The 144,179-nt window shown below is 39.0% G+C and overlaps 2 protein-coding genes across 2 annotated transcripts in view; one reads left to right on the top strand and one right to left on the bottom strand.

Annotated features, from left to right (window-relative positions):
• LOC142027008 (cryptic protein-like) overlaps positions 1–3,207 on the bottom strand; it is a 4,671-nt gene extending 1,464 nt beyond the window's left edge. Inside the window, exons 1-5 of the mRNA XM_075020568.1 lie at positions 2,947–3,207; positions 2,399–2,448; positions 2,114–2,287; positions 1,113–1,227; positions 899–1,008 (exon numbers count right to left, since the gene is read on the bottom strand). Of these exons, the coding sequence (XP_074876669.1) occupies positions 899–1,008; positions 1,113–1,227; positions 2,114–2,287; positions 2,399–2,448; positions 2,947–2,969 (472 nt within the window). The 5' untranslated portion in view covers positions 2,970–3,207. The remainder of the gene's footprint in view (positions 1–898; positions 1,009–1,112; positions 1,228–2,113; positions 2,288–2,398; positions 2,449–2,946) is intronic.
• A 47,992-nt stretch (positions 3,208–51,199) lies between these two features.
• On the top strand, positions 51,200–118,945 carry LRRC2 (leucine rich repeat containing 2). The gene is made up of 9 exons (XM_075021337.1): positions 51,200–51,386; positions 61,886–62,031; positions 72,106–72,316; positions 80,016–80,172; positions 91,644–91,780; positions 111,440–111,585; positions 113,768–113,923; positions 115,737–115,873; positions 117,299–118,945. The coding sequence occupies exons 2-9, from the start codon at positions 61,907–61,909 to the stop codon at positions 117,346–117,348; spliced, it is 1,119 nt and encodes a 372-aa protein (XP_074877438.1). The 5' UTR covers positions 51,200–51,386; positions 61,886–61,906; the 3' UTR covers positions 117,349–118,945.
• The last annotated feature ends 25,234 nt before the right edge of the window (positions 118,946–144,179 follow it).

The raw sequence follows: 144,179 nt of genomic DNA on the forward strand, positions 1-144,179 counted from the left end.
TTGAGATATCACGCATGGAAAAGGGCAAGAATATTTTGCACTAACTTTGCCACTGGAGAGAAAATATTAAATTCTTAATAGTCATCTCGGAATATTGAAAATAGTTTGGATGTCAGTAGCCAGTTCTCCATGGAAAATAAGTACCTGTAAAGCAATCCTTCAAGTAAGTCTTTATTCTAGCTGATACACTGTTTTCAAAAATACTTAATCTTTGTACAGGGATTTTCACAGACTGATGTATAAAGACTTGACTTAAAGTAATTTAGTCCTTTTGAGGAGATGGGTGCTACTACTTTACACTGACCAGGATTGTGGCTACACATTTTTTTTGTGGATTGTGCTCAATCTTAGAACTCTGTACAAGAATATTTTGAAGATTAAGATACAGATCTTAAAAGAATAGTTTTCTGCCATTTATGTGTTAAGTAGCTTACACAAGAACATGCAAGTTTTCAGTACTTGTTTCTGTAGTGTAATACTGGTTTCTACTTCTACCACACCAGCTTATGCTGCCGTTTTTCCTCTTTCCTCATCTAAGAAGGATTTTTGTATGCTTGGATGTAGTTTATTTGTACAAATTGTCCTGCTTAAGTGGGAAGTCAGACACGTGCAGGTTTTGTAAAACAGAGAAATATCTAATCCCTGTAATTTTCAATTAAAATGGGGGAAGAGTTTCCTACTGCATGGGATTATAAAGGTCTCAAAGTATTTTATGTGATGCACCATGCAGGCAAAAGCAGTATTATTTAGTGTTTCACTAATGCATTCTCTAAAGCAAAGCAGGCCACTGCAGAAGTCTAAATAGAGCACATACAGCATCCTCCAAGTACCCCAACTTTGCAGAAGGCAATTCTGTTACCCAAAAGATAAAAATGGTTGATTTAACGCCATTCCTTACCACAGTTGTCGTGCATTATTTCTGAGAGGCAGTTCAGAGTACCATAGCCGCACCGACATAGCCAACAGCCCTTCAGCACCCAGGCGCCGTGGGCAATGCTGCCGCAGTTGCTGTCAAGGACAAGGGAGACATTTGGTATGTCCCTGATCCCACCACAGAAAATAACCATCCAGAGCAGCTTGCTTACTCTCTCTGGTTTTGGTCTGGTTTTTACCTTTGCCGCTCATCATGTTCACAGTATCTGCCAGTGAAATGCTTTAGGCAGGCACAGAAAGCCCCTAGGATGCAGGTCCCTCCGTTGTGGCAGCAGTGTCTGTTCAGTTTTTTACCTGCAAGGCAGAATTACAGAGGTTACCAAGCATCTCGGGGCTCCGAACCTCCCCTTTTCCTCACTTGTTCTCTCAGGTCTCTCCAGTTGCCAAAGCTTCTTAAGGATATCTAGTTTTATTGTCTCTAAAGACAATAAAATTATCCGCCCGTTAGGAGTGTTTGTTCAGTTAAGCCCAGTTTGTTTAGTTAAGGATTAGAAGCAAACTACTAGGGATTACAGCACGGTCAAGAAGCAAGGCTAGCAAGTCCCCTAGCAGCATATATTCAGGTGAAATATTTCACTTTGACGGAGGCAGGTTTCAGTCACACTAAGAAACAGGGCATTGTTACCGGGAAGTGATACTTGTTTTTGAAGAAAGGAGGCTTTATAACCGGGAAGAGTTACTTAGTTTTGGGAGAGGAGGGGAACACTACCTCAAGCCTTTCTCAGACTCCTGGGACTGAGTACCAATCTAAAACTTTATAGATGTGTGGGGAAACATAAGTCTGTCCCTGTTTTCTTTTTCTGTTAGTACTGTTGCTTTCAGACAGCTCAAACTATTTTTTTTAATGAAATAATACTTGGTTGTGAAATATGATGAATTTTAAAAAACGAACAGAATTTTGCAAAATTTTACAAACACTTTTGCAAATCCAAGGACCAACCCCTTCTTAATTTTTAGTATCCTTCCCTGTTTTCCGTTACCACCTTTTGCAGGTAAGCCATCCCCGGTTCTACCTTAAATTTTTATCACCATTTCCTAGGTGGCCACGGCAATAATTTAAATGAGCGGCCACAGAAACCAACCAGCTGGAATCTTTCAGGACAACAGTCAAAACATTACTGTGATATAATATTTTAAAAAGCAATTTTATGGTATTTTTTAAATAAATAATGTTACCTACTCTCTGTAATCCCAGTGAAAGGTACCAATGCCCTGGAATTCTGTTGCTTTCTGCTTTCGTAACTCTGATTCATGTCACTGACAGCATTTATAATACTCCCTTCGATCTTGGGCTGCTGTTTTTGTGCTGTGGCATTGAGACTTTTCACATCTTCTTCACGTTCTTTTTCACGGCCTTGACGAGTGCAAATATGGAAAAGAAGGGTAGCTTGTAATGAAACAATGCACACTGCAAATGTGCAAGAGAAACACGGGGCTGCGGGGGGAAACAGGAAATTTTCCTTACCTTCTCCTAAATGAACAGCCTGCCACACCAAAGTCACAGTGAAGAGAATTCTACAAAACCCAAAAAAGCTGCAATGAATTTGTGCTGATGAGACACAAACACCAAAACGAAGATGGGGGGGGGGGAGGGAGGGGAAGGAGCTTTTTCAAAGCTTTATAAAAATTGATAATATAAACTATAAATACTTTATGCCAGCAGTAATTCGAATTAACACATAAAAAATCTCAAATTGGGAGGGTGGGGCAGGCGGAGAACTGGGACATACGGATTAAGCTTGCTTCCAGAAAGCTATGTATTCCATGCATTTGCTTGTCGACAACCACTCAAAAAAGTCTCTTTCTGTACATTTCTTTACCACAACTAGGTTGCTGCCAGCAGCTGCAAAAGCAGCAAAGTCAAAAGAAAAACATTAGCCTTCACTTCACCCGTAGTTTCAGGTACATTTGTTCCTTTCAGCTTCCTGGGCTGATTATCAGCTGAAAAAATGCACTGCTAAAAGGAAAAGCATCCTTGGCTAGAGAAGATCCCTGGCAGCCAGGCAGTCTTACCTAACGTGATTTCCCCAGTACATTTTTCTGCAGCCCGAAATACCCGTAAGATCCTCCAGGAAAGCTTGAGCAGAAGGAAGAGGTCCAAAGTCCCCTCACTGAAGGCTGTTGCGTGCAGCAGTTCTCACACCATAGAGGGCAACAAGAGAAGGAGAAAGGAGGACGGACGAAACCCTTCTCTTTCCGTCTAGTTTATAACAACGTTGAAAAGACATAGTTTCCAGTTGTACCGCTTGCTGAGCCCGCAGTGAAGTCCTGGCAGGCAGGCACCATCTCTCCCAGCTGGGTCTCCTTGGCCTGCCCCCGATTTACATGTACTGCTGAAGGGTGGAGCAAAGTGGGGGCACCTACTGCTGGGGGGAGATTTAAGGGTCCATGACCACAAAAACGCCCAAGCCAGGAAGATCTCAACTCCAGTTTATTTCTTAACATAAAAAGCCTTGTATCACCACATGCAGCATGGGGAACAAAACACAATTCTGCAGAAATGCAACAGGTATATAATAAACTGCAGCAGGTTTATAATGAAGGTTAAAAAGCCTCAAATCTACCTACATGCCTTGTCTCTACTAGGGTTTTCCACAGGGGGCTCTACTTTATGAAGTTGTACCACTTTGCAGCACAGTTAATCCTTAGAGCCTGTATTAGAGATTTCTACCAAAAGTACTACAGAAACCCGTATAAGGTTCTTGACAGAGGTTTGTTGTCTCACAAAAGCTGTTAATAGACTCTTGAAATACCTTTTGAAACTTTTTTAACATTAGTAAAGTTAGATCCATTACTGAGTATTCCTAGTCTGAGTCCATGCAATATCAGCAGATACCTAGATTTAACTTACCGTTTGCACTGAAATGGACTAAGACTGTTCACACAACTTTACTATGGCTCAGCAGCATCAGCAAAAAGACCTGCAGCTGGGCAATGGTAAAAAAGCAGCTCTGGACAGTCTGTCCCAAATGGGTCTACCTGCACCCCAGAGTGCACATGGCCTTTACCTAAGCTGTAACAGGAAACTGCAGCAATACAGCTTTGTTGTTTTTTGGAGGGCACGAGGAAAAGGGCTGCTTTCACTATGCCAGTGCAAATCAAGCCAGTACAAATTGCACCCTGGCTAGATAAATGGTCACATCAGACATATGGGTCAGACCTTCACTGAAGAAATGGGTGTAGTGCTTAAAGATACTCTTGTTGTTTGTAACTCCCTGTGGCTGACACTTGTCAGCTTCGCCCTGTCTAAACTAATGGTTTGGAAGCTGTGAACACCACTCATCCAATTTGGTACAAAGGTTGGTTTAATTTACAAAGAAAGCTGTCTGAATCAAGTCAACCTGCTTGGCACTGAAGTAGATGGAGAGTGTTCTGAGGACATGCTCTTCTGTGTCTCCTGTGGGGACAATGATCTCCAGCAGGAGGATAGAAGTGCATGGCTGGAGATGGGAATGTTTGTAGGGAGTGCTCTGCTGGGCTACATCAGTCTTAGTGGATAAGGCATTCCCAGTGCTGGTACAACTGTTGGCTCCAATTGATCTAAGCTCAACTGTTTTCTTGTGGATATAGGCTAACTCCTTTAGCTTCATGGTAACTTGTTTCATGGTGTGTTTTATGTTTGTTACTAATTTAAACAGATTTAGATGAAGCTATTCTAGTTCCAGACTTGTATTGAAGTACGATGCCTTTTAGAATTGAGAGTCTGTGATGTACGTTTGTGTGTAATTCAGCTAAATCAGTGCTAGAAGAACTTATATGCTAACACTTATAGGTAAGATATTTAGTAGAAAGAGTGTTATGGTAAAAATCACAACATGTTAATTCAGGAAGGGATTTTGGTTTTGCTATCTTAAATAGCAATAATTTTGAAGAGATAAGTTACTTCCACCATTATGCTGTCTGCCTCTACCTGCTGTGATTCACAAGAACTTCTAAACTAAACATGTGTTAAGGTTTATGTACTTGCTTAAAACTTATTACATCTGTGCAAGTACTGTTCTGACAACAGATGCTATTCTGAGTTAGGACTGTAAGATGTTTCACACAAAATGAAAGAGATGTCATTTTTGTATGTATTCACAAAACATGTATGTTTGTTTTATCAACAGTTGAAAATGTTTCCCTGTGGAAAATATTTACACTCCAAATGGGGTAAGTATTTTGAGTTTAAAAAGAGCAGCTGTAGTTACATTTGTTCACTGTTTTTTGTTACTATATTAGGAACAAAATATTCATTTTCAATTTGGTCTAATTGGTAGTATCACTTTAAGTTACAACTTTCAGATGCTGAAACGCTGTCATTTAGTATCTACTTTGTTGGTTTTCCCCTTCCCATAGATCGAAGGCAGAAAAAATAAACAGAGATAAGTAAACACAGGAACATCACACTTACTGGTTTTTTTTTACTAAATGCAGTGTCAATATATTTCTCCTGGAGAGCTTTTCTGGGTATCAGATTCTCCGCCCTATACTGGAGGTAACTTTCAAAATAGGGATGCTGGTAAAGAAATATTGATCAATTTTCACACCCTGTGCCATTTGTTTAAGATCAGAAGTCATCCCTCTAACTGCAAGAGCTAACAACCCAGGGAACTGTAAAGCAGTTGGTAAACATTTCTCACTGTGATACCTTGTTTCTTCCTTCCTTCTCCCTACAGCCTCACCAGCAAGGCACGCATAGGAATGGCGACAACATAAATTACTCAGATGCTGTTGTTGCCTGACTGCCCTGTAGAGGTGAGATTGGTTTGACACTGTGGAGAAGCGCTGCTGTTTGTCGTTGACAGAATGTGCCAGAAAGTGATTGCTTCTGCCCAGGGATTTGTGTGGAGCTGCAGTAGGGGTAGACGCACCCCCTTTATCAGCTTCAAGTAAGATAAGAATGGAGCCAACCAAAGAGCTGGTCCTGAGCATTTCAGTCAAGCCCTGTGTACACAGGAGATGATTAACCATTAGTTAGGAGCCTTCGGTGCTGTTAGTTCCAACAGCAGGTCAAATAGCCTATATGGATAAGGGTGGTAGGAAAACATGGTGTTACTTTATTAGTCCACATAACCCTTCTTGTGCTTATCCAGGGAACTGTAGGTCTGTAGCCTACATCTTCCATCACTGTTTCCCAACATGCTAGTGGACCACTACACTGAAAGATGAAGCATGGATAATACATGTTGGTTTTTGGTATATTAATGCTTCATACCAATTGCATTCCTCTGTAGATACTCAGTATTTCTGAGAGCTTCAGGATCAATAGATGCCTAAGGACTGGAGGTAGCAATGGAAAAAAACAGAAACAAGGATGACGAAAATGTGGGTGTCCCTGGCTTCCTGGGAGCTGTGCTGAAAATTCTGCTCAGGGATATGCGAAGTTCAACGATGACCAGTGCAGCCAAAGTGTCTGCTGATTAAAAGGTTTAGGTTCCCAAATGCCAGCTTAGCGCTAGGACCAGATCCCTAACCAGATTCAGCAATGTTAAATCAGTTATGCAGAATGTTATGGGAAGCAATGGAAAGCAATTATCCCTCCTGGACATTTATTGAAGTTTTGGGAATAGAGACTTCCATGAAGCAAAGCTGTCAGCCTGGGTGACTTAGAGTTCTCTGAGGAAAGGGCAGACCCCAGGCAGTCTAGGCTGTGAGCTCTCAGAGTGTATTTAACTCATTAAATGGCAAGGATCCTGGCTGGAAAGATGTAATACTAGCCAGCCTGAGATTTTTATTTTTATTTGTTTATTTTTTGTTGGCTACAGCTGCTACTAGGACTTCTGACAGTTACCCAGGTGTTCTTGCTTTCTAAAGGCTATGTACAACTTAAACATAGTTGGACTGAATGATTTTATGGTGTCACCGAACTTACTTGACAGGGGCTGGTCAGACTAGCTCTTATTACTGTCAGGAATTTCCTCTAGGATTGTGTAGGGATTGCTGTTGTTGCCTCTTCATCTCTGTGTATGTATGAAGTGGAGATTATATACAGGCACAAGAGGTTGCACTCATTCAAATGAGCAGTACAAATGCCCCAAGCAGCTTTTTTCACTCCAAGTTAAGAATGACTTACATTAGTTTAGTTGGAATCTACCACTAATTGACTCAAGGAAGTAAGAAGCAGGAAAATAAGATAATCCATACAGTGACTGGCATCAGTTTAAGTAATGCCACAGGTCCATGATCAACTTAAGCTGGATAAATGGCTGCTGCTGCTAAAAGGGTAAGTACCCCTCTGTCTTTCACCATGGGCTATTTGTTTGTACTGCCTCCCTCACACTGCCATTACTGTTTGTGCAGCCATGAGTGAGCTGGACCAGGGAATTTATCTGAATGAAAACTCAGCTGGCAAAAAAAAGAGGTTAGTTTTCAGCTGGATCAGCTCTCTGATGTGGTTTGCCACATGAGCACTAGTGCTGGCAGAAGCAGGAGGCAGTGATAAGCAGCCATGGCCATGTGACATGCTGTCCCTTTCTGTAGCAGACCTGATTTATACCAGATTAAATTGACTGTGGAATTTGTAAATAGATTTCAGTTCATAAATTTAGACTGGTGTTCCCCTCCCTAGGAAATAAACCACAGCCAATATATCCACATGATAATGATACCACCTTCTATGCTCTCATCCTATTAGCACTGACTAATACAGAGGCGTAAAGCAGTCATCCCGCATCTTTCTGACAGCATATGGATGAAGGTTAGTACAAGCAAGATGGGAGTGATATTACCAAATGAAAGGAAACAGCTACAGCAGTCCCTTGGAGAGGGAACCTTATGCAGATGTTCTACAAAGATGTAATACTCTGTCACAGACTGACATAAATTTATGGAATAAACCCAGACTCATAACAGAGCATCCTGTAGGTTTTCCTTCTATGGAGCCTAACGGTTAGTCATTAAACATGATGAAAAAAAATCAATATGATAATGAAAGGGTATTGTGATGAAAATGAAAGTAGTTTATGTCTTTTGTGTACAGAAAAATAATTAAAAAATTTTCTGCCAGTATACAGGGGAAGGGATAAGAAGAACCATCTTCCTCTGAGGTAAAGGTTCTTTGGCAAATGAATCAATACAAACACCAAGAGACTGCAAGACTGAGACTTTGCTTCTTCTTCAAATAAAAGAAGTTTTAGTATTTTATTGAAGTAAAGGGAAGTACTGAGGAAAAGGAAGTTTTGCACAATTAGTTATTTTGAAGTTTGAAAAGATGGTGCTTTTAACCACCCCAGCTTCTGCAGAGAGCCAGAAAGTATTTCTATAGAGTTGTAGTGCTAAGCTCTACCACATTTTTGGCCGAACGCACTTCTCTTCCGCATGCTTTCAGGTGTGTGTCACTGACTTGCCCGCCATTCAGGAAGCTATGTCAACATTTCTGGTTTAAGAATGGGCTCTTTTTGGCTGCACAAAGCTTACCAAGTCTTGTGCAGTCTTACTAAGGGGCTGTCTGGGGACACTGTATTAGTGCAGTCATGCATTCAAGCTATATCTCTCCTGCAAAATAACCTTAGGCATCTATCTGAAAATCTATCTTTTGCATACACACAATGCAGTTGCTTAAGTTTAATGATAGATTTTGACCTGTCTCAGCAGACTTGTTTGGTGCTGTCAGCTGAAACCAGAGTGAAATTTTCACTCAGGTGATCCACCCTAGCAATAAAGACAGAAGAAATTCCAAGGTTGAATATCTGTGTTTCCCCTGCTGTTTTCATTCAGAAGTATTGCAGGGTGATTTAGCCTGTTGTTTACAGTGCTGCAGTACAATACGACCCCAGAAAGCCTTCTGGGTTTACGTGGCATGATACAAATCAGGAATTTCATAGCAGCCTTGAAGGAGTCCCAGATAAAGTAGTGATCCCACAACCTACTTCAGGGATGGGGATGTATATCCCAGTTGGCTGTGGATGAAAACCCCTGCATAGATCTTCCCTTTGACCTTCCAGATAGCTGGCATTCCTTTAAAATGAAGCTACATGTTAAAGCTGAGCAAATGTTAGAAGACTAATTCCCAAGTCAAGCATATGCTGAGATTTGCACTGGCTTTAGTGGCATTGGACCTCTTATGGAGCTGAATCCATTTGTTAACCTGGAATAAACCTATCTACTTTTTTTTCTGGGCTAGTTTTCTGGCTTATGAATTGAAGCATCTCAGCAAGAGGTCCAGTGACTACTGGAGCTGATGTGTGGGGGGTGAGGGAATGTGTGGCTGGGAGTCAGGCATTGAAGGAAGGAGGTGGTCAGGACATCTTTTCAGGTGTTATGAGCTATTAGATCATTCTAAACTATAGCACCTTGCTTCATCCTTCTTTCCCCCCCCCTCCTTGAATTCACTGTTTCAAATACAAAGTATAAAGCAGCTTGTATATATATTGATATAGATATAGATATAGATATATATGTAAAAATTCACTTTGCAATACTAGGTATTTGTGATGATATATGTGTAAGGAACAGGTCTGACGCTTCTTGGAGAGTTATCCTTGTAGGCACTAGGGATGGCAGGCAAAAAATGAGAGATCCAATGGTTGTTTTAATCTATGATAATAGCAGTTAAATGTCAGTATCAATTAAAATAGAAACAAAATGTTATATCATAATTTATACTGCTGTCAGCAGTCCAGGCCTTCCTTTTGTCTCCAGTCTATCGCTTCACTTGAAGGCTCCTGTCCCCTGTGCCAGCCCTAGGTTCTAGCTCAGCCCTGGCCCAACAATTCAAAATGTGCTACATGTGCCACTGTTTGCAGATAGCTTGTGCGCCAGGTTGCTTTTCTGTGAGGAGTGGGTTGAAGTTGAACTTCTGCCATTACAATGGCTTCATTTCTCCTCCATACAAGCTGGGGAACTGCACGAATTGGAACTGGAGCTGCAGAGGTTGACATCTCTAAAACACATCTGTATACCAGAGCTGGCACATAGGTAATGATGCTTGGGGAAAGCTGCATTTGTCAACGGAGGCCAAATTTTAATATCTTCATCCAGGCACTCAGAATGGATTGCCACATCACAAGGCAGTTTTGGAAGTTTCTAAGTTTTCTGTGGGTGTTAGGGACAGTCTATGAACTGGTTCTGAGAATACAAAAATCCCATGATAAAGAACAAACTAGAAACCCCATGAGTGAAGTCTGGTATACAAGGGTTATTTTAAGCAGTTAGGTCACACATGGGGCTACAGAAGGAAAGGACCCATGTCCCTTTCAGCAATAGCTGACTCCAGCATGCTGGAGGGCTCTGAGCTTACAGTGGGATTAATGTGGGGCAAAGCAAAAGCAACAGTGGGATCTGTACAGTTAGAGTCATGCTTTTGGGGACAGAGTGCATTTCAACATATGCTTGACTTGGGGATTAGCCTTCTGACATCACTTTTCCCTTTTGGTTTGGGAAAAGTGGTTACAGATTTAGGGAAAAGTGACTGGTGTAGTTCCATAGTCTGTTACTTAGTGTCTGCAAATAGTAAAGCTTTCTCTTTTTCTAATCATGGCTATACAGTGAGAAGAAACAGTTATGAGTGATGTAACGAATTATGGCAAACTCTGCTTCATGGCATTTGTTTATTGAGACTGGAGAGATGCATTGTGAAAACCTAATTTTCTGGTTACTCTGCAGGTTAGGAACAATGTAACACTGACATGGTAGAATAGTCACTCTGCCACAGAAGCTAGTGGTTCTGGCATGAATGTTGTTAGTACAATTCCCTGAAGACAAGAGGGTAGAAAGAGTCTGAGTCTCCTAACATGTTGTGAGGAGATATTGTGAACGGTTGTATTAATGGTGTGACTGCTTTAACATCGAATATTCTGGGAAGGAATTTCTGGAAGCCAAGAATGGTAAATTGATAGAAGATTTTTCTGGAACACAAAGTTTTACTTGACAATAAGGACTATGAAGGGCACAAGACAGAATGCCAGCTGCAGTTTCACACTGCGATATACATATATATATTTGTGCAAATGTTACTTTTTTTTTTTGGTAGAAAAGCTGATTTTTATGAGCTTCCTGCCTTGCTTCTCCCACAGACTTCTGTCTCCCTCATTTGTGCTGCCCAAATCATTCAGGTCATCATCCCCAGCAGAGAAAAGATTCAAGTTTCCAATTATTTCATTTAAATTTGGGCCTTTTACAGATCACATGTAGAGGGCAGCTTCGCAAAAAAGTTTAATCGATATAACTGTATTTAAATGAAACCTTCACCCGTGTGCTCAGCTCCTCTGAATATGGCACACCTGCATGACTGAACAATAAATTTAGTCTTCTGTAAATATGGTGATTTTTAAGCAGTGTTTGCTTGTAGCCACCTTTAGGGGTAAAAAAAGATTGGAGCAGTTTAATAGATTACCACTACATCCTGAGTCTCCAAGGGACATAGAAGCCTGAAATGAGAACATGGTGTGTTAACATTTTGTTAACACAGTTTTGTTTGGCTAAAGATGAAAAAGAAATAGTTGGGGAATTCTAGTGAGCAGTAAACTTCATCCCAGGCAATGACAGCAGAGAAAATATCTGCAAATTTGGGATGACTTTACAGCTTGAGATGAGTATGTGTTTAACATTTATTGTGAAACTTAGCCTAGCTTAATTCATTTCAACTGGTGCTTAATGGATGCTCTGGGAACACTTATAAACTTCCTCTTTAAGAGAATATCTACCATTTTCTTTGCTAAATCTTCCTGTTCTTAAAGGGGCACAGATTTCCAGGAGCGTATGGCAGTTTATCATTTGGAAAACTGCCCTTCATTTCCACACATAAAAGTTGACAAGAAAAAAATGTTTTATTCTTTTAGTAAATTGTGTTGATGTTTCTCTAGTGGTATAAAATTTCTTCCACCATCCTTTCCCTGCTTATGTGTGTATTTGTAATAGGTTAAATCTATTGAACAGAACAGATTCTGTTCACAAGAATAAAACCAGAAATGTTTGTGGGAGAGGAACACAATTCCTGATCTAGGTGAAGGAACCATGTAATCATGATGCACCCTCTGAGGTATGGAAGTGTTGTGTTAGCTGGGAATAGTGCTTGTGCAGCTGGGATTAATGTCAGTGAAGCACCTGTGCCCACCAATCCCACAGTGATAAACCTGTACTTGCATGCATGTCTTACATGCTCTTACCGAAATTATGGCTTCCATCTATAAAATAATGCAAAACATCTGGCAAGTTAGTTTGCAAATTAGATGCAGATCTACATTAACTAATATTTAGTCTAATGCTGCTTTCTGGGACATATTTTAACACCCAGATGGTGATTTGATCCAATGACCATCTATGCGTGCCTGACTTTGAGTGACTGCATTGTGATAATTTTTATGTGTCTTGTCTTCACTGTGATTTTACTCTGAGAGAACTGTCTCCAGTTACCTTGTGTTTCTCTAAAAATACCACAAGCAAGTATATAGATACCTGTTGAGGTGAAGCCACACCGCTATGTTAACTCTGCAGGCACTGGCTGGAGTTCTGCAGAGCTGCATTCACCCCCTGAGGATGAGCCATACCACTCCTTTAGCCCTGTGCAGGGTTCGGAGGCTAGCCTTTGTCCTGCACATGCTAAGTATCAAAGTGAGTTTGCTTTCCTCCACTTGTACAAAGGAGGAAAAAAACTATGTTGGGGATCATTTTGCTTTTTCACCCCTTCCTGCACTGAATGAGTTGGCAGATTGGCAGGAATTTATTGCAGTGGCTGAAGGTTCATCATGATGTCCCAAGGCTAACCTCTCACTAATCAATACGGTTTGCGTTTTACGTTTCTGCTGGGCATTACCACTGCTCAATTTGGCAGCTGTCAGCCAGGGCCTTGTCAATATCTAGGACTCTGTTGGGATAGGTGCAACCAAATATTGACAAGTAAGAAAGTCTCTGGTCCGTAGAGCTTATAGATCACTAGGTACTTAGAGTAACTCCTAGCTTCATAGGTTTAAGTTAATGAAGGAGAAAAGGGGAAATGAATAGCTATTTTTCAAAACACTGATCTACTGACCTCTTCTACTACTTGATAAGCCTGATCTTCAGTCTGGTTGTTTTTCTTTCTCTAGCATTGAATCTCTCTATTCCCTCTCTCTCAAACTTGCCCCAGTGCTAACACTTTCATGTAGTGGTGTGTATCCCTCACCCTGGTTAACCTCTCCTGGACGTTCCCTGTTTCTGCTTTTCACGGACTCGTGCATGGGAAGGCAGATGTTGGTGCATGCCTGTGTTTGCCGTCCTGTGGGCTGTGCAGAGGAGCATGGCTAAGTAGGGACAAGTGGCAGTTCTCAGTGTACAGAGTTACTCTGTGATGTGACAGTCTAACTCTTCATTAGTAGCTGACAGTTTTGCAGCATTAGGAGCTTCAGGGAAGCATCTATAACCCTCTGCAGATAAAAGGGCCAGAACAGTATGTCATTTTATATGAAACAGCCCTTTCGATGAGCCATGCTACATCTGTTCCCTTACCTCCACTCTGTCACTTTCCTGCTAACAGGAGAATTTTATATACATTTAAATTAATAAGGCAGAATACCAAGCATACTAAAAAAGTATTTTGGGGGATTTGGTATCAGAGGGTTCTCCTGAAGGGCTTTTCTGCAGACTTTGCATAGCGCCCTTCTCCTCCAACTGTGGAAAGGCACCTTGTGCATAGACTGCCATCTCAGAAAGACTCTGTCTAGAAACTCTTAGCAGTGGGTTGCAATATTAGACAATAAGAGTTGTCTGATGAAGAAATTACACTAAAAAAAAATCAAATCACAGGGACCACTTTAGTGATGCATAGAAAGAAAACAGAAAATAATGTATACCTCACAAAGGGGGCCTTGAGAAACCAAGGTAACAAACTGTGTAGGCTGTATACAGTACCGTTACATACACTAGATATAGTTCATTTGTCTGTTTTAGGTGAGTGGTGCTCAGACCACACAAGACAATGCTAACAAGGGTGGCATTAATGCTGCAGTCTTGTATTTACCAGAGGATTCCACTGCACTTCCATGCAGTTCTGAGAAGCCATATTTACTGTTGTGATGGTACTGTGGGACAAAGGGGGTTGAATGTGAGCTTTACATTGCCTGTAAGGGAGTGGTTAATCTGAGCACGAAACAACTTGATCCTAGAGATCAGTGAAACTGTGAGCTACAACCTCCTGACTTCTACTCCAGCTTAACCTTCTGTCTTGTAGAGACCTGCATGTGAATTTGTACCAAAAAAAGGGAGGTAGATGTGTAAAAGGTTTTGCAGCAGGGCTTATTTTTCAGTCTGATCACTTTCTCCCATCTAGTTTACAGCATAGCCTCCCAACCACTTGAGTAGCATGTCCGAGAGGAAGGTGTATCCTGCTGTGGAGACTGGAGGAAGAGGAGGAAATGGGAATATTCTAAGTTGTTATTGCTCTTGAAAGGGCATCCTCTAGTATGGAGTAAAGGACAGAAAAATCACAACCACATTGAAAAATGATCTGTTGTCAAAAATTCAAATAAAGGGTAGGTTATATTGTTTTAAAAGCAGAGTCCTACTGTCTGTATAGCTTATTCTGTGCTAAGGTTTCACTCTGTCAGAAACTATGTCCATTCCCAAGTGTCCATTTAGCAAAAAGAAGACTCATCTTTGGATGCAAAGAAAAAAAATTTTAAATGCTCTGTCTTTATGCCAAGTTCAATTTCTGGGCTTGCATAGAGGTAGCCTCAGGCAACCATTCTGCGAGTCTGACAATGAGGATGCAGTCCTGTAACCATCACTGGTTGGAAATGTTGACAAATTGGAAGAGGCCTGATGTTGAAATGAGATGCTGTGGAAACGTATTGTTTTGACAGATATGTTCAGGAACTGGGACTCACCTTCAAAAAAGGGAAATAACTTGACAGTTGTAGCTCTCAGCTGAGATTTGTAAGACCTAGGTTGAAATTCCTACTTTTTCTGATTTAGCCTAAGGAAAAGACTCGGATTTTTGCAAAAATCTAGATTTAGTGTCCTAGCCAAAAGTCTGTTAGGTGTTTTGAAGCCCATCTCTGTTCATCTGTTTTTTACCTTCCTCTGTCTTTTTTGTCTTGCAGATTTTCTTTCTGTTTAAAAAAAAAAAAAAGAAAGAAAAGCCTTGGCTTTCTCCTGATGTAAAGCAGGAATATGTTTAACATCTCAACATTTGCAGGACAGGGAATCAATTTCCTGCCAGCTCTGTCTGGAATGTAATTATGGCAATTTTAATATCCTTAGCTTTAATTCTTATTATTGATCTTTTTATTGACCCATGTCTGCTTGTTATTGTGTAAATGCTGGCAAAAAACCTGGTAGAAAATAACAGTTATCAGGTGGCATCAATTAAATTTTTTTTCTTTTCCAAACGGCAAAGGAAAGAAGGTTCTCAATGTTTCTGCAGCAAAAATCCAAACCTCTCCTGTTCTCTTCACAGTCCCCAGTGCAATCTTTGCCTTTCATTTTGTTATAAGCATGTTCTAACTCTCTACTCTCACATTCACACTGCGTGGCTAAAAAATCTACCATAGCCTAAAAAGTTAGAACTGGGGGCAGCATAAAGCCAAAGATAAGTTCTATGCCCATTTTGGAATCAGAATGTAGGAAAAAAGCTAGCAAAGGACACTGCACTGACTGCAGTTATTTCCGTAATGAGTTTGATTTTGTTTTTCAAGTATTGCATTCAATTTAACTGCTTTGCTGAATGACTGCAGAAGTCAGGGGTAGAAAGGAGGCAGGATACAGTTGCTCAGATAGTGGGCTTAACATCTGATGTGAGTCCTTGGCTGCATCTAGGCCATTTCTGAGCTTCTTCATTTCTGATGTCAGAGCATGTCTGGCATCCAGGGCATACATAACACTGTACTTGGATTCAGTCTGCTTTAGTATGCTTTGTGCATAATTAAATGGGTTATGGGTAGATTGTCTTTCTCAAGCACCTTGGCAGATTGTTTCTCCTGCATAGTCAACTTAAGGAAAAATGATCACTTAGATCTATTTTTATTTACTTACTTTATCATTGCAAAAAAGGTAGTGATCATGACTTTGCTGTGCCCATGTATGCAGTCATGGCAGACTTTTGTTTGACAGAAGTGCAGACTTCTTTTGCTGGGTTAGTCAAAGCCAGCTCTTCCCACAGAAGCTAACTTCAACTAAACTAATACTATTTGAGCATATTTTATTTTTTTCTCCCATTTTATTCTGATAGAACTACCTAATGCAGACAAAAGTTATTATCTCATTAATAGCTAGCAATACAATGTCAGCCTGTTCGTTTTCATGGTGGAAGTGAAGGGCTTTGACGCAATCAGTGTGTTGTAATCACAATGAACCAAACAGAATTAGGCCAGGTCACATCCAGGGGCAGATTTCCAGGAAGGGTCTTTTTTTTGTGCTCTTAGTTTGGCATTGCTGCCAGTTCTTTCTTCTGAGACCCATGTGCATATGTGGGGAGATGGAAGGAGGCAAACTGTAGTGCAACACAGCAGTTAAAGGACATGCAGTTCTGTCATGTAATTGCTGTGCATGAAGAAGATGGCCAAGGTGGTGCCCTCTTTGTGGTGGGACTTCATCTGGCCCTGGAGTTGTATTAGGCAGGGTTTTTGGGCAAAGCCAAGAATGAAGCCTCAGCTGTGAGTACTGGGGCAGTTACAGGCCACAGCTCCAATGTGTGGCTGCAGTCAGCACAGCTCATGTTTTTACTCACTGTACCAGGACATGACAAATTGTGAAAACAAAAAAGGCTCTGAACTTTATTCTGAAACCACATGATAAAATAGAGGATGAAATAATAATGAAAAACAACAGAAGCTGTCAGTGGAAACAAGGGATGATGTGTGGTTGGAAGTTTAGAAAAAAGGCTTAAAGAAAAGCCTACAGGTGATGAAATAAAATCTAATCTGTTTCCCTCTCTGCAGGACCTCTGGACTGAAGTATAATCTCTGTTGCTGTCATATTGCTTTCCAAGGATGGAGTTTTAAAACTAACTCTTGTTAATTAGTTTGTTTATTTTGCAACCACCAAGCTTCCTCGCTCCCATCATGAAAGATCTGTCAGTTATGCTGTGTGGAGATCGTGCATGCACATATGCTCACTGAGCTTTACTGTTACTGACAGTAAAACTTCTAAAATTTTGAAATCCAGGTTCAGCTTCTATTTGCATTGGGATATTTGGAAAAGAGTGAGGGAGAAAAAGCTTCCTTGAAGTCAGCACTTTTCATTTCATGTTTTTTTCCTTCTGAAAGTGTTGTTTGGACAAAACAAGACATGACAAATACCCTGAGGACAGGAGGAAAAAGGAATTTAAATATCTTGTTAGAAATTTGAAAAACTTGTCTTTGAGTCCCATCATGCAACTTTACTTCCACATTCTATAGATTACTTGGAGGTGCCCAGGGATTTTTTTTTCCCCCACCAAGGAAGTAAAGAAGTGCACTAGAAACAAACTGCAAAGCCTTGGGACTTCTTTGAAACCAGCCTGTTGTTTTCTAGGCAACTGTGTTTGGGACAAATGAATGCAGGCTCCAGGACAAAGAGGGGTGTAGTTTGTAGTGGGCTTTTCTCCTTGCCCATTCAGCTCTGAGACTACTCATAATTGGCAGTCTGAGTTGAGAGGGAGCCCAGCATGAACACAAAGAGAGGAGGAAAGCAGGAGAGCTGCTGCCCCTTGCACATCTTGTAAATGCCTTGCTTAGCCCTTGAGCCTGGTCTGTCCTGCCAAATCTTATCTGTAGAACTTGTCTTTTATTGCAATAATCTTCATGTTACACTTGGGATCTCAGTTTAAAAACCTGAATTCACCAAGCTGTCAAGTTCCCCACCCATGCAACTCTATACAGGCAATGCCTTGTAAAACATTTTAGTCTAAGCCATGGTTTCCCTGAAAGTGGGGACACCAAAAACTTCAGGGTTGTTTAATAATATCTTCTTTTCCTAAATGAGTTCAAATTAAACAGATACAAAATGCACATTGCCTTGGATAACCTAGTATTTACTGTGAGGTACAGACACTGTCAGATGTAAACTTATGGAATTGAAAATTGCTCTTTTTTCACCACAGGGCAGTGACATTCATATTCACTGCATAATCAGAACAAGTATCTGTTCAATTACTGTGAAGCAGCTACCACATGATTACTTGTTACAGGGCTTTTACAGCTCCTACATCTTGGTGTGGGACATTACTGTCGAAATACAAGCACAGCAAGTGTAAAATGCCTGGGATGCTGTTGTGACTTAATCCCAGTCAGAAACTAGAGCACCATGCAGCCGCTCACTCACTTCCTCTACCACCCAGTGGGATGGGGGACAGAACCGGAAAACAAAATAGAACTCGTGGGTTGAGATAAGAACAGTTTAATAGAACAGAAAATAAGAAACTAATAATGATAGTGATAACAATAATAAAGTGACAATAATAAGAAGAAAAGGATTGGAACATACAAGTGATGCACAATGCAATTGCTCACCACCTGCCGACCAATGTCCAGTTAGTTCCCAAGTGGTGATCCTTCTCAGCCCCACTCCCCCCAGTTCATATACTAGACATGATGTCACATGGTATGGAATATGGCCAAACATGGTTTGGCTACTTTGGGTCAGCTGCCCTGGCTGTGTCCTGTGCCAACTTCTTGTGCCCCTTCCAGCCTTCTTGCTGGCTGGGCATCAGAAGCTGAAAAATCCTTGACTTTAGACTAAACATTACTTAGCGACAACTGAAAACATCGGTGTGTTATCAACATTCTTCTCATCCTGAACTCAAAACCATAGCACTGTACCAGCTACTAGGAAGACAATTAACCCTATCCCGGCTGAAACCAGGATAGACACACTGACCAATCTCTGTGGTGGGTGGAAGGTATATAGCATAAAAGCTCCCTATATCACATACAGGTGATATGAAAATGGATTTGAGTGTGTGCATATCAAGAATTTCCACAACTCATGGAATTCTGTCAATGCTACTGCTCCAGCTGGGGTAGTTGTGAAGTATTCAACAAAATGCCCAAAGCCTGCAACACCAGTTTGTCCCTTCACAGGAAAAAATTCTGCTTTAATGTCTCTTCCGACTGAACGTCCGCCCAGCAGCTCATACAGTGGGGTTACCAAGGTAGCTCCTGCTAGAGGCTGAAGTGCTGCATTGCCTAGTGAAAAGTTTAAGATTTCCTTGATGTAGTAAAAGAATACCTTTCTGTTAAATGCCCACAGAAATAACAAAACCTGTGCTAATAATGGAAAAAGATCACTGGATCTGCGATATGCCAGGGCTACATCAATGAGAAGAAGCCATAGCAAGGTTATTAAAAGCCACAGAAAGGCAAAATGTCTGTTTTCAGCTTTTCTTTCTTGCCAGTCTTAAGACAATGATTGGAGCCTTTTTGTGTCTATAGGAATAGGATGAGACACTATACAACTATGAGGCTAAAGGACAAATAACTTGCTCTTTTAAATACCAGAGGGTACTGAGGGACTTCTAAAACTCTTCTGCTTAATTTGCTCCTGTAAGTGACACGTACAGCTTGGGTGTTTGGAGTACTTTCCTAGCTTAGCTCTGTTTGTGTCTCACGAACTGTCAGATTCAACACACTTCATCTGTGGGACTTTTGTGCACCTCCTTTCTGAATGTTTTATTGGTGAGAGATATTATACCAGAGTTTTAGACAGTAGTTGACAGGAGACATATATTCTCGCCCAAGGCAATTTAAACTGGTGTCTCCTAGATCTGGTGAGAATGACCTTACCACCTAACTACAGGCTAAATTCACAGCAGAAAGTGGGTCTAAACTTGTAAACTGCTTTTTTGAAGCTATCTTCCTATGTAACAGAAAGCCCCATGGGCTATAGAGAACAGGAGGCATAAATCTGTACTTCTTGTGCAGTGACAAATCTATGCATTATTATCTGAACTGTCTCTATGTAAATGAGAAAGAAATCTGTAAATGGACACTGGCAGCTCAGACCTCTGCTTTGAAAACGAATGCACTTAACACCAGCATGAATCAAAAGTATAACTCTCTAGTTTGCCTCTAGTCCGGTGTGCTTGTGTGCTGGCACAGCTTCAGTAACAGCAATGAAGGATGCCCTTACTGACACCTAAGCTTTAACATGGTGCTTACAGCATTCAGCTTGGGAGTGAGAGATGGATGGGAGTTGCTCATACTGGAAAATAGATTTTCTATTTCTAGATGAGCAGCTGTTTGTGTAAAGATGGGTATCAGCTCAGAATCAGAAAATTATTTTAACTCAGTCAGCTAAAGAGGTAGTATGACTTGATACCTTAAAGACTGTTGTGCACTTGTGTTAGCTACACACACAGGTCTGCTAGACAGAGACTAAGAACACAGTTTTGACATTGATCTAGGTAGTGCTTGCCTATGAATAATGGCAAGGAAGTCAGCAGCAGATAACCTACACTATAGATTATAGCTCTTCTTTACACCTCTGTAATTTTTCACATTCACTATTTAATGCCCAGCATGGATTTATCCATAATTTCAATGTAGATTAATCTTCCTAGAGAGGAGCCTGTGTTCAACTAGAGAGACTAGCACCTCTTAACTAACATCTCCCATGGTCTCAGCTCCCTTGGTTGAAGTTCTGCAGAAGTTATTTGGTCTCAAGTAGTTGGAAAGGTGTGGAATGACTGTTCTTTTACCCAAGCACCTGCTGAAATATAGCTGAATGCAGCTGAAGACATGAGCTGCAACAGCTGTTCTGCTCTTTGGTGTGAAAAATCACCAAAGACCCTTTGCAGAGATCTTTCTCCTCTTTGCTTTAGGTCAAAACCAATTGTTTAATTTAACACACCCCCCCCATTTTATTAGTAAATATACTATAGAAATGTTCCACTAGCAGCAGGAAAATTTTACTTTCTGTATTGTTTTACAAATGTATACTTAGGTAGTCAAAATCTTCTTGTAGCTAGATTACATTATTCTTATCCTGTCTTAGAAAACTGGAATTCTGAATTTCTCATTTTTTTTCATTTTGGTGGACTTAAGCTTTTTGAGGATCTTGCTTAATACTTGATTTTTAAAGATAAGTATAAACCTTTTTATGGAAATAAACTCCTGGACTGTTCATGAAATATGAAAAAATACCATGAAAGAACTAGAAATTTATGAAACACTTGTTAATTCTGTGAGTGTAAGAGTTCAATGTTCCGAAAGGTCAAAGACTTAAGACTGTAATCACTGTAAATGTTGGATCTTTAAAGACACAAATTCTGCTTCCTTTTTGTTGATGTCTAGCCTGAGTGCCGAAACTAATGGCATGTCTGGATTTATTATGCTAGTGTAATAGGTCAGATCTCTTAAAAAGTAATTGGAAGGATGAACTAAAAAAACAATTTATTATCTATAACTAGCTTATATTTATAGGTGCTATAGGAAAGGTTGTTAGTTGGAGCGGAATTCAGCATTTGAGTCTGAGAAGAACTGAATGTGTTATGATAAGATATGTGTGATAGTTGCAAAATTTGGGAGACACAAAGGAAGAAAAGACAGTTTAAGCTGAAAAATGTTAGTCTTTAACTACCAATTATTTTAAAATGGTAAGATATGGCACTCTGCACCTACTAGAGTCCTTGAAAGGCATTTCAAGGACAATGCAATTGTCATGCACAGTCAACATGGGTTCACAAAGGGTAAGTCCTGTTTAACTAATTTGATATCCTTCCATGATAAGGTCATTCACCTAGTGGATGAAGGGAGGCTGTGGATGTAGTTTTTCTTGATTTTAGTAAGTCTTTTGATACTGTCCCTCACAGCATCCTTCTGGACATATTGTCCAACAGTGAGATGAGCAGGTACATGGTGTGTTGGGTGAAGGGCAGAGCTCAAAGGGTTGTCATGAATGGGGCTGGTGACCGGTCACCAGTGGTGTTCCTCACGGGTCAATTCTTGGGTCAGTTCTGTTCAACATGTATATCAATGATCGGGATGCAGGAGTTGACTGCACCATTAGCAAGCTTGCTGACGACACCAAACTGGGAGGTGCTGTTGAGTCTCTTGAGGGACAAGAAGCCCTGCAGAAGGATCTAGATAGGTTGGAGCATTGGACAGTCATCAGTGGGATGAAATTTAACAAGTCCAAATGCCAGATTCTGCACCTGGGATTCAGTAATACCAGACCCAAGTATAAACTGGGGGAGGAGTGGCTGGAGAGCAGCCCTGCAGAAAGGGATCTGGGGCTACTGGTGGACAGCAGGCTCGATGTGAGTCAGCAGTGTGCCCTGGCAGCCAGGGGGGCAAACCGCATCCTGGGGTGCATCAAACACAGCATGACCAGCCAGTCAAGAGAGATGATTATCCCGCTGTATTTAGTGATGGTGCAGTCTCACCTTGAGTATTGTGTGTAGTTCTGGGTTCCACAGTTTAAGAAGGATGTTAAGGTACTTGAATGTGTCCAGAGGAGGGCAACAAAGCTGGTGAAAGGGCTGAAAGGCATGTCCTGTGAGGAGTGGCTGAGGACTCTGCGTTTGTCTAGCTTGGAGAGAAGGTGGCTGAGGGGCGAACTCGTTGCTCTCTGCAGCTTCCTGAGGAGGGGAAGTCCAGAGGGAGCTGCTGAGCTCTTCTCCCTGGGATCCAGCAACAGGACGTGTGGGAATGGCTCAAAGCTGCACCAAGGGAGGTTCAGACTTGACAAACTGTCCTGGTTTCGGCCGGGATAGGGTTAATTGTCTTCCTAGTAGCTGGTATAGTGCTATGGTTTTGAGTTCAGGATGAGAAGAATGTTGATAACACACCGATGTTTTCAGTTGTTGCTAAGTAATGTTTAGTCTAAAGTCAAGGATTTTTCAGCTTCTGATGCCCAGCCAGCAAGAAGGCTGGAAGGGGCACAAGAAGTTGGCACAGGACACAGCCAGGGCAGCTGACCCAAAGTAGCCAAACCATGTTTGGCCATATTCCATACCATGTGACATCATGTCTAGTATATGAACTGGGGGGAGTGGGGCTGAGAAGGATCACCACTTGGGAACTAACTGGACATTGGTCGGCAGGTGGTGAGCAATTGCATTGTGCATCACTTGTATGTTCCAATCCTTTTCTTCTTATTATTGTCACTTTATTATTGTTATCACTATCATTATTAGTTTCTTATTTTCTGTTCTATTAAACTGTTCTTATCTCAACCCACGAGTTCTATTTTGTTTTCCGGTTCTGTCCCCCATCCCACTGGGTGGTAGAGGAAGTGAGTGAGTGGCTGTATGGTGCTCTAGTTGCTGGCTGGGGTTAAACCATGACACAAGCATTCTTCATCCATCCTGACATTCCATGGGATGGATGAAGAGCTGCAGGTCCAGATGCTGGGGATCTCCCTCCAAAACTGCACAGTGACATTCATGCAACAGCTAATCTGTGTTGCTGTGCAACAGTTCAACAGTACAGTATCTCTGCAGCTGCTCCCGGGGCAGATGTTTCCAGCCGGGAGCTCTCCAGGACCAGCCCATGCCCCACGGCTCATCACCCCAGGCTCGTCCTCCTCCTCACCGCCCCCTCTGCCCCCACGTCCTGGGGCTCTGCTCTCCCACCAGCCTGCACTGCCGGCTGCAGCCTCGCTACAGCGGCACCCAAATCCCTCCTCCTGCGCAGACTCACGACTCGGTGCTGCTCTCTGCATCAGCCTAGGGTCGTACCCTGCCAAGGCAGGAGGCCCAAGAATTTCAAGGGGAAGGGCAAAGTTCTGCACCTGAGGAAGGACAACGCAAGGCAGTGGAACATGTCGTGGGCTGCCTGGCTGGCAGCCATGCTGCTGCCCTCGAGCACAGGCTTCCTTCCTGCTCTTCCAGATCTAGCCTTGGCACTGGTATTTCTTCGCCTCTGCTTGGAAAGGACCCCTGTTCAGCAGATGGGTGCCATCAGATCCCAGCATCCCTCTGTTGCAAATAATCTGGTAAAGAAATCAAAATTTAATCACATAAAAGAGTTTGGTTTGATTAAGAAGTAGAAAATTGTGAAGCATAGGTATGGGAGTGTTAAGTCTGAAATGCAGTCATAGGAACTTAGGAACTTTAGAAAATGTACTATGTGTAACCATAAGAATTCAAGTATTGTCTAAAATCAGTTAACCACAGAAACTTTGACAAAGATTTGTTGATTTGTAGTGTTTTGTTTTAGGAAACTAAGGAAACCATTATGGACACCAGTTTGCTGCTTGGAAACCCCTTACCCTTCCCACCTCGATCTAATTATCGAAGATTCTAATCAGTAGAGTTAAGTGAGATTAACCAATGATTTTTTTAACATAAGAATATTAATAAAATGGTATGACTGAAGGACCAGTTATTAGAAAGGTTACATTGAAGAATAGACATAGTATGGTGCGCAGAATCACCTAAGAGAGGTCAAGAAGTGGACAAGTGAGGAAGACTATGGAAGACCACCAGAGGGCTTCTGAAGACCACCAGAGACCTTCACTGCACCTGTGTGAAGAGACATTTACATATGCTAATGATTTATTGGGAAGTTAATGATTATGTATAACATTTTCCAGAAATATAGTGAATATGTATAACAGGTGTGTATTTAACCTGCACAGTTAGACTAGACAGGTGCACACGATAGGTGGAATGATCCCCCATGTGCCCAGCGCTGCAATAAAGGAGTGCCTGCTTCTTAACTTCTCATTGCTGTTAAGGAGTTTTATTCCGCATTTTGGCAACACCTCCTCACCACCCCTACCACCCCTCCCCATCACACACTCTCTGCAGGACTTCCCACAGCACAGCTCCTCTCTGCTGTGCATGAACCCCACAGAAAAGGCAGCGCATCTTTTTTGTGTTCCCCAGGGCCCCTCGGCCTCCTCTTACACAAGATCCCTTCTGCAGCCAAGCCGGCCATGCAAGATGAGGGAACAGAAGGTGGCCTCTGGGTTTGGCATGAAGAACTGCTGCTGGACTCCAAAGAAAGACCTGGGTCCCGATGCCAGGGCCACAGGGGATCCTGCATGCCTCAGGCACACAGCAGGAACCTGGTGAGAAGCGGAGCAGGGTGAAGCTCTGCGGGCAGGCAGGCAGAAAGCAGTGACAGCAGGTCAGGGCCCACCGTGCTGGGGCTGCACAGAGAGCCGGAGGTCTGCCCTGGGAGCAGAACCCAGCTGCAAGACAGGGGCTCTCTCTGAAGACCGCACGATGCAGGAGGTTCAGACTTGATATTAGGAAACATTTCTTTATCAAGAGGGTGGTCAAACACTGGAACAGGCTTCCTAGAGAGGTGGTTGACACCCCATGCCTGCCAATGCTGTAAAAAGAGGCATTTGGATAATGCCCCTAATAACTTTTGGCCAGCCCTGAAGTTGTCAGGCAGTTCATAGAATCACAGAATCATAGAATCATTTAGGTTGGAGAAGACCTTCAAGATCATCGAGTCCAACCATCAACCATGCCCACTAAACCATGTCCTGAAGTACCCCGTCCACTCGCTTTTTGAACACCTCCAGGGATGGTGACTCAACCACTTTCCTGGGCAGCCAATTCCAATGTTTGACAACCCTCTCAGTAAAAAAATTTTTCCTAATACCTAACCTAAATCTCCCTTGCCTCAACTTGAGGCCATTTCCTCTTGTCCTATCTCCAGCCACCTGACAGAAGAGACCAACACCCACCTCACTACAACCCCCTTTCAGGTAGTTGTAGAGAGCGATAAGGTCTCCCCTCAGCCTCCTCTCCTCCAGACTAAACACCACCTGGTGTTTAGTCTAAACACAGACTAAAGGCCACCTGGGCACACTGCTGGCTCATATTCAGTTGGCTGTTAAACACACCCAGATCTTTTTCCGCCGGGCAGCTTTCTAGGCACTCTTCCCCAAGCCTGTAGCGCTGCATGGGGTTGCTGTGACAAAAGTGCAGGACCTAGCACTTGGCCTTGTTGAACTTCATACGATTGGCCTCAGCCCATCGATCCAGCCTGTCCAGATCTCTCTGTAGAGCCTCCCTACCCTCAAGCAGATCGCCCTTGCCTCCCAACTTGCTGTCATCTGCAAACTTGCTGAGGGTGCACTCAATCCCCTCATCCAAATCATCGATAAAGATATTAAACAGAACAGGGCCCAGCACCGAGCCCCAGGGAACACCACTTGTGACCTGCTGCCAACTGGATTTCACCCCATTCACCACAACCCTCTGGGCTCGTCCATCCAGCCAGTTTTTCACCCAGTGAAGAGTGCACTTATCCAGGCCACGAGACGCCAGTTTCTCAAGGAGTATGCCATGAGAGACAGTGTCAAAGGCCTTGCTGAAGTCAAGGTAGATAACGTCCACAGCCTTTCCCTCATCCACTAGGCGGGTCACCTGGTCATAGGAGGAGATCAAGTTGGTCAAGCAGGACCTGCTTTTTGTAAACCTATGCTGAGTGGGCCTGATCCCCTTCTTATCCTGGACTTGCCATATGAGTGCTCTCAAGACAAACCGTTCCATAATCTTCCCCGGTACTGAGGTCAGGCTGACAGGCCTGTAGTTCCCCAGATCCTCCCTCTGACCCTTCTTATAAATGGGAGTCACATTGGCAACCCTTCAGTCCTCTGGGACCTCCTCTGTTGACCAGGAACACTGATAGATGATAGAGAGTGGCTTGGCAAGCACCTCTGCCAGTTCCCTCAGTACTCTTGGATGGATCCCATCAGGTCCCACAGATTTCTGAGTGTCCAGATGGTGTAGTAGGTCCCTAACTATTTCCGCCTGGATTAAGGGGGGTATGTTCTGCTTTTCATCCTTACTTTCCAGCTCAAGGGGTGGAGTAGCCTGGGGATAACTGGCCTCACTATTAAAGACTGGGGCCAAGAAGGCATTAAGTACCTGGGCCTTTTCCTCATCACTGGTTGCTACGTTCCCTTCTGTATCCATTAAAGGAAAGATATTCTCCTTGGGATTCTTTTTACTGTTAACATATTTGTAAAAACATTTTTTGTTGTCCCTTACAATAGTGGCCAGATTTAGTTCTAGCTGAGCTTTTGCCTTTCTAATTTTCTCTCTGTATGATCTAACAAGATCCCTGTATTCCTCCCAAGTTGCCTGCTCTTTCTTCCAGAGATGATAAACTCTCCTTTTTTTCTTGACTGCTAGCAAAAGCTCCCCGTTCAGCCAGGCCAGTCATTTTCCTCGGTGGTTTGACTTGCGGCATGTGGGAATAGCCTGGTCCTGAGCCATTAAGATTTCCTTCTTAAAGAATGTCCATCCCTCCTGGACCCCTTTGCCCTTCAGGACCGTCTCTCAAGGACTCTCTGAACCAGTGCCTTGAATAGGCCAGAGTTAGCCCTCCAGAAGTCCATAGTGGTGGTTTTGCTGACCACCTTCCTTGCCTCACCAAGAATTGAAAATTCTCATTTCATGGTCGCTAAGCCCAAGATGGCCTCCGACCATCACATCTCCCACCAGTCCTTCCCTGTTCATAAACAACAGATCTAGCAAGGCTCCTCCCCTGGTTGGCTCACCCACCAGCTGTGTCAGGAAGTTATCTTCCATACACTTCAGGAACCTCCTAGATTGTTTACTCACTGCTGTGTTGTATTTCCAGCAGATGTCTGGAAAGTTAAAGTCCCCCACGAGGACAAGGGCACATGATTCTGAGACTACTGCCAGCCGCTTGTAGAATGATTCATCCGTCTTCAACCTGGTCGGGTGGTCTATAACAGACTCCCAGCACAATATCTGCCTTATCAGCCTTTCCTCACATCCTCACCCATAAGCACTCCACCTTGTCATCAGAATCGTGTAGCTCTGTACAGTCAAAACACTCCCTAACATAGAGAGCCACCCCACCACCTCTTCTACCTTGCCTATCCCTTCTGAAGAGCTTGTAGCCATCCATTGCAGCACTCCAGTCATGGGATTCATCCCACCATGTTTCTGTGATTGCAACTAAGTCATATTTATCCTGCTGCATGATGGCTTCCAGCTCCTTCTGTTTATTGCCCATGCTGCATGCATTAGCATAGATGCATTTGAGCTGGGTTATTGAATCTACCCCTAACATCGGCATGCTGCCCCCAGGCTCATCTCTGGTGCACCTAGCTTTATCCCTTACCCCCTTCGAACCTAGTTTAAAGCCCTCTCTATGAGCCCTGCCATCTCATGAGAGATGATTCTTTTACCCCTTTGAGATAGCTGGACACCATCTGTCGCTAGCAAGCCCTATGTTGTGTAAACCTCCCCATGATCAAAAAACCCCAAATTCCAGTGATGGCACCAGCCTCTCAGCCACATATTAACCAGGTGTGTGTTCCTGTTCCTTTCAGTGTATTTCCCTGCCACTGAAGGGATTGAGGAAAACACTACCTGTGCTCCTGATCCTTCCACTAATCATCCCAGTGCCCTGAAATCCCTTTTGATTGCCTTTGGATCTCTCCCTGCAATCTCATCACTGCCAACCTTCACAACCAGCAGTGGGTAATAATCAGACATCCAAACCAGACCAGGGTGTTTCCTGGTAATGTCTTTTACCCAGGCCCCAGGGAGGCAGCAGACTTCCCTGTGGGATGGGTCAGGTCTGCATATTGGGCCCTCTGTCCCCCTCAGAAGGGAGTCGCCTACAACAATTGCCCTCCGTTTTCTTTTTTCAGAGGATGTGAGAATGCATGGGACTGCCTGACTGGGCCTAGGCACCTCCCTAGATAGGACTTCATCTACACCCTGATCTTCACTGGCCTGGTCCTCAAGTCCCAGAGCCCCAAACCTGTTGTGTAGGGGCAACTGGGAAGGTGAGGGAGACCGGGAGGGGACTCGCCTGCCTCCCCGAGCAGGGACCTCTATCCATTCCCCTCCATCTCTGAGGTGCCCTCCTGCCGCCAGGCAGGAGGGCAGGGGAACCTCCACTTCTTGAGGAGCCTCCATCTGCTGCCTCTGCCTCAGGGATGGTAGGTGGGGGTCCACCAATATATCTCCCTCTCACACTCCCTGATACTCCTCAACCTTTCCACTTCCTCCTTCAGCTCTACCACCAGGCTGAGCAGATCATCCACCTGGTCACACCTCACACAAGAGGTGTCCCCGCTGCCCTCCGGCATCAGTGACAGACTCAGGCACTCCCTGTTGGACTAGGTGATCATTGTATGTTCCTTGTAACTGGAACTATTCTATTCTGTGCTATTCTATTCTACACATGTCCCTCCAAGAAACAGTTTCTGCTCAGATGTCATGTCTCATTCATTCAAAAACTCATACTCCCACAGATCTATTATCAAGCCTTGATATATAAATGGTTTAATTCTGATGATGAAAACTGATGGAAACATAGAATAAACAATTTTTTCAGTCCCTGGAGATACTACCTGGGACATACTGACATAAAAGTACCAGTACAAGTACTGGTTAATCTCTCATTTTTTGGAGTGGGGACTTTGGCCCTCAGCCTCTCCCCATTCAAACTTTTAAACTTTGTTACGACCAGAACAAAATAAAATGTGGATGAACAATAAGATTACTAATATGGTTTCACATAACATTTTGCCCAGTCTAAGAGCAGCTGAGATACTCCTGGCAAGTTGAAGAGTTCTTTCTGTATTGAAATTTGGCACCCAGTCTGGGGCTAGTAAAGTAGCATAAGATATAAGCCAGTTTGACTTGTTCTTTAATTCTGTGTAAGTTTTGCAGCTGAAGCACAGAATAGGTACATCTACCTTCCCCTTTCCCCGAAATCTAAGGTGTGTGAAAGATCTCAGGCAAAAGAGCAATGGACCTTACATGAGCCTCAGTGAGAGGAGTTTCGCATCTCCACACTTAGGATGCTACTGCATGGGAATGCTACATGCCTGGTGAATTCTAATTCCATTACACATAACTTCCCAAGAGAAGCGTGCAGTCCTCAAGGAAACCTTTCTACTGAGAAGAAATACATGAGATATCTCAGCAAGGGAATTTTAACTGGCCTAAACTTTTAAGTGTTTTCTTGTTACAATCACTTTGGTGAGGGGTGTGATTTCCTGATATAAATCCTTATGTGAATGCGCACTTATATTACAGTAAAGATACTTCATACTACAGAATTGCTCAGAAATAATTATAAACCTTTTTTTACTGCTGTAATTTGATCTACTTTAAGTCATTTGTACTGCTTTAGCATACCGACTAGGTGACACATAAATATTAGCTAGGTAGTTAATATGGCACCTCTTTCAATCCTGAAGGATAAATGATAATGACTCTTACGAGAAGGATTGCTTCTTTGGAAAGCCTGAACCAATCCATAATGAAGTATTTAGAGTGATATAACTTACAAAACTTCAGCATATATACCTTTTTTCTCATTCTGGAGCAAAGGGTGAATGGGAGGGAAAGCCTTCTCCCTACTTACAAAATAAATATATTGCTATGATCTTAAAAAAAATAAGACTTTCAGTCTTAAAAAGGTCAAGCAAACAATTTATGTTAAGTCTTTACACCAGCAGCAGCAGTTCAAGATGATCACTCAGTCTCTTCAAAGAGGCAATCAACTCATAAGATGGATGATATTGTCTGCAGGGTGAATTTGGAAAAAGGTGCCATTCATTAACCAAAAAAATTGTAACTGCCTATTAGAAAGAAGGAAAACTAACCCCACTCAGACAACAGATTATTACATCAGCTTGTCATTCAGTTACAATGAAAAACTGAAAATGATGAAGCCAGTTGCCAAGGTTTTGCAGGGAGGGGGTTAAGTTTAAACATATGGGAAAAAAGACCTTGTCACAAACTATCCTGTAAGCTTGCAGCCTGGCACCAGCTCCTGCTGTGCACAGCAGGCATTTCCCCTCCAAACTAGAGCATATACTCACAAGACACTAAAGAGGATCAGAATTTCTCCGGATCCCTCCTTGAGGTACACATATTACTTCTGGCTTTGTCAAGAGGATATAGATCCATCTTGAAATGGGACTGAAAAAAGTGAACAAGAACAACAAAAAGGCAGGCATAGATTCAGTATTAAAGATGCTGTTCCTGACTTTTGCTAGCAAAAAACCTCATCCCCAAAACCCAAGTGAGCACACCAAACCCAGTAAAATCACTGTAAAGTTGTTTTCCTCTCTTTCTTTCTTTCTCTCTTTCTCTCTGTGTAAAAGTTCTGCTGGTACAGAGACTTTTCTTAGAAATGTGAAAAAGAGAAAAATCTACTGGAGGTATAATCACACCAGCAAAATACTCCTTTTTTTCCCCCTTGAGGGTCAGCAAAATACATACTTGTATTTTCAGTAGAGAGATAAAGCAATACAGAATCCATGGTGTGGTCAGCGTTGCAGTGGAAATGTTGATAGATACTGCTGAAGGTAATTTTGTACAGCGAGCAAAACACATAGGTCAGAATGAGAAGTGTCTGAGCTTCTTCCCCTGGACCTGTACTACCAAAATCCCTTTAAGGTCAGCATTGTGCTACTGTTGGATGTCCTTGCAGTCACTTATTCATACTTATAGTGGTGATGGTGGTGTTTTATTCTTGCTGCTTCTAGGTGTTTGGTGGTATTATGTGTCTCTGTGATACTTTTTGGAGAAGCACAAAGAGAAGAGGTGGGCTTTGGCTCAGATTTGGCTTTAAGCCATTTTTGTCCTGTTCAGGTTTGGGACTCACAAAGGTTAGATTTGGTGTAAGGTATTATTTGGGATTCCTTCAAAGTTTCTTCTAGTTTATCACAACCTAATGAAGACGTTTATGAGGTGTATCATATACAGAACCTCCTGCTGCAGCTATGTATCCTGGAAGGAATTGCTGAAAGGAAGACTTACCAACAGCCTGTCCCTGGAAACTGCTTTGTTTCAGTTTAAATTAGGGATGCTGTTAATAACTGGGTCATTTCAGTCAAGGGTCTCACATCCCTAAGTATTCCATGCAAGGCTGCCTGGGTAATAGTGCTGCTGGTTTCCTCTTCCACCTGCTACCATTCAACATCTGGAAGGTGAGTCTGAACCTACACTGGTATTTGAATGCCTTTGTGTCAGTGTGTCCGCTCCTTTTTCATGGGAGTCCACTGCACAAAAGGTTTATCTACTAACCAGAGGGGATGCAAAGCACCTTTTTATTTCATGGTTTTTGGCCTACTGTAATCTTTGACATAATTTGTTGGGTCACCCAAAGACATTCACATGTCCTGCTTTTCCTACTGAACTAAAAGGAGACCAATGCCTAATCACCAAAGAGAATCTGGACCTAGTTATTCATGTGATGTATAGACAGGTTGTTGAACTTTTCAGTTCACCTGCTGAAAAGATTAGGTCTGCTATTAATTAATTAGTGGTGGTCATTTCTGTTTAATATACCTCTGCTTGAATACTTGTTTTTCTGTTAGAAACACTTGAACAGCAAGTGACAAACACCCATTGTTGAGTTCGTGCAGGGTGAGATAACTGAACAGCTTGGAAAAGGGCCACAAAGCATGACCCTATACCCAGTCTGTCCCATGGGATTAAGGTGCTTTGACCTAACATTTTGATTCAGGCCCAATATTTAATTTAAAGCTTCACTTGACTGCTTTAAACAGAAGACTGATTGCCTAGACAGATTTTCACTGCTCCACAGCAGCAGTCTATTAACCTATTTAGATGGTATCTACAGCAGTAATGAGATTAGAAACTAGAAAGGAAACTCAGAGAGAGAGAAAAGTCAAGAAACTCAAAAGCAGGTTAAAATTTTGGTACTTTTTTTGATGAAAGCACCAGAAATAAGGGTCATATTGTCCCACGAGTGAGTCTGGCCAGCTGATATGAGGTAATCCTGTAAAGACAGTAATGTACTAGCTAGATTCTGAATGAGGCTAATGCCTAGATAATACAAAATGATTAGAAGATGTTATGCATTTCTCCCCAGTGACACCTCCTCAAAGACTAACTGTAGCTCTTGGGAGCACTGTGTTTGCGATAAAACTAGTTTTTCTGGATTACAAAGACCTGAAATCTGTACTTTCTAAACTTTCACTGATGGCATTAACTGTAAGCCACTGATTCAGCAATTAAATTTCCATTAGGCTCCTAATTTGGCAGCCACTGCTCTAGGGCAGAGGCACTGTTCTGGGCCTCAGAAAATCTAGTGCTTCTTTCTCCAAAAGTCCCCTTTGTTCCACAGCTACTGTCTCTGGATCTCAGTTTTACAGCTTTAAAACAATGATGAATTTTAATTTGTCTCTAATTTGTTTGTTTTGCCTGATATAAGTTGTGATCTTCCCAATAATATGATCTGTTTCTCCCTCCCTTTATATTGGACCTAGGTCGTGAGATCTTCATGTTGCTTGTAGGCCAGGGAGATGTTATTCTAAAACATATATGTGAAATCTGTAGTTGCTAGTTTGCAGGGAATCCCTTCAAACAGTGGTTTAGGACCTTACTGGAAGCTGGGGATCAGACAACTTCTACAATAGGTCTTTGTAGCTATATTTTGCTATTGCTTTGATTGAAACAAAGACTGGCCATCCCACAGCCCTACAGCAGGAGGGAATTTGTTTTTCATGGAAAACCACAGCCTATTAGCAGTTGTGAACACAAGCTATTGCCCATTACAGCCGTTCTTAGAAGAGACTGCCTGTGTACACTGCCTGGAAAAGTCTGATTCACTGGACTATGCAAATCAGGAAATGGCCACACTGAGATCAAAATCAATCATGTTTAAAAGTCTGCAGCTCAGCAAAAACTCCAGCAAGTGTTATGCTGTAAAAATGCTTTTATAGAGAAGATATTCTTCAAGCACAAAGTAGGTATCAACTGTAAACAAATATGAAGTTTGTAAACTGTAAACCATTCAAGGAGTAAGAGGGGAAACATAAGACTCTAAAGATGCTAACCTTTTTTTTAATTGAAAGTGTAAGTTTCTGGCAAAAGGTAAACTATTTAGGGGAGGTGCTGGGAAACTATTATGGGCTTTGCTTGTTTTGCCATGATTTAAGTACAGAAATGGAGGTAGCTAAAATAACAGGTTATAACACAATTAGATTTGTAATTCTTCCATTGCATTGGCACATGCATGGCAGGAATGTTTCTGACCATGGGATACATGTATACACAGAAAAGTCTAAGGTAAGGCTAAGTGTTATTCAAATTAAACTTCTTGATGAGCTAGAGAAAGAAAATCTTCCAAGGTGTGAGAAATAGTCACCTCAGTTATCTGAAGAACAAGCATAAGAAAAGTCACCTAGTTGCCTAGGAAAAAAGGTTTAGTAAGTAGTTTGAACTACTTAAGTGGGTACTGTGTTATTTAATTCACCATTTTAACTTTCATATCAGTCACTGAAAATAATATATTATATCCCTAGAGTATTTCCTAAAGAAAATATGTTCTCTTTTACCTTGCAGTACTTGGGAGAAAAAAACACTACTTAAAAAATTCCATTCCTTTCAAGGAAGATAATTTGCAGAATTAGAGACAACTAATAGACTTGTCTAGAAGTCCATGAAACACCTACAGATTTTAAGGGAAAAATATCTTCTTTATACATTTGTGGAAAATGACATCCTGTGTCAAAATCTCTATTTGTAAATACTGCCCCCCCCCTCCGGCCTTTTTTTTCCCCGTAGAACAAGAGTGTGAAGATCCTTGAATAGTAACTTGAGGTCTACTGACAGTTGGCTTGATTTCTCTGTTACATTTTCCAGTGGTAGAAGCAGATCCCTGCAGGTACAGAAAGCCACAACTTTAGAGGAAATATCTCTTTCCATTTCTCAGGACTGGTAAAACAGCTGGGAGAAGCTGATAATGCTTATTAGGTTCTACAAAACGTTTCTGTTTGTTAGAACAAAACCCAACTCTGAAATCTCACTTCTAACCCAAAGACAAGTGGAAATGTTCTAGTCTGCTTCCATACTGTAAGGCAGAGTACAAGCAGTGTGAAAAAACACAGATGTTTTCTGCTGGTAACACTCTCGGAAAGTATTGTGAGAATCTCCTCTTCATCCTTACTTTCCTCTGCAAGCGTAAATCAAAAGAAGGAATTTTTTCAGCAGTGAACATGCACATTTTCTCCTTCTATTCAAAAAACCTTTTTGACCCATTGGAATGCATTTCTGGCGGGCACTCAGGAGCACAGGAAATTTGAAAGGAGCTGTGAATAGCTGCTAACAGTTGCATTCAGAATAGAGAAGATAGTGGAAGCTAGAAACGCTAGAGCAGTAGTTTGTTCTTTACCTAGTAGTGAAAAGTCATATTCTTGGAATTCTAGGTAGCTTACTAAAACCATCTTTTTATAAACCTTGATTTTCCCTTTTTCGTTGGTTTATTAACACAGACCTTTGATTTAGCATTTTTTCCCCTCACCTAACTAGAGAGTTTTCTTGTGGTATCAGGTTTCTCTGAGATGCTTTTTGGCATGTTTGATGTCCTAGTTGTAATGTTGATGTCAACTGCCTTCTGCAACCTAACAGTTTAGAATCCTGCTTAGTGAGAAAATGCATACTATATATCTGCTGTCTCAGCCTGTGAAGCTAATTTACTTACCACAGTCATCTTGAGCTATGTGCTATGCTATGCAGAGTCCTACAAACACACTTGTATGGAGCAGAGTTCCTTTTTACCCTGGATAACAGTGTCACAGTCTCTGTTAAGCACAGAAAAATACAGTGCTTTTAAAATGAGCTTGTTGTTAAACCAGTAAAATATAGACTGCTTTTAAAAATCTCCTTTATGTTTTTTGTTCATCAGTCATGGTATCAGCCACAGAAGTGTTTGGGACATTCAGAAAAAATGGCCAAAGATACAAGTTTTTCATTTTTGCAGCGAAGTTTTACAAATTTAACAATTTGCCTGTGAAATTATGTTAGAAGCAGTATTACACTCCTAAATCGTACCATCACATATGCATGTGTTTTTACTTCTGCCATCATCTGAGAGTTATAAATAATGACGTTCCTTCAACTGTATTGAAATACAATGAACTAGGGAAAAAAAAAGATATTTTAAAACAAAGAAATATTGGAAATGTCTGCTGTACAAGGACTATATTGCTTTGGGGTATTCTTCATCCTGTCCTGGACCACAGGGCAAGATGATAAGATGACCTCTTGATGTCTTGCCTCCCCTGTTTTTCATGGCTCTGTAATTGCTTGATATTCTTGCAGCAGAAGCTGAGAAACAGGATTGTCCTTCAGTACTATATTTTCCTTATGTTATTGCCTAACACAGATTGAAGTCAGGGTGAAAGGAGGAAATGGCTCTGTAAAACCATTTTTAGTAAAAAATCATCCCAGTCTGCAGTGGTTGGGGAGCTGTATTAATTTATTGCCAGCATCACTTTGGCAAGGATACAGAGAAAACTTGTGAGTCTTTTCTCAAGTAAGAATGCACCTAAAAAAAATTATTTTGAGACAATAAATTTGGGATATTGCCAAAGTTTTAAAAAATGATAATGAAATAAGTTGGTTCCCTCCCCCATTACTGGCCTTTACCTATCAAGGCCAAGTCTCTTCTAATACAGAAAAGGTTATTTTCAAAGCACAGCATGTATAGTTAATTTCCCACATGACTTCTCCTTTCTAAAAAATATTTGCTTCAAGTGATCGGAAAATAGGTTCTTTGAAACAGCAAGCTCTTCCTGGCTTCCAGCGTGAAAGACTTTTAACACCTTCTGGTAGAGGTTGGTGAACACATAGCAAAGTTACACATTTGAATTGTCAGAACTGGTGGTCCTCCTTTATTGTAAGTTTTCTAAAGTGAGAAAACTTACTAGCAGCAGAAATACTTTCCTACAAGAATGATCCCATAAATCCTGAGCATTTATGTTACAATGATTTTAAATAAGAGCAGCTCATCTAAATTTAGGACTAGAAACATGCAAAGCAAGCATGGTGGTTAAATGAAAGTGTGGAAATTAAATACAGATGGAGAGCTTGTTCAATAACTAGTTGAAGAGGAATGAAATCTGCGCACAGACAATTAGGAGAGAAGAGGGAGAGGCAAAAGTCACTAAGGTAGTTAGTATGAATTATTCAGCCATGTTGCCACAATTCCTATGGCAGAAAGATTGCTCCAGTGCATATTTCTTAATTATAGCACAGCACAGAAACTTACTGTCTGTGAGGCCAAGGACAGATAGCTGAGGATATACCTTTGAAAATATATTTGTTCTGTTAATAGACTCTAGGGGGAATGCAAAATATCTCAGGTGTGGTTGTGTCCTAAAGCAACTGTCTCTGTCCAATTCTGTGGACATCTTCTGTTGTGCTCTTAATTTTAAGAAGTGAAAATATATTATAAGAAAAAAAAGGGAAATTTTTTTAATCTTCCTTAGCATACTGAGAGTGAAAAGGCTCTTACCAGTTACCAGTCCCAGCTTCACTGTCAGAAAACAGAAGCAGAACCCAGATGAATCTAAGATACAAAAGGGGGCTCAGCAGAGGCATGAAGGACAAATCAAAGTTGCAGCATAGGTGGGAAAGGTGGAGGAATCCCTCAAAGCAGGTATATAGATGATATAAAAAAAAAATCAGTTAGCAAAAGTTCATGTTAACTAAATTCAACCCACTGGAAAAACAGAGAAATCTTTTCCCTTTAGTTAGTATAAAAATCAGTCAAGGACACTGACAGACCTGTAAAGAGGATCTTGACATTTCTAGCCTAGTAGGGAGGCTCTTATTCATTATCCTGCTGTAGCCTTTCAAAACCAAGGAAGAAATAACAACGTATTCTGTCCTCAAGTCTCTGTAGCCATTGTTTACCATCATCTGTTTCAAGAACAAATCACTGTGAGAACTTGAAGAGGCTTTCCAAGTTGTGTCCTGTAAGACTTAAAAGCTGCTACTTCTGTTTTCCTGCCTAGCAAGTCAGTCAATAAGCAATTGAAAGGCAATTATCACCTGTCTACCCCCCACTCCCAGTATGGATATCTCCACTACGGCTTACCTGAGTGAACGTATGTCACAGCAGATACAGGCTGCCTATGCCTTTTTCTGGGACATAATGCCCCAGTACTACAGACATTGTGCAGCAGGTGTCAGAGGCAGATGCGATTTCATTGATATACGTGGAATGGATATTTATTTATACCCATGCAGGCATAATTGCCCCAGAAACATTTTGGAAAGCCAGCAGGGAGTGCAGAAAGCTTTCTGTGAATGAAAAAAACCCACCTCTAACACATTCAAGGAAATATCTAATTAAAAACTGAAACACTGCAATGAGTTGAATGATTTCTCATCTTTTAAAAAAATCCTAATTACATTAAGTCTAGGATATCTAAAGAGGATTGATTTATGCAGTAGCAGACAATTTTGAAAGTTGATCCAATCCCTTCCTTTCCAAACAGGGGCTCTGGCCATTACTTGGGCATGGAACTGCAAGCTACTGCAAACAGGCAAGTCTTTAGTCCTGTCAAAGCCTCATAAAATCACAGTATCTCTAGGTAGGGTTAAGAATCTGCCAAGCCAATACAGAACAGAAAGCCTTGTATGGGAACCTTGTCTTGTATGCAGATGTGTGTGTGCCTCAAGGAAATTTGCACCTGTAAAATTTAAATTTGAACAAATCATCAGGTGAATGTCAGGTGTGTGGCCAAGGCTCTTTAAGTCTAACACAAGTCATAGAAGCTTTGTGGGCACTGTAAATTATACACAAATTGCCATGTCAAAGGGCCCAGCCCTTTGGGAGAAATGATATGACAATATGGATTTATGCACTCATTTTGCAACACAAGGGCACAACACAAGGTCAAGGCAACAGAGAATAAAGGGCTAGAAGCCATACCTCCATTAAGAAAATACTAATGTCATTTCATATGGGGGCTAATACTCGGCCAGTTCCACTACCGTTGAAATTAGCGGTAACCCCTTGGGTAACCACTGTTGGTGTTTTGTGTACGCTGTCATCTGCAGCTATTTGGGATGGATCTCACAGAATTCATGCAGTTTCCTGAGCACACAACAGAATGACTGTACTGCAGTCTTTGGAAAAACAAGCATCTCTTTTTTTTCATGTGCAAAGCTATGTGAGCAAAATGCAAAATGACTTGCTAGGTAACTTGGGGAAATGGAACTTTAAAGGCCAAATATAAATAGGTGATTACTAAAATGTTACTCTGGGATGCCAACATTCCTGGGATGCTTATGCATTTCCTTGGTTTTCATATAAAGCAAAAAGAGAAATCTACAGGAAGGGAGCAGCAATGTCTCTTCCAGGATGTACTGAGAAATATCTTCAAGACATAGAGTCCCTTGTAGCACTTGCATAGTTTTTTCCTTACCTTCTTTTACTAGCTTCAGCATCTGGTGTTAAATTGAGCTGGCAGTGTTACAGGCCATTTTAAATTGGTGCTTGCAGAACTGCAAGAAGTGTGAAGCTGCCAATGAAGAGTCAATGAGGAGGCAGTGATAGCAGTTATCAGCTCTTCCACACAAATGTCCTGAGTTTTCCAGCTGTGTGAACCTTTCCAAGTTTGATTAAAAAGGGATTAATGTTCTTTTTTTTTTATTTGGATATGTATATACATAAGAACCAGTTTATGTGGGCTTGCAGGTTATAACCCTTCAGACAGGTTTACATGTGAATGCACCCAATTTTCCCGTGTTGAACCATGATTTCAAACAGCTAAGTCAGTTTTGGAGTGGGCATATTCATACTATCTTGCATGCAGTTCGCACCATTTTACTGTTGTTCCGGAAGTGGAAGAGGCTGTGCTTCAGCAGTGAAGCCAACATGTTAGTTATGACATTGTTCATATTGCAGTGAAAATACAGAAGGTCCCTGGTGTGTGAGTGAAGGCAGAGGTTTTTTTCTTCCCTTTGTATTCCTTGCTATTGATGTGATGCAGTTCTTTCTAGATTAGGCAGGGCAGGTCATGGTGTTTAATAGGGAATATATAAGCTGGTCTTGTCTAGTGAAGTGCTTCTAGTCACTGGCTGATTACTGCCTCCCATCCCTTCAGACAGAAAACACATTCAACAAGAAAAAGTGTCTTTTTCTTTGTTTGGCCTGTGACTTGAATTGGCTCAACTGATATCAGATTGGGTGTTTCTTGGTCAAAAGCAGGGGAGGTAGGAAGGGCATTTGTTAAAGGAAGGAGTGGGAAGCATGGCTTCTGTTGCTGTCAGCAAGCTCTGTCAGCTTACCACTAGCTCAGCAATCCCACTGAAATTCACCTTGGGGACAGAGTTGGCTAAATATGTAAATACAAAATGTTGGATCCTAAAAACTGGGTCAGAAACACCACAGCCTTTCTCATCTGCAATATGATGATAATCCACAATTTATTAAGACCTCCCAGTGACTACACTGGGACAAGGACTGGCCAGCAGGACAACAGCATTTTTTTATATGGTTATAGTACCATTTTACATTATCCTAGTAGATATTAAAAAATGGGTATGTGCTGCAGTCAATGGAACTACATAAATTAAGCTGCCTCCTATGTAAACTGGAATGTAATAAGCTATGTTTTCCTCTACGTTTTCAGTATTCTTCAGGAAACCATTTAGACAGGGTGCCATGAATGTATCAAACATGTAGTAACTTAGAGATCCTGCAAATCTGTGTCTTCTCTTAGCCACAGTTGTATTTGCAATTGCCAGGATATAAATCCAGGCAAAATAACCTGTGTCAGTAAACATACTGTGAGTTTTCCCCTTGTGTAACTGTAAATACATTTAAATCCTAAGGGATGATTTGGACACGGAGTGTTAAATGATGCTGAGTTAGATGGTGAAGTAACAGGAGAAAGTGAATGCAATCTCTTCCAAGAATGTACCAAGCATTTACGACTTAAGACAAAACTAATAGTGCTACGACATTCTTTTTCACCTCCTACCCCTGCCCCCTTTTTATTTAAAACTAGTTTCACATCCTGCTGAACTGAATATAAAAAATTGCTGCCACTGATGGGGGAAATATTTCTCTGCCTCTGTATTTTTTTTGTGCCCACTCCCAGATGAGCAGCCCAGTTGAGCTGGTACATGTTAGATCCAGAAACCCATTCCTAAACTCCTTCGTCTCTCAGAAAGCTACCAATATATTTTGCTGGAACAGTTTTCTTCTGAGTTAATAAGAAGCTCACAGAGAGGAACTGATGATTACCAGAGCTGGCACAAGGTAAATGGTGGGAGTATGCAGCTGGGAGAAGGGAAGGAATTAGAACTTAAAGAGGGACATCAAGACCTCTCCCTTTCAATGAAATTGAGCTTCAGGTCAGTTCCCTCCATCTTATGAAATCATGCCTTAAACCAGCCTGCAGACACCTGTATATGCTGCTCAGACCTCAGGTCTGCATGCAGAAACTGCTATGCCATACATTGTTCTCTTCCAGAACAGATCACTGAAGACATAGGGAAAACTCTGAATTTGGCTCCCAAAATCTTATACCAGCAAATTACTGTCCATATGGACCAGGCACAACCAGGGAAAGAGTGGTTCCTAAGAGATGCTATGGATACATCGGTTAGAAATGTATCCATTAGAGCTTAGAGCAAAGCAAAGTTTTATGATTTCATTGCCTGGCGTTTAGCTCATGGTCATTGTAGAGGTTAAGCACAGCACAGCAGGTTGTTCTTACTGGTCTTTACTGGAACTTCTTCATGATACCATTGTCCACACTTGAGCCAAACATCAATATGTATAGTTAACAGTCAATATTAAAAATATAAAATTTCAAGTACCTGTACACAATCTCTTGACAGAGGCCAGAAAGGTCTTTGAGGTCCCTGGGGCTTTTCTGAAGACCCTTAAGTCTCTTCTAAAATCTGCTCAGTAGCAGTAAGGTCATTAGCTCTCTTGTCAGCAGCCCAAACGAGTTGTGGTTGTTTGTCCTAGACTGTGCTGAGACTTTAATTCCCCAAGACTTGAGCTAAGTTGGCTTTGCCATGGTCCTGCTTACCTAGAACTGTGCTTGTGTGGGACATCTCCCTTTTGCTGCTGCTGGTGCTTACCTGAGACTGAGGTTTGCCAGGTGGGGAGTTAACCAGACAGAAACTAACACTGCAGAAAGAGATGGATTTTTCCCCCACATGCTTTAGCTCCCCAAACTTGCTGTCTCTGGAACAATGCAAGTACCAGTGCTGACAGAAGAGAAGGGCAGAGGTACATGTCCAAGGCAGAGAAAAAAGGTATGATGACTGAAGTGGGTCTGATAGGTTTTCTTCTTTTTCTGACAGGTTTTATCCTAGCTTCTTTTTCTTCTGCCTCCTATAAGGGGACTCATATAACCCTCCACTAGTGAAAAAACAGGCTCTCCAAACTTAAATCAGTCACCAAGTGTCTTTTCACTTTTTAAAAAATCATTTATTTTCCGTGCTCCTTCATTACTTTCTTGTGACGCAGATCTCAAACTTCTGAAACTCAGTCTTCAGTTAGATTTATCAGAGCTAATGAAAAACTATTTAAAACACAAACTACCTGAGAATCAATGATGATCAGAAAACAACCTACTCTCCCCCTTTCTTTTTGGCACCCACTGCTTGTGGATACAGAGTAAAGTGCTGCTTAGATCCTTTTTTCTTCTCATGTACAGCAAACATAGATTTTAATTGCTCTGGTTTTGACACTGTATGTATTTTTCCTAGTTCTTTTAGTCCTGGCATCCTCTGTTGTTTGGTAATTATTGCAGAGTCAAGGAATCTGATAGAGGTATCCTTTATTCAGCTCCTGTGCTGTTGTAGGTCAGTGCAGTGCAAGCCTCTGCACAACCCAGCAATCTGTCCCAGCACAAACTCGCTTTGAGTAATTATGGGTAGGACACAAGAAGAGGGCTCCTCACCTCCAAACAAATGAGCTGTGGGAGTTTCTTTTTCAATAGCATTGGTGAAGTTTGATCAGCTGGTGAACAACACTGGCTGGTTGGTGCCTGCAGTAGTAGGGGACCAAATTCAAAAGACCCTCAAGCTGAAAGGACCTTTTTAAAAGATGTTTTCAGCACAGTGACTATCTATACAACGCTACTTGAATAATGTCTCTTTTTTTTGTTGTATATTGTTATTTCCATTGTAGTACCTAAGCACTTCACATGCTTTTTTGAATATCCATCTTAGAAGCCTGTAATTTTTTTGCTACAGATGATAATGTCTTACAGTTCTAGTATAAATGTACATTTGTATGTTGTTGGGAATAGTGAAAAACATATCAGAATATTTCCATTAAAATTATTACCAATCTCTCTGATTTTAAACTTTCTGAGAAATTATTACCAGCTCTGCTTATGAGATCATTGTATTAGGATCTTTTCCACCTCAGACATTCATCTCTAAATCTGTAATACAGTTATTAAAGCTGTGCTAAAGGTTGGGCTTATTAAAACTTCCTTTCCAAATCAAAATGATGAATTTGGGTCTTAATGGGATAGTTCATCTAAGCAAATTAAACATCATTTGAACTGTTTTTAAAAATCATTACATTCTACTAGGTTAATTATTTTAAAGTTATTGTTTAATCTGTATGAATTGCCCAGACAGAACAAGGGTCCTTCATCCTTTCTTGCAATTCATCATCTGCTGTGATAAACTGCTTTGTCTCCACCTGTAATTACCTTCTGTAATTGCCACTGCCCCCTCTTGTAATGTTTGCTTGACAGACTGAAAGGTAATATATATTTAATGGTGGTAGCACCTTTAATATTTGCTGTTGTCGACAATACAAAGCTCAACTACTTAAAGCTGTACTGGTAATAGATAGTGCTGTTGTTAATGAGCTGCTAGTACAGAATTGGCTGGTGTGGAGCTTTTCATCTGCATGGCTAGCAAGATCTTCAAGTGTGCCTTCCATCTGGAGACTATGGCACACAACTGGTGGTGGGTCTGTGTGGGCACAGAGATAATTAATGTATCTGACTGGACAGGGGGACCCAGAAAGGGCTGCTAGGATCAGTCTCAGTAGTCATTCTCAAACCAAAGCACCTGCAAAACCCAGTCCTGGCTCTTCTACAACTGAGTGGTGGGACTCCTGAAACTGGTGTCACCTCCACCCCGTGTACTATTCCCAGAGCTCCCCAGGCCCTCAGCTCTCCATGGCATGGGTATATATATATATATATATTCTGGCTTTTGGCCATGTGAAGATTTATAGGCTGCGGGGTCAGCAAAGTTGGCCACTCTGTCCTTGCAGAATAAAGTCTCTTTTGCCAGAGACTATACTCCATTCCTGCTAAATATTTGATTCAGTGGCATCTACCTTCTATTAACTAGCCCCATGAGTCATCTGCTGAGGAGATGCCTGACTGTTTCTGGGTGAATTAGCTTATCAATATTAATGTGCGCCAAGAATGTTCATAAAATTAAAACTCCTCCTTATCTACCTCCAAGACCCCATTCTTATTCTTGGTCTTTGTATTTCCCTCCTTTTGAGTTAAAACCCAGTACTCTATATGAATGAAAACCATTAACAACCCATCAGACTGGCACAATTAAGTTATTTCTCTTCTCTTCAGGGCTCTTCTTGAAGTCTTTACAACTGCAGTGTTAAAATGGCATCTTTTGAGGCTGAACTTTCATTCAGTGTAATTTCCTTCAGCTTTGTCTGCAGTATAGAGCACAAAATAAAGCAAGGAGAGAAGCACTACAAAATTAGCTTAACTCTGATGGCACAAGAGCTACAGTGACCACACACTCTTCATTACTACCCTAGTTTGAGCTTTATTGCCCTAGTTTGAGTTAGCTTCTTATGTGTCACTTTGAAACTAGAAATTATCCTTGTCTGGTGGCCCTCTCATCTGGGCTGCAAGAACAGGAAGTTCACCTGAACTGTTGTTGTCATATTTATTAGGTCATGCCAGTGTGATCTATATTTAATCCATAACCTGTAGCATGACACGGAGTTAAGAAGTCTCTCAGCAATTTTTTTGCTATGCTTATCTGAAAGTTGCTTCTGTTGGAGAAGATCTTGTCCAGATTCCCACTTCTTCTGCTCACAGTTTGTAGGTATGGATTAAAACTTCTTTTCCCTATGGCTCTATCTTACCTTATAAAGTTATGATAAGAATTCAGCAAAAGCTCAAAAATATTGTGCAGGTAGGGGCAGAAGAGGTGGTTGACTGCACATGAGCAAGAAAAAAGTTTTGGAAACTGTCAAGGCAAATTTTCTATTTAAGCCATCTGGGTTACACCTTTATTGTAATTAACTCTTTCTTCTGGCTCATATGTAGTCCAAGAGGTAGCTCCTGAGTCAGGAAAATATTAAAACTACCTGATGTTTTTAGGTAAATTGAAACTGGTGCCACCTAACCTCAAAATGTCGTCTGCAGACATGCTTCAGAGAACCTTCATGGTCTGCTCTTGCATCAGCACAGTTAGTGGGAAGCAGGCAATGGGCAGTGTAAGGGTGTTTTCTACCCTGGTGGGCAATCCTTGGTTATAAGTCAGTCAGAATCCCAAAGTTCACTGTGAACCTTCAGTTCAGCTTCCTTTGATTAACCATGGGTTAGAATGGCAGTATGAAGTCAGATTACACTTTTTCCCCTCTATAGACAGGAGTGGGCACCTGGCACTCTGGGGCAAATTTGTTTTCTGATGTCACAATTTTTCCTCACTTGCTGACCTGACCCATGTGACAGCCTCATGAGTTCTCATGAAGAAGCTACAATGATCTTTTGTCTGTTTTTTTTTTTGTTTTTGTTTTTTTTTTTTTAATTCTTTAGTGTCTCTGTTCCTTTATTTAATCAAGTTCATGTTCATTGCCCTTGGATTCAGGGATCTGCAAAGGCCAGTTCTATTTTCTTATTTGCCTTTGTGCCTATTAATTCCAAGCATGAGGTATTTAAGGAATGCTTACAAGGCATGTTGGCTACAAAAAAAGGTTAAATATCAAAGGTTGCTTGCTGAAGAACTTTTTAGCTTACTAGCAGCAGGTCAGGAATTAAAAATAAAAACACGTTTCTGGGTTAGAAGACAGAGACAGCTTCTCTCTCTCTCTTTTCTATCTGTAACTGGTACTCGTACATGCTGTTCCTCCAGGAAAATTGCTGCCTGTCGGCTAGTAATAGAGACATAGACCCCTGTGTACTGCATATTGTATATGGCACTACAGTGGGACTACTGAGACAAAGCAGTCACACCAGAGCATTACATGTTATAGTAACATATTCTTGTAGGTATTTTGCAAAATAGCCTGCCAAAGCAGATTTATCTCTGAGGCTCCATGTGATACACAGAAATAAAGGAGAAAGCAGATATTTGTATTCATCTCTCTGTAGCAGTATTGTTGGAGACAGAAAAACCTTGGGGTTCAATGTTGTAGATGCGAAGACCCAGGTGTCCCTGTCATTTGGGCAGTAGGTGGCACCATTTGTTTCATTCTTAAAAACATACTCTTCTGCTGTGGTTTTGTGCAGCAGCAGGTCTGCAGGAGGCAGGTGACAACAGTGTGCGTGCTGCTTCATAGCTAGGTTAGAGTAGGACTATCCCTTTGATTTTCTTTAGTGTACCACAGCAGAGTGCAACCGGCCATGAGCCATAAATCTGTGGGGATCTATGATGCGATGTGTTTTTCACAGGGCCAGCAAGTCACCTTGTCCTCTCAGACATACTACCTGAATAAGCTGCCGCGGCAGGGTGTTGCACTTGATAACCCAGTGGTCTGTTTGCTCCTGTGCTCTGGGGTGGACAAAGGTGACTGACCATAAAGGGAACTGAGTTTTCCTGTGTTTCCCCTTCTTCTTCCAGGTTTAACTGTCCCTGGGAAACAATGAGTTTGTATCCCTTGATAGTGCCCTATTACACCTTGATGAAGATATGCACCCATGGATAAAGCTTGTGCTGCTTCACTGACTCGGTCAGAGTGGACAGATAGCTATGGCTCTCTCCCTTTAATGACACATCTAATAATGCTGTCTGCTGAGCCTGGCTCCTACCAAAAAGCCTCCTGTTCTCAGCAATTGCTGGTCAATCAAATGTAATGTACATCTTATTTCTGTTCATTCACACCGGTGGGCTACTGTGCCTTTAATTTGTTGCACAATTAAATGTAATAAGAGAGAAATCAATAGATAACATGCCCATTATTTTGCTCAGAAACTGCTTCTTAAATAAGGTGATCCAGTTCAAATCAGGTACAAGTGTAAGTAGCTCTAAAAGGAGCCCGAGGTTGAGTAAAGCTGTGCTTCCACTTACTTCTTTGTGCATCTCTCACATGGAGGGCTGATCATCAAATGCTAATGCTAATATTAGTACTGACATGGTTTCATCTTGGGATCCCTTATAACGTTGTTAACAACCTCCTGGAAAGAACTCAACCAGTCACAACCTTGTTGTCTACACAAAGAGACTGGCAAAATCTGTGGTGTCTTGCACAGCTCTTGATTTTAAGTGCTATATTTCTTCCTCACATTACCTGAAAAATACTTTAGGAACACATAGACATTTTTTCTGTCATGATTTTAAGGTCCTTTCACATTTACTGGAGGGCGTTTTACCTCTGGACAAACAGCTTCAATGAGCTGAAATTATTTTTTTTAGATATTTTTGAAATACTAGGGACAAGTCTATGGGTATCTTGTGGTTCTTTGAGAGATGCTTGTTCCCAGATCACCTGGGAGCTGTGACTCTTGAGGACTTACCTACTATGTCAACAGGGTCCCTAATGAAGTCCCTAAACAGCAGCAGAGGATGGGTTTGTTTTCAGCAGAGCTATGCAACCTCACCAAAACCTGTAAGTTGAGCTATAAGACAAGCCTGCTGAAGCACATGTGTGATAGAAGAGGTAAGTTGGCACAAAAAGCTTCATAGCACAGGTTAGGACAGCAAGATAATGTGACTCACAGCCCAGAATTGAGAACATAGCCTGAGACTTTGCCCATCATACTAGTGCTCCAGGCACATTTCAGAACAGCCATCTCTGGGCTGTAGCTCTGTCAAGAGTTATAAATTGGATCTTTCCCTTGGTGCATACTGAGATGGTATCAGAAAGGGCTGACCCCTCAAGGCTGAAAGGTCACAGATATAAGAATCTGCTCTGTTGAAGTGATTTGTAATGTGACTTATGGATTCTGCAGTATTATTACACAGTATTATTATTACAGTTATTCTGCAGCTCTGACAGGTCTAGGCTGAAGGCCACATGGATAGTGTGAAAACAAAGCAACAAGCAAAAATACATTGTTTTGCTGAACAGTTCTGTTCAGCACATGATGAATTAGTATAGCTCTTAATTGTCATGTGTTTTCTTCTAGTAGGTTTTTTGATGACAGCTGTGCTAGAAGCACTTCTGTTGTCAGTCTTTTTTGTTTGAAGTGTTAGTGTGAAGGTGCCTTGTCTACACTAAATGCTCTTCCCAGTTCTACCCATGTTAGGTCTTGGCATGAACCTGTGTTACCCAGACACTCACCTGAATGTCCAAAGTCTTCTACAGACCTTAACTGAATTGCATATTATTATCCATAGTAAAATGAATAAGTAAGAGAGACCAGAAAAATAAGCATATTGATTTCAATTGATTATCTATAACAATCATTTATACAGTAGATTGTGTTGTTAGTATCTTTGTTGCCTTTACTTTGTGAGTTTTCTATAAAGTGGCACACCAGAAGAGATTGTTCAAGTAGAGGAACTGTGCTTCAGCTAGAGCAGAAGTGGAAAAAAGAAATATCCCTTGGTTGGTTTGTTAATAGTCCACTCTCGGTTACCCCATATGGATTATCTGAGTTGTGGATTCATTAGTGTCATGGGTAGAGGATCTACTATCTTAGGGTAGTAGCAGCATTAGATGAGCCCACTGATTCATGACCAAGGCTGTATTTCTTTCAGGGTGAACTCATCACTGGAAGCAATACAGCTGCTGTCTCATGGAGCAGCTGGTTTCACAGTGCAACAGCTTGGGCATTTTTGCATGTTGTTCCCAGGGCTGGGATACCAGTGATTTCAGTGCAGGCTCCATCTCCATTTAGTGATAGCTCCAGTTTGGTGCGGCTGATGAGCTCCAGCAGCCAAAATGGACCTGTGTGTTGAAATGAAAATGAAATGACTGCTTCAGTACCGCTTCCCAGGCAGTGCTCCTCATCCAGGAAGATGATTCAGTAGACTTCAATGTTGCATGAGTACATGGACCCTGCTCAGTCTACTGGATCAGCTGGATGAGGAGCGCTTCCCAGGGGAGCATTGCTGCAGGCATGCAGTGCTGTTTGATGCCACTACTGCACTGGGATGCAGTATGCAGGGAATACCATTGAGGGAACTAGCCTCTGTGAACCAAGCACGCCTTAAATTGGTTCAGGCCTGCCAATACGTTTGGCTGGATGCAAACAAGCCTTCTGTCTATTCACTGTCTACTACTCCCCTGTTTGTGGTGTTATCCATACTATCCAAGCTTTTCCTGCTATTTGCTGGTATAGCAGCTTCCCTGTTAGCTCCAAGAATGAACTATACTTTGGCTGGATTTGTGCAACCTTAGATGCAAGTTACTCTTTGAATGAAGCTGGTTTTGGAGACTCATTTAGGTATTGAATTAACTTATAATTTTCCTTTTCCTTAATATTTTTTTTGTAAACTACACTGAGATCCACCACTAAATGATACTACATGTTCAGTCTCTCTCTCTCTCTCCCCCCCCCATCTCTTCAGTCACTTTTTATACCTCCTCTAAATCTCCCATGCCCTTTCTTAGTTGTTCTTCCATCATTAGTGTCTTCTCCTTCATAGGACAGCCTTTTTTTTTTTTAATTAGGCCATGTCTATTTCACCAGCTGATCTTTCTTTCTCATTCCCTTCCCAGCACACGTCCCAGGTCTCTCCTTCTCATGGATAGGCTATGACTGTAATTTGGGGAATGGTTAATTTATGACTCCTTGCTAGGGCCAGGGAAGTAACTGCAAAGTCAGCTGTCTGTTGCTGAGACACATGTCAGTATTTCAACATTTAAAGAGCACAAGACCTCTTACCTTCCTTAGCCAAAATCAACACCTGTACAGCAACTGGTGGATCCTGAAAAAGTGAGATGGAGATCACATGTTTCTTAATATAATTGCTAATTAAGAATTAATTTATGTTATTGTGTCCTGAACAAAGATATAGGAACATGTTTTCCCAGGCAATATACAAGAAAACAGAAATATGGAGCATGCTTTTGATCACACTAGGGATGCACTTTCTCTCCAAAGTATTGTCTCCCTCCCTCATTGCTTCATCAGCTCTTGCAGCTGAAGTCTGATATGCATCACTGCTACAGGAAACCCCAATAGCTATTTGACAAAAATGTGCATGTTGGTGGGCAGATGCATCAGAACACAAAAATATCTTGGGCAACTCAGACATGGTAGCTGTGGTCAATATAGTTTTTATCACTGATGTTTGTGAAGAATAAGATGACTGAACAGTAAGGACTTGTGATGCAGATCCTTCAGGCATGTCACCATACCTCGAAACATGTTGCATTGAAAGAGATAAAAGTGAATACTGATGTTATCTCCTTCAGGCTTGAAGACAAAATTGAATGTTTAAATCTTCAGTTCATGGTTTTCCCTGATTTTTCCCTTCCATTGGTACCAATGTGATGTGATTTCAGCAAGGGCATTGAAAACATAGCAGTGTAAAACTAGTATCTGAAGTTTCAGCCAAGCCCAGCTGCTGTAATTAATGCTTATTATTACTGGCAGTGATGAATAATAAAAAGAGATGGTTGAAAAATGCCAGTTCTTTTTTATCAGAAAATTAAATAATATTTTAACTGAAAAGCTGAATTTAAAAGGAAATTAAATAAAAAATAGCTTTTGGAAATGTTTCTGAAGAAAAACTTTATTTTTTGAAAACATCAGACCCAAACCCTTGTGCTAAAAGTGCTTTCTTTCTTTCTCTGGTTAGTTGTAAATCAGTTATTTTTTGACTAAGAAAGATTTTCTGATTAGGAATGAGTGGGCTTATTTCATCAAAGGAATAATCAGAAAATTTCAACCATTCATGCTGGATCATCAGGGCCCTCAGGGCCTCCCTGTCATGCTTGCACCTTCTCCTGTCTTCTGCCCCAACTTTGACCCTGCTTCCCAACCTTCCCCAGCTGTCCACGGCCCATGACCCCACGTCAGCCCCCCAGGGCCATCAGCTCCTGCCCCAGTGTTGCCAATGCAGCAGCAGGGATGGTCTCCAGCTCCTCACAGCCCTGCCCTGCTGGACCATGGGGCAACACTGACAGTAAGCAGGAATACTGACATAAATGATAAGCAGTGGACATAAAAAAAGTGAGCTATCATCAGCAAGTAAAAGCTGAATTTGCTGTAAATCAATCACTCATGGCAGCTGCACAGTGAGTGTCTGTGTGCATATGTGTCTATTTATCTCTCACACTTGCATGGATGTGGGGAGGAAGAGATAGTCCATACCAGAGGAATACAGACTATGTTAATTTTTTTTTATTCTCCTTGCCCTTTTCCAAGGAAAATACATAAGCATGAGTAACATTAGCTCTGTCACACTTTCCTTGGTGTAAATGAGATGCTGCCCTAGTGCTGTTGTTTCTCGTCCTATGTTGAGTCACGCAGTGTAGACACTTTATCCTGCCCGTGTGTCTGCTGTAAGACCACAGATCATGTTATCACTTTATAAATATAGCATATTAGTACATCTGGAAGGCTAGTCACGCTGTGAGGTTCAAACAGGTCTGGCTGGCCATGAGCTATGCTGCTGCTATAAACAACCCCAGTGTCCCAAATTGAATAACCGCAGAGCGCACTCAGGAGCTCTGGACACTAGTGTTCTTTAGTAGTTGGTAAGTGACGGTTTTGCTGACTATTGTGTTTCTTCAGGTGTGTGAGGTCAAGGTGGGAAGTGGCAGGGAAAGTGGGAAGTCATTATCAGGTCTTTGTTGCTGCTACTGTGCTGTGGATTTTTAAGTGCTAATGTATACGGGAAAAACAGCTGAAACGTGGAATGTTAGTCCAAAGTGGTGTGTTTGCTGGATAACCTTAAAGATAGTAAGATTAGCCCTGTACGTAGCTCCTCTAAGTAGATTTACACCTGTGACAAACCCAAACTTTATAATTTAGGAAAGCTTTCAAGGCTCACTCTGTGACTCAGTTGTAATAGATCCATGCTATTACAACTCAAGGACATATGTGAGAATGATTTTCAGTAAAAAAATGGTTGGAGAGGTTGGTCATTTATCTTTGTTGTCTGTCAAAATTTAGACTGGAATTTAAAAAGAGTTATAGAACTTCAGTTTCTGAAGGCCATTTACAGCTATTCTAACTGGTATAGGAAATCTAGCTTGCTAAAGCTTTGGTGAACAAAGCCTATCATTTAAAGTCAAATATTGTCATTATTGTTGTTGTTATTGCTACCATAAGTATTTCTGTGCTATCTCTGACATGTTACTTTCTGTAGGCTAAAAGGTGCTGACCAGCTCTCCTCCTCTCAATAGTAGTTAACTGAGCACCATTTCAAGCATCAGTGATGGATGATAATGCTTATTAGCCAAAGAGGTAGAACCTACCAGAGTTTCATCCACTTTGCTTTTCTCAGACAGAAGGTGAAGGTGGGGAATTATTCCAATGAGGATATCCATCTGTCCATGCCACCACGTGTCTCCTATCCACAGGCATGGGAAGGTTTTGTGGGAAAGACTAAGACAGAGCTGTGGTGAGGGAAGAGAGCTGATAAAATACAGCTGCCACCTCAGGACCCTGTGGTGGGGTTTGGACTATTTGAGCTAAATTAACTTGGCTGCTGAAGTAGCTGAAAGCAGCATCTTCTCTTGCTTATCTAAATTGTCTGCCATGTCTTCTTAAATCACAGAATTTGACTGCTTAGGAACTGGATATGAGCATTTTACTCACTATATGAGTAAAAGGATTTTGTGGCTGACACTGGAAGTAGGACTAAGAGCTTGATGCCGTAGGTCAGACATAGGTTTTTGCTCTCCTTCTGCAGTAGAGGAAGACACAGGTAATAGCATTCAATTCTTAGATCAAAGCATGGAAAATGGACCCTTGGGAGCAAAAGGAAATTAACAAAATTTTGAGGGTCTTTGGCTAGTCTCAATTAGGACAGTGAGTCTAAAATAACATTAATGATGCTGTCACCCACATAGATAACTTTGGAGGCTGGAGCCTGTACACGTAAGGTAACAGTAGTAGCCTCACTTCCTGGGAATGGTCCAGGTCCATTAACCTTATGACAAATGAGAGTAAGTCAATGAAACATTGTGCTAAAAACCCGGATGGCATAAAAAAAGTCTGACTAAGATTTCATGCTTAATTAAGATACTCTAATTGTATATGAAAACCTCCATGTTTTGTTCAGTGGCACTGTGTGCCATTTTATTTGCCTATCAGTCATTAAAAGGGGTCTCTTTAATCAATCTTTAACACATGCTCTAGCTTTCCCAGAACTCTGTTGTCTACTGCCTAAGACAATTGTTTTCACCTGCTGACTACAGTGACATTCATAGATGCAACCACCTTTAAAAATATGTAATACACTTTCGAGCTTACTGTTTTTCCTTTGACAAGAAACAGCCTTAAAATACATGCCCATTTGAAATACATCAGCCGTCTCTCAATCTTATGAGAATTAGACCTCTCTTCAGCAACGCCCAGTGGAAAAAAAAAGGATGGATTTATGTCACAGACATCAGTCCAGTGTTTCATTAGCTTCATTGTCAGTGGAAGAATCACTTTGAATAATTAGTCAGCTCACTGAAGTGCTAGGGGAATACATCTGTAATAAATCCCCTTGCATATGTAACATCTATCATGCTTGATGGCAAACATATTAGTGCTACAAGAGTTGAGAAAGTATAAGGAATATTGTAATTCAGCTGCTAATTAATCCATAATTAAAGACCTAATTAATGAATAACCCTGTGAAAAATTGTCTAAAAATCGAGATGTGAAGACTTCTGTGATAAAGAGGAATCTTGTTTGTGAGACTGGTTAATTTACATCTAGAATAGGAACTGATTAATGAAAACTGTCAGTTAGACATTGTGCTGCCAACTGGACAAAGAGAAATATGCACATAAAAATGTGTGGAAACCAAGCTTAACCTTTGCATATCTATATTAACATATCATTTTAATTTTATGATGTTCATAGTTATTTCCACCTGAAGTATAAGGAGTAGGTTAAGAAAAGACATATTTGCTCTCTCAGCTGTGGTATGTAAACAATGCAGAAGTTATTTATTTGTGTGTGAAAGATGCTAATGTCAGATTCAGTTCTTAAATGCCTTTTTTTATGAAATAGCTAAAGCAGAAAAGTCAGAAAGAACTTGATTCATCAGAGCATTCAGGATTAAGCCCCGTGCTATGTAAAGACACTAATTTCTGAAATTAACTTCGGTGAAAGCTGGACTAATTAATAGCTTGAAAGTGTCACTGTCTGTCTGTGTTTGTTTATCTAGGAGTCGGCTGGCTGAGACTGTGCTCTTGAGAGAGCAGGAGGGAACATTTCAAACTCCCAGAACATCTGGGCTTGTGTCCAGGTGTCAGAACTGCTTTCTCCAGCCCTGGAGCAGCTTGTCCCTTTCCTCTTCTATTTATTTCGTGGTGCAGCTGCATTTGCTGGATCTCTGCGGACCTGGGCCTTCGGGGGGGCGCCTGCTGTGATCCATAGCTTTGCCCTGCCCACGTGCTCCCCAGGACCCAGCCATCACATGCATGCATATATGATCTGAAGCACAATCTAACTTGGATCCCCGACCTGAAACTCCGACTGTCAAATCTGCACATTTGGCAAGTCTAGCGACAGATAAATCAGCCAAACTAGCAGGGAGGATAATTCCCTGCTGGTGTAGAACAACAAGAAATTGTTACTGGCAGCAAGACTAGGTAGGGAAGAGCAGCTTCCTGCTTTTCAGTCCTCTCCCACTCGCGAAGCGGCATAGGGAAGCACTACCCCACTTACCAGCTGTGCACAGTTAGCACAGTATAGTTGTATGCTACGAACATTGTCACCATTTCTATTGCTCTTTCAATCACAGCATGTTTCTGTAATTTAATCTTTCCTTGATAACACAAAAAATGTGTTCAATTGCTATCCAAATGTCAGGTTTCCTTTGAATTATTTAAAGACTTGTGAGATAAATGACTTGATCCTTCTGAAGCACAGTGTGAGAGAGCTTATTTCCTAAGAAATTATTTGCAGGGTTGGTACAAAATAACGTTCACCCACATTTTCCCCTATGTAATCCTGCCAGTAATATTCATAAGATTGTAGCAGATCTCCCACAGTGATTATCTGAAAGAAAAAGGACCCCAGTGAACAAATAGAAGAAATCAAAACATTAATAATGTGGTAACTCATATAAAGCAGCAAAGGAAAGTATACACACTGCTGTTATTGAGGGCAGTCAGGTCCCATACAAACTCAGGAGGGCTGTAACAGAGACTAATATTGGCTGTATCTGTAGTACCAAAACTATGTGGACATCTTCCAGACTCAAAAGAAGACACAGAACTTGTTCTACAGAATACACTGTGCACAGGCAAGTTGGCCAGCATTAACACTGATCCCAGCTATGTTCAGAGGAGGCTAGACTGTAGTATAATAAAGCAAATATAGTTTTGGCTTATGACTGGCTGTATTCAACCCAGCCCAGACAAGACAGAGATAATGTTGGTAAACAGGGAAAAGCCATAGAATAGTTGGTACAGTTAGTTCTGGAAGTTCCCCTGTGCTCCACTACTTTTCTTTCCAAAGAAGACCTTGCCTTGTCCTTAATTTTTTGTAGTATGCTCCTCAGTGCATCTATACATTGATATATCTCAAATGCCAAGATGAGTGCAGAAAGGCTGCAAACTGTTCATTCAGTGAAGCTCTGATTTGAAGAGCACTTCTTTTCTGCGGAATACCTTTTGTCTGGAATTCAGTGTTACTTTTAGCTTATGTATCCTTAAACAGTTTGCTTCTCAAAGATGAGGCAGACCATGACATCTTGTGTTGCAGGCACAGGTAACTGAGATGAAACTCCTTCAGCATTAAACACCAGGAGTTTCCAAAAGGCAGTCCCATTTTAAAACCCAGTTGCCTGAGAGTTCCTCCATATTGCAGGTTGCTTACATTCCCAGATGTACTGCAAGTCATCATTTCCCCCCTTTTTATTAAGCCCAGACCCACCCCCCCAAAAAAAAAAAAAAAAAAGGGTCAAATGCCTGCTCTGGGTTCAGAGGCCAAGTGGGAACAAATACAAGTAAGTGGTCATGAGATCACTGGCTACTGTCAAAGATGGCTGTGGCAACATCTGGCAGGTCTGTGGCAGAGCTGTAAACAAAGGGTGGAGATATCAGTAGTTGAAGGGAGCAAGGAAATTCAAGGGGTAGCATACTAAATGTCTCCAATTTTACTGGTGGGTCTACATGGTGTGAAGTACACACATCTTTGTAGCAACAACATGAATAACAATAAATAGAAAATAATAAAGATTATAGACTTTACAAGGCAGATATCTTCTTTTTTCTTCTGTAGTTTTTCAACACCTTACTGAACAGATTCTGGTCTAGAGCTCCCGGGTGCTCCTACTTTTTAAAGAAGAAAGCCTGAAATAGATGTTAGAGAACTATCTGCATACCTTTAGGTGAATTTATATAACAAAATAAAACAAATGATAATATAAATGATAAAATAAAAATAATTAATGCAGATGCTTTTACTAGCAATAACATTTGGCATTAATGTACCATTTAAATGAAAACACACAATGAGTATCATCACTAAGATTTTGTTTTTTTGCCACCTAATCCAAATGCTTAAGAATGTCAATATCCTTATACATATAAGGACTGTGTTTGATTTTAATAGGCCTATTTATATATACAGTTAAATGAATAAAATTTTTGCAAGATTGTAAAGAAATGGTGTTGTCGTCTTTTAAGATCAGAAATCTCACAGAAGTGTCTGTAAAGCAATTGTTTTGTTCCATGCATGCAGGGATAGCTCAAGGCAATGAGAGACCTAAACCCAAATATTGATAGCAAAAGAGTACTCTTATGTAAGCAAGCTCTTATTCCTAACTCAGCTGGCCCAGAAAGGTGGTGGATTGTTAAATTCACGTGGAAAGAAGTAAAGATGGGTTTCAGTGTTGAGATGGGACCTGCAGTAGGGCTAGGCTGAGAGACTTGCTGAGGAGAGGGGCTTGGTGAGGTTCTTTAGTGATTTAGTGAAGGCACAGGGCTCTAGAAGGGTGAAATTGAGAAAAGTTTGTGGGTCATAGTATCTGAGTCTAGAAGTACAGCCCTGGGGGAAGAAATCTGAATTTGTGGTTTAGAATGTAGAGAGGGGAAATGCTAGTTATAAGGATTCTTTTGAGTCTCGTATTGATGAAAACTGGGGCAAGGTTGCAGGTGAACTAACTGGCTAGTTGAGGAAGAGAAGATGTTGCAAAGGCCATGGAGTTCAATCAGATTTTTTTTTTCAAAGATAAATGATATTTTTTTCTTCTGCTTCTTTTTAAGAAAAGTATAAAAAGAGGGAAGGAGTGAAGCAAAGGGAAACTTCTTTCCTCTGCCATTAGTACAAGTTTCTCTGGTTAGAAGCTCTAGTATCACTTTGCCAAATATTGCAGATGCTTATTATAAAAAACCCTCTTTTTTATTTTCTTGCTACTGTTAAAAAAAGAAATGTACCCTGAGTGGCCAGCTTTGTTTCTGAGCTAACCATTATGAGAAAGATAAGAAATCAGACTGACTTCCCAGTATGTTGCCTTTTAAGGATATTGATTAAGGCCTTGTAGATTACTTCTTGGGAGGTGTAAATGGCTAGGGATAAGATTATTTGCTTCCATAGACACATACAGAGAACTAATTTCTCCACAAGTGACTCTCGTGTAAATGACATCTTTGCCTTCCATTTATGTTCCTGAACCCTTTTACCCTGGAAAGCACTGTGCTTTCATTATCATGTATTACTGAAGAGGCTGGCACTTGTGATCTATCTCACTAATAACTTTGAAGACTGAATGAACCTTATAACCATGCATCATCTAAGAAAAGAGTGCTTATGATCTACAGCATAATTTAGACATAGGTGTCACCTAAGGAAAAGGGCATTAAGCTGCAAACTCAGTGTAGTAATGAAGTAGGGCCTTGCAGATGCAGGGGATGGTTGCTTTTGTGGTCAGGACTTGTCCTTAATGAACGCAAGATTGCCTGTTTCTTAGGTGAGAAATAGCTTGAGTACAGTTTTTGTTTTTTACTTACTGCCATATTAGTGGGTCAGGTAATCCTCACCAAAGCTTGGTATGACCAAAGCTTGTCCTTAATGAGCATGTGTAACTATGGCATGTGAAAGGAGCAATGCTGAATTACAAAAGGATGGGAAAATTGGAAGAGGAAGGGGGCTGAAGTCTGTTTAGATTTGGGTGTGTGACTGCTTTGAGCTGGGCAGTTGGACTAGGTGACCTTCAGAGGCCCCTTCCAACCTCACTGGTGCTGTGGTTTCTGACAACAGGTAAAATGCTAATAGTGATTACCTGTGGAGAGCCTAAGTATGGGAGGGAACACAGGTGTGGAATGCCAGCTGGAGGGAAGAAATTAGAAAGAAGTCTATAATGAGGTATTTCTCTACCCAAATGTTACTTCCCACCTGTGACTAATAGATGATAGCTTTGGGTTTTATTGTGCAGGCCTAACCCAATGATTGGAAGAAAGCAACTGCTGTATGTGAACTTGACCAGGTACACCCTTATGTCTTTCTAGAAATGGAAATTATTGTTGGTAGTTGCTTCTTCTGTTGCAAATTCTTGTCATGCATGAGTAAACACCCTGAAGAACGTACACGTAGATCTAGTTGCTGCCAGCTTGCCGGGCTCTTTTCTGGGGAACATCTCATTGTCAGGAAAATGGTGGCACCTGAACTTTGGGAAATACACATTCTGTCATCACACTTGATCCTTCGTGCCCATTTTTTTGGACTAGGAAATGTGGTAAAGCAGCAGCCCGGCAAAGCTTGTTGGGTGACATTTTCGGAGTTGCAGATAGCAACAAAGTTTCATATTTGTCCTGATGAATCCTTTTAAAGCCTTAGCCGCCCTGTGATCTAATCAGGATTTGTGGCTTTGCTCCTTCTGAAGAGGTTAGTCCTGAGGAGTTATGATGGACACCTCTCACTTCCCACCCACATTCCACCTCTGCTTGGTTTTACCATCGAAGAAAAACCCTGATGCATTGCAGCCTAATCCAATATGTGGATAAAATCTGTATGAACTTTTCCAACCTGAGTGTCTAATAAATCAGTGTCTCAATAAAGAAGAGATGACTTAACCTGGGAGACAGGAAGGTGGGGAACAAGTCAAGGAAATAGAGTACTTTCACAGTTTATTCAGACTTTGTGTTGATTAAGGCCATCTAGTTCCAACAGAGGTCAAGTGTCCAGCTGCCGCTTCACTGTCTCTCAGCAATTCAGCTCCTGCAATAACCCTTCTACCAAAACACACTGCTATGAATTGGTCTATTAAAATGAATTAGATCCTGCAGAGTGACTGCTGGCCTGCAGCTCCTGTGAGGGAGAAGTCCTTGTCACTGGGTTTCTTGATTTGGGCAGCAGAGGAGAATGTTTTATTTTGTGCGGTAAACAGTTTCCTGTAAATTATCAGTAAACATGTTTTAGAAGAAGGGTGAAGCTGATTATAGATAAAACTTTCCACTGAGAATAAGGTCACCATTCTCATTACACTGCTATTAATGGGGTTTTGACTCAGTTGTTGTCAGCAGTCCGTTCCAGATAGGTTGGGAACTATTTTTGCCTCTTTGTTAGTGCTCGTAAAGATAAACAAGCAATGGGAGCAGCTTTATGAACAACAAAGATAGCAGTTTATATAAACATCTTAAGATACAGAAGGCTATGTCATAGAAGAATATTGGTGTTCGACCAGTCTCTGTGCCAGTACTTGGAGGTATTTGTAAGGGTGTTTCTTACTGAAATGACAAATAAGGTGGACAGGTAGGAACATTTCCTTTTGGTGTACCTATGCATAATACTTTTTAGTCCATGCTGTACATTTCCAGAGGACATGAGAGTGCTTTGCTGGCTTAGAAGAAATTATTCCTTTATGCATTACAGAGAGAGGTACTGGTGAAAGGGCATGAAAGAGAGTAGGCACAGTTACAAAATTACAAGAGGAAAAATGCAAAGGGGAAAAGAATTTCCCCTTCTTCCTTAGTATTATAACAGAAGGACAGGTAATAAATAGCCCCAGTTGAAGGATGTAGAGCTTGGAAAAAATGATCACAGTAGGGTCTGAGGAAAAACTAATAGTTACAAGCTTGAAAGCACCCAGTAAAGGAAGGGGCAGATAGCTTTTTAAATGACCAGTAGGTGGTCCAGTGGGGTTTCCTTCTTTCCTTTTTAATTTTTATTTAGGCCTATGACTGGTATAATAAATGTGGTATCTAATGAAACCTCAAGCAAAGTTTAAATAAGTGTTTTTCCTTTTCTCTGCTTTTATGTTGGTAGAAGGAATTATTTTTTAAAAGGCTTTGAACTTCTGTTTTATAAGACTTGTTTGCAGTGGTTCATCAAACCATTTTATAAAGAAGTAAGCATGATAGAAGTCCTCTGCAGACGATCTAATTGCATTTAATAAAAAACAGTGTATCGTGATGATTGTACCCTCACCAGTGACTCCAAGCAACAGAATACACTTTTACCTGTTTTATCAAGATTTGTATCTATACTTGCTTTAGTGATTTAGTAGGTGATTTGTTTCCTTAATTGATACTGAACCATTGCTACAATTCAGTAAGGAACACTATGTTGCCAGTCATACTGTGTTTCACAAGATGTAAATCTGAGATCTTCATCTCCTGTGGTTCTTAAAGATACTACAGTGGTTATTTTTCCTCCTGTAAAATGAAGGTAGCGTTCATATTGGGTGTCGTGGTTTAACCCCAGTCAGCAACTAAGCACCACACAGCTGCTCACTCACTCCCCCCCACCCAGTGGGATGGGGGAGAAAATTGGGAAAAAGAAGCAAAACCCACAGGTTGAGACAAGAATGGTTTAATAGAACAGAAAAGAAGAAAGTAATAATGATAATGATAACACTAATAAAATGACAACAGCAATAATGAAAGGATTGGAATGCCCAAATGATGCGCAGTGCAATTGCTCACCACCTGCCGACCGACACCCAGTCAGTCCTCGAGCGGCGATTCCCTGCCCCCCCTTCCCAGTTCCTAAACTAGATGGGACGTCCCATGGTATGGAATACACCATTGGCCAGTTTGGGTCAGCTGCCCTGGCTGTGTCCTGTGCCAACTTCTTGTACCCCTCCAGCTTTCCCGCTGGCTGGGCATGAGAAGCTGAAAAATCCTTGACTTTAGTCTAAACACTACTGAGCAACAACTGAAAACATCAGTGTTATCAACATTCTTCACATACTGAACTCAAAACATAGCACTGTACCAGGTACTAGGAAGACAGTTAACTCTATCCCAGCTGAAACTAGGACATGGGACAAGCTCAAGCATCATGCCTACTAAAGGGAATGAGATGTTTGTCATGGACTTCAGTAGGGGGAAGGTTCCTGCAAGAAGTTTCTGTGGTTTTAATTGAACATGGGAAGCTTGGCAAGTTAAGGTCCAGTTCAGCTCAGTTCTTAACTGCACAGAAACTAGTACATTGATACCAAGCCTTCAATTTTTGGAAGGTAATTCTACATATACTGATAAATGGGGACCATGTGTTCACAAACGCTTCACCTTATCTCTACCTTAGGTAAGTTTTCACTGTATGTTACAGGGCTGGTCTTTCAATGCCTTTCACAGATAAGCACCCACTTATGCAAACACTGGAAATTCCCAAATTCCACTGGAACAGGATAGCTTAGATGCATAAAGATCAATACATCTAAGATGAAATGATTTTGAATGATTTACAATGAATAAGCTTTTTATGAGCTCTCATTTTAATATTAGTTACATAAATTGTTAAAAATACAAAGTCTTTAAAGTTATTTTTAATCAGAGTTACTTAACCAAATTAGTATTTCTTTGCAACTGTGTCTTTACGTTGGAAAGGGAAAAGTGCAAAGAATTAAAAAAAAAATTAACATATAACCATTGTCACAGATTTTGTGTAGAAGTCAATTATATGCTACATTGATTACTGCCAGCACAAAACCCTCAACAAATGAGGTAAGATGGAAAGCATACTATGTTAGCATTTCTTACGATTTTTTTCCCCCAGATATCTTAATGAAATGTGTTGTCTTATTTCCTTCTATTTCTCATTATTTCTTTCCTGAAGTGTTCATGATGGTTTGTTCTTGCAGGAGAAGCTTAATGTTGACAGTATGGGGCATCAGGTGATAATATTTGACTTTTCTCTCATAAGAGGACTGTGGGAAACTCGAGTCAAGAAGAACAAAGAACGTCAGAGGAAAGAGAAAGAAAGATTAGAAAAAAGCTCATTGGAGAAGTAAGCTAACTTTTCTGCTGTTCATTTTAATGGAAACCATTATTATTACCTACTACCATTGCCATATACTAAGCATTATCATATGATTTAGAATTTATTTTTCTGGGTTTGATTTCAATGATTTCTTGCCTCCTTTCCTCAGATGATTATAAGAGAAATGCAGCACAAACTGTGCTCGTATTTCATTAGTCCATGCTCTTTCCTAGGTAGATAGTGATTTACTAATAGTATATTTTATTGTCTACTGTGTAGATTTAATTTGAAGAGACAAATAACACATTTTGTACCTTTCTATTGCTTATATGCTATATAAAAGTATGGCTTTTTATTATGGAATTCATGAAAACATGCTCATAAAATTCAGTACTAAGAAATACTTTAAGTCTTTTTGTTAAGTTGATGGGAGAAACAAAAGGAATTAAATAAATGGAGACATACAATTGCATCTGAATAAAAGAGAGAGGATAAAATAAAAGAATTATCAGGGGATTTTTTTCTTGGCCAAATATTAAAGAAAGCCTTGATTATAATGCTTACACCCACTAATCATGTTATTGTTTTTATTATATTTAATTTATGTTTTCTTTAAGCATTATTTTTGTTTCTTTATGTTCATTCTCATTAGAGACAGTGAAATATTATACTGTGCTGGCAATGTTGGAAATATATGACTTATCATTTTTTCCCTCTGAGAAGAGAACAAAGCAATAACATTCATTTTCTGCTTTAAAAATAAAATGCACGGGGTTAAACAGTGCCCTTGTTTAAGAGCATCATTGCATTGAACCTTCATGTGGTGTGTTGGCCATCTCAGGAGACCCCCACTCACAGATTCTCACTGCCAGTGCAGCTACACTGACAACAGAGCAGCTGGGCTAAGAGGGGACCAGGGTAATACAATGTCCGACTGCCCTTTCTGCAAGAACTTTCTCTTCAAAACATCCATAGTAGCAGTCTTGGTTCTCCTGTCTCTACCCAAAAACTGCATTAAAAACCATAATCCTAATTAAAAAAAAAAAAAAAAAAAAAAGGAAAAGGAAGCTTGTCCTTCAGTTTAAATTCTCTAGGAAGGACGAGCTTTCTTTTTGGTATGAGCTGAGGCATAAGAAGATGTTTGCTGTTGTGACTGTTGCCCTTTTGGTGGAAAAGAGAAGTGAAAGGATTTGGGATGAAACTTGACCAAACCTTATTTCTGTCCCAGATACTACCTTAAGAAGTCGTTTTGTGCAATTGTAATGCAGATAAAGCAGATGACTCTCTACTTTATGCTGTCTATGTCAGCTAGTGGCTCTTGGGGTGCCACTGCAGCCTTCTTCATAAAAAGAATATTATGACTAGGAATCTGCACCCATAGTTTCTAATGGTGCATGCAGTCATCTTCAGAGCTGATGGAAAGTCAATCCCAATGTGGACCTAAATGTCAATATCCCCCTGCCACATTTTTTTTGGTTTTTGGTTTTCTGTGGTGCAGAAGATAACTTCTGAGTTTGCTAGTACCAAAGCAAACCACAAGTGTCAGGCATGGTCACCTTCTGTATGGAGGAGTGAAGGAGGGTAACCTTACGTGCTCTGAGGTAGCTAATTTCAGCTCCCATGTTTATTTGTCTGTAGCATATGTTAAGCCTAATTTCTTATGGTGACTTGTGTTTTCTATAAAAACAGTACATTCTCTCTGCCATTTCTGCCTGTGGTTATTTGTCTGTAGCGACCCCTCCAGCTGAAAGAGTGGAGCTTGACTGTATGTTCTACTGTTTTCCACTAATGAGGTCCAAAGTAATTCTGTTATCTGCCTGCACCAACTGGAGATGGGGAATTTGGGATATGATGCAAAGAAGTAAAAGGTTCCAAGTGCACTTTCAGCATTCACAAAGGTTTTTTGTTTTCTTCCTTTAGCTTGCAAATTGCATATGGTACTTTGTCTTGTTGCATGTCTTTGTGCAATTAGATTGCTTTCCAGTTAGTCCTACTTCTTTTAGAGCTCCTGGAAAAGAGGAGGAAATAGATAAGACTTTGTTTCCTGAATGCGAGCGATCAGTATTTCACCCGCTGAAATGAATGGCAAAGTTCAAGTTCATTCTTGTGATGCAGGATTCATAGAATGGATAAAGCTGGTAGAATAATGGTCAAAGTCATAAAAATATTGGTAATAAAATGTAAAATTCAGTTAGAAGAAAAAAATTACCTTTGTTCTATGAGGTGTGCAGTGATCACTGGCCTTTAGGTCTTAAAGGTCAGATCACAAGTTACTTCTTAGATGCTTTTCAGTGCTTCCAAAGATTGGGCCAAAAATAGGATAAGATTTTGCTTGTGTTAGCTCAAAAGCATAGATAAAATTGTAATTATAATTAAATGCTTAATAGAAATAATGTTTGCCTGTTTACAGGCAATACATTTCATTATTTTAGGGAGTTCTGTGTATGACCAAATTCTGATATTCTACTCAGAGATTAACATCTTACCACTGTCTGGTAGGTCCACTGAAATCAATGCTAGTACTTACTGTCAAGTCACAGTAAGAAAGTATTTTGGAAAGAATTGTCACCCAAAATGATAATTCCCAAAAGACATTCAAAGAAGGCAGTTTCCCAAATTGAGGACTGCATTCTAGCATTTAGGATTCTTGATATTTAATTTTGTCAGCAGCCAGAGTGAATTCCCAAGTAGGGCTGAAATTAATAGAGTTTCTCTGCAAATATACTCATGTAACAGATGAGTTTGGAGTCTGGCCTGCTGAGGCTGCTTTGCCTTTTTCTTTTTTTTTTTTTTTTTTAAACAATATCCATTTTTTCTCAGAGAGGTTACAATTCACTAATGTCCTTGAGATTGTGCAGCTCCTTATCAGACATGTTGCTATGCAAAGTGACCTGATAATATGTTCTGAAATGTAGTATGTATTATTTGAGGAAAAAATTCCAATTAACCTCTAGGGAACTTTGCTTGCCTTGGGGCAAGGTAATTTAGTTCATGCAGGCTCAGTAAGCAGTCACGTGTAAGATATTTTTCTTTTTTGACTGAAGATTTTCTAAGAGGAAAACCTCACAAATAAAAGCAAAGCTTGAACTATATTTGCATTAATGCTGAGGTCTTGTAAAGATTTTGGGAATTTACAGGTCTAGAACAGATGTTTAAGCAGCCAGCCAGTGAAAGCTGATTCTGGAGAACAGTCTACTGAGAATCCTGTGAGAGGCTTATATCTGGCTTTCTGAGATACTGGTATCAGATCATTTTGGGTGGAGTTAATTCACTCTTCTGTTTCCCCTTTGGTTTTGTGGGGCTGTGGAAGTATGGCAGTTTAAGGAACCCCTACTTCTGGAGGGCACATATAAACCAGCAACTGAATATAAAAGAAAAAGAAACAGTACAGTGTGGTGCAGGAGTAATTTCATTTTACTTCATGTCCCTAATCCTATCAGACAAGCCTGTTCTAAATCACTGATAGGATATGAAACATGAACTTTTACAAAAAATGTGCACTGTTCCATGGTTATCTACACTGTTTATGAAAGTCTGTTTGTGTTTATAGCACTGTTTTATATTTAATCTTCTAGATCCTGGTAGTGGTGAACAATCTTATATTGTACCCTGTAATCCTGAACGCTGTCAGACTAACTTGATGTGGTATGATGATATTCCTCATTAAATTTTCCTTCCTACTTGTCATTTTTTTTGGAAAGGGAATGAGACTGAAAGTTTACAGTTAATTTTTTTTTTTTATTTTAAGGATTGCAACATGTTTGTCTTCTGTGTGAAAAGTAGGTTAGGTAAAAATTGAAGGCTGACAAATTAAGAATTCAAGTAAGGAAATGCCAGAGCTGTTTGTCCAGATTAGCTATCTAAATCTTTGCTGTGAAATGGCACAGCCTCCCCTGTCCACCAACCAAACATACAGCAAAGAAAACAGTTTGTTCAGCCACCTCTTTCAGTGTGTCTCTTTTCCAGAAATTTCCTTTCAAGGTCTGGCTAGCTAAATGTGCATGTATTGCTTTTCTGAGCTATGCACTTCCTGAATGTTAAAAGTGAAAAGATAATTTTCACTCTACAAGAAGACAGTGACTTTTTTTCCCTGAGATGTTATGTATTTGTTTAATAAAATAGATTTGTCTCCATCTCTCTGCCAAACTTCAGTGTTATAACTCTATTTGCAACCGAACTAAGATTTTATTTGTGATGTTTATTCTCCTACTCAATACCCAATTTGGAAATTTTTCTAAGCAAGACTAAAACTCAAGCTGGGAGTCCTTAGCCCCAAACACAAATTATAGGCAATGAGTTGGGAGTCGATCTGCAGCACTAATAACTACTTATTTGCCTTTGTTCTCAGGCACTTGTGCATACAGACCTTGCATCTAATACAATGCAAGCAAACGGGTTGAAAGATAAAAGCTGCTGTTCAGCCACAATCCTTTACAACCCATGGAAGAGCTTGGCAGAGGGACTGAAATTAGATCAATCCAATTGAATTTGAAGCAAATGTTACTCGTCCATCAGGAATATTAGTCTGGGCTGAGCTCCAGTTTAACTGTACTGCTCTTATAAAAATTCCATAAGATTATTTAATGATCCTGCGTGGCTAGTGATTCTGATTTAAACATCACCAGGAGTACTAAACTGGTGTCACCATGTAGTGTCCTGGCTATTTCTTCCATGCTGATTTAGAGGAAACAGTGCCATCTAATGAAACTTCCTTTCTTTACCTAAGAAGCATAGCTTTTCCTCAAGATCTCCTAAACAGACATTGAGCAGTGGATAACTGCAGAAGGAAGAACCATTCAAATAAACCCAGCTACTCCTTATTTACTGGGATGGCTCTAAAATCCTTACTAATGAAAGCTTCTTCTTTTCCAAGCTGGTCACTTCTTTGAAGGGTCCAATCACTGAATTTATTCTACAGTAATTCTTTGCATCAAGTTCATTAGATTTGTCAAATCTCTTTGCTACAGATATACTCAAATAGTGAAGTAATGTATTGGGAATGATTACCTGAAGATAAGTTCAGCAGTAACCAAAATGGAAATACTTGAATATTCCATTTCCCTGCTGATTCTGTTTCATATCTATAGTGTATTGTCCTGAAAGCTTACTGAAAAAGAGCAATCTATTGGGAAATAGCTTGCCAGATTTTACATTTCCTCTATGCCATTTACAGTCTGCTTTAGTGACAGGTGTGCTTTTGTGTTACAGATATAAAGTTATGAAACATAACATTTTTTGACAAACATAAGCAGCACACAATCAGTCTTTTTTAAAATTAGTTGGACTATTTGCATGATTGAATTGGAAATACTGGAGTAGGTAGCTGAGTTGGAACCTTAGATATCATCTGGGTCCTATGTCCAGAAAAAATATTTTTTGTGTGTTCATACTCCCACCTAAATTAGGCTTGACTTGACTAACACCAACTTTTTGAATACTGAAAATGGTAGTTGTTTGTTTAATCTGATGGCAACTGTTTGATCAAAATCTAGAGGAAGATCAAAACATTTTGTTGCTTAATAGTAATGAAAAGACATAAACTTCAGGAGGGCTGTGATTTTGTAACCAACTCATTAGTTTGTCATATGTGAAGATATGTTCCTGGAATATCAGGAGACTTTAAAGTGCCAAGATAAGAAATTTATTTCTCTAAAAGTATATTTGCATATTTAAAGGCTGATTTTATTTGTGTAGATTTTTTTTTCTGTTTGTCACAATGGTTTAGATGCCTTTCCTGTCTTCCTGAAGATTCATGCAATAGCCTCCAGATATGACAAACATGCTAGTAATTCTATTTTATTTGAGGATTGTCACCAGAGGAAGACTTAAAATGGTCTTTATTTTCATAAATATCCTTTAAGAAGTACCATCGTCTCAATTTTTTGACAATGATAGACCTGAGTGACAACCATGTCGCTGAATAGATCCCTTTGATTTGATCTTAGCTGTAACCTGGAAATTGCAGCTTTGTAATCTTTGCTTAATGATACATACAGGCTTGATGTAAGTCACACTTCCAATCCAGGAAAGCTCATATTGATTAATTTTGTTAGTGTGTACCTCAAGGATACAAGCAGGGGTCATAAATTGTTAGACCCTCTGCCCTTGGGATATATCATGTTTTCATTCTGAGATCTACTCTACAAATTATGCATGTTTGTTGCCTATTATTAATTCACTTCCCATCTGTTCAAAATTTGCTTGTACATAGTACTTAGCCTGGTGACCATAAGTGGGCATTTTCTAAAAACTTAACAGAGCATGTTGCCATCATTTAATGTGTGAGTAAAGAAGAAATTTAACACAGGATTTCCACATCAGTGCGTGATATCTACATTGAATTCCTAACAAGGTTTAATTTTTAATGCCTTTCTGAGGTCAGTATTTCACTGATTTGGTTAACAGTGATTTTTGTTATGTGCATTTTATTTTATTTGGCTAACAATCTGTCATGACCTCATGAGATTTGTGTTTTGTACATGTTATCAGTAGAGTGGCAGAGGACAGTTTTTTCTTTCATCTTTAATTTAGCTCTTTTCTTGCCGTTTTCTATATTCCTTGTTATGAGAGAGTAAAATTTTAGATCTGAGCCCTCTGCTCTTGTCTTCCTAGGGTCTACCTGACAGAGCCAGCACTGAAGTGTAATAGAGCAGCTCAGTGCCTTGCTTTTTATCAAGAGTTAGACTTTTTGACCTCTTCTTTCTGTTTGTTAAGTTTCTAATGTTCTTAGTATTTATACCGTGAGAACCAAGACTGTCATTTTTGTGTGTATGAGTGAAGAGCAATGAATACAAAAAAAGCATCTTGGGGGCAAGCTTTTTCAGTGCATTGAATTATGCACTGAGATCAAATGTTTATTGCTTTGGTAGAAAATGAAGGAATTCCATGGAAATGAGAGAGCAGTAATGTGGAGTTAAGCTTTACAGAGGGACAGAAAAGCTGTATGTGGAAGACTGGAGGAGGATGTGAGAAACAGCAGTACAGCAGTGTCAAGTAAAGCTAGGATTATTTAGAAGATTTTAGAAAAAAAGAACGCCAGGGTTTTGATCCTTTTCAGTTACTGCCTTTTAATGGTTCAGATCCTTTTGTTGTTCTCTTACTTGGGCATTCAACTCACTTTTCCTACCCTCACTGCCCACTTCACCTGCCACCCACCTTGCACAGTAATACGGAGATTTTATAGCTAATTAGCTGTGCTCATTTGTAGATGAGTTTTGGGAAAAAAGATGAGTAGGTGGTTTGGGCCTGTTTATTTTTCTTATGGTATGTGAAGGTGTTATTTTCTAGCTTTTCCTAGTGATCTCTTGCTACTGCAGTTTCTCCCCTCTGTTATCCTTGTGGTCTCTGGGGTTCAAATGAAAGACTGAATAGGCAAGATCAATGCTAAAAATCAAATTGGCTTATGTGTCAGAGCATCTGAAAGAGGTGTTTCAACTTTCGTGTCTGCTGGTATGGAAAATTCTGTCATCTGACCCTGTCCAGACTGCAGCTGGAGCAGGTACCCTTTGGCAGGGCTGCCTAGTGCAGTCAGGTACTTGGGTGTCTCTCCCTCTGTAACCAGAAGGATCAGATGCAGTATGCTGAAGGATCATAAAGTGGACTAAGGAGCTGTGTCTGCTCTCACTTATTTTTTTGGGTCTTTTTCATATCAAGTAGCTTCAGAAAAGTTTTTGAGATGTTGTGGGTTGGTGGTGGACTCTTCCTTGACTGTACTAGCAGGTTCAGTACCCCTCTAGGGATTCTTTGAGCTAAATGTGTTGCTGGACATGTTTTTTGTCTGTCCAGTCTTCTTCTTCCTAACTGATTTACATATGACAGCTCGTTGTGGTGTAAAGCAGCCCACAATTAGACACTGAGAGAAACTGGGAGATTTACTTCAAATATATATATTTTTTTATTCTCAAGCCTCCTCTATCAACACTTTAAATATCAAAAAGTCCTCCAGATGCCTACTTGTAAAGAACATACTGATCTCTCTAATGAAAACTGAAGCCATGGATGAGTAATTTTCCTGCAGCTCTCAATAACTTCTTTAACTATTCCTTCACTGCTCCTTTCATACCTTGAGAAGTTATTGCTCCCAGCATCTCTCTGAGAGTCTTTCTGCTTCTGATACGCTACAAATCCTTTTCCTATTCATTTGTATACTTGCAGTAAGTGACTTCACTTGCTTTTTTGTGTTTTTACATTTAATTTATCACAGCTTATACAGCCTACTCATTTCTTCATCTGAACACAAATGCCATTTAATCTTCTTTTATTTTTCTATATTTGGAAATGAGGGGAGAAAGAAATCCTTACAGTGACTTCGTTAGAATGTACTTACTCTGAGGTCATGCTGTCTTCATGCAGTCTGCCAGCACTTTACCCAGCGAGCTGCACTTTTAACCAACTTCACTGTTATATGTAGCTCATCTTCTGAAATATTTGTAGAAGATGTTTTTACTTATTTTCCCTTTTAAAAATGCTGTATGGGAATACATTGCAGTCATTATTATGGAAGGGGCTTTCTGTAGTTCTCTGATGACCCATGTAGTATGCTGCTCCTTGAAACTAAATCAGGTCCTCTTGTGGTCTCTCAGGCTAGCTGCTCTCATAAGGTCATATGTAGTTTCCAAAAGTGTATATTGTTTGCAGTGTGTCAATGTGCTGTGTGTATGCTGCTGGTTAAAATGTCCTGCTGTTGCTGTGCTCTCTGCTTTCAGGTCTTTCTAGCATCCCCCAAGGTTTCAGTAAGTGCCACAATTTGTGCTGGGCAGTCTACAGCTGTCTCTTTCCTATTTAGGCATGCAGTTTTGATCCCTAAAGATATATTTTGATAGCATTGAGTCAAATATGACTTTTAATCTATGCTATCATATTCCCATAATTATACCTTGCCCTGCAGTTTCTATCTCATATCTTGCTATGAGTGTCCAAAAATTACTTACATTCACCAAGTTTTGAAGATGCTTCTTGTACCTAAGTTTGTAATGGATTTCTTGTACATGACTTAAAGCCAAACATTCTGTTTCATGTGCCATTTTTTTAACATCTTAACATTTTAGAGAAAATCTCATGCTTAGCTAGGAATTTGTGTACACGTTTTGTTACTTCCTACTTGAACTTTACAAACTTGCATGTGATTCTCTTTCCATGCCATTTTTTACTTTATCTAGGAAGCACATTATCCTGAACTTTGTGCCCTTCTTTACCTGTCAGTTTTCTTCAAGTCTTTAGCTTAAAATTTCTGCCAAAGGGTGGAGATCACATAAATGAATCTCATGTACTACAACAATCTAGCATTCAAAGTGTGAGATCAGATTTATGATGCAAGGGGCTCTGCAGAGTCTTATTTTGGTATAAGGAAGGCTTGTTTCAGTTAATCAACCTGTTCCTTAATTGATTAAGCTGAAATAAATCTCTCTTAAATTAAAGCACGTGCTTTTGGCAATGCTTAATTATATCAGATTGAATTTGCACTTGAAGTTATATGGGTAAAAGTTTGCCCTGGAGGTGAGCCTAAAGTTACACTGAAATTGAATCTGAAATTAGTTGGCATGTGATAACTATGACCTTTACCTCCACCTTCTAAGATGATATTGGAGGATAATATGTGAAAAATGAAAACAGATCATTATACTTGAACAGGAAAGGGCAGGGAAAAAGGAATATTTCTAACTTCTTACTTTCTAAAATGACTTTTTCAACTGAAAAATTTTGCACATATCACCAGGTCCTTGTTTTTGTTTATACATATAACTTGTTCTGTGAGAATGTATTTCTCACCCTATTAAAATAAAGGGCATCATTCATGCTGTTTTCTGTGACAGTGTGCTCAGTCTCCACTTTCTGTTATTCCCTGGGTTTCACTGTTTTTTAGTCAGTAAATGAAATCCTGCTCATCTGAAATCTATATGTAAGTCTAGAAAATCTAAGCATGACTCCAGGAGTGCTTTTTTTTTTTCTTTTTGAAAATGCTCAATACATGGAAAATGCTCAATACATTAGGTGAATAATTATATTTTGTTAAGCACTTGTGCAAACAAAGATCAAGCTTTAAGACTTACTTGCCATATTGCTTCAGCTGATTCACATAAATCTTTTTTGGCACTATTTCAGGATAAAGCAGGAATGGAATTTCATACTAGAGTGCCGGAAGAAAGGCATTCCTCAATCAAAATATCTCAAGAATGGCTTTGTAAACACTGATGAGAAGATCTTGGACACTTATGGAAAGACTCCTCAGCTCCGGAAGAGGCATACTTTGTCAGATGAAGCAAATAAGGAAAGAAACAAGTTTATTTTTCAGCTTTCTGGAGAGCAGTGGATGGTAAATATAATGGAAAATATGTTTCTATTGTTAAAGAGTTTGGGTAACTTAGCATTGTAACTTTTAATCCCCCAAACCTTTTTTTTTTTTTTTTTTTTTTGCCAATGCATACGAAATTGATGCTTTTTCATAGTATTAGAAGTGATAAAAACATTTCCTATCTTACCCTGAACTAGTGGTTTAGTTTTCAAATATGCTTATTTTAAGTTCTCTACTGATACATGTAATTTAGCCCTCTCAAATATTTTAGTATAAGCAATCATATTGCAATAAGGTATCTTTCTCTGAAATTCCCCAATGGGTGGAAAGAGATGAAAATACTATTCAGCTTTGTTGGCTTGTTGATCTCTTCTACTCAGAGATCTGTCTTCTTGCTCTGATGGTGTGATAACATTTTTCTCAAGTTCTGTTCAAATCAAAACTAATAATAGCATCAATCCACAATGTTCTTGCTGAAAAAAGCAACTTTTTACTTGCAGTTGTGTTTGATGTGGAATAGCAGTTTGGAAGTGAGCTCTAAATTAATCTTGTTTTGAAATTCAGCAAAAGGTGAATTAGTGTTGGTCTGAAGTTTTCTAGAGTTGTTAAAGCTTTGGCTGATCTGTACTTTGAATATACACTACTTTGTTAATGAGAAAGAGAAATCAGAATTCTGACTTTTGTAAAGTTTATAATTTTGAAACATATTTTTGAGATTTTCATTACAAAAAATGCAAGTTAAATGGTCAATCATTAAAATGGTTAAATTTTACTAAAACAATTCTTTTGATTGACCTGAAACATAACTTTGTCCCAGATTTGATCTTGGATATGAAGGTGTTTTCTTTTTCAGCTCTTGGGTTTTTTTTTCTGACTTTAGTTCTTTGTTGAATAAACATAAAACAGAGGAAATTTCTGGAAAATAGGAAACGCTGGTTCCCATCCAGCTCTAGTAAGGAAACTATTTGTTAAACTGATGCCAATCATTCCTGTGGCAGGGTTGGTTGCTGGAGAGCTATCACGTCTCATCTTTCAAGAACCTTGGATATTGAAAATGATGTTAAATCTGTGTAGTCTTATACTGCACACTTTCCTGTGTAGTAAACTTTGTGGGTACCTTAGGAGGAAAAAAAGAGGTATTACAGCTCCTTAGACACCAATATAGTAGCAACTGCAAATATTTTCAGTGCATTAGGGAGCAGAGAGCTGCAAAACTAAACTTTTCTGCTGCTTATTCTCTTTTGCCAAACTGTTAACATTTTGCTTTGTCACCATAAAGAAGGCTTTACATTAGGAGGCAAAATCAAACATACATAATTTGCTCTGTTTTCCAGAGCACTTAATTTCAGTTTGGCATGCTGAAAGATCACACTTAAGAGATATCGGTGTGCTGTTATGTACATTATGCCACCTTGAGCAGTACACTTCTAGCCACCATGCACTTTGATTCTGTCTCCATATCACATGCTCACTGTGGCTGTATCACACAATCATTGTACCTCATTGTCCAGCTCTAGCCTGGTTAAAGTGGGCTTCCTGTTTCAACAAGATACTGTGACATAGTTCAGGTGTCTGCAGATGAAGATAAAATCAAGCTGCTTTATTTAGGGAAGACCAATACTCCTTCAAAATCAAAGAAAGAACATTGCCAGTCTCCTACAGCTGAAAATTATTTAAAAAAAAAGTGAAAATCCACTTGATGAAGTCCTGAAAGAAGTGTATTTCGCATTATTGCAGAAAGTTAGTAAAAATTCTATTGGTTATACAAATCATACCACTTATTTTGCTTTTTTTAATCTCAACTGCTGCTTCTAAACCAAAGACAGAATCACACATGACACTCTTTCCCCCTATTACTCTGTCACAAAAAAGTGCACTTAGGCAAAATGAATTTGCAGACTATACAACCAAAGCTGCACAGGCTGGCAATTTGCCTGTGAGAAGATCTGTGGACATGTGACAGTTTTCTCAGAGAAGCCTGTACGTTATGTAGCTGGGCGCTGTGCTATCAATTGTGGTATAGTTTTTGTGATGTTTTGCACACAAATACACCTATGAGTTGAAAGTTTGGACAATTAAACACTCAGACTCTAGAAGTCAGAGCTGGGATTGCCTGTGAAGATTGACAGGCACATAACCAGCTCAGTTTGCTGTTGGCTGGCCACTTACCGTTGGCAGCAGCTAACAGCACAGCTCTGTGAAGTGTCCATTTGGGAGCTAGCTGCTGAATCCTCTATATCACTTGCTTTTAGCTGATAAGTATTTCTATTATGTTTCTCTTTTCCTCTCATCAATGAAGCAGTAATATATCCTCTAGACAGTTGATAGCTAAATCTGAGTAGGTTGCTGGTATGACTTACAGATTTAATTTTGAGAACGGGGCTTGCTTATGGGCTGTACCAGTTCCCTTTCTGGATGCTGTGAAGTTAAGTCTCACAGAGGAGTAATCCCCAGCATAGGGATTTTTCAAGATCAAAGCAAGTGGCTTTACTACATCCTTCCCATAGGTCTCAAAGTAAAGGCTCTCATTGGAAACTTCAGCAGCAAATGAGCTGAGTCCACAAATCCACTAATGGTGTTATTTGCTGTGTTGCAGTCAGTTGTAAAGGTAGCTTGTGTTGAGCACTAATCAGTGCCCAGGATGCCTAGATGGTAAAAATGTAGACATGTTACAAAGATGCCATTGTCTCATGCACCATATCCATGCCCCACTGGTTCTGCTTTGTTAAGTATGAATTTAAAAGTGGGTTTTGTAAAACACTCCATCATATCCTGGCATAGGTTGGACAATTGTTTTGAAAATCACCTGGATAGTGGTCTTTTGAAAATAATCTCAGATCTCCTTCTGAGAACCTTTGTAAGGGAGAAAATCAGAGCAGATCACACATCTTGAATTCCTAATAGGAATTCCTTCCTTCAGGACCTCTGTGCCATTTTTTTCCCACCTCTTAAATGTCATTGAAATGATAATATATTTTCATTAAGTGGCGATCCACTGTTCTTTGTACTTGTAAAGTAATTATTTTAACATATCTGAGGAAAGATAAAGTTCATACAATGAATATTAAGTTAGACAAATACAGACAGAGTACTAGCTAAATTGTATTCTGTTCATGCAGATCCATAATTCCTTGTGGATTTTTAATTCTTACTAGTTATCATTCAGTTTTAGGCTAATTTTTTGAAACATGCAGTTTGAGCCTCTAGACGTCTCAACCCACAACAGTTTCTAACAACGTGGTCACACTAACTTAATGGAAATCTGAACTACAACACTTAAGTAGGATTAGTATCAAGCCTTTATGCTTCAAGAACATATACTCAGTGAGTCCCTCTGAATCTGAAAGTCCTCCTGTAACTTGGGTACTGGTTTGGCCATGCCTGTCCAGAGTGATTAGCTTCTGGCTGTGGGCAGTGGTTGATAATTGCAGTGATGAGATAATTTTACCTTTGTCTGTCAGAGTTCCACCTGGAAGAGGCTGTGTGACAACAAGTTCAGTCATCCTCGCCTCGTTTTTTACATACCAACTAAATATTTATGGCTCAAGTGTCTACATCCACGTGTGGTGCATTTCTGCCAGCTGGGAGCAGTAATGAATTAATATTTATATTTAGGAAAGAAAAAGTCTTATAACAAATAGGCTAGTCTCATAATCTGATGTTATGAATGAAATCAGACAGGCTTTTCTCTTTTTACAAAAATGGGCAGAAGCCAGTTGTAGTGCCCCAGCAGCAAGTCTCCTAAATCCTCCTGTGTTTGCAAAACCCTTGGGACTTGACAGCATGAGAATGGTGTACTGTGCCACAAGTAATTTGAGGTTCCCAAGGTATGTTTCAGAAAAACTTTTTATTTATCTGAGAGTTTTCCAGGCAAACCCACTAAGAAAAGGAACTGTATAAGGACTTTGGACTCTTGAATTGTATGGTTGAATCAGTTGCCTAGGAGAGAATGATGGAGAGTTGATGAAACACTTAATTGAGATCCTTTGTACATGTAAACATGTAGCTACTGAATTAAATTACTTCTTCAGAGAAATAGCACTGCTATTAGAGCAGAATGAAAACTGTGGCAAAATAACGCCATGAATATTCATATGAATTTTTCAATGAATTCACTTTAACTCTGTTTTTCCCCTCTGAGTGTTTACTTTCTGCTCCTAACTAATGAATGTTTATTCTCTAGTGGATCAGTGAATTTTAAATAATTTTCAGAAAATACTCAGGAAAAACAAATTTTTGAATTTGTGGTATCAATATTGGCAGAGGGAAAGTGGTGATGTTCACTCAAATACAGAGCAGGATTCTCCTTGCCTGTGCTGCCTTACCTAAGCAGAGGATCTGGATGCATACCTACTTTAAACAACTTTAATGTCAAATGTGCACAACAAGTGAATGAATGAGCAATGGTAAAATTCTTTAGTCGTAAATCATGACCTTCTTGCATATACCTTTGTCACAGAAAAAAGCAGCAAATTATTTACTACATTTGTATTTATACTCCCAGTTTTATTGTCTAACATGCTATGTATTTTCATGATAATTTCCATTTGTTATTCCCACCTGTTAGTAACAGTGAGATATTTATTTGCCACAAAGGGTTAAGTAGAATTGCTTCATTGACTGGACAGGGAAAATCTTTCTTGTGGTTATTTAACTTCTAGAGATTTTTTTTTCCCCACAAAAAGTATTAATTCCTGACCCAGTCAGGTAATACCGGTGGCTCTGAGATATACTGGTTTTGGAACTAGCTCCAAACTTTCTCAAAGATGAGGGAGATTTGGATCCAAGGTTTTGGGTTGACCCATGACAGATAGATAAAACTACAGAGCTGGAAAAGAAACAGAATTGAAACTTCTTAGAGCTTTGATCACAGTTCTAGTTCAGGCTCATGTCTAGCAGGTAAATTCTCTCCTAATTAGAAATAGTATAATCAGCAATGGTTGTAGGTTTGCTATTTATTTCCTTTTAATACTTTTTTTTCTTCTCTCCCCAAAATCAAAGGAGTTTGAGGTATTGTTTTGCTGTTAAAGGCAAAAGACTGGCTATCCTCCAAGTGTCAGTCTTCATGGAGCAATTTATCAGCAGGCTGCCAGCTTTAGCGTGGCAGCAGCAGATTACAGAAGAACACAAGGGAATCAGAGAGTAAAGCAAACGTAAAGCTTGTGCAAATTTCAGTTCCCATCCCTACCTAGTTTGTAAATGAAGTAAAATATCACATCAATTTATGTTACAGCAACACAAATAAATTGTATTGTAACATGGACAATGCTAAAAAACGACATTATAGCAAAGTATTTGTAAACTTACATTTGCAAATTGTAAATATGATTATAAGATATAAAGAAATAATCTCAAGAAAGAAAAGTAAGTTAGGGCAATTGATAGAAGAATGGAACCTCCTTCCATTCTTTCGAGGTCATGTCTGAATTAATTTCAGTTGCTGCACAAGAATACCTTGGTGCTTTAAAACACCCTTAATAGAGAAGCAATTTTAAAAAATCTTTTTTACGTTAATAATAAATTATTTCAAAAATATTTTTTGCTTAATTTTTCCAAAATTGTAATGGAATTTGATCTTAATCTGAGGCAGTCCTTTGTGTGCTGCACTGTTTTCAATGTATCAAGGAGAAGTTTGTGGGATACCCCCTACAGTCTCAGAGAACAGCAAGGCTGTTGGCTTCACAGGGGAAAGCGTTCCCCTTTGCTCCCTGCTGTTTCTGCCAGTAGGGAGCTGGAGATGGTCTGTTATGACAATAAAGTGCAAAAAATCAGTAGGTCAGTAGAACAACACAGACAGACCTGGACTGTGGAGAAATAGAGTGGCAAATGGTATCTGTTACCCAGACATCCTTTTCCCTCCTGTATGACTATTCTGCATCTGCTTTCTCTGTGAATCAAAGTTCTTCCCTACAGTGGCATCTATGACACTCCAGCTAAATGCTATCCCCTGTGTGCTGTATTTTCAATTCTGTACAAGTGGGAAAGACAATACTAACTGAATTTGCAGTTGGTATTTATTCTTTTATTTTGCTGCAAAAAAATGTGCAGCACTGAAGGTGGAGGAGTGGAAACCCACTCCAGAAATTTGGAGAGATTTCTCATTACCAGCCCTGAGGCATTTCAGGCATTTTATTTTTTAACTGCCATAAACTGACAAATATAGAAGATGGATCACAATGCAATATACACCTAGCGGGAAAATGAAGCAAGAAATGAAACAATCCATATCAAATATGGAAGGGCAGGTAGCAAGGCAGAAGTACATATATAGGCTATGTATCTACATGTGTAAATCTGAAAAGAACAGAAATTAGAAGCAGCAACAACCAAACAAAAAACATCTTATGATCAACAGTCCACTATATCTTTAATTACAATTAGATGTTTAAATTTAGCTTAGAGTTAATTAGCACTATTCCTAGTTCAGAATTCCAGAATTAATAAAAAACAATTGAAATGCATCACTCTTGTTAATGTCTTAGGGGATGTATTAAATCTAGAAGGGGGGAGGGGGGGAAGTGGACAATGTCCTCTGTATGAAAAACAGTCATTCCTACTGTGTCATATTCTTCATGAAGTGGAAACAAATTTGGAATTTATAAAGGAATAAAAGGATGAAACTCTTACATCTGTTTTTGCAGAGCAAAGTTAGTGATAGCACTTCATCCAGATTATTTATTCCAGGTGTTACCAATGCATGGTGACATAAAACTCAGGACAGACTGGTAAATTATGTGCTGCTTTATAAAGTGGAGTTTAAATGATCTGACCTTCAACTTTATGAATTGATTTTTGTCTGTTTCAAGTTCAAGGAATTTGGTGACATAATTCAAACAAAGATGTGTACATCTGAACTGAATACCAATTAACTAAAGCAATTTTGTAAGAATTAAAGGCTTTAAAACTTTTAGTTTCTGTAACTTATAAATTGGAGGTTTTGAACAAACAGAATAGTCTGAAAATTACTCAGAAGCAAATTTATTTGCTGTGTGTTTGGAACAATACTAGAATTCTTAAAGAAAAGGTTTCTGAATGACTAAAGCAAGAATTAATTGCAACCATTGGACAGATTTTAAAAATTGAGTATTTTTATTCTTCCTAAAGAAATTTAGTAAAAAATCTCACACATTGCTGAAATAACTTAGGAAGTTAAGTCACCTATTTAATAAAAGACTTTCCAGAGGTGATATGTGTGTATCTGATCTGAAATGTTTCTGTTTCTTGGACTGTGTTCCATCTTGCAAACAAATTTTGAAACACTGGCAGGTATTAAGAAAGTAGTCAAACTTTTTTTTTTTGGGTGGCAAGCCCTATTTAGACATTCTCCATACGCCCACTCTTCTGTTCCATGTTGCATTTTACTACATCTTGATGTGTGAATTAAAGCACTGAAATGTGTTTTAAAGAAATCCTCCAGCTGGAAAAAGGAGATGATATCGGAGACACCAAGCAGGTTGAGTGCTTCAGATAGGTTTCCGTTTTAGAGCAAAATGATTGCATTAACAGTTAAAACATGAGTATGTGGTGATAGGCAGGTGTAATGCTCTTCAAAAGCAAACAGCTCCCATGAGGGTTTGGCAAACTGCTGTTCAACATGAAGATACTTAAGGCAAAGTCTTGAGGTTTAGCTGTGGACTTTTTCCCCCCTGTATTTAGAAACATGGTAGAACAAAATACTAACTTGATGCTTTCTGTTTATCTGTTCTTATTTCATTTACAGGAATTCCCAGATTCTCTGAAAGAACAGACCTATCTGAAAGAATGGCATGTGTGCAATACATTGATACAAACCATTCCAGCCTACATTGCATTGTTTCAAGATCTGAGAGTACTGGATTTGTCAAAAAATCAAATCAACCATCTCCCAGTGGAAATTGGTAAGTTGGTTCAAGATGTTCAGCTATTTATACTTACACCATTTAACTATATTGCAGGGAAATGAGCATCCATGGATATTCTTACTCATTTACTGATAACTGTCTTGCTTGTTTCCAGTGAACAGTCCCCTCTAAATTTTTTCAGGTCTCTCGCTGTAATTGTACTTGCTTAATTGTATGCAATACCATGTGTGTAGTATGTCTCAAACATGGGAAAAAACTGACACATTTTATAGTTATCTGACTATAAGGCAGTTATTGCTTGTATTGAAGTAGATGGAAAGTTCTTCCTGAGAACAGGTGGTGCTTTATGTTCCCTACAGGTTAAGAAAAATAGAAGTATTACAGAATTGTAAACCTCCGACAAGGTGAATTGAAATATAAGATTGTGGTAAAAAGGAATAAAAAATATGATGTCTCATAAAATCCATCTTTTGAATTGAATTATAATGAGTTCAGTAATGAACCCCATTTAATAAAGTGGTACATCTAACATGACATCAAGCAAATTCTTAATGTTTACATACTTTGGCCTTTGCTATTTTAAGCTACGTAATAACAAGAGTTTTAGTATTTGGCTCTCCTGTGTTTTCTGATCTTACAATATAAATAAGCTTGTTTGAAAGACTGTAAAGGTTTGAGAGATTTACTGCTCTTGCAAGGAAGAGTGTTGCTTGTAACTGGTGGTAGCTTTGAGAGCTGAAGAAACAGGATCCACTATAAGGCCCCCGTAGTCAAGTCCATGCACACAGGTATACTAATACCTCAGCCTTTGTTTTTTAATGCAGTAGTCCTAAGCACTCCCCATGACTGGTATTCCTTATGTACACTAAGAGCTAAGAACTTTCAAAAAAAAGATAAAGACTAAAACCTCCACCTCCATAGTTATCATAGGTTTAACTAAGAAAAACAGGAAAAGAACATCCTGAAACACAGAAATCAGTGCTAGACTTTTCTACTCTTTTCTACCTTTTTTCTACTCTATTAATAGAGTAACACTAATGCTTTTGATTTATTTACTAACATTAGATTTTACACAGAAAATTTCCCACTGACATTGAGATATATTTTATAATTTCAACCTTGCAGCTAAATACACTAACAAATCATAAACAAGACACAAAAAGGAGATAATGGACATAAAATAAACGCTAACTATTTTGTCAGCACTTTGACCATGGAACTCAGATGGGTCAGTGGGTTTAATGGACAAATACCTTCTACCAGGTGGTGCGGAAGAGAGGGGAAATGACAGTTCCCTTCCAGAGGCTACCCTAAACCATTTAACATAAGGTTTTAAGGGGTTGATGCTTAACAATCAAGGCATGTAAAGGCTAAGAAAGTTTTTTCTTTCTTCTTGTAATATTGTGCATCATTAATGAAAATGATCCCCAAGAAAAAGTGATTATGAATGCTGATGGAGTCTGTTTCCAGAATAAAGGCACAAAACCAGATCATTCTAACATAACCAATTCTCTGTAGGGATTAATGTAGAGGCCATATCAGACCTTTCAAATGCTTTGAGTAGCAATCATTGTTCTTTCAATCGTATTTAAATTATGTGATTTCTGCTTTTTTGCCATAACTGCCTAATGATTTTCAGTCTTAGTGAATGTACTTGTTGATAGGCCACCTATTAGTAATGCAGTGGAGCTGCTCTTGTTGTTATGGCATAAATTGCAGAGAATTTTTTATCTCAATTTGTTTAATGCTCTCTTTGTTGGCATATAGGGTGGTATGCTTGCAAATGGCTATGCTTTTATTTCATGTACTATATATGCATACAGACATTGGCAATATATATTGGAAATGTTCATTATTTTAACAAGACATTATTATGAAAGGTCTTGGATATTTTGAAGTTTTGAATGCTGCTTCAAAATGAAACCTTTCATACTTTAGTCATCTAGCTACTAAATTATCGCAGGGAAATAATCGATGTGGGTTTGGTTTGGGAGCTCTAAGCAAGGAATGAGGACTAGGTGCTAAATCAGAAGGTAAGGTCTCTGGAAAGGTTAAGTGCTAAGGTATTTATCATTCTGTGTTCTGTTTACAAACCAGCAGCAAGTAGGTAAATATCACAGCTAAAACGTACTTGAGAGTAATGACAGATGGTTGAAGTTGGCAGTGACACGCATGCTGTTGAGTCTTTAATCTTCAGAGAGAATTGAAGCCAAGTTTAGATGACAAAATCATCTGACAGAAGCTGACCTGGTGAGCCATGTTCAGACTACTTTTGTTTTTCACAAGAGGGCTTTAAAGGTGTGAGAGAACAGGAGACGATAAGAATACTTTCAATGAAAAAAAGTATTGCTGCAGTAGCAGTCTCTGGACTAAAATATCTGCAGGAACTGAAGTTCATGTTCCTGTTTTACCTGATTTAGAAGGGAATGCTCTACCCTGAATCAGAGTGAAGAAAGAACTGCATACATTCTTAGATTTTTCAAATCACACTCTTAGCTATAATCACCTATGCACTTGAACAGATCAAATCTGGGTCAGAAGACGGATGAGAATACTTTTGATTTGATTCTTTTTGTGGGATAGCAAATATTTTCACGGGAAGCAAGTAAATAAAAATGGAGAAAACTGCAAAATGGAGTTGTTGTCTGTCTCAAAGTTGTCAGGTCTGGTTTTCCCAGGAATAACAGAAAAAGTCATGAGCAGGGGTGTAGCCAGGGGATTTTCTTTGGAAATGGCTTCTGAGTGAGTTTGCAGTTCTGGCTCTGACTGCATGGCTGCAGTGCAGTTGCTGCATATCAGTTAGTGCTAGTACATTAGTAATTGCTATAATTGAAAATATCCAGTAGAATATATTCCCATATTCCCATAGGAAGTAGTGAACTGCATTTTCATGTGATCCCAAAGCTTTTGCACTGGGATAGGATAGTGAGGCTATATCAGGATTTTTTTTGTCCCGCAAATTACTCACAAAAAATCTCAAAGAGCTGTTAATAAAATATTTGTAACTTATTATATTATCTCACATTTTTGATACGCTAAATATTTAAGAGGAAAAATAACTGTGCCTTTGAGACATATTTTAATAAGAAATCACAGCGATTTTTTTGGTCTCCTCCCTACCTCACAGTATAACATTTCATTTGTGCATACCATTAATCCAATTTCCTAGAACTCAGAGGGGAAAACCATAAATAAGACAGTCTTAAATGACTACTAGATACCTAAAATAGCTTTTTTTATTAAAAAGATTCCCAGTGTGCTGATGTGTGAGTTTCCAAGAAGAAAATACATATTCTCAGTTTAAATGCAGTCTAGTCCTGAGGAGTTGCGGACTCATCTCTTACCCTTGCTATTTGTTCAGTATTGACTATTATTTGTCCACATCTCAGTCTTGTATACAACTGAGGAAAAGGGGAAGTATTAAACATCTCTGTTGCAAGTTGACTGTTTTTAGAAGGACGCCAGTTGCTTTAAGGCTAGCTTCTCAAATGATGGCTTGCTCATACTGGAACAGCTGGTAAGCTCCTCAAAATTTAACCCCTAGTTAGTGCATCACAAAAGTACAAAATTGTCCTTTTTATTGGACCAACTAGAGAGGAAATAATTTTTCTTATTCAACTGCTTAAGCTGTCAAAAACGGGAATATTGTACTGAAATGTAATACACCCATGCTGCTTATACAAATTTCAACATCATTGGATCTTGCAAAGGCCAGTACTTTATTAAGCTGAATTTCTTGAAAGGATTTGAAGTAGAGCCATTGGGTACTGAGCTCAGACTATAAACACTGCCATGGAAACTACTCATTACATAAAGTATTTTTGCCAAAAGATTCCTATGTATTGACTTTGCCATATTGCTTTATGTCAATATATTATAAATAACAATGTTAGGACGTGCTCCTTCTACACAGATCAGATTGGTATTTGCAAACTCTGTGGTTTATTTTTCAGTCTTGACTTGGTTTACAGTGGGAATGTTGGAGGCTGTGCACACCATTCTGGCTATGATGGAAAAGTTTTATCTGACAAAAAGCTTTTTCAGTTTCCAAGGTGATCAAAATGTATTGTTCTACCCTTTCTAAACAGTTTACTCTATGTTTATTTCTGATGCTCAGAAGGTGGCTTCCAGCCCAGAGACTGAGCTTATACTCTACTTTGCCCTTGGGAGATAACCCCCTTTTTTTTGGGATCTTCAGTGAGATCAGAGTCCATGTTTCAGCTTATCTGCTCACATGAAAAAATGAAGTCACATACTTTTCTACAGAATTTCTGATGTACCAAAATATCTTGAGTTCAGCTTATTGCATTTTTGTTTTCATTAATTTTCTTTTGAGCCCTTTCAGTAGAGCCTCACCCTACATTTTTTTCCCCAGAGGTATCTCTCTCTGCCATTCAGACCACAAGAACTAATTCATGTTTTTCTACCTCTATTTTGCTACAAGAAAACCTTCTTTCCTCACTCCCCCACACCCTTTACATTGTACTAATAGTCTTCCAACCACAGACCAAGGTCCCAAGCTTTAGCCTTTTTATTTTTGGTTCATAGTAATCACCTGCAATTTCTCTCAGCATGTTTAAATTTTTTTAATTGAGCACTTGAAGGTTGGTTAAAGAAGGAAATTTTACTAGCCTATGGTCAATCTGTTACTGTGCTACAGCTTTTGTAAGCCCTAGTGGCAAAAAAAGCTTTTGCAACTTTGTTATGCAAAAGGAGTTCAGGAAGTCTTCATCCCTCTTTTGCTTGGATGCTTTGAGCAGAAGTAAGGAAAAAAAATAATTGCTGTTTTAACTGTGTCTTGTAAGCCTGAACATCAATATCTCCTTTCAGATAAATTGAAGGCAATGTCACAGATACAGCAGAGAAGACTGTAAATAGGAGATTATTTGTCTTGGCCCATAGGAAACTGCTATCAGATCATCGCAGATCAATGCAAAAATTTGCTTTGCATTTTACTCCAGGTTATGCAAGTGCATCTCCATTTTCATTGAATGGGGTCCTTAGTCAATAAAGGCTCTCCGTAACCTCATCTGTATTTTGTCTCTGCCACCTTGTTAGGAGCACTAATGCAGGCTTGTCTAAATGGTGAAGTTGCATTACCATTATTACTACACTGCATTGCCCATCAGAAATTATAGAGTTTAATTACTGGTTTAATTTTTTTAAATAATGAATTAAAAATTTAAACTGGGAGTAAAAGCTATCTAAGGCAACAACTACGGCATTGCAGTTCCCATTTAAATATAAAATATTTTTAGTTGTGAAACTGCCAGGGAAACCATGGATTTCATTACTGCTTTTACTGCCTCTCCTTGAAAAACACAGAGATGTTAGCTCTTTAACTCCCTAATTTGCATTTTTAATAGAACTGAAAATTCAGTGCCATTAAGCATGGTTAACAACAGTGTTATAGCAGCAACAATTTTATTACTACTACAACTTTTAATCGAGAAGTTGTGTTTAGGTATTATTTGAATGTTCAGGTGTCAGATGTGGCAGTCAAATCCTGCTCTACATTTGTGCACCTATGAAGGGGGTGTCACCTCCTGTGTCCCTTCCTAAGGCTGCTTCAATGGCTCTACTGCATGCTCCTTAAGCCTGGTAGTGGCTGGAAACCATACCTAAGAGGGTAGGTAAAAATATAATACTAAGACGGTATACCTTCTAAATGCTTCTAAAGCCCCTAAATACAGATTACAGGGTAGTGAAAGTCATTCATACTGCCTTACCACTGCTCCCCTCCCCATCCCCCCTACCCCCAGCCTCCCAATCCCCCAGCTTCTATTGCAATAAACTCCAAATGTGGGTGAGAATGGTTGGAATCTCACTGACAATGCCTATGAAGTGTGAAGGTTATTTAGGGACTCATTGCTCCCCAATTTTGCACTGCTTCAGCCAAGATACCTGGATTTAAGAATCTTGAATTGTCATGAATACTGTTTTATAGTCGTATAATTGTGCTCTTTCCCTGACAAAAATAGCCTAGCAGCCTTGTTTAACATGTCTAGGGGGAAAGGAGAGTGACAGTCTTACTCCTTTTGTCTGAGAAAGGAAAAGATCTCAGTCTGTAACCTCGATTACCATTCAGGCAAGTCATATAACCTAATTCTATCCCTGTGTAGATTATTGCTTGTAAGAATTTTAAACAGTTTTTTAGAGGAAGGAGTAATTAGAGATGTGGAGCTGAATGGAAACTAGGTCAAAATTAAAAATTTATAAAGGAAAAGTAAATTGTGCCAAACTCATTTGGTTTCTGTCTTTCTTTTGAGAAGGTGATTGAGATTCAAGTAGTAGATTTTGTCTATCTGGCATCCCATAAAGTATTTGATACAGTGAATTCTGGAAAATGAAAGTTTGAATCTAAGAAAATGGAGTTTGATGCAACAATTGTAAAAACAAGCAGAGGACTTGCTAAAGCAGAGGTAACAAGGCACACGTTGGGAAAGAGAAGCTATCGGTCAGGAGCAAAATTGCCTGTGGCATTTCTCAAGGATCAGTCTTGAGTCTATTTCTTAATTATTTTGAGGAGCTGGGCTACTGAAATTTTTGCTGACATAGTTTGGGTATTATTGTCACTGCACAAACAGGAGGAAATATGAAAAGATGGATGAGCAGGTGGGCTTCCAAAAAAGCAGAGGGATTAAATTCATGATTGCAGAATTCCAAGTCATGTACTCGGGAGCTAATAGTTTGTGCAGCAAGTCATGAGCTCATTAAATGCAAATAATTGAAGAAACAAAACTCCTAATCTAACAGTCAGAGAAGGACAATGCAGTCTGATACAAACATAAAGTTGTGGTCACCCATATTCAAGAAAAGTTATTTCAGGTGGGAACAGATGCAAAAAAAGTCTGTTAGGACCATTCAAGGAGGGGAATTTTTATTTTGTGAGAGGAGATTAGAAAAATTGGTTTATTCAGGCTAGTAAAATAAATTCTGATATGTCTGCTACCTATGAAAACTTCAGAGAAGTAAACATCAGGGAAGGAAAAGCGCTATTTAAAGATAAAATTGTCAAAAGAATTAATGGTTATAAAACTTCTACAAATAAATTCAGACTGGCAATCCAAAGACCATTCCAAAGCATGAAAAGGATGAAACTCTGTAACTTTGTTTTTCCATAAGAGCAGTGGATGTTAAAAAAATAAACTACCTTTAAGATGGAATGTGATAAACTAAAAAATGGGATTAAGTGAAGTGGTGGTGTAAGGTTTTTATCTAGGACATCCTGGCGAGTCCTATGTATGTCTTATGGTCCTAGAGGGAGGGTTAATGCTTCACTACTGCTCAGCTGTCAAGCGCCATAACTTAATCCACTGGAGAGCCCAGAGGTGAAAAAACAGGTGTTACACAGAATTGCAAGAGATTGCTCCCCACAGGCAGATCTCAGTGAACTGTATCCCACTCATCTATGTTGTCCCAGGTTTGTTATCAGAATTAAATTCAGCTGTAAGACTCATGGTTTTTTTCCAGTAATTTTCATAATCTTAGATACAGAAATTACTAGCAATTGACAGTAGTTTCTGTAGTGCACTTCTGTCAGATTAGAGAGAGATTATATATAACAAGAAAAAATGTGATGCATCTTCTAATCACTTGTTTTCTCATACCTGCAAGCTGGAGCAAACCATATAGTGAACACTGACATGCATGTTAGAAACTGTGAAAGCAGAAAAAAGCTTGAAAACCCATGGTTTCAGAAGGCAGGAAAGTCAGAAAGGGAAGCTGTGCTTGTATCCATCACTCTGCCAAGAAAGGCTGTTAAATTTTTGTGATTTTTTTTTTGTAAGCAATTCTGCTCCATGTTATGCACTGGAGATGCATTGTCTGAGCAGTGTTAGACAAGAGCGTGACTAGGATGTTGGTGACACTAGATGCCTTGTCTACATTAGTTCTCCAGATACTAATGGAACTGAAAGAGAGAAATTTCAGGGGCTGAAAGGTTAGCAAATAGATCTGTTATGGGTTAACACTTATAGGCAGCTATTCCTTACACTGCTTCCTCAGCCCCCCGCAGCTGCTTGTTCAGTTTCCCACAGCAGGATGGGGAGAGAATTAGAAGGGCAAAAGTGAGAAAACTCATGCATCAGGATGAAGACAGTTTAATAAGTGAAGAAAAACAAACAAAGAAACAAACAAACAAGTGGTGCAAAAGCAATCACTCATGACCTGCTGACCAATGCTCAGCCAGTCCTGAGCAATAGACACCTTGGAAACTTCCCCCTGCATTCCTCCCTGCCTCCAGCTTTTATTCCTGAACGTGACGTTATATGCTATAGTACATTCCTTTGGTCAGCTCGGGTCCGGTGTCTTGGTCCTGTCCCCTCCCAGCCTCTTGCCCACCCTTAGCTGACTCACTGAGGCAGCAGAGTGAGAAACAAGAGAAGGCCTTCATGCTGTGTCAGTACTGTTCAGCAATAGCGAAAACACTGGTGTGTCATCACCACTGTTTGGTCACAAATCCAAAACATAGCACCATACAGGCTGCTATGAAGAAAATTAACTTCATTCCAGACAGAACCAGTACAATATCCCATTGCTAAAAGAAAAGACAAAACATTCCTGTGCTAACGAGTAAGTAAGTAGTTCATTTTTCATTTGAATGGGATTTGCTCTTCTTCACTGAGGGATTAATTGGATGAGGAATTAATCTGTGATTCTCTGATTCTCTATTTTATTTTAAGGCATTTCTGCTTCAGTGATTATTTTGTTGCAGTGAGGTGGTAAATTGATGTTTACGTCATTTAGCATGTGACATAACACCTTCATTTGTCTACATCATGATACTAAACCTGGTGAGATTTTGTCATGGGTAGGCTAAACTTTTATTACTTTTATGTCCTTAAAAATCTGGAAATAAGTCAGTTCACACATTTAAACCATTAAGTTGCTTCTATTACTCTCTTGCACCAGCCCCAATGACCCTTGTTGGACAGTAATGTACTGCCAAAAGAATGCCCGTTGTAGTCTTACAGAAAGTTTTGCTTCTGCTATTTTAACTAAAACAGCACTTCACAGTGAATAGGAAACACAAGGTTACCTTCCTGAGATAACAGCTGAATTTTGAAATACCACTTCAGTTTCTGACAGAACTAAAATTGGGAGGAAGCTGAGTGGAAGCTTCTATGTTTTTCTCTGTTGCAACCTGTAGAGTTTAACATAATGGAGTTCTTACCATATATGACTTGTCTGCCACCTGTGAGAAAGATTTGGGTGGCCCGGTCATCATTTGAAGACAATGTTGTGTCCAAGGGAGACTCTGGGGTTTATGTAAACTGCTGTGTGATGTGGTGGCTACATGCCTCTGCCTCTGACAACAGCAATTTCTCAGGGAAAATATGTGGGGCTTTCAAGTCCCTATGTTTCTTCTCTGTCCTTTTCTGTGGAAGCACCATCTGGCTTCTGGTAAGGATTTCCACACACTGCAAAAGGTGAGCAGCTCTAAAACAACTTTTGCTTTGGAGGGAGTTTATCTAGACATTAGTGTCTTAAGGAGAAGCTCACTCTTATGACACTGTTTTGACCACTTGAGATATACTGTAGAGAGATTCTCTCCAGTGTCATCCAAATCCCATGAAACACGAGGTGCTTTTTAAGAATTTGATTATAAATAGAAGACTGATATAATATATAATTGTGAATCTCATGTATGTCTTGCCTGGGTTTGCCCATATATAGTCTGCTTTGAGAACCTATTGACACAAGGTGCTGTTGTCTCCTGATTTCCAACTGGGGGATTGCATTTAAGTTTCTTACTGCTATTTTTCCGTGTGAATGCTGTACTCTGTGACTGGTTAGAGGGGAATATTGCAGGAATATCGCTGATTAGAGGGGAATATTGCAGATGATACCAAGCTGAGTGTTGCAGGTGTTATGCTTGAGGGAAGGGATGTCATCCATGGGAACCTTGGCAGACTGGAGGAGTGGGCCCATGTGAACCTCATGAAGGTCAACTAGGCTAAGTGCGAGGTCCTGCACCTGGGTTGGGGCAATCTCCAATATGAATACAGGCTGGGGGATGAATGGATTGAGAGCAGCCCCACAGGGAAGAACTTGGAGATACTGGTGGATGAGAAGTTGGATATGAGCCAGCAATATGGCCTTGCAGCCCAGAAAGCCAATTGTATCCTGCGTTGCATCAGAAGAAGCATGGCCAGCAGGTAGGAGGAAGTGATTCTCCCCTTATACTCCATGCTTGTGAAACTCCACCTGGAGTACTGCATGCAATTCTGGGGTCCCCAGTACAAGAAAGACATGTATCTGTTAGAGTGGGTGCAGGGCAGGGCCATGAACATGGTCAGAGGGCTGGAACACCTCCCCTATGAAGAAAGGCTGAGAGAGTTGGGGTTGTTCAACCTGGAGAAGAGAAGGCTCTGAGAAGACCTTTCAATATATAAAGCAGGCTCATGAGAAAGATGGAGGAAGACTTTTTACCAGGGCCTGTAGTGACAGGACAAGGGATAATGGTGTTAAACTGGAAGAGGGTAGATTTAGATCGGACATAAGGAAGAAATTTTTTGTGATGAGAGTGGTGAGACACTGGAACAGGTTTCCTAGAGAAATTGTGGATGCCCCATCATGGCAAGTGTTCAAAGTCAGGTTGGATGGAGCTTTAGACTAGACGATCTTTGAAGGTCCCTTCCAACTGAAACCATTTTGTGATTCTGTGATTCTAAGACCGTCTATGTAATACAACAGCACAGCTGTCCATAGAATGTTCTCATCTTGTTATGTATGTATTTAAGGATCATTTTGCTAACATGTCAGCTATTTCCCTTACTCCCTTCTCTTTTGACTATGTCACAGTATAATTTCTTTTTTTCAGTATAAAACATTTTTCATTTTAATCATGTTTCTAAACCTTTTTTTAACTGAAGATTATGTAATGTTATAAATCAAAGAAAGAGAAAGTACAATGTGACTAAATGTAGCCTAGAATATTATAAGGTCCTTAAAATGAAGCCAAAAAGAATGATAAATTGCAATAAAGAAAATAATGAAACAAATGCACACATCCATTATCTTTTATAATCAAAAGTATGCAATGCTGGATACCAAAGACAGAGTTCTTGATGTAGTAAATTTAGTAGGAGTGATTGTTCCCAATGAACAGGTTCTATAAAACATATAAAAAAATATGCTTTTCAGTTACCAGGCAAGTTTTCTAAAGTGGCCAAACCAAAAGCCAAGTTCTCTAGTTTCAAATGAAGTCAATAGGTATCTCATCCCTGGTAGAATCAAGATCTTTGCAAGTCTTTGCTGCCTCCTTTCAAACTCTCACCAAAACCATTGCCGATTAAGGGAACTCCATACAAGTGCAACACAACTTTATTTGCCCCTCTCCCAATGTTAGTGACCACTGCAGAAAATATTTATTAATCTCTTACTCATCATCACATTAAAGAGTGTTTTCTTTGCTAAGCTGGAGTATGCTTTTTATTTTTACCTTCTCCCTTCTTTTTTTTTTTTTTTTTTATGCACTGATTTTAATTATCTTTCCCTCACAGGCTGCTTAAAAAAACTCAAAGTGCTCAATGTGAGTTTCAATAATTTGAAGTCAGTCCCTCCAGAATTGGGTGATTGTGAGAATCTGGAAAAACTGGATTTGTCTGGAAATATGGAAATAAGAGAGCTCCCATTTGAAGTAAGATAACAAATTATGTTTCTTCCATCTTTTTTATTTGGTTTACAATCTTAAAATCTTTTCTTAACAGATTAGATCTCCTTCCTTGCAGTTTTTAGCACTAATGTTTTAGTAGTAATATCACTGAAAATGCCTTAGCAACAGTTAAATGAGACCAACTTCTTTGTTTTGGTTTTCAAGTGGCTAAATTTTCCTTGTATTTATTCTGATATATGAGGTAGGACATGATCCCAAAGGGAACTTGGCCAGTGGTGATAAGGAGAAGGCTGCAAATAGCTATTTTCTGTGAAGGTGAAGTGCATCTTGACAGTCAGATTCACATACTAACCTTCACTTGTTTCCAGTGTCTCTTTTCCTTTAAAAAGAGTATGGAGAGTGCTATAAACAGCACTGCATGTTGCTATGAGCATAAATATCTGTCTGAAAGGGATATTACGTGTGAGTCATGGCATGAATATATAAAAAAGACTGAGAAAAGGACTCCCAGGCATGCACCTACATTGTTTCTTGTGTTGGATGCATAACTGCTCTCTGCCACAGCTGGTCTGAGACTTACTGTTCACGAACAAAGGAAACCATTGGCTGGTACCTAACCACAATTTCAGATGTCATCTGTATTTATCAGGTTCTTAATATCCTGATTCTTGAAGGATGAGTGGGGGGAGCTTTAGGAAGAAGTGTCATGCTCTTCTTTACTGATTGATTCCTACTTTTTCTCTAAGCATCTATAACTGGAGATTTACAGGCAATGTTGGAGTGGATTAAACTTATGTGGTACCTGGTTTGGCCATGCTTATGTTTTGTTCTGAGGAAATGCAAACAGTAATTAACTTTCCCCTCTGACTTTTCACTGTAAGGTAGTTTATCTGAAAAGAATTTTTAAAAAATGATGTGATGGAAACAGAAACAAAGGGTGAACATTAGCTTCACACCATAAGTGGACACTGGATAGAAATGCTAACAACAACACAAAGAGCACAGGTCTCCTTTCTCCTTCCTCTCCCCCTCCTTCAGATAGCAAAGGTAGGGGACAAACCAGGTAAAACTTTACTGGTGAAAGGAACCATAATGGAGTCAGAAAAACTTATAATCTGAACAGGCAAAGGAATTAAATATAAGCATGTAGGAAAAGTGGGTACGTTCAAACCTGTGGACTAGAATGGTGAATTTAGCCCCGATCATTGGTATGTTAAAATCTGTGAGTACTTTCCCAGTTGCTTCTAAAGGCCTCATAATGCAAAGGCTTATCCATGTCTATGCATTATGGACAGCCTTTGCATGTAAACCTAACTGTGCATGTAAGTCTTTCCAGGGCTGAGTCCTAAGAGACCACTTTTTCTCTTAGAAAGCTCAAAAACGTTGTTCCCTTCTGGTAGTGTCCTATTCAATGGGATTGAAAGACACTAAAACTGAATGTAGGCTACTGGGTAGTGGTTCACTTACAACCTATGGAAAAAATTTGGATCTGTGCAAATGACTTTATGTAACAGCAAAAACTAGAAGCAACATCATGTCAGCATGGTCTAAAAGGTCAAGAAGAAAAATATTGGCATTGTCTATTTCCTCATTCTCTGGAGGCTGGCACTTAATTTATACTTGCAGTGACCTGGGAGGTAGGCTACACAAACTCTTCTGCTTTAGTTTATAAAATTGGTTTCTGAGAATCAACATTTCAAGGGCAGCTTTGGAAGCTGAACATACAATTAAAGGAACACTGTTGTCAAATGATTTAAAATGCTGCAAAGTGACCTTTGGTGTACTCAATATGGCTGATGTTATTGAAAGCAATTGCATCAGTATCCTTGCTAATGTAATAGGTGTCTGATGTTTGATTCTCAGATGGGCAAAAGGTTGTAGTCACTGACAGGTAACTAATGAATTAAAATTTTGAATTAGTGTGAACAATCTAAAAAGGAAAAACAGAAAGACAATGTGAAGTGTTGGGGTGGGCTAACCTTAGCTAATAGCCAAAGGCCCACCCAGCTGCTCACTCCCTCCCCTTCCTCAGTGTGACATCAGGAAAAAATAAATAAGAAAGCTCATGGGTCGAGATAAAAGACAGGGAGACTGTTTACCACTTACTCTTGTGGGCAAAGCAGTCTGTACTTGGGAAAGATTAATGTAATATTTGCCAATATATATTTGGGTAGTGAGAAACAAAGACATTAAAACAACATCTTTCCTCCCTGCTTTCCCAAGGTCAACTTCACTCCTTCACTCCAGATTCCTCTCCCAGCCCTGAAGAGTGAAGCAAGGTAGGGGAAGTTATAGCCAGCACACTGTGGTTTCTAGCTGCTTCTTCTTCCTCCTCACACTTTTCCTATTCTCCAGTGTGGGGTCTCCACCGGCTGTACTTTCTTCAGATGGAACATCCATCTGCAGCAGCGTGGGTCTTCCACCAGCTGTGGTGTGGAGATCTGCTCCACCACGGAACACGTCCTCCTCCTCCTGCTCGGACCTGGGTGTTCCCTCTGCTCTTTCTCACTCTTTTTATTCTCTCCCTCCTTCTCTGGTGTTTTTTCCCCTTTCTTAAATAAGCTTTTAGACTGGCACCACACACTTGGCTAAGGGTCTCAGCTGTGTCCTGTGGTGGGCCCATTGGAGCCGGCTGGAATCCTTTGTGTCCAGCACCGACAGCCTCTAGTCTTTTCCCACAGAGGCCACCCTGCATCTCCCGTGCTGCCAGCACCTTACCATGGACACCCAATACAAGTATTTATGACCCGATTTAGACAGATCAGATCAATTATTATCTAATACAATTGTTGCTAACACCTACTAATCCAGTGAAATGCTCATAAGGATTGGTCATCATTGTCTCCTGTGGTGTGAGTACTGGGAACTGGAGAGTGTAAATAAGCAAGTATGTGCAAGCTCTGTTTTGGTAGGTGAATGGGTTCCCTTTACAAGGTTAGGAAAAAAAGAGAAAACTTAGCTACTGGTACAAAAAATAAGGTAGAGAGTTGCTAAAAATGTTTTCTGTTCATCATCTTTTAGGAAGTTCAATTTTTATTTTACTTTCAAATCCTTAAAATTTTCTTCTGAGAAGGTTAAAGAAATGCATGAGAGCAGCAACAGTATTCTCCAGTGTAAAACTTACTCTAAAGAAATAAAAGTAAACTTCAGCCCAGCAGAAATGATCAAAGTCTAATTTTACCTTGATTTTGTACATAGAATAACTGCCAGAGAGACACCCATAACATATACAAAAATGGATTCGAAGAGATTGATAACATGCCTGTAATTAAGTCAAGATTTTTTGACAGAGCCATAAAGGTTTATGAAATTGTCAGAACTCTGAGACTGAATTACATCTTCATTAATCAGTCTCCTTGTTCCCTTTCTATACATTTCTTTATGACAGGTGCAAAAAAATAGAGAAGTCTTGAAGCTTTTAGTTTATTTTGTTATTTAGTTGTTTGCTTTCTTAGGAAAGAGTTCAGTTGTGTGGGTTTTTTTTCTTTAATAGACACAAAATATTACATGATGAGCTAATTTAGGGGCACAAATCCCGATGAGATAGATCATATAACACATGACTGTAGTTGCTACCCAGAAGTGGTAGAGGGTGAAGGTAGGTTATTACACATAACCATACAGTGTCACCAAATACCTAGTTTGAATTGAAGTTCCTAATTTGCGAACACAGCTACCATATATGTATATAAATTTTTGCTGGCATATCAGTTGTCTCTGTGCCTGAATTTGTCAGACAGCCACATAAGAAATTCACAGACTGTTATGATGTCTGTTAAGCCTGTTAATTTGTTTTGTAAACAGGGAAACTTCAGGAAAGACAAGGTGCTAAGCACCTTTATCTTGTACTACTTTCCAGGTAAACTACAGTTGTTAAGGAGGTTTCCAGCATGTATAGTGACTATACTTCTTGCCTTTTTAATCTACCAATTTCATTTTTTAATGCAGCTGTTTTAAGCTGAGGTATACTATGATTGAGATGCTCTAGCATATCTGAAATCTTGTGGATCTTCATTTTCTGTTAATAGATTCAGTATATGGCAGTGACACAACCATCTTTTTCAGCGTGTGAGAGAAAAAACCCCAACACAAACCATAACATTCTGCTTGGTCTAATGCAACCTGTTTCATGGAGTGGGTCTATCAGCCTGCTAGGAACATGTATGTCCAGTACCTGAACGTTTTTCAGTATTTCTGTTTGGTTGTGCTTTGGAGCCATGCCTTGAGTGACATGCCTCGTGTCACAGCATCGGGAGGAGGCACACTGCTCACTTGTCTGTTTCTTGTGGAAAGCTCTTTCTCTGTTTTCAAAGACCACTTCCAGCACTCTCTAAGTCATCTCACTGAATCTTAAAATGAAGTAATCTGATGCTCCATTAAAAAAAATTGAGGGTGTGTGCTGTCATCTTTTACTTTTTCAAGGCTTAGGATTTCATGCCATTTCATACTATGCCTAAGGAAGAGCAAGCTGGTTCAATGTCTATTTTTGAGTTTATTTTTCTCTCTTCTACTGTTGGATGTCTAGCATTTTTAGGTTTTTAAAAATTCCATTAAACTTCAGTATCTGATTAGTATTAGTTGCAAACTAAGTCCTTTGGCAGAAAAGGTTTATGGATATGCAGATGAATTCAAATCTCTTTTAGCCACATTTGTAAATTAAGAATGCCTTTCTCTGAACATAAGTGAAAATACAAATTGAAATCAAATGTAGATGTTAGAAAACGTAACCTATATGGCATTACATTTATGCAGCCAGCTTGTAACAGATTCTTCTAGACCTTAGTAACCAGGCTCAGCAGGGGGAAGGTGCACTATGAAGTTTAGGGCACAATCTTCCCCGAGATGACACATAACTGATGAGACTCCTCTGTGGACATAAATTTGTTCCTTTAGCTAAGATGCTCAGGAGAGACATGCTCTGTATGTTATGCACTCCCTCTTCCAGCATAGTGGGATTATGCTAGGTACCGTACTCTGTAGCTGCAGAGAGAAGGGGAGGGACGGATGGATTTGTTTCTAAATTTCTTGTACCGCCTTTGTGTGAATTTAAGAATTAATATGATGCTGGTATTTGTATTTTAACTGTTGGATAGAGTTGCTATTGCTATTTTCATACATGTTATGCAACTGATTTTTTTTTTTTTTTTAGGAATAAAACCAGTATTATAAATAACATGTTTTCTGATATAGGTTTGTAGAAAAAACTGTTCTGAACTTATTTTGAGATGTGCTTTTTGCAGAAAGTATTGTATTCTGCAGTTATTTACAGAATCACCCAATTAATGTTTCCTGTGCATGGCAGAATACCTGCTTTGTGCTGATATTTCAAAGCGACAGCTTTGTTGTGTTGAAGGGCCAGTTCTTCTTCCATACTATAAAATTCTGCTAATAATGCTACATCAGCCAAGAGTATCTATAGATGTGACCTGAAGGAACTTTAATGAGAAGAGAGGGAAGATGAAGAAATTCTCACTTCCTCCATATGTACCATTTGGTGTGGCACATGCTGTCAATCACGGGACAGGCAAGCCACTCTGCACTACCAACAGCAAGACAGAAATGCTTACAGATACATATTCTGATATTGAAAATAAATTAAAAAGGGGCTTTGCAAATTTATTCTATTTTGAAGAGTGTTCAATACCACATCTGAGCAGGCCCAGCAAGCAATCAGAAATGTTTTCTGTATCCTTCGTGAGGTCTGGGTAGTGCAAAGTGAAATGACGAGACAGACTGTTACAGGATATGAATACTTTGTCAAAGAAAGAGCATATGTATGTATGCCTGCAGTTCCATGTCAATCCTGTATAAACTGATCTTTGAAGTTCAGAGGAATGGCAAGGTTATGCTTTCTGGCTGTTTTAGCACACTGTGTTTTTAACAGATCAAATAAAATCTTTTTTTGTATTTTTGATGCATAGATGGTTTAAGCTAACTCCAGATATAAGCAGGTACAGACTTCGGGAGCTTTCAAAATCATAGAATCATAGAATAGTTTGGGTTGGAAGGGACCTTTAAAGGTCATCTAGTCCAACCTCCCTGCAATGAGCAGGGACATCTTCAAATAGATCAGGTTGCTCAGAGCCCTGTCCAAACTGATCTTGAGTGTTTCCAGGGATGGGGCATCTACCACCTCTCTGCGCAACCTGTTCCAGTGTTTCACCACTGTCACTGTAAAAAATTTCTTCCTTACGTCTAGCCTGAATCTACCCTATTTTAGTTTAAAATCCCTTGTCCTATTGCTACAGGCCTTACTAAGATGTGTGTCCCCACCTTTCTAATAAACCCCCTTTAAGTACTGAAAGGCTGAAATAAGGTCTCCCCGGAGGCTTCTCTTGTCCAGGCTAAACAACCCCAACTCTCTCAGCCTTTCTTCATAGGAGAGGTGTACCATCCCTTTTGTGGCCCTCCTCTGGACCCGCTCCAACAGGTCCATGTCTTTCCTGTGCTGAGGACTCCAGACCTGAATGCAGTACCCCACGTGAGGTCTCACCAGCAGAGAAGAGGGGCAGAATCACCTCCCTCAGTGTGCTGGCCATGCTTCTTTTGATGCTGCCCAGGATATGCTTGGCTTTCAGGGCTGTGAGTGCACATTGCTAGCCCATGTCCAGTTTCCATAGAAGCCACTAGGTTGGTCAGGCAAGACTTGCCCTTGGTGAAGCCATGCTGGCTGTCTCGAATCACCTCCCTGTCCTCCATGTGCCTTAACATAGGTTCTAGGAGGATCTGTTCCATGATCTTCCCAGGCACAGAGATGAGACTGACAGGCCGGTAGTTCCCAGGAACCTCATTTCTACCTTTTTAAAAATGGATAGAGTGTTTCCCTTTTTCCAGTCAACGGGGAATTCACCTGACTGCCATGAGATTTCAAATATCATGGAGAATATCGAATATTGGTATTGAGAGCTCTTGGTCTCTATGGAAAGCATCCTTAAAGATCTGCCAGCTCTGTTCTGTTCCCTTGTCCCTGAGGGCAGTTTACCAGGGAGCCCTATTGACAAACTCCTTGAACAGCTGGAAATTTGCTTTCCTGAAGTTCAGGGTCCTGACTTTACTCTTCACCTGAACCATATCCTTTACAGCTGTGAACTCCACCAGTGTATGATGACTGCAGCCCAGGCTGCCTCCAATCTTGACATCACCAATTAGGTCACTTACATTGATGACCAACATGTTCAGTGATGCACCCCCTCTGGTAAGGCTGTCTAGAGTTACAGGAGTTATAGCTGGTACTGATTCTCTGCTTTGTTTACCTGAAAAATATAATTATGATTAGTTGTCTCTTGCATCTTTCAACAATGCTAATGTGTGACCCTAAAAAAAAGGTGACATGATTAGAGATTCATTAAGCACTAACATTAGTCTCCTAACGTTTTCAAACACAGCAGTATCCAGAACAAACATAAATAACTTTTTATACACTAATACAATTTCGAAGGATATTTTAAAACCGAGGTTTAACAGATGGAAAGCTTTCAGTCTCTTTTGGTCTGATTCTGTTTTTCTGACCAGTCCTATTCAGCAAAAGAAAACATTTAGCAGGAAGAGAAGAGGTACAAGCTCTATGCAAGTGTGGGGAGACTTCAAATAAGTCCCCACTGGGCATTTCCATGTAAATTGATGTCTTTGTGATCCATGACTCAGACCTCCCAAAGCTGTACCCTGGTTATGCAGGCAGGACACCAGCAGTCTCAACAGAAATGTAAAATGACAGGTTGTTTTAGCAGCACATTATTCTTCAAAACTGTAAACTTCCAGACCTGTTTTTTTCCCTTGCCATTTGTTTTTTATGTGAGTAACAATTATAAAATGTAAAACACAGTCAGGGGGATGTAAGGACACTAATTTCCCAGGGGTTTCACTGTCCAGGCAGGCACTGGAAGAATTCACCCTTAGCTCCTTCCTCTCTCATTCAATAGATTATAAAGAACCTGTAAAATCTTCAGATTTGTAGAATTTCTAGAAAGTTACAAAGGAGTCATGTACTGGATTTGTTAAAAAATGAATTTAATTTGTGTGGGTTTTTTCAGGACCACAAAGCAGAGAGGAGTGGTGTAATAAAGGGCTTAACTTTGTACTGTGAAGCCAACAGCATTAAGCCAACCTATGGTGAAATTCTTCATTTTAAATGACTGGCAAAAGTCCAGTTGACTTTAATTGGACCAGCATTTCTCTGCATACATTTTGCAGTCTCAGAAATGTTTTTCTAATTGCTTGGCTTGGGTACATTTCTGTTAGACAGGATTTCATCTTGCCCTTCTTTACTCAGTGCTTGTATTCCCTTTGAATTTGCTTAACGTTCATGACAAGTTGCTTTCCGATACAGTTGGCCGAAGTGCTGTCAATCCATGCAAAGCAACAGCTGCTTTATGGAACTAGTATAAGATGTAACATCAAACATTAGCAGGAGGGGTGTGAAACCCAAAAGAGCAGGTGCAAAGGTGTTAGATGTCAGAGCTGATTCATGGAGGCCTTACTGCTGCAGAAGCTCTTATAAATGTTTTAATAGACAAGGGGCTAAAGAAGGGCATGGGTCTATGTTAGGAAACAGGATTACACAGTTAGGTACAGGAAAGTGTGTCAGTTGATCGTGTTCTTGACACTGTGCTTCCAAAGCCTACTAATTAATATAGAATCACTTCAAAACTACTCCACTATCAGAGCAAGTCAGCAGCTAATAATAACAGCCCACTTCATTGGAGAACCGAGCCATGCCTACCTCTGTGCTATGGTGCCAGTGACCTTTTCTTTACCTTTCACATGAGTTCAATAAAAATAACACCACTTTTCACTGTCTGGAATTTTTTTATAGTGGGGAATGACAGAGAAGTAGTTTTACAGCGTAAGGGAAGACTTAACAATGAGCAAAGGGGCATAATGTGAACACTACAACATGGCTACGTTGTTACAAAAAGCATGAATCTAATTGTAAAAGAGTTCAGCGGTAGGAAAGAGTATTTGGTATCGTTCCAGCTCTGCTTTCTGTGAAAACAGTTCAAAATCTCGTTGAGCCCAATAGCAAAACAGGCTTTCAAAATCTTGGTGTTATATATCCTCCATTCATCAACGACATAATCTGAGGCAGATTTTGTATAACTACTGAGTAGAAGCAGAGACAAGAACAAACACATAGCACTATCACATTTGCATATTTTAACTTAAAGAAAAATGTCTTTGATGCCCACATATGTGAATTGATGAGAGTTAGAAGGTGAAGGGAAAGAAAAGCATGTTATTTGCTATTCCATAAAGAGCAGCTAATGAGAGGTATTATTTACTCTGTAAGAAGAATAAAATTGGAGAGTCTAATGGAAGTTCATGCATTTAATTTATTACTGAATACATTCCTATCAGTTGTTAACTAATTATAGGTAGTTACATGATTGATCAATTCTTCATAGCTGTAAACAACACTTGGTAAGGCTGACTGTGATTTTTATTCATCATGATTGATCAGTGGGAAAGTCATAAAGACAAGAGCCAGCCCTATCACTTGAAGGTAGATATCATCCTATTTTTTTGTCTCATATAGAGCTTAGTCAGGTAAGACATCTGCTCTACTAGTGCTGTGCAAAAGAGTATAGAATTATACCCGATGTGAAGTGAAAGTGATGCTGAAGATGCAAGAGAATTCAAAGGAGAATATGGTCCAGTGGTTCCCTTTTTCCGTATTGAAGAGATGCCAGCTCACAAACCTGGGCCTCTGTCATGCTTCCGAACTGCAGTGCAAAGCACAATGAGTTTCAGGTTAAGAAACCTCAGAACAAATGTGAAAAAAAGAGGTGTTTTCACCTGCTGTTTAGTCTATCCATCTAATTCACTGTTGTGGCTTGTCATGGAGCTGATTACTACTGATGGAGTTTAGAAGGAGATGGGTAATTTTATGAACAATAAAACTTCAAGTTACAAAGGTTATGGTAAGGTTAAAGTAACTTCATGCTTTATGGTGTAAACACAGCTTTGCAGAAATAAGATTTCCTAGACTTCCCTTATCTTTTACTTTGCAAAATTGATCCTGGTAATTTTTTTTCTTCCTATTTATTTTTAATTGACAAATGTTTTATTTGCTTCCCCGTCACTTGCGTTTTACTCTAGCCACATCAGTCAATTGCATTCTGGACTAATCTGAGGTGACACTGTGAATGCTGGTCTGCCAAACTCCTTGACCCAAAACTTGAGACTCCATGCATCAGTTTACATGGGCAGTGTGGATGCTTGGTATATGTAGCCAATGCTCACCTGTATGTAGAGTTTGTGTGAAGAATGTGTATGACTATGTGACAGAACTTCCCCTGACTGTGTCTGGTTATATGATACATGATTATATGGCTATATGATTGGGGAGAGTATGCAACACTAGACTGCTGCTGAGGGCTATGTCTCCTAGTTTCAATCCTGCCAGGCAACATATGCTGGCTGCCAAGCTGTCCTGAGGCTGCTATTTTGTCTCATCTTGAAATACAGAGCCGGTCAGTTAAAAGTTATGTCTGACCTGTGTGATGGTGGTGACAGAGGGGCTGCAATGAATTAGAGGACACATGTGTCAGGGTCACACGTGGGCATCACCATTTCATGATTCGCTGTTCTTCTCTTCTGCTTTTGCTGCTGGTGGGGTTTTTTTGTTGTTGTTTGGGTTTTCTTTTGTTTTCTTTTGTTTTGCTGTTGTTTTTTTGGGGGGGTGGTTTTTTGTTTGGTTGATTTTGGTTTTGTTTTTTTTTGCTTCTCTTTGAATACATTCCTTGCAGGTCAGGGAGGTGGTTAAAAAGAAGCCAGGCTACCCCAAACTGCTTTTGATATAGTTGAAATATTTTTCATTCTCAGAAGCTGGTTCCAAGTCTTCAAGTTACTAATACAAAATGCTCTTTGAAATGCTGGTTAGAGGCAATAAAAAGATGGCTAGACTTGAGGACCTAATGTGATGCTTCAGAATTCTAGAATGCTGGAGTACATTTTTTAAAAAAAGGGAAGAAATGAGTAGGTTATAAAAAATATAAAGCATCTTAAATCCCCACTAATTTCATTACCATAATCAAATAGTCTTGATACATGTCAGAGACTTTTCATAATGCATACCTGGAGTGGTCCTTAGTATCTCAAAACTAGAAATCAGGAAAACTGTATTATACTTTCTCTGACATATTTTTTGACCTTGGTGACTTGCCACTGTGTTTCTGTTCGCTTTCTCCCATTTGTTTGTCTTGGCTATTAATGATTAAACCTGCACAGTAGAGATCTCAACCTGTGTTTTTACAGCACAGCAACACAGAGCTTTATTTGCAGTTTTATGTGCTCTGGTAATAATGATGCTCGTATCGTAATACACTGCTAAATTGCAGATCTGCTTTCCAAGGAATTCAACTTTTAGCAGTTTTCACCTTTGAAATCTTGATAAGCAAGCTGAATATGAGTGTTCAGTATTATTCTACAAGAACGTCAGTGAGGTGTTTGTGCCATAGTCTGAGGCTAAAAAAATCTGAACTGTGTTTGTTTGAGCTGTGACATAGAAATAGAGGCTTTCATTATTTACGTAAATGTCATCTTCTGAATTCTGCAAAGTTCTTAAACTGAGAAACATGTTGTTGTTGCAAATCCTGTAGCCTAATTGTATAGAAATTTCATTTTATTGGGAAGTGCAATCCAAATGCTTTTTGGTTACATTGCTGTTGTATTGTGAAGGAAGAATGCACCATGAATTTACCATTTCCTGCCCAACTGTTCTAATCTTTACAGTCTTTCCTTATCTTGATTTAGGTCTTTCAGAACTACAACAAAACAAAAAGTTAACAAAAATAATAGTTTTTCCATTCTGTTAATGACTGTTCCTCATCTCTGAATCCCATCTACTGTATTTTTCTTTGAGAAAAACTAACTAGAAGTATGATGTTTTGTATGTAGGTGCACAATTGTTTTATTTAGTGGCAAGTAATTTTGGGGTTAATTATTGTATATCACATTACGTATATATCCGACTGTTTATTTTCTTTTTTGACCACTAGTGCATATTGAACACAAGAATTTCACTGAGTTATATAGTCACTTTTTTCATCTTTCCATCTTTTCCCAGGTTTCAGTAAGTTTAAGAAATGTGTTCCCTGTTCTTGTATTAGCTTGTACTTCTCCATATTAGATTTTACTTGCAGTTGTGAAAATCTTGACAGTTTTATACGCATGCTGTTAATAATAAATGTTACTCCTTCTAAGTATTTGCTCAGTAGTCATAGTTTCCTTTGTTATATTCACGTTTTTATATACTCAAAGCATTACACAGGTACTTGTAAAATGTCATGTTCACAGAAAATATTATCTGGCATTGCACATGATATACACAAACATGCAGAATTTTTTTTGTTGTTTACTATTAAAAAATTACTGGGGGAATAAATGTCTCCACCAACAATGTGTAGCTAAGCAAAGATAAGTTGCTTGGACACAGTCTGAAGGGGACTGGGTAGTAAAATTTGTTTGGAAGCTGCTTATTTTGTTATAGGACATAGAAGAAAAAGTGTAAAATGAATCTGACCTTATACTGTTTCAGTACCATGAAACCTGATTCTACATAATTTATCTTGTGAGTAACTATGCTGGGACAGGCCAGATGACTGATTTTATTAGATAACTTTTCCTTGTTGTTTAAGAGACACAGGCCAAAATATAGTAATCCAAGGAGCATTATGGACAAGCCTTCAGTTGTATCTGTGCCTAGCCCTTCCTAAGCTATTCTGAGTTGATAGAAGACCTCCTGACATAATTTAGACCCAGAAGCTTGCCTGAATTATAGGAACCTCTTGGCTACACTGAGACCTGGCCAGATATTTTCTATGCAGGCAATTTTTTTTGGTTGCTTTTTAAAAAGACAATTTCAACAAGTGATTCATTAGTGTATAAAAGGAGGGTGGGGGAAGAAAGAAAAAAAAACTTTAAGGAATTTCCAGTAAAAAGCAGATGAGGTTTGTAGGCTTGCTATGTTCTCATCTGTGGGGCAGTACCAAAGGTCACATGGCTGGGTGGTATTACTGGAGGGCTCCAATGTGTTCAGTGCCTGTGCCAGGTCTCTGTAAGTTGCATGACAGGTGAATTCTTCCTGTAAAATGTGTCTTGAAAGCCCAGCTTCTTTACAAGCTTTCATAAATAAGTATATAAATAAGTATTCAGTTATATTTTTATAAGCAGACACTTAATAAGAACAAAAGTAATTTAATACCTTAAATTACTTGGACATACCCAAGTTATTTGGAGGCAGCCTGGATGGAGTAGTGCAAAATAGCAATGAAGCACTAAAACCTGCAAGAATTCATAGCCTGATGCTCCTAATTGCACCAACAAGTTCTTAGAAAGTAGCCAAATGTCTATTTGTGCAAAACTCCCGCCCAATGTGCATGCAACATATGTGCCATTCCTCAGCTTTTTTGTCCAGGGCAGGAAAAGATCTTTCCCATATCTGAATCTCTTACTAATATTAGCTGTATTTCTGATTTTTTATATGTTTGTATCAGAGCAAGACATAAAGCCTTCTAGAAATACTGTTATAATATGGAAAGAAAAGAATCCTTTGGGAAGAGATGAACTCAAAATTTTTCCTGTTAGGTTTGTCACCACCTGAAAGAAAGTATAGAAAAAAACCCACATGTATCTAACAGTGCTATGAGAAAGGAAAGAAGAGGAGAGAGAGAAAATTTGCTATAATCCTGGCAAACCACAAACCTGTGAACTGTCATGTTCAATTGTTGACAGTCTTCTCAACTGCAGGTTTGTGTACTATCAGTGTCATGTACATGTAGTCTGTGGCATTAAAAGAAAAATAATTTTGATGATAGACATTTTGCAACAGTTTGCTCAACTAGATAAGGTCTAATTCCAGACCAGATAAGTCACAGGGTGCAAAACAGACTTATCTCCACTGTGACTTTTCTGAACTTGGGGATTTTCTTTATGAAACTCCTGCTTCAAGAACAGATATATCCAGTTCCAAGTTTCAGGGTTCTCCTGCTTGGTAGCCAATTAGTGGTATTTTTCAAACTGTTCTGGTGCCCTGCATCACAGCAGGCAGGAATCTTGTGGATTTTAGTGAAGTCACTCTGTGCCAAGGTAAAAAGAAGTTCTACCATTTCTGTTTGTAAAGCAAAAAAACCTTTGGAGATCCTTATTCCTAGTGTCATAGGAGGCAGCTCACAGATCACAAATCTTCTGACCACTGCTTAAGTCAGAATGTCTTTTTCCCCTTAATATTCTGTCTTCCACTTACATTTATAAGCAAGGTGATTTCTGGCTGACATTCCAAGAAAGTCTTGTTTCCAAGTTCATCGGGCTATATCTGTTCAATCTGATGTAGAAAACTGTTGTCATTGCCCAGCACCAATAAAGATAAGGTGAAATGATTTCACCATCTATCATCAAAATGGTGCCACTATAATAGGTTAGAGCCATAGGACCACATTCTTAGTTTCACTTGAATATTTTTCTCACATAATTTTTCTTAGTATTTATTTTGCTTCTGTCAATATTATGCCATTACCTGGTTCTCTTCTACTGCTATTATCTCTTCAAATATCCTTGATAATTTTTTCCTTTCAAGTGAATGGTTACTGTTTTATCAATGTAAAGGAAAACCAACAACCAGTGTGTTATAATTATTTATTTTTGTTGTCATCTTTGTTTATAATATCTTTTTTGTGTTGTTACAGAAGAAAATTTCCTTCTATTTTGTTCTCCCCTTGTCCTACTTTGGCAAATAGTCATTTACTCTGGGTTACAGAATGAGCTCAAATGAACATACTCAGTTTTTAAACTCGGAAGAGTGACTTTACAGGCTACAGTGTATTGTCATAGCAAAACAGAATTGTAGTATATGTTAAAATCATAAGATGGCACCATTTGAATAGTATCTCTTCAACTGCTGTTGCATTTTGGAGCAGAAATTAGAACAACTTCTGTCTTTCTATTCCATTTTGAAAGCGAGCACTTCTGGTAATCTCTTCGTGAAGGAACAGAATATATCTTAAAAAGGTCTTCTGATATATTCAAAGGACACTTACTATCTAAACATTCCCGAGAGGTCAGTTAAGGCCCGTATGCTGCTGACATTGCTGCTCTTCCTCTTCTAGTGGTTTTAATTACAACATGAAGAGTATGCACCCAAAGTGAGCTACGGCATCCATTTAAGTTGATGAGAAACCTGTAATTGACTTTTGGTAGAGCCTAGTTTTCTCTTCTGATATGTGTCCTTTATTTAAAAGTTTTGGAGATTTGAAGATGAGAAGACTTTATGATCGCAAAGTGCAATAATATGTGCAGTCTGTGTGTAGCTGCAGCAGTAATACTACGAAAATTTAATGTAACTAATCAACATGAATTTATTTTTTGAGACAGCAGACTTGTTTTGACTTCAGCTCAGAAAATCATTAATTGGATACTTAATTTCATGCATGTGACTCATCTATTGGCTTGGAACAACTCCTATACTTAAATTTAAACACATGATCCACATTCTTAGGGATCTTAACTGTATGAAGATAGTCCTGCTCTTATTGCTATGTGGTTCTTCAATCACCTGTGAATGATCAATACCTGATATTTTTGTGAATATTGCATATGCAGCCAGCTTTCTCATTCTTTGCAGACCTCATGAAAGGTTTGTGTATACAAAAAAATGCTCTAATAAAAAGCAAAGTCCCTTTCTACGAACTATTTATGCTTAGATCATCATAGCTATAATTACCCTATTAGACATTAAACATTAGGTGTTTGAATGATGGTAATGTTCCAAAGATGAAAGGGGATAATGTTAAACTTCAAAGTAAACAGTCTGGCATCAGAATAACAGCGTCTGTTTGTGGATTAACTCTGCAAAAGATTTAGGATTTTAGCATTGCAAAATCTGAATAATGCCATTTGGGTGAAGATATGCTTCCACATACATTTCTTGGATTAAGCTTATCATGTTACCACCAAATGAAGTGCTGTTTGAAGTCATGCATTTTTAGGCTTCAGAGGGTTTTGTCACAAAATATGTGAATGAGTACCCTGTTACTAAGTGTGGGGTTGACTGTTAAAAGCCTTTGCCTCCTCAAGTTTAAGAGTCCAGTTTGGAAGTCCGATGGTGGACTGGGCTATAAATATACAAGTGTGTCTTCATGAAAGATATCTTCTGCCTCTAAAGAAGCTTGTACCCTGTTTCTTTAATTGGTACGTCTCTCTAGGAGTGTCAATGAGATTATAGAAGAGGTTACACTTACAGTTCTGTGAAAGAAAAGCTGGGGTTTTAGTTTGAATGCCTGAGAGCTAAGTGGGCATCTGTGCAGTTTGCACCTAGGGTGCTCCTTTGTCATGTACACCGTACTGCTTTCAGCAAGGTAATGAGATGCTGGGTGCCAATCTGTGTGTTTTAGGAGACAACATATGTGATAATCTGATCTTATTGAAGTGGTACAAATTTTTTTAAATTCACTGAGTCTAAAATTTCTGGACAAAAGCACGTTTGTAGTGGATTGATAGACATTTCCAGGTTAATCCTTTGTATGTCTTGTCATATATTGAATTTGATTGGATGTTGTTTCTGTCTCAGAATGTTTACATGTAATTGAAAAATACAGTATTTTTGTGGTAAGGCTTGACATGACTTTACACCTTTTCATTTGCTGGCACTAAGTAGTAGGCAACTCATGGTAAACTTGCATGCAACCTTATCAGTAAATCCCTTTCATGGGAAATGCAGGCAGGAATTAAAACCACACCCATTAATCAAAAAACTTGTTCAGTCCAGCACATGATGTCCTTTTCGTTCAACTGAAGGTTCATTTGTCAGAAGGAAAGAGAAGCAGTGGAGTTCTACAATGTTATCTGGATTATTTCTATGAAAAAAATTATTAAGATAAGCAAAATGGGGCAGTTTGTCAAATAAAAATGACAACAGTGATTGAACACAAGGACCACAATAAGTGGGTCCAGGTAGCTAGACTATCAAATATAACTATTTTTTAAAATGGAACTTGCATAAAGCCTATACACTGATTGATTCAAAGTCATATAACAGAGGAAAATAGCAAAAATCAACATCACGCAAAAATAAATTATTATGTAAAAATGATAAGGGAACCATGCTTGTTTGAAAATGAAATGTTATAAAAGGTGCAAAAATCCATCAGTCCTTCAAGAAGAAATAAAATACACAGGGTTTTCTTTAGAAAATATAACACATAGGTGCCATAATTTCCAATGCATCGTATATCATAGATGTCTGTTGGTAACATATCAGAGACAGATTAAATAAAAACTCCATTAGGCTTCAACATACTATAGAAAATGGACAGGTTTTGTTAAATATTACCCTAAAAGAACAAGTACTGAGGGCTTGCAGCTTACACAATATAATCATGGCTCCATATATTCTGTGGCATGCTGAACCAAACTTGATATCAAGAGAGTCCATAGCCTTATATTTTTTTGGTACATTTTTATGGGAGTACAAACTTCTGAAAAATGTAGATTCTCATCTAATCAAGTATTAAACCAATCTATTTTCAATACTACATAAAAAAAGGCAGAAACATTGCTTATTAAAAAAATACTGCTATATTAATGTTACTTTTAATATTTAACACAATAAAGCACTTTCAGGAAAACCTATAAAACTAGTTACTACTGTTAAAGAAACACCATTTTACCACTTAATGTTAACATTACCAAGTTGTTTCACCATAACAGGTGGCTGCATGTGAAAGCAAAGTGTTTAGGAACTTAGGTGAACAGTGATGTCTATTTTAAAATAACCTGCTGCTTGGTGTTTGGAGAGTGTGGCTTTTCTTCTTTGTGCACAGTTTGAGAACTCTTTTGGCAGAGTTTGTTGAAAGAAATGTATCAGCAGTTTTAGCAAATTGTTCTGAGTAAAGAGAAACTTGAAATATTTGCTTGGGATTTGGAATTGTGACAATAATTTGAAACCACAAAGTAAATACAGTGTAAAGATGGTGCCAATTATTTTCTCTATTCTCTCATTGCTACAATCTAGAAGAGTCACTCTGCTTTCTTTGTTCAAAGGAAGGTTCTGTTTTGTTGGAAAAAAGATTCAGTATCTGGAAAATTTACAGTATAGGAGTGAGAGTTCATTGCTAGTAGTCAGTCCTCAAAATGACAAAATGGTTTGGAAGTCAGATGTGTCAGAATAAAATGTGTGCTTGCCTGTTCTGAATCAGGAGTGAGACATTTCCATGGTAATGCCTCACCAAGGCTGTTTTAATGCAGATTTAGAAATTATATCTTTGACTTGAGAAACTCTGAACCTCTAATATGTTTTAGAAACGTAAACTTAATTGTGTAGTCATTTGTAATAAGATAACTTCAGTAAATCTGCCTGAAAACATTGCCCCAAATTTTTAAGGTCTGGCAACAATATAATTTTATAACCCCAGACCAAACAAAAACCCCACACCCACAAACAAAAAACCCACCGCCAAAAAAATCCCAAACCGAACTGGCTCTGACACAGCACCAAGTTGTGAATGTGAACATTTTAAATGGCACGAGTCAAATTAAAATGAAAGTCTGGCAGTACTGCAGTAAGAAGAAATTTGGCCATAAAATATAACTTGATTCTTAATAAATGATAATTAAAAAATCTTTCTCAGAATGTATTTTATTACTTTCTGATTTTTTTTCATAATTGATGCTGTTGCTTGCATTTTGCTCACTTTGGAAGTGGAAAATATGTTTGGTTTGGGGTTTTTGGTTCCCAATTATTTTCTACATTCTAAGAAACATTCAGGCAAAGACCAACAAAATTTTTTTGCTACTTTCTCTTCTGTATCAGGATCTACAGACCTAGATTATGATGGTGACATGTGACTAGAAGCTCAGAGACATAGTTTCAATACTAAAGTACTTTTTTTGCTTAACATTTATACTCCTTTGACATTCACTTTAGCTAGCTGCATGGTTTTATGAACACTGGTAGTGTGAATAATTGATTCAGTACACAGAGAGCTTTATTTAACACATTTATTTCTTTAACAGGTATATTTTACATTTGTAGTTAACCTTCATTGTGCTAAAGGTTTATTACTTAAAAATGTAATTCCTTTGAAAAGTATTCAAATAAAAAGCTCTAGTGCACCTTATATATTCAGTTTGCAGTATGAAAGATGTATTTTTAAAGATCTTTGAAAAATATTGGACCAAATTTTCTGTTGGTTTAAATTGGCAATTTCATTTTCTAAGGGTCTCATAGCAATACACTTTCAGTGCATAACAGAGTTATAGCAAAGGAAATCTATGTATTTTTAATGGGAGTTATAAAATCTCTGATTTTGAGGATGGTAACCTGGATTCTATACATTATCAAAACTGTGTTTTGTCACTTCAGACCTTAGTTCATATGTAACTTAGGAAGGAACTAAGTCATTGTCTAGTTGCAGCCTTGGTGACATCTGAAACTACAGGTTTTATTAGAAAAAAATTTCATTCAATACCATGACAGTGTTAGAAAGCTGATGAACACTTTGGGACGTAGTTATTTCTGAAATCCTTTTTCCTATAAAATGTGACTAAGTGATAAAGCTGGCAAAAAATTGAGTAAAAAATATTCAATTCTTATTTTTCTAAGTGCTTTGAGAGGAATAAGAATGTTTGATGAATGAAATGTCTTCTTGTATCTGCAAAACATAACTAAAATAAAGCACCACTTCTTTCTAGCTAAGTAACCTGAAACAAGTCACAGTTGTGGACATGTCAGCAAACAAGTTCCATTCTATTCCAATCTGTGTACTCCGGATGTCTAATTTGCAGTGGCTGGATATTAGCAGCAACAACCTGAAAGATCTCCCAGAAGACATAGACAGGTAGTTTATGTTTTAATTCATTGACAGGCTTGTGAACTACAAAGAAAATGTAGAAAGTAACAAGGTTCCAAGGGACACCATTAATGAAAAATCACATGAAAAAATTACATTTAGATATGCATCAGATAGTTTTGCATGTAAGCTTTACTGTTCTTATTGATGGACTAGGTCAGAGAAGAGAAACTACATTTTTTAGCTCGTTGATGGCAGATTGCACAGTCAGTGCCTCTACTGTTCCGTTAACTAATTAAATTTTCTGCTGTATTCATGATAATTTGTCATTATATCCAGGCACTGCTCTTTGGGAAGTTCGTGGGGCATACTCTGCCCCAGTTCCAGCAAAGACGACTCACCATATGGAGTTATCAGAAGTATCAATCTGGAGGGTAGAAGGGGTGGAGGGAAACATGAACTAAAGCATATTTAAGTTACTGAAAGAACCTGAAAAACTTTGTCAGTAAAGCAGAAAAATATTGGTAAGATTAAAAAAAACCACTGACAATCCTCCCCTCCTACTCCAAAGTATATATGCATGTGCACACATATACTCACTCTCTCATTTTAGAGATCCACTAGAACTCATTTTAATGGGACTGATCCCTTTAATGGGACTTACTAGCCTGAGAAAGCACTTTTATTATCCCTAGGCCTATTTATTCATTCTGGAATCCTGTTATAACTTGGTTTACAAAACTTTACATAGCCATAAGTAAACTAAAACACTTATTAACTGAAGTTTATTTTAAAAAATGTGGATTATTTATTGATCTGGGAATAGAGATCCCTGAGTCAGAAGAGATTTCACAGAAAACTCATTCAATCTTAACTTTCACAAGACCTTTGTTGTTGGGCAAAAAGACTTTTCTGGGACATTGTGTAATCACAGATTTCTCTGACAGCAGGGCTGAAGTCTTAATTATGTAAGTAATTCACATGCTCTAGCCATAATAGTATAAACCTGCCATTTTTTTCCAGGGGACCTGAGCAGGAATTTGATTAACTTCAAAGAGCTTCTAAGAAGATATTTTTATTTTATGGAAGGATACACACTCAACTTAAGGGTCATTTTTCCCCTGTAACCTATATATAATTTTCTATCTCCAAAATATTCCTTTTCTACATTTCATCTTCTCCATTTCATATTGAGTTGCCAGCCTCAACACTGAAGCATCATAAGCAGATAGCACAAAATAAGATTTTCTTTGTTTGTCTTTGAGTTTTGAATTTTGAGATCCCTTGGGCTCATGTGCATTCTGAAGGCTAGAAAATGTCAGGATACGCCCACTCCTCCCCCGTAAACTGGTACTCATTCAGACTCATGATTTCAATGCCTGCAGTGTCGAAGAACCTCAGTGAACTACCATGAAGTCTGTGATTAAAAAAGATGAGTTGGCACTAGACTGAAGCCTTACTTAATATCTTTCCCTAAATTCAAACAAACCATATGGGCCTGATAAACAATAGCCTGTAACAGTGTTTTAGGAATGGACCCTTCTGGTCAAATGAGGTAAACTTGTTTCATCAGTTTGCTATGCTTTTTGTCTTCTATCTACTCCAAGGAATAAATGCACAGCCACAAATTACTACTGAATTAGGAAAAGCCAGAGGAAATAAAGCAAAAGCAGCCCAATGCCTTCCTCCACAAAACATTGTCATTAAATTGATTTCAGTGGGACAACTTGCAAAAGTCATATGACCAGGAGCTGGTCTTTCTCTTGCTCCCCACAGTACTAATTACTAGTGAAATACAATAGATGGGAATATACTGCCTAGCACGGATGCATCTGGTTCATAGAAAACAGCATATGGCCAAAGGTGTAAGCTGGTGACCCACATTTTTCATTAGTTCTGGGATACACATGTTGAGGCTTTATATCATAATCTGTCAACATCTTCTATATGAAAGCACAGTAATTTTTGTAACATTTTATCTTGGCCATGCTTCTGAGTACCTGTCAGAGGTATGCTAGTAATATCTACAATGTTGAACCATAATTGGAAATTTCCATTAAAGTTGATGACAATTTGTGAAAGTGTGGTATAAGTAATTTTTGAGAAACCAAAGGTGGTGCATGTAATTGTTCTTTTTTTAGACAAGATTAAGTATGTATCGCTATTTTGGATAGATGTTCCTGTCTGAAATAAATATTTTACATTATCTTTATCTTTTACATTTTTACAGGTTAGATCAACTGCAGACGCTTCTTCTACAGAAAAACAAGTTGACTTACCTTCCACGAGCTCTGGTCAACATGCCAAACCTCAGTTTGCTAGTTGTCAGTGGCGATGACCTGGTTGAGATACCTACAGCTGTCTGTGAGTCAACCACAGGATTAAAGTAAGTAAAAGTGAGAGAGAAAGGAATATGTTCTTAAGAAGATATGGTAGATGCACCCAAAAGAAACACTTTTACAAGCATCAGTTTCTACCATACCTGGTGGTCAAATTCTGACCCAATTTATATCAGAATCCTTAAGGATGCACTAGCAAGATTCGAAATTGCAGAGGGGTAGAAGCTTTCTGGTTTTCATCTGCCAGTTCCCTACACTGTGTGTCTGTATGCCTAAACTGCTATTCCCGTGTAGACTTGGTCATAGTAGCTCTAACTCTGGAGTTGCAAAGCCATGCCCCAGAGTGGGACCAGTAGTCTGGCAATTAGCTGTTGATAAGCTCAGTGCTGTCAAAAGTATGCTGTTGGGAGTGGGACACACGGCTAGTTAAAAGGCTAAATAGTGTCACATGAGGTTAGTAGTTCATATATTCTTTGCTGTGAAACAGTACCTTGTTACTGCACGGAGGATAAGACTAAAAGGCCTTCAGTCTGCAATTACAATGACCTTGCATTTCTGCAGGTGATGTTCAGAATTTTGATTATGAAACCATTCAAGACTCTATACTGGGTCTGGCTGGGATGGAGTTAACTTTCCCCATAGCAGCCCTTACAGTGCCAGGCTTTGTGTTTGTAGCTAGAATGGTGTTGATAACACACCAAGGTTTTTGACTACTGTTGAACAATGCTTCCACAGCATCAAGGCTGTCTCTCCAAACCTCCCCCACAAAGGCCAGTAGGCTGAGGATGAACAAGAAGTTGGTAGGGGACATAGCTGGGACAGCTGACTCAAACTGACCAAAGGGGTATTCCATACCGTATGAAGTCATGCTCAGCAAAAAAGCTAAGAGAAAGGAGAAAGGAGGTGGGCCATTTGTTATTAAGGTGTTTGCCTTTCAAAGCAAACGCTACAAGTACCGAGTTCCTGCTTCCCAGGAAGTGGCTGGACATCGCCTGTTGATTAGAAGTAGAGAATAATTTTTTTTTGCTTTGCTTTGCTTTTGCTTTTCTTCATTAAGTCATCTTTGTCTCAGCCTGTGAGCTTTTCGTCTTATATTTGCTTCCTGTCCTGCTGAGGAGGGGGAGTGAGAGAGCTCCTCAGTGGGCACCGGGCCAGCCAAGGTCAACTGACCACAGACTCACAGCAATTTATGAGATTTTAAAAACCCATATGATTTGTTGGAACATTTGTTCTTTTGAAAGTAACAATTTTATTGATTTTTTTTCCTTCTTGGAGTAGTAATATCATCAGAGATTTTCAGAATGCTGTGAACTATATTTGCACATTTTGTAAATTGTTTATGTAACCATCTAGTTTTTGACCTGCAATGTGTAGCTTTAGGAAATTTGCGAATACGACATAATGCATGTCCAGTCATGCATTGGAAAGAGAAGTACAACAATCAAAAAATGGAGATACATGTCTGCTAAGTGATGCTGGAAAAATTCCAGATTGCTAGGCAATGTTGTTAGGATGAAGTTCATACCTCTCATTAACAGATGTGAAATTACAGTGTAGTCTGTCAGAAGTTCCATAATAAAGAAATATATCTGTTGCTGCAAAGAATGATTTATGTAAGTAGGCAAAAAGAAAGAGATAAATCTAGTCATTTTTATATGGAAAGTGGAGTATAGAGAAGGTGCCATCTGAGATCTTTAGTTCTAATAATAAATGGATCCTAACAATACCATAATAGAAAAATTGAGCAAATGTTCTTTCTTTGCCCTTCTGGCTGTAGTAGCAACTTCTAAAATGTTGTTCATGCTGGCCAGTGATGTTCAGAAGCCTGTTGCATATATTCTTGTGTTAATCTCTCTCTAGATTTGTAAGCCTCAGGGACAGCCCAGTTGAAACTATTGTATGTGAAGACACAGAAGAAATTATAGAAAGTGAACGTGAACGGGAGCAAATTGAGAAAGAGTTTATGAAGGCATACATTGAAGACCTAAAGGAAAGGGGTATGTGTTACAGTACACTTCCTGCTGTCTTGGATATAGATGCAGACATACATTGGGAACATTAATTTTTATGAGTACAAGCAATATACCCTTAAACTGTAATTGTCTGTTATGGTGTTAAATAAGACTAAAAGTGAAAATGTTGAATGCATTTTGTTAAAAGTTTGGGCCCTAGCTAAAACAGTTGATATTGAACAAATGTATACAATTAAATGATAATGTATGCAATGATTAGCCTCATTCTCCAGGTTTACTTACCTGTCTTGGGATTAGCATTAGTGATTTTGAATTCCTGCAGAAGTGTCTCTCCTCCTCAAAAAGAAATGCAGTGTATATATTAAATGCTCTTTGTATTGATAGAACAGTCTTTAATAGTGTATCTGTATGAATGTACTAATTGTTTAACCACTGTAAAATTATTGTAGTAAAATCACTTCTTTTTTCTTTATTGCACAGCATATGAAAGTTTACATATTACTTCGTTTTGCTATTCTGTCTTATATTTACCATAATTAAGTAACTATCAGTCCCTTGAGTCTTGTTTAGTAAAATGTGTTAGGAAACAAAGGGAAAATTTCCTGTGAGCTAAAATAGCCTATAGGCTCTGTTTAAATCTCTATGAGAGATTGTGTGTAGAAATGAATTTTTGTGGAATTAATCTTAGGGTACCTTTTCATTTCTTGCATGTCATGTAAGTGGTTTGTATAGTGATCCTACAAGACCTGGTAAAAGAGAAGTGTAAAGTAAGGCCACAGGATGTGGCTGCAGAATACTTTTCATGCTCTGATACTGGACTTTTGCTCCTTAATGTCCACAAGCTACACACTTGAGTATGCAAGCCGTCTAATTTTAAAGTGAAGTTTGCTCTAAAAGTGCCAGAGTCTGATAAAAGTAGCAACCGTGGTTAAAACAAGGAGAAAGAATGGAGGAAAAACTGAGGTCATAATTTAGCTTTAGCAATACCCATGAAATATGTAGTGACGAAGTTGTATTTACATACTTGTGAAATGTGGAGTCTAAGATAATGGCTGCCTGAAACCTGCATTTGGCCCTGTCAAGCATAGGCCAGCTTTATACTCCTTTGGGGCAAAGCAGCTCAGGGGTACACTTTTCTGCCTTCCTAGACAAAACTTATTTCCATGCTTTTTATGATGAAGTTGGATCATGGATCACTCCTGGATTTCCTGCTTCTGAACTCTTGTGCTATAGATTATGCCAACACCTGCTTTTGAAAAGCACAGTGGAGAAGGAATAGCTTCTGTGTAATACTAGCCAGCAGAATTTCTGAAAGATAGCACAGACATCACTTGTAGAGTACCTTTGAAATAAAACCAAATCTAGCTGTTTCTAGCTAAGGGCCCCATTTATTTGTGCTGGATTACAATACTGAAGTCTGAGATGTTTTTCATTTTTCTCTTTTCACAGATTCTACTCCTTCCTACACTACAAAAGTATTACTCAGTCTTCAGCTCTGAAGATCAAAAATCTCTACAGCACTAATGAATATCAGAATAACTCTATTTTTATCCACCTGAATAGAAAACACTGGAAACCATAGATGGCCAGAAGCACTTCAAAATTGTCACAATTTTTTTATTTGTTACTGTAGTAGCTCCCAGTAACTACACATAAAACAAAAAGCAGTAGAGCCTTCATAAGATGCTGTTTCACCTTTTAAATCAACTTATTTATTTTCAAGTCCATAACAACAGCCACTAATTTACATATAGACCTGGTGAAAGTAGTCACTGTAATAAAGTATACACAGACAAAGGTGCCCTTAGGATGAAGACATTGTACGTTGTAATTGAAACAGTGGAACATAAATCATCATCTTAAAAAGAGAATTGATTTTATAAGAGGGGAAGGATTAATTTAGAAAATGAATGTGACCTATTGTATTCTTAAGACCAAATAACACATTTAGTTCTTTACAATATTTAAAACATGAACACATATATAGTTGTTTGCATTTACTTTCTGACTTCAGAGAAATTGCTCTCAGGATTTTCAGTTTAGATAAGTTTCAACAACTTTATATATAGAAACTGTAACAATTCTGCTGCTTTATTCAAGCATATTATAAGCTTTTACCTGTTTGCAAATTCAAGTACCAATGTGACTGAAACTTCTGTGCTAAGCAGTCTTACAATATAGCAGTGTATTAAATAAGATTTTAAGGACTAAGCAGCGTGAACAAATACTATCAGCAAAATGATCATAAAGGTTTTCTACTAATGGTTTCAGATTACAGGATTTTGTGGACATTTATTGGAATTTTCAAAGTTGCATAAGAATAAGTTTGCTTGATAAAAAGTTATGTTGCTTGCTATTTAATAATCTGTTTATATACAATTATGTAAGTATATATACTGTAGAGTTTCAGCAATCTAGTTTTACATATATTTTTTGTTTAATAAATCAATACTTTTTAATCTAAAAAGACTTGAGACTTCGAGATTTTAGGCTCAAATTAGACTCAGATTAGAGAATTTAAATAGTCCTAAACTTATGAGTGCAGGTAGAGGAAATTACATTTACATCTTGCTTTTTTATTATAGATGAGCTATGTCCAGTTTTGCAAGTAGTGACAGTCACATTTAAAAAGCAAAGCAACAAAGGATGTGCTCCTCAAGACTTCCATATAAAAGAACACTGCTTTTGACGTTTTCTTTCCTTTTTAGCATTCACTTTTTTGAAAGAAGAGAATTTGTAAATACTAGATGTGTTATTTATTCCAGTCACAAACTCCTGCAGTTATATTACTATCCAAAATGAAACCTTCTCGAGTTGGTCTCTAGGTGTTACTGCTGCTTTTAAGCAAGTCCTGGAACAAAGAGAAAGTTTTAAAAAACTCCAAGAAAACTTGACATTGATCTGAAACAGAATAATGGAAGATATGATTTTTTTTTTATTACAAAGATATTGAAATATGATAAAATAGTGGCAATCAAAGTGGGCTTAGAGAAATCAGACTCTCTGAAACTACTCTACCAGATTTTCTTTTAGTGAAATTATATATTTGGTTGATTAGGTATTGATATTGATGCAATAAACTCCTATAAGACATCAGATCTGGCATTGCTTCAAATTCTATTTCTAGAGTTCTATTGTAGTCTAATATGATCCACTGAAAATCATAGGAATGGAAATCACAACTGCTGTGTTTATAGAATCTAGATGTCCACTGTGAGAGTTGTAAATTTAAGAAAAACTAGGGGTGCAAACATAAATAACTAAGCGAAAGTCCCAGTGCAAATTCTAGTGTCAGAATTGTTGGATATATAAACAGAAGATACTTGAATAGAGAAGTTGTATTAGTACTTATTTAGCATTGCTGCTAATCTTACTTGAAAGATTTCTGCTGTTCACAGATAAGAAAGATGCAGATAAACTGGGGAACATTCAGAAGAAAACCAATAGCATAAATAGAAAACATGCATTTTTAAGTTCATTGAACACTACAAGTCCATTTGCTTGTCAATGCTTATCAATGAAAAATCACAGTCTAGAAACAGGATTTTTTACTGCAGCAGACAAACATAAAGCAAAAGACTAAAACTTTAACTCACAGATTTGAACTAGAAACAAGGGGCCTGTTTTTCAGTAAGAGTAACCATGGGACAACTCACAAAACACTGAAAAATTCTCAGTCACTAGCAATCTTTTAAGTCCAGGTTAATATTTTCCTAAAAAAATTGCTGTAACAATTAAGCAAATGGAAAATGCAAGGTCAATGGTATACAGGGGATCAAACTAGTGGTTCCCAACTTGACTTTGGACCTCTGTGAATCTAATTTTCATAGAATCACAGGGTGGTTTTGGTTGGAAGGGACCTTCACTAGCCCAACCCCTCTGCCACAGGGAGGGACATCGTTCAGTAGATCAGGTTTTTCAAAGCCCCGTCCAATTTGACCTTGAATAATTCCCATGATGGGGCATCCAAAATTTCACTAGGAAACCTGTTCCAGTGTCTCACCACCCTCATCATAAAAAATTTCTTCCCTATGTCCAATCTAAATCTATCCACTTTCGGTTTAAAACTGCTACCCTTTGTCCTGTCACTACAGGCCCTGGTAAAAAAATCTTTCTCCATCTTTCTCATAAGCCCCCTTTATATATTGCAAAGCTGCAATAAGGTCTCCCTGGAGTCTTCTCCAAGCTGAACAAACCCAGCTCTCTCAACGTTTCTTCATAGGAGAGGTATTCCAGCCCTGTGACCATTTTTGTGGCCCTCCTCGTGACCTGCCCTAACAGGTCTGTCTTTCTTTTACTGGGGACCACAAAACTGGATGCAGTACTCCAGGTGGGGTCTCATGAGAGAAGAATAGAGGGGGACAATCACTTCTGTCAACCTGCTGGCCATGCTTCTTTTGATGCAGTATATGATTGGCTTTCTGGACTGCAAGTGCGCATTGCTGGCTCATGCCCAATTTTTCATCCACCATTATCCCTAAGCACTCCCCTACAGAGCTGAGAGCTTTTATTCCTAGCTCTTGTAGAACATTACTTCCTAAAATTTCATCCACAGAAAGAAAGGATTATTTTTGTCACAGAATTTGTCAAGTACCTCTGTTTAAGGGGAAGATGTTGTACATATACAACTCTCTCCATTGTGCCTAAGACATCCAGTGGGTAATGTCAGCTATAACGGAAAGTTCTAATTTCAGCATAACCACACAGGAGTTCTACTTCTATGTCCTGTAGAGCAAAAATACTGTGAGAACATACTTATCACATGCTGTTAAATGTAATTTTATTAGTGTCATCCACTGCAGTACAAAGTCTCTCTGTCAAAAGACACCTCCTTTTGAATTTGGTCTAATTTTATCGGTTTTCTACCTAACTTGATTTACTAGCAATTTTACTTTAAACTACTATCTTTCACTAAAACCCAGCAGTTCCAGAGACAAGAATTCTGTTATTGGCATGTGGCATACTTTCTTTTTCAATTTTGAAAGTAAATAATCTTATGAATTAAAGGAATTGTGTGTACTAATGGTAACTTATGCTATATTCAAGCTTCTGATGTCAGATACTTAGATCCCTAAAGGAAAGCAACGTGTTTTTTCTTCTGAGCTGCACTAGCAAAATACATGTGTTGTGTACAGCATTTTTATTGGTTGTGAGTAGCTGCCAAATACTACACTTCCTAAAACTCAAGACTTTCCTTCTGCTTCGCAAGTAGCTGCTATTCAAAAGCAGCTAGACTGGGAGCAATTGAAATATGTGTTATAGAATACTCACTGGCACAATGTGCAAAAGTAAATCAGATATTTACTTTTCATTGTGTTCCTTTTTCTTGTTCTGCATTGTTTGGCCTTGGTTTTAAGGAGAGCAAAGTATAAGCTAGGAAGATAAACTTATAATGAAAACAAATAACCTGAAATTTAGTTAATGAGTACCTAGGAAAAACATAGTCTTGCATTGGGTATTGGTTTAAAATTTACAGTTAACACTGGACAATATGTTCTTTTTTTTCCCCACACTGTTTTTACACACCATTGGAACTGTTTTACTGTGTTTATTTTCTGCAAAGGAAGCACCGAGCAAAATGATAAACAGGGAATGCTTTTTTCTTGATGATGTGACTTGCTTTCAGTAGCCTGGTCTGTGAAAGATTTCTGTACAGATTAGTGTCTACTTCATAGAGGATGGGAGGAAGTTGGGAAATAGGAGTTTTTTTCTGATTTTGAGGCCTCATTTGAACTAGTCCTAATAAATAGAAGAACTGTAACTCAGCATAACTCTGGTTATGCACCTCTTGAGTAGCCCTTCTATATGTTGAGCAGTTCAGGAAGAGTCTCCTCTCTTTTCAATAGCTGAATCTGCTCCTTGAGCCAATTCCAACTGTAACTATATTCTATCCTACATATTGTTCTCTTCTTCACTTCACTGGTCCATTAACAGCTCTGAGTGTTGCTTAGTCTAAATAGGGGATCTGCATAGTGTTTTCATTATGTGCTAACTGGCATTAATATAAAAGGATCATTACTATCTCTTACCTCCCCCTGGAACTTTCTGTTTTCTTGTTGCCATCTGGAACATAACTATTTGAGGTTCAGCAAAATATTAGTAAAGATGCATTTTATATCTAAAAAGCAATTACTTCTTAAACATATTACCTCTGCTATGTTCAGAGCTTCAATTTTCCACTAATGCTTCCAGTCTTTTCCTAAAATCAACAGTGACATTTATAAAGTAATTAAATTAGCTGTCAAAACATGGTGAATAGATCTGCAAGGAAGGATATAATCTTAGAGAAATAAAAATTAGTCTTAACCTATACAAGAACAATGTTTGAATCCAGATTTACACATACAACTTTACATTTTCTTTATCATTCTTTACACAGGTCCAGAAAAGTTGAAGCTGAGTCAGCCTTTGGACATGTGTATTATGTAATGACATAAAATAATATGTTTAGAAAAAACAATGTGTTACACTGTAGGGCCTTAAGCTGATAAATACATGTGGTGCTCCTCTGAGCTACTGAAGCTGCTGTCTGTGCCTGGGACATGTCAGATTTTGTGTGTGTACACTAGTTACAGTGTTTTGCACAGAAGAACACTACAACATATTTCTTTCAGACTTCCTACAGGTTTATGAATGGCATGAAAGGTTATTCAATGTTTCATTCTTATTCTGTGTTTGCTGGTTTAAAAACTACAATGATATGTCACCTGTGGTATCTGTATAACTTTCTGTCAACATAAATATTTGAAAATAAGTTGATACCAAGTTTCTTGTGGTGCTTCTCTGGCCCCAGGGAAGTAGCACAGGTCAGCTGTCTGCTCTGAGTGCATTAGGAGAAGGTGAGTTCAGTGGTTACACATTGGCAACTGCAGGAACCATGAGTGGCAACACTTGATACAACCAGGTAGCTAAAGGAGATTGACCCTTTAATTTATTTTAATGTAAATCTGGTTTTGTTTTTACATTTTAAAGAGGTCCATATCACCAGGGTTCCTTTCTCTATAGCTATGGAAGCTGTACCTCAAAGCACGTGTTGGTATTTTAAGGTAGCACATGATTTCAGGAATGAGGGTTTAAAGAAAGCAACAGTATTTTAGTTGCAGTGAAGTGACCATTGACAATATTTGATATGGTTGAAAATTATTGGGATGTGTCTGCTTTTATGCTACAAGTGGGCTTTGCAAATAGTAGAATGTCTTGCTTAGGCCCAGAAGATGTCCTGTAGTTCCTTTTCCTGTTACTTTGGACTAATGTAAGGTTATATACTGTATTAAGCCAAACTACCTGGAGCTTTCAGGCTCAGGGTAAATGGGGAAAGACTTCAGGACTCTATTTCATCTGTCTATTCCTTTCCTATTCTTTCTTTTTCTTTCACTCTCATTTATGTAACAATTTAAAAATCAGAAGTTCATATTAGAAATCTCTTCTACAAATTAAAAAAAAAAAAGGCATACAATTTTGAAGAGCTTGTTTGCTACCTGGTACTGACAATCAGCTTCTAAACTGGGTTGTCTCTGAATCAGTTGCAGTAATTAGCAGTTGGTATGTGTGATGTGTATGACAGGTGTTGGCATGCTGGTTAGAAGTTCTTAACAGTGAAATACTATATCCTGGCTGAGGGCATTCACTTATATCCCTTTTCTTTCCTGCCAGTCTGTCACCTAATGCTCTAGGTATGATACTAAAGTAATACTCTGATATTTGCTACTTAACCATTCCTTGGTTTCTTGAAGACAAGCTGCATGTTTCATCCCAGGGCACATCACAAACTAGCATGAAGGCTCCTGCTCCACCTGAAGCCTTGCAGCTGTGGGACAGCTTTGCTGCCCTCAAAGCTGAGGAGGAGTTGGGTGTGCTTTCAAGCAAAGCACCCAGGACGACTAACTCTGAACCACACAGGATAACCTGGAGGAAGTGGTGAGTGGTAGTGGTGGGCAGCTCTCTGCTGGAGGGGATTGAGGCACTCACCTGCCAACCCAACCTGTTGTCCAAAGAATTTTGCTGCTTCCTGGAACTGTGGATCCAGGATGCTGTGGAGAGGCTGCTAAAGCTTGTCCCACCCTCTATTGCCTCCTGCTTTTCTCCCCGGTGGGCATGAGTGATACCACCACGGACAACCTGGTAGTGACTATAGAGTTCTGGGGGTGGTAACTAGGGTTATGGGACCCAGGCAGTGTTCCTTTCAATCCTGCTGGTGAGGGGAAAGGGTTGACTACATATTAACAATTGGTTGCTGAGCTGGTGTCACCAGCTAGGTTTGGTTTCTATGACCATGGGACCCTGTTTGAGGATTAATATCTGCTTGGGAAAGAGGGGATCCATGTGACGTAGTTGGGCACAGGTATCTTTGCCAGCAGGATGGTTGGCCTCGTTAAGAAGAGCTTTAAACTGGGAATGACAGGAAAGGGAGAGAGTTACCAGCAGCTCCGTGAAGGAGTGGTAGGCAGTGTTGACGTACAAAGGACTGGAGCGATGTGAGTGAAAGGGAACAAAATCCACAAGAACAAAGGGAACAAAACCCTCGGCTTCAAGAAGGGAAAGAAAGAATCCCCAGGGAACTACAGGTCAGTCAGCGTCATCTCAATACCCAGAGAGGTGATGGAACAGTTAATCCTGGAAACCATTTCCAGGCATACTAAGGACAAGAAAATCATAAGGAGTAGTCAGCATGGATTTGCCTAGGCAAAGTCATGCCTGACCAATTTAATAAACTTCTACAATGGAATGACTGGCCTGGCAGATAAGGGGAGAGCAGTGGATATTGTCTACCTGAACTTCAGTAAGGCCTTTGACATTGACTCCCATAAGATCCTCACAGACAAGATGTTGACGTATAGTCTGTATGAACAGACAGTGAGGTGGACTGAAAATTGGCTGAATGGCCAGGCCCAGAGGGTGGTGATCAGCAGCACAAAGTCTAGTTGGAGGCCAGTAACAAGTAGTGTACCCCAGGGGTCAATACTGGGTCTGATCCTGTTTAACATCTTAAATTTGATTAATATGGATAATCATCCAGTAATGATCTGGATGATGGGGCAGAGTGTACCCTCAGCAAGTCTGCTGATAACACAAAACTGTGAGGAGTGGCTGATACACTAGAGGTTTGTGCTGATATCCAGAGGGACCTCAATGGGCTGGAGAAATGCGCTGACAGGAACCTCATGAAGTTCAATGAAGAGAATTGCAAAGTTCTGCACCTGGGGAGGAACAACCCCATACAACTGTGGAATAACTACTGGAGGTGACTTCTAAATTCAACCTGTATTAAAGGTACAGCACTGTTCACAGATTAAGGAAAGATATAACATTGAAGAAGCTTTCAGGGTGGAATGCAACTGGTATGCAAGGAATCTATTCCATAGTGGTTCCCTAGACAACATTACCTGCAAACTGGCATGGAGGGTGGAACGGGGTGAAGACTCCGTGGCAGGCTCTGTGAATCATTGCCGAAATGGGAACTTCATGGTACTATGGTACTGATAAACTGCATATTTCACCCCCTGGGCCAACAGTCTGTCATGTTTCAACAGAATGCTGTCCTTTGTGTGAACTTTGCTCATTATAATATCATTATAATACCAAAACACACCTCCATCCCAAAGACTACCTGCCTCCAAGTTGTGACCACCCCCTCACTGAGCTTGTGCTCTGAATTTTTGTTAATCTATACCTTTGAAAGTGAAGCGAGAGATTTTTATACCAATCACAATAAAGGTATGTATGAGTAGAGTCACTCAAGCTCCACCTTGAAGTAAAAATTGTATAAAAACGGCCAAAGGAAGGGGAAATGTTCGGGAAGATACCATCGCAGACTACCTCTGACTTCTGGGATCAGTCAATGGGCTGAGCTTCCCTTCCCCACCATAGGGACACCTTTGGGTGAGATACAGATTACTTACTAATCTCTCTCTCTCTCTCTAGAATCACTTTTCTTTTTGATTTCCCACACTGTTTTTAAGGTTTGCACATGCTTTTGCAGACAGTGTATTTATCACCAGCAATCCATAAGAACCTGTAAATCTGTTGCTTTATTAAACTGTACTATTCTTTAAGCTAGCCGTAAAATTTTCTCATTGGGTGCCACCAATGTCTGGCTGTGTGAGTCCATGGAGCACAACTAAGCTGAAAGTGCAGTGTTCTATTAGTGAATTTGTAATTGTGAGAGTTCAATCAGTTGAACATGACTGGACTAATAGTGCCAAATTGGATATCACTCATAATCTAAACCTAGCTGCCCCTAGCCTCTCTGATATCTGAGGATAAGCTGGAATGCAAGGGGGTTTATTTTCTGCCAAATTACTCTACTGTTTTATGCAACAGCAACAGTACAGATTGGGGCTGCAAAGCTGGGAAACAGCTATACAGAAACTGCCCTGGGGGTACTGTTAGTACTGTTCATCCTGGACAAGAGAAGGCTCAGGGGGGCAGGGGGCGGGGGCTGAGGGGATGGGACACTGACCACCTTATCAATGTATATAAACACCTGAAGGGAGGGTGCAAAGAAGGTGTAGTCAGGCTCTTTTCAGTGGTGCCCAGTGACAGGACAAGAGGCAGTGGGCACAAAATGAAACACAGGGAAGTTCTTCTTGAACATCAGGAAAGACTTTTTTACTATGAGGGTTAATGAGCACTGGCACAGGTTGCCCAGGGAGATGGTAAAGTCTCCATCCTTGGAAGGTATTCAAAAGCTTTCTGGACATGGTCCAGGGCCATCTACTCTAGGTGACCCTGCTTGAGCATGGGTGTTGGACCAGGTGACACCTAGAGGTCTCTTCCATCTTCAATGGTTCTGTGACCCAGGGACAGGACAGGTGTCCTGCAACCTGCTTTGCTGCATGTGGCTAATTCCAGCTGTAATGTTTCAGCACTACTGAAAGTTTGTTTGTATGGCCTGGGTGCAGGTTCAGTATGGCAGATTTAATGGAAGAGTGTTATCTGCTGTGTTGTCAAGTCTGACACCCTAAGTATAAATCCTGACTGAATATTTCTATAATGCAGTAGTGTTCAGGAGAACTAGACTGAAATAATATCTTAAGTCATGAGTGAATACTGCCTGACATTCATCACAATTTGACGATATTAAAAGCTACTTCAATGAACAGAGCACTGTGCTCTGTTTTAGAACTGCTTCCCTCTATATCTGTGGAAACCAGTATTGCTGTACTGTGTGTCAGGTGTTTGGATTAATTTGTGTAAGTATCATAAAGAAATTCAGCAGAAGTTTGCAATGATGTTGTCATTTTGCACCCATGGGAATGTTTCAGGCCTCTGTTGTGTACCCCTCGGTGTTGCATGATGAAAAAGCCTGTATAGCCCTGGATTTCCTTTTAAAGCATGACCTCTGGATCACATCTTATTTGCTATTAGCCTAGACTGGTGGAATCTGCACAGTAAATGGCCAAATGTCCTGTATGTTATAGTACTCCCTTCTATGTCATTAGTACTAAAGGGCTTTCCAGTAAAGGTAGCGAACAAGTGTCTAGGCAGACAGTTGGTTTGGTGTGCTTGTTGCTTTTGGATTTAAAAGAAAAAAAAAAAAAAAAAGCAGCCTCTTGGCTATGTTTAAAATCCAATCTGAAATATGAGGAGCAATGACCAGTTCAGTAAGTAAAGTCATTTTAAATATAAAAGACTAAGTGAAGAGGAGAACAATTTCAGAGGAAATCTCTGAAGGCATTAATAAGATATCCTGGTCAGAGTTTGACAGTCATTTCTTTTCATGGTGGTGTCAGCATAATTAGTTCTTCATATTGCTTTCTGGCCCCTCAGGGAACTGACATGGGTTAAGTTTTTTGTGGCTTATTTTTAATTCAGGTCAGATCCTCAGTCTGTTTGTCTGTATCTACTATCACAAAGGGGCTTAGGAAAGCATTTCCTCTGAAAAGTAACTCCAGCACTACCTCTGAAATAAATGTTCACCAAACTACAGCCTTGCCACATTAGCAACCAGGTGGTGAAGGAGTTGTAGGTTATCTAGTTATCTAGTTAGACCTGGCTCCCGATGTTGTGTGATCTATTTTAGATCAATGTAGCAGATACACATGGGAAGTGCCACTGTGAACTACCAGAATAACAATTGTAATTGGCACCTCTGTAATATGGGAATAGGAATAAACTTTGGAAAACAAAACCAGCCACATCTGTGGTTCTTAAGTATTGTATTTTACATGCAATCTTCTGGGAATTGTACTCCATCCCTCATGCTCTGTGCAGTTCCTAATTTCAAGGGCTTTCATAGCTGGTTGATTTACTTCCTTTCCTCAAAAGCTCACAACGAATCCTTTATGATCTGTTTAAAACCCATATAGAAATAAAAATATGAGAAACAAAGAAAATCCAAGGCAGACTAACCACTGCCTGAGCAATGATAGTTCTGAACAGAATTCACTGATCATTCCTATATTTGTTTTGGAGGAAGATAAACATTTCTGGAGCAGTTTTCCATTCAAACTTTTAATTTAATCAAACCTGATTTTATAGATTATATGTGGGGAAAAACTGGTGAATGTTCTTGTTTCTTCAACCTTTTTTTTATAAGCTCAAGGTTTTAATTTTGAGTACAGCATCAAGGGTCAGCTGCTGGAAGGGAACACTGATATGTATGCACTTTTGAATCACAGTTCAATGTATTACTGCAATTCAAAGAGCAAAGGTTACTTTTTTTAAGGTCTTCCAGTTTTATGGCATTTTTCTCTTGTTTTATTTTCTAAACATCTAGGAGGCAATATGAGGTATTTGCAGGACAAATGATGTGATTGGAGGAGGAAGGTTGAGGCTTTGGGAGACGGAAAGTCCAAAAAGGTTAAAGAACTGAGGTGTTTCTCTTGGTGTTTCTGAACGAAATGAGTAGCCTTTTACTGTCTGGAAGGCATAACTGTACCCTTCAATATTTTGGAAAGGTTTTAATTTATATTGATACATTACATGGGGCTGAGGCTTCAAAGTTTTCACTTGTTTTGTGGACAGCTGGTTTTTTTAGGTGGCTGCAAATATTAGACAAACAATTGCTGTATAATACATGAGAGAGGAGTTTCAGAAAGTATCAGAACTTTACATCTTTACCCAGGCCTACCTTTTCATTTCAAAATATATTGTGACGTCTAGCAACTGTAGTTGGAACTGTTTACTTTTTCAGTCTCTTTGGATATAATTTTCATGGGCAAGTGGGAAAAAATGGTCCACTCTTTATTCTGATATAAAAGTGGAAGTTTTTGCTGGGACCCGTTACTTGAAAAATGCTGGAAGGCTGTCTAACCTATGACTTGCTGTTCTTACTAATGTTGCAATACATAAATGGGTGTGTTCTTCCAAGTCAAAAGGGTTCTCAGTGCATAGTGGAATACCTCAAAAAGCTTTTTAATTTAGAAGACACACTGGAATTTAGGTGTGAGTTATGCACTTCTTTCTTTCCCATAATTGCTCTAAATTGTCAAATTTCTGTTTAGAAATAGACTATTTTTCTAGCTCTCCAGCTTCATGTCTTATGTACGTCTTTCCAAATGTGAGCACAGATTTTATTTTTCTAATTTACTAGCAGAGGTAGTTTTTATGAAAACTAAACCCAACAATAATAGAACCAAAGCAACAGCTTAATGAAGTCTAGACGAGCTACTGTATTCTGAAGTTGTGTTGGCTATTTCACTCAAGGTTAGTCCTTATCGAACACATTTATCAGATATGTTTTTTCCTTGTTTTACCTTTTCGGCATGCCTCAACCTACATTGCATCCTTACTATTTTGTTCCTTATATATTATGTAGCTTTAAAATACATCTGAATTTAAGAAAAAGAATTTTTTGTTGTTGTTGTTGTTGCTTAATGTTTTTCATCTATAACCTGCAACGCTAGCTACACTTCAAAAACAAAACCTGAGATAAAACTATTTGTTAAACAACTCCCTGGATAAATGTTTTTTGTTCATTCTGACCAAAAGAGCATCCTGGAAGCCTGTGTCCACATGCCGCAACAACTGTGGCAAAATGTAATGTGCAGCCAGCTAATTAGAACTTGGTTTCATCTGGCTATTTCTGTAGGTAAAATTTCAGCATCTCTTGGCAAATAACTAGGACTGACTAGTTAGCAGAAGCGCTGCAGTGCAAGGACAGTAGACTGTAGGACCTGTGTGGTTTTGAGAAGGACACTGGACAAGATGCTGCGTTTCACAGTCACATAGGTTGTCCCTTTCTTGAAAAAAAATACTGTCTGCCATCTGCTCTAGGCATGGTAGCTTAAACTCTACATTCAGCAAAAAAGGCTTTTATTAACTTCCCATTTACCAGTAGTCTAAAAAAAGAGCATGCCTTCAAACTTGCATGAGCTTTGCTTTCTGAAGTTTCAGACAGATTTTTAGCCCAGAAGACTTAGCTGCTCCTTCTTGTTTGTGTCTCTTCAAGATACAAATTAACCAGTTATCTTTCAACAAATCTTTACATTAAAAAGTAGTACAGTCTGGGCAGCAGGAAGGAAATTTATCCTGAATTTCTGTGGTCCCATCTTTGTGGGAAAGAGATTTCCATTTTAATTTTACAGCAGGCTGTATTTGTACATAGAAAGCGTGGCAACTATGCCTGTTGGTAGAAATTTTCATAGCTTAGTACAGTTCTTCTGTCTTTTGTAATGTGAATAGGACATTTACTACTGTAGCCACATCACACACATAGATGCAGAGCGAAGAGTGCTGAGAGCAAGCACAGGACCATTTCCAGCTCAGCTGGATGTAGAGTGCTCCTGGTTTGTAGGAGACATGATGAGATGGTAAAGGCTGACCGTAAGGGCAGGAAGTGGTGTATCTGCATGACTTCTGTGGTGACAAGAAAAATAGCGGCTCTCCTGTCTTCTGCCTGAGAGTGGAGCACTGAGGAATTGACAGCTGAATGCAGGGGAGGCTTGCTTTCTGGTCTGGCTCAGAGATTCCTAAATGTGACATATTTAGGCACCACAAGCGGCATGAACAAAGAAGAGGCTCAAGCAGCCAGAGCTGACAGCTACTGCCATGTGTAGGAGCCAGGTAGCAGCCTCCAGCCCCTTTTCCCCACTCCTACTCTATACCTTGCTCTGTCTTCTTCCCTGCCATGAGAGGCTGGCTACCTATCCCTAGGCACCTCCCCACATCCACAAAGCAGAGCTCCAGCCCACCCAGTAATCCTAAAATCTTTTATTTTATCCTGCTTGTTGTGGCTCTGCAACATGCACTGGTAGTAGCGCAGGCTGGGGAGAGCAGGATGCCAGCACTTCAGTTTGTTGGCATTTTGTGTCCTTTCTGTGCCTGGCTGGAGAAAAGATGTATGCCCAGGACTGGCAAGCAGCTGCTGAAAGCGGCTTGTGCAGCACAAGTGCTAGATGTATTGCCATCTGCCTTATCCTTGGCTTTGTGTTATGGCCTAGAGGTATACAAATATGTGTTGCATACTTTTATTATTCATTATTTCACAACTACTTTAGATAGTCTTTGATCAAATTATTAGGCATCACGTTTAATAAGTACACTGTAGAACACAGAGATTTTCCTCCCCAGTATTACTGCTACTGAAGATTACTGTAACACTGAGCACTTTAATTTAAAGCCTTGTCATACTCTAGATGTAGAAAGTCTTATTCGAAGGGAAGCTATCTGGCATTGGGGTGATTACTCTGATTCCATATAATTCATGCCTCAGAAATCAGTGGCATTGTGCCAGTCGAGAGGGGTTCCCGAGATCTACTTTGACTTCTGAAGTTATAGTAGAAATTTTCAGGAAATTACATATACTCATATACATTAATTTCTTTTGCATTAACAAGCCTCAGGCTAGACACTTGCCTGCATTTTAATGTCTGTCCAGATTAGTTTAGTTAAAGAAAATAGCATGAATTTTACGTTCATATAAATTTTTTTTTAATCAGGTGTTTGTAGCAGAACTGTTGAAGGAAGAAGACTACAGCAGTGAGTACACTGTGGAGATGAAACTGATTGAAAGGGATTATTTTGCAACATAAATAAGTTTAAGGTATCTAGATGAAACATCCATGACTGTGGAACAGACTATCAAACATACTGTGTGGGTGGATAAGTAGGGCTTTTCCCCCAGAATTTTTATATCACATGAGAAAATTAAAAAGTAAGTGTAAATTCACAGTCTCATGGTTACATTGCATGCAACTGATCAGATGATTTTGAACAGTTCTGGAGCTGGACAAATATTTCACTCTCCATCTTGCTCATTTGCTACTATTCTCTCCTTCAGGTCTATGGGGCAATGTCTTTAGATTCATAAGATATGAATATCTTGCAGACTTTAGGTTCTTCCTGGGTTCATAGTGACTGTAACTCTTAACATAAGTAGGAGTGACTGTAACTCTTAACATAAGTGGGAATGACTGATTTCTAGCCGAACTATCTTATAGACCCCACTGTCCCACACTGTTTTCTTGCTTCCATGGAGTATCTCACACCATAGAAGCCGCCTTTTGTTGAAATACTGGAAGTACCAGTCTTGGTGACTTCTTCCATGAGGTTTTTGAAGCTTGCTGATGTAACTTCAAAGCTGAGACTTTTTTTAAAAAATGTGAGCAACCCCCTGCTCCCCTTTCCCCTCGCCCCAGTTACATGGAAATTTTTGCAGAAATTACAGCATGATAGCAAAAAGGCAAGGAAGTCCAGTATGCTAATTACTATAGCTTTAATGTAATATAGGATGCAGCCTGGCTTATGTCATGGGTGTACAAATTTCACAACATTATCATATTGCTTTTCTTGACAGTTTTAAAAAATTTAGATTAATATTCTCTTTGTTTTTACCATGCCTTTTAGACCAGGTCTATTTTCATTTTTTTTTGCTGTTTGCAGATGTTTTCAGCACATTTTTAGCTGTTTCAGAAATCCATAATCTTTTCTTGCCATTTGTGATGTTGAAAATGTAGTTCTTCCTCACAAAAGAAATTATAATTTAATATTATTAATATATAATCAGTATATTAATATATTTAGTGAAGACTTCTGCAGATATCAAAAGAAATCAGTCAGAGGATTAGATGGGTGGATAGTGGCAGAGAAAGTGCTCTATTTTTCTGATGTCAGCAGCTGCTGTTTTCTACTTTGGCTGGCTATTGAAAGTGTTTTTCTTTTCAGTGTTTTTGTAAGACAGCATAGGTGTTAATGCCAAGTGATTTTTGTTTTTAAAACAAAATATTGTCTGAGATGTCATCCCAAACTTACAAGTCATTAAGAGATTGTTCTGATGAAGTTTGAAACTTGATTCTCGACATTCTTTGTTGTGTTTCTAGACTTGATTTCTTGGTCTTAACTGAGTGTTGAATAAGTTGACTGCTCATTGAGCATTTTGAAAGATTTGCCATTCATGGCATCTTTAACATTTTACAATATGCACTTGAAATACTTATAAAATTGCCCAGCTTTATAGGTTTTTTTATATTATATAATTATGTTATACTGACATATCAGTATACGTATTTCTAAATAACATTTTGTTGTTATGGGAAGATTGATATGTCTTATTGTAAAAATTGCTTTGTCAGCCTGCCTTCTGATGGATATAACTTTTTTTCAAAATCAGTGAATGCATGTTTTCCTTGGCCAAGCACAATGTGAAGTAGGACAACATCTTGGTACATTGACACAATTCAATAGACACAAAATCTATGTTTTTAATGTTCTTCTTTCTCCTTCTGCAGTCCTTGACAAATGTTTTCAGGTTTATTCTTTTAATGTTTACCTACTGTGCTCCTTATTACTACAATGACATATTTTTTCTTTCAGTGGGAACCAGTGTGTGATATAAAGCACCTTCTGGTCACACTGTAGTGTATTTTCTTAGTGAAGGTTTTTTTTTTACTGCATATGTTAGCTTTCTAAAATAAATGAGACTGTGCTGTTCTGTGTAATGCCAGGTGCATAGAATTTAACTTTGACAATAACTTGCAATGCATAGTTCAGATGATGAATATCCATAATTTTTATATTAATTTGTAATTACAGATGAAGATTTCAGAAGTAAAATATTTGTTTTCCTTTTCTCCAAGAAACAGCAAGTTGGTTTAAATATTGAATGAAGTGCATCTCATCTTGTCACATTTGTTACTTCTAGAAAACCTTTATAGTTTTTGTGCTACAGGCAGCATGGTGTCTTGACATGTAGGACTGGAAGGCATAACCTTCAAGTCCAGGCCTACTTCGCTCATGACTAATGCTCATAACACTCTCTCTTGCAAACTGGCACATTCCAGCTGAAAATTGCCGAAGGTCTTTTCCTTACCCTTTCCCCGAATTCATATGTTATCAGTGCTCTCAAATGCTGTTGTCAAGCCTTGTAATCAGACAATTAGCAACTTCCTGCTTATTTTTGTCCAGTCAGTATTTGTTTGGTCTTGTACCAAGGTCAGCCTTAAATTGATTTTTTTTGGTGTCTTTGTACATAGTTCTCTAATGCATACTGGCAGCAACATTGTTCCTTCTTAAACCACTCTCATCTTCTCTGACAAGATCTGTTGCTCTCCCTTCATGGCGTTTGCACTGACCCTAGGAGCTTTATGCTGTATGATCTTTTTAATAAACCCTTTTTTTTTTATTTTTCATTGGTGACTAAAGTGACATGTTGCATTACATATATGTTTCAGCACTGCTGTGTGCAGCAACATTAAAGTTTTGCCAGGTACCCAGAAAAATGTGCTGTTTTTCTATGGCTGTCCTGCACTGGTGACTTATCATCATGCTGTTGCTTACTGACAGATCTGGATTCTTCTCTTCATGTTGGAAATGATCGAAGAGAAGCCACATAACTCCCATTTTAACCAATTCCTTACCTTGCAGAACTTGTGCTAGTCTCCATTTTCTCAATTTCAGCTTTCCACAAGTACTTCACCCATTCATTTGCAATGAAGCAAAATGAACATGTTTCATTTTGAAGGAGGTCCTTTTGCTTTAGGAAAAGTTTTATGCAAAAAAGGGGATACTATTGCAATGACTCTTAAAATATTGTTCAAGTTTAGTGTGTTCTCCTCATGAAATATTGCACCTTAAAAACAGATTATATTGTTGAAAAGTTTTGAATTATGTTCAAAGGTAAGTCCTTGTGCTTGTTTACAATACTGTGAAGGGTCTATATGGATGCTTTTAAATGTTTCTTAAACCTTAAACATATGCCTTCTCCCACCCTCAAAACAGAAAAAGGTCAGAATGAAACGTCTCATAATTCTGTTTAAAAATCTTTTGTGTGTGTGTGTGTGGTCAAAGATACACGTAGCTGTTTAATTTGTCTCGTTGAATTATCTTGTATTTTTAAAATTTTCAAACACAATTTTCCCCAGGGAAATAAAAAGGGGAAGGAAGGGGAAGAAGTATTTTGAAGATTTTCCAGAGACTATTTTAATCAGAGAAAGTAAACAATAGAGAGGAGATATTAAATTAAATGGACAGTGGAAAAAATTATGTTATGTCATAGAATGTATGGTGGGTTGACCCCAGCCAGCGGTCAAATACTCATCTAACTTCTCACTCACTTTTGAGGGTGGGGAGAAAATAGAAAGAAGGTGAGAAAACTTGCAATAAAGACAATGACAGTTTAATAAGAAAAGCAAAAGCTGGGTGCACAAGGAAAGCAAAAGGAGGAATTCATGTACCACTGGCAGATGCTACTTCTGGAAACAGGGCCTCAGCAAGGGCACTGGTTGCTTGGGAAGACAAATGCCAGAACCACAAAGGTCCCTCCTTCCTCCTCTCTCTGAGCTTTTGTTGCTGAGCAAGATGTCATATGGTATGAGATAATGCTTTGGCCAGTTTGGGTCAGCCATCTTGGCTAGGTGCCCTCCTAGCTTCTTCCCCACCTCCAGACTACTCACAGGGGCAGAAGGGAGAAGAGAGAAAGCCTTAATGCTATGCAAGCATGCACTGTTCAGCAATAACCAAAACACAGGTGTGTTACCAGCACTGTTCTAGCCACAAATACAGAGCACAGCACCCTAAGGGCTGCTATGTAGAGAGTTAATTTCATCCTGGCCAGAGCCAGTACAATGATAACTACAAATACCTTTTAGAAATGTTAATTTCACGGACTCTCAACATTTCAGAGTGAATTTTGTTAGTCAGTCGAATATTAGATTTTTTTTTTTCCTTTCCAAGTGAAAAATAACAGGGCCATCCACTGCAGTTTTCCACTTCTCAGAAATTCATCAGTTTGTTACAGCAATGCATTTTGGAACAAGGTAATCAAGTATTTTGTTAAGATCAGTTTCATTATTTTGCTAGGAGTTGTTATCAAAAAGTAAATGGAAAATTTTCTTTGAAGTTGTAACATCTAAATGTTGGTCATGTAGTACAGACGTCTCAGTTAATGTAGGCAAATCCATTATTGTAACCTCACATTTGTCTTCCTCTGTCCTTCACATTTTCCTGTAATTCAGGTTTACAACATTTACTTGCTCTGTCCTCACACCAGTGCTGTGCTAAAGACCTGATTTTTTTCGTCCATCTCTTTCCATATGTTAACACACCCCTTTTCTCAACTCCTTCCTTCCCACCTTTTTGGCAATGGGCAGTCTTCTTTTGGTCATCTGCAATGTCTGTGCCTGTACAGATAATGGTTTACAGTACATTGCAACTAAGTTTTCTTCTTTGTCTAATGAAAGATAGAGCTATTTTTGCTTATAAATCCAAAGGCTGAAGGCTTTTACTTTTATTTTACCACCACTGGAGTTTTCTGAAACTCTTCTTCCTCAGTTATCAGATGCGTTTGTGTTCTGTAAAGGTGACCTATTTATATTAACTTAATAAACAGAAGCTTCCATCCTAGATGTAAAACTAGATGGTGACCATCATGATTATGATGTTCAGGAAGAGCTCTTATAAATGTGCTAATGATCTTGAATTAAGAGATAAAAATAGCTTGTTAGGAAAGATCTGAGGGATCTTATATCCTTCTGCTTTCACCAAAGGAAAGCTTCTCTTATTTCAGCCACCACCGAAATGCTCCTTGTAGGCTGGAGAACACAAGTCATCCCTAACAAACACAGGTGGAGCTATGCACTGCACTTGTGAGACTGGCTCCAGCTCTCTACGACACATTGCACTGATGTTTGATGTAGTTTGCCTTGCCTTTGTTTGTACATGGTCTCGTGCTTATGTTCTAAACCCTAAGAAACATTCCTACTTACTGAAGCAAGGCCTGCAAATTCTTACTTAAAGTTGTACTTTTGTCAGCCAATGCACTGCAGGTGCCAAATGTTATTTCAGAGGGTATTAGCCAGGTAAAATAGTCTTTTCTCAATATTTATTGTTCACATAGCCAGGCCTATTTTGAACCAATTGCTTTACGGAAGTATACTTAGGAGTGGCCTGTTCAACCTCAGTAGAATGTTTTCTGGAAAAAGTTTCCTATTGATAAAAAGAGATACAGTCTGCTTGTCCAAACAGCCCCAAATTTGTACAAACAGTAGCTACTGCAGAATATTTGCAGGTGGAAAACTGAGAGGTGTTGTGTGAGACTTCAGACACTGTGAAGATACCTCTGCTTGTCTGTGAAAACCGTGACATTCTATCTCCAGAGATTGTCTTAGTACCTTTAAGTGTTTATAATAATGTGCTCTTAATTCTTATCTTTTATTGCTATGCTGTGGGTTCTTAATTCAGCTTGTAACACATCCTGTTTTGAATAACACATAAGCAAATTAAGCATAGTAAAACCCAATCACCCACACACCTTGCTCTTCTTTAAACCTTTAGCCAGGAAACCACTGTGAAGTCAAAAAGTAGCTTGCCCTTTTCATTTAAAAAGTTAAAGGTGTGATTTAAAGTCCCTTCATTAGGGTCAGTTCCTAGCACTTGTGCTGTCTCTGCAATACATTACTGTCAAGGTCTGGATTGCTACTGATGTTGGAGCTGTGGAGGTTTTCTCCTTCCTTTTGTCTAGAAGCTTGGAACTGTCACTAATGCCGTGTACTAACTAAGGAGGTGTGCAAAACCTGCTGCAATATCAAAAGCAAGAGGAGAAGAATGTTTACAGGTTTTAATTAGCACAGCAGCTAAGTCATGCTGTTATGTTGCCATTGTTATTGTGGATATGTGAATTGCAGGGTTCCTATGCCACTGCGTACAAGTCTTAAGACTAAGAGGAAGGGGAATTTTTTTGACTCAGTTCTTGTTTTTTTTTGTTTAAAACAAACTGGAATAAAAGGAAAACAAGGCCCAGTGTTTTATAACAGCTTTCAGATGAGTGTGAAAGCAGATTTTAGTGCTTCTGCTAAATTTACTACAGCAACTTGGTATAATGAAGACATGAGTTGGAAAATGCTAGTAGGACGACAGTGGGAAAAGAAGATACTGTGACAGAACTGCGTAAGCGGGTTCAAAATATCTTTCTTGTATTTAAATTCTTCCTTCTATTTAAAAAGAAAAGCTGTTTCAATTTAAAAAAAAAATTCCTTTCAGAATCAGTGTTGATATAAAGTATAACTTACATGGTGTATGGCCCACATTCTGTGTTTTAATATGGCACTTTCTACTATTCCTTTGTTTTATATTTGCTATATTTTCTGAGCCTGCCTTACAGATGTATTTTGATGTAATGGATATGTATCATAGCCAATAGTTTTAAACTGTGAAGTGTATGTTTCATATATTGACAAGTAAAAGCACTCACACATTTTGGTTGAATTGTTTAACAAATGTAGTTTCTGTGATGCTTTTGTGTTCTGTGTTTTTAATTGCTAGTGGAATAGCAGTGTGTTGGAGGAGAAACTGCACAGAGCAAACAGGTAGGAGAAAGCCTTCATAGAGTAAATAAACTAGATTAACCCAACAATACATTGTTAATTGACATGATAATGTTATTTCAGTTGCCCCTAGACATATTTCAGGTACATAAACAGACATGATCCTGTGGGTTTATTTAGGCTTTTGCAAAACAAACAAATGAACAAGCAAGCAAAAAACGAACCAACCAAAAGGACAAATCTCCTTATTGCCTAAGTACACTCAAGAAATTTCAAGAGAAAAGTAAAAAGTGCTAATGGTAAGGACAACACCACTTTTCTCATGCTGGGAATCCCTGTATCTTCTGTGATATAGTTTATGAGGTGCCAACAAAGGTTAATTGTCATTTTTCATTCAGGGAAATCTTTCCCTGTCCCACCCCCTGCCTGTCCCAATGAACAAATACGGAGTATATGCATGATTTTTTTAATCTTGTTTCTATCTTCAAACTGGCATGCTTTTCTTTCTTTTTACTAGACAGCTTAAGAAGTGTCTGTAAAATCTGACATGTTTACATGACTTCATTAATTCCCTTTTACTGCTTGACATTCAAGCATAGCATCAATTCCAGCATAAACAGCAAAAGAGAGAGGGAAACAATGTTTGGCAAGAAACTAAATAATTTAGAAAGTAGGATATTTGAGCTGGAAAACCTTAATGAAGATCTTGATGAAGGAAAGGACATATCTGAATGTCATGAATAGGAATTGAGGTCCAAACTTTCAGGGTCAGAAGAGATATACAGGAGATCACACAATCCTTTAGTTAGTTGAAAATTAGCTCATACAGTGTTGTGGGGTCTGTACCAAGGGGTGCTTTAGTCTCTTAAAAAAAATTGAAATAACTTTGGGACAAGTGTGGCAGATCTATTGTATTTTTCCCACTTTCTTTTCTTTTAATGAAAGGATACTGTGATGCAGGTGAAAATAATACTTATCTTTCAAACTTTCTTTTTATGCATTTCTGAAACCTAAAATTGAACTAAATGGGCCAGGCACATACCTGTTGTAGCTGGAGAAAGATTATACCAGAAAGCATAACTAAATTATTTAATCCTGTCTTCTGAAGGCAAAAATATTTTGCTCAAACATCTGCCACTAAGCCCAAAACATGCAAGTCCTATGGATGTTGGCGTGTAGCACAGAGAACTGGGGAGACCAGGATGCTGCCAGCACTTGCAGCTTCAATAATGGTAGGGAATCAATCAGGCCTCCATAACATCAGAGATAATCCCAATTTCAAACCACTGCATGGTTTGCTGCTGGGGAAGCTGAAAAAAAAATTCTGTAATTCTCTAAGGATTTTTTCCTTGGTTTGATGTCAAGATAGAATCATAGAATCATTTAGGTTGGAAAAGACCTTTAAGATCATCGAGTCCAACCATCAACCCCGCCCACTAAACCATGTCCTGAAGTGCCTTGTCTACATGTTTTTTGAATACCTCCTTATCTTCTGGATTGCACAGCACACTGACTTATTCTACCAGTGCTCTGTTTCTAGATATAGAAATTGGTGTAGCTCCATTTCAATCAGTGAAGCTGTGCAGGCCTTTAGCATTTGAGGATTGGTACTTTATTCTGATGCGTAGAATGAAATTTTTCATAGGATTCATATTTCTGTAGACTTAGGCGTAGCATGCTGCATCTATTCCCTTCAATTACTCCACATTTTCAGTTTAAATAGAGTTGATACTGAAATGTTTCCTCTCAAGTACCTCAATGCTGTGCCACCACTGACCCATAATTGTATGTTTATTTCTCAATTATGTAAATCCCTGCACTCTGACTGAGGAAGGTTTGATTTGCATAATTATTAGATAGTTATTTCCAAATAACCATGAAGTGTCTATCAGATATTTGCACGTTAACTGGCTACAGCCATCAGACTGTCTTTCCCTTAAACCCATGCCAGAACTTCTTGTTTCCATGCCTACTATGTCTTTCTTTGCCTCAGAAATTTAAATGCCACTTATCTTCAAGAAGAAATCACTATCTCAGAAGAGGAAGAAGAAATAAAGACTTGACAGTAACCTAATCAATTAAGACTGGCTGGCTAATGTCTTGGTGCTTCCTTCTCTCTCTTCCCTTACTTTCCTCTCTCCATCCATTCAGCCCTCTGGTCTAGGGGACTGTGTTGTGCATTTGAAGAAATGCAACTGCTTTGTGTGTCAAAAGCCTTGAACAAAACAAATAAACCCTTTCCAGAACAAAATGTAAGAGGTAATAATAATGAAAGGAAATTGCTATGAAGTCAAGTTTAGGGCAACAAGTTTTGTATATATAGGATTAGAGTTAAATAATCAATATGAAAAAGAAGATTCTGTGAAACCAATAAATTACAGGTTGGATGCTAGCTGGCTACAAGTTTAATAAAATCCTTTTCTGGAAGTTGAAATTTTCAATTTTGATGTGATTCAAAGTCTGAACATTAGTGTCGTGGTTTAACTCCAGCCGGCAATTAAGCACCACACAGCCTGTAGCTCACTCCCCCTTTCCTTGCAGTGGGATGGGGGAGACAATTGGAAAAAAAAAAGTAAAACTCATGGGTTGAGATAAAGAGAGTTTAATAGGACACAAAAGGAATGGAAAATAATAATAAAATTAGTAATAATATAAACAATATAAACAATACAATTGCTCACTGACTGATGACCAGATAATCCCTGAGCCATGGTGTCCCCCCGCCAACTCCCCCCAGTTTGTATGCTCAGCATGATGTCACATAGTACGGAATACCCCTTTGGCTCTTCTGGGTCAGCTGTCCTTGCTGTGTCCCCTTTCAGCTTCTTGTGCACTCCCAGCCTCCACTGGCAGGGCAGTATGAGAAGCTCAAAAGTCTTTGACTTAGTGCATAACACTACTTAGCAAGAACTAAAACACCAGTGTGTTGTCAACACTATTGTCACCTAAATCCAAAACACAGCACTACACCAGCTACTAGGAAGAAAATTAACTTCATTCTAGCTGAAACCAGGACAATTAGAAACCATTAAACAGGCAAAAGTTTTTAGTCACATTGTGAAAACTGATGGGAAAATCTAAAAAAATGCTGTATAAATGGTTTATTCTTTTTCACAACGTGTTTAATTATGGTTAAACCCATAGTTTTTCACAGCCCATCTAACACTGATTAAAACCAATTTATGATCATGTTTGTCAATTGTCTTGTGGATTAGATAGTGTCTTGGTAGCTTAGAGCATTTTTTTAATTTTAATTAAAAAAATACAGTTAAGTAGGTTTTAAATTAGTTGAAACTCATTGTAAGAGATAAAGATCATCAGCTTTTTCTAAAACCTATATTACCTGGCTTGAAACAATTAGAGAGAATGGGCATCAAGGAAGAAAATATTGAGGTGCCTGGACCAAATGGCACAGGACACATGATCATACTAGTCAGCTAACCAGATACTGAGGAAAGAGTTATCCATTGATGATGTCCATTAATTTTGTAGTGAGTATCATTTCAGAACATTCTAATTGACAAGGAACTGAGGCCTTTTCCTGGGAAATGAACTGCCTAGGTTTGCAAAATAGGCCAAGAATTTTGATATAGGTACTGATGTTCTGAATAATCAAAACCGTTATATTATCTGTGGCAGAATTACAGCTATTTTTACTAGCCAGTCAGCAAGAGTTGTAATGAAATTTGGTGTCAGAATCTTATGAACAGCCCTTTTGAATTATGTGTCTTTTAATCATACAGTTCATGATATTTGATATAATCTGCTATGACTCAAAATTTGTAGTTCTTTCCTACTGTGTTGGAGTCATGAATGCATGAAGCTTAGAAATCTGGTGCTGTTGCAGTTGCATCTTGGGCCCTATATGTTGGAAGAAGTTTATTGCAAAGACTAGGAAACTAAGGCCTGTGCAATGAAGGTTGTGCTTATTTGCTAAACTTTCTTCCACCTTACAGTCACAAACTTATTTTCTGAGGCCCTGTCAGGTACTGATTCTCTGCTTGCATGAGGCTTCTTGAGGGACTGTATTTTCTACCTGTTATTTCATTCAATTCTTTTAATTCGGTGCTATTATATAGCATTAGCAGCAGTAGTAGATTTCCATTACAGTGAATTGAACAGGATGTTATCGCTGTTGTTATTATGCATGCCATATGTACAATTATTCCACTTAGTTTAAATTTTAATTGAGCAGAGAGAAAGACTTGTTTGCAATTAGTAAGAGGATTTTTTTTCTTCCTCCTCTTTCCACTTTCAACAAGCACTTATTTGTACTAGAAGCCAGACTAACCAAAGGCGAGCAACAGAACAGTCTACATTTATTCTGAAGCTGACACAAAAGAAATGTTTCCTGTTTTTATTACTACTTTCTTAGCAGAATTAATCCATAAAATGAATTGGTTACTCTGTTGGTGTCCCTCTTTTTAGAAGAGATTTCCATATTTTTAACTTGGTAAAAAAGAAAATAAACAAGGAAATCAATGTTTTTGAGCATTAAATATAGTCACAAGTTAACTTAGCTACCTTTTGTGTTTGTGTTTTGTTAGGTTTTCTTTTTTTTTTTTTGTTTCCCAAATGTTCTTCAAACTCTTCTATGCAGTTTTCTTCATCATGTAGCCAGTTCCTATGGTGTCCATCAACGCGATGATGAGACTGGTGCTTTATCAGAGTTACAATTTGCCTTATGGTGTACAGGATTTTGTGTGTACCTGTGTCACATTTGTGTAATGGTGCTTGTGACTTCTGAGGTCAGGGAGAAAAACCACCTCGAACATAACTGTTTCAATTTATAAAGACATTAAAAGATTAACACATATTCAATTTCAGATAAATGAAAATTGACTTTAGCATATTCATTGCTTTAAGCAGTGGCTGTCAGATACTAAGTATGAGAACCTCATATGTTGCAGGAGAGATTTATAGGTAATAAATTTGTTTATTGTTTTAAACTGACACCTTGTATAGCCCCTGTTTAGGCTCTGCTTAGGAGGTGTAATACATGTAAGAAAAAACTTATGGTCTAAATGTAGTTACAAGGTCATAGAGCTGAAGCATCCTATGCTTCTTTCTGGCATTGTGGCTGAAAGTAAGATATATTTTTGTAAGGTTTCCACTGAACCAGACAAAGGTTATTGGGTTATGAGAAAATTTAAGTTAGATAATAGTGTAACACAGGAACTTAAAAAGGTTCATTCTTTGCAGAAGGCCCAAATCTCTTTTGTTTAGTTCCTTTCCCCCTCCTTTTCTGAATACATTCAACTACAGCCATCAAAGATAATTTGTTTTGTTGTTGATTCTAACATGCAGTTTCACTGTTTCTTTACTATCTCCTGCTGTGTCTTCATTTAATAGGAATATCAGAAGGTTAAACAAGAAGTATTTCTTTACTCATGACATGAAAAGAAAGAACTACTGAATCGACACAGGATCCGTATTACTGCCCTGGAACAAAAAGTGAAAGATAAAGCGCAAATGATAAGGGCCACAGATGTCTATGAAATTGCCCAAGAGCACAAGGCTGCAATTTATTTTAAGAGCATGAGGCAGCAACTTGCTTTCTCAAAAGTCTTTAAATTAAATGGTGAACTATTAAGTCCTGAAGCTTTTTAAAAACTCACTGCTGAAGGGAA

Source organism: Buteo buteo, chromosome Z (assembly GCF_964188355.1).
Source record: "Buteo buteo chromosome Z, bButBut1.hap1.1, whole genome shotgun sequence".
NCBI classification, from domain to species: domain Eukaryota; kingdom Metazoa; phylum Chordata; class Aves; order Accipitriformes; family Accipitridae; genus Buteo; species Buteo buteo.

Bases quoted from the DNA above. Each gene is read 5' to 3' on its own strand.
- LRRC2 (XM_075021337.1), top strand. From the start codon at position 61,907: ATGGGGCATCAGGTGATAATATTTGACTTTTCTCTCATAAGAGGACTG. The intron at 80,173-91,643 runs GTAAGTTGGTTC...TTTCCCTCACAG, and splicing joins CCATCTCCCAGTGGAAATTG to GCTGCTTAAAAAAACTCAAA. The intron at 111,586-113,767 runs GTAGTTTATGTT...ACATTTTTACAG, and splicing joins CTCCCAGAAGACATAGACAG to GTTAGATCAACTGCAGACGC.